The 124930-nt window shown below is 45.2% G+C and overlaps 5 protein-coding genes and 1 pseudogene across 8 annotated transcripts; 3 read left to right on the forward strand and 3 right to left on the reverse strand.

Annotated features, from left to right (window-relative positions):
• Window positions 1-808: 808 nt before the first annotated feature.
• On the reverse strand, window positions 809-30750 carry LOC117198897 (uncharacterized). The gene is made up of 7 exons (XM_033417129.2): window positions 30739-30750; window positions 28815-29085; window positions 27793-27842; window positions 5642-5737; window positions 5176-5406; window positions 4621-4736; window positions 809-2345 (listed from the first exon to the last, which is right to left on the reverse strand). Exons 1-6 carry the CDS (start codon window positions 30748-30750, stop codon window positions 4710-4712), a joined length of 687 nt encoding a protein of 228 aa, XP_033273020.1. The 3' UTR covers window positions 809-2345; window positions 4621-4709.
• On the forward strand, window positions 28790-51477 carry LOC101276829 (tripartite motif-containing protein 26). 3 transcript variants are annotated; one of them, XM_004286076.4, is made up of 8 exons: window positions 28790-28928; window positions 41372-41859; window positions 42024-42119; window positions 43381-43611; window positions 47888-47910; window positions 48402-48517; window positions 48760-48792; window positions 49310-51477. In XM_004286076.4, the coding sequence occupies exons 2-8, from the start codon at window positions 41422-41424 to the stop codon at window positions 49993-49995; spliced, it is 1623 nt and encodes a 540-aa protein (XP_004286124.1). In that variant the 5' UTR covers window positions 28790-28928; window positions 41372-41421; the 3' UTR covers window positions 49996-51477. The 3 variants fall into 3 exon arrangements, with proteins under 3 accessions (XP_004286124.1, XP_049571642.1, XP_049571641.1); XM_049715684.1 differs by having other exon boundaries at window positions 28797-28928; window positions 29186-41859; XM_049715685.1 differs by lacking the exon at window positions 42024-42119.
• A 144-nt stretch (window positions 51478-51621) lies between these two features.
• Window positions 51622-55884, forward strand: LOC101289306 (ras-related protein Rab-9A-like; annotated as a pseudogene).
• A 9109-nt stretch (window positions 55885-64993) lies between these two features.
• On the reverse strand, window positions 64994-74844 carry TRIM15 (tripartite motif containing 15). Its single transcript, XM_004286077.3, has 7 exons — window positions 74447-74844; window positions 72493-72588; window positions 69702-69932; window positions 68915-68937; window positions 67541-67656; window positions 67160-67192; window positions 64994-66314 (listed from the first exon to the last, which is right to left on the reverse strand). Exons 1-7 carry the CDS (start codon window positions 74816-74818, stop codon window positions 65797-65799), a joined length of 1389 nt encoding a protein of 462 aa, XP_004286125.2. The 5' UTR covers window positions 74819-74844; the 3' UTR covers window positions 64994-65796.
• Window positions 74845-76662: 1818 nt separating this feature from the next.
• On the forward strand, window positions 76663-86400 carry LOC101277329 (tripartite motif-containing protein 10). Its single transcript, XM_033417075.2, has 7 exons — window positions 76663-77606; window positions 79398-79493; window positions 80529-80759; window positions 81496-81518; window positions 81857-81972; window positions 83189-83221; window positions 84439-86400. Exons 1-7 carry the CDS (start codon window positions 77178-77180, stop codon window positions 84978-84980), a joined length of 1470 nt encoding a protein of 489 aa, XP_033272966.1. The 5' UTR covers window positions 76663-77177; the 3' UTR covers window positions 84981-86400.
• A 3714-nt stretch (window positions 86401-90114) lies between these two features.
• On the reverse strand, window positions 90115-103954 carry TRIM40 (tripartite motif containing 40). Of its 2 annotated transcripts, none has more exons than XM_049715720.1 (5): window positions 102910-103954; window positions 92673-92768; window positions 91601-91738; window positions 91283-91305; window positions 90115-91100 (listed from the first exon to the last, which is right to left on the reverse strand). In XM_049715720.1, the coding sequence occupies exons 1-5, from the start codon at window positions 103282-103284 to the stop codon at window positions 90854-90856; spliced, it is 879 nt and encodes a 292-aa protein (XP_049571677.1). In that variant the 5' UTR covers window positions 103285-103954; the 3' UTR covers window positions 90115-90853. The 2 variants fall into 2 exon arrangements, with proteins under 2 accessions (XP_049571677.1, XP_004286127.3); XM_004286079.4 differs by having other exon boundaries at window positions 91601-91825.
• Between the last annotated feature and the right edge of the window lie 20976 nt (window positions 103955-124930).

Consider the following 124930-nt stretch of genomic DNA (forward strand, 5'->3'; position numbering starts at 1 on the left):
TGCATGTGTCTTTGAGAGAATCTGACGGGATGAATCAGAAAATTCAGACATTTTGCAACCGTCATGGGACACTCCAGCAGCACACATGTGACCATCCTGGGAACAGACAGGACAGTTGAGTTGGGGGGGAGAAAGACACCAGCCTGGACGTGGGGTCTGGGATAATCTCCTGTTCCTTGGATAGCTGTAAGTTCAGGTTGAGACAACTCAGAGTAAGAGGCTCCAGGTTTCTGGGTTGGAGAACACCACTTCTGGTCCTGACCTGTGTGGGGGCCGAGTAACTCAGAAAAGCTGGAGTCAGACCTCCAGACAGATTGAGGGTGAGGCAGAGAGCAAGGCCTGAGAGAGAGAAAGTCGCCCAGAGTATAGTGCCCATTGCTGCCGCCGGGGTCAAAGGGAACTGCTAATCAGTTACTTCGGGGATTGTCTTCCCCTCCATACCTGGAGAGACTGGATGCCTTAGTTGTCCTGAGAGAAGGGCGGGACCTCAGAGTCACTCTCTTGGCACAGAATCTGGAATCCCCAGAGGACTCTTCCTGTGATTCTACTATCAGACATAATTTCTTTTCTTGGCTTCTTTTTTCTGACTTTTTTTCTATTTATCTGTCTATTAAGTATCTTATTAACATTAATCTTTGACTTAAGAAACATTCTAAGGAGGAACAGTTTCAACATTGTCTTGCTAAATTCTGACCCTGTTCTTTAGTAATTACTCACATTTCATCTCATAATTACTTCTAACCAAAAGCACTGCAACATCCTCTATCTACATCCTTAACCTATAAAATCTGTTCCCTTCAGTCCTGTAAGTGAAACATGGACTGCACTGTCATTGAATATAATAGTTAAAACCTTTGGCCACTCACCATATAGAAAAAATCTGTTTGCACGTTGCTTTGTCCCTTCTATAATGAGGATCTGAATATACAACGTCAGCACTCGACTTGTACTTGCTTTTATTGATAGATACAGCTATAGGGTATAGGAATCTTCTGTTGTTTGGTCATATTTTTTTGACAAAACATTCTTATACAACTGAGCTATCAGAGCAAGTATACCCACATCTCTTGAACCCAGCAATTTAAATAAGGGACGTTCTTCTTAGGCAACTAGCATCTGCTCCCATGTCTTCAGAATGCTAAACGACATGAGTCTTGATGAGACCACCTCTCGTTACAGAAGCCAAAAGCATGCTTTCCTAACCTTTAATGTTGCTGAGGCAAAGGCAGGCATCCTATTCTCTGGCAATCTGGTGCACTTATGCCAAATTTTTCTTTAGGAGTTACTTACATGAAGAACTACGGCCTGTTCTATCCACTAATTTCCTGAGACCATTCCCTCCTCAACTCTTCATTCTCATCTCTATGTCCAGGAGAACTATACCCATCAGCTGGGTCTATGAATCCACCAAGATAGCTGCTGCCAAACCCAGCTCTGGCTCGACCCCTGTGTGTGTTCATTACTTCTTCCTCTTCTGCTCCCCACCAGATCACAACCCCTCTCCACTAGCTTGTCCTCATGCGTGGTATGTTCTGTTTAGGTGCTGCCAACTCCAACCATCCTCTCAACCCCTGCGACCCCCCCAGCTGCTCCTCCCTCTCACTGCAGCGCCGACACTGACTCCCAGCTCTCTTGGGGCAGAATTTGAAAGCAGGTAGGCACACATATCCCTCCCTCTTTACACTCTACAGCCCCAGTAACATTTAATAAATTTCCTTTTTCTAAAATTAGCCGTTTGTTTTCTTCTGCCTATACTTAAGACTACTAATTTAATATTAAGCTAAGTATCTATTTCTACCACCTCAAAACACAGCTGACATAAGACTGAACTTCAGGTCCAAGTGACCTCCAAAAACTCATATACACCTGAACTTCACATGGCTTCCACTCTCCCCTTCTTTTTGAAAAAATTATCAGAGCATAGCAGAAAGAAATAAACCAATTCCCACTCCAGATAGCTCAAGTCTCATAATGTATCAATGGTAAGCAGGTATGAGTTGCAAAACATTTACTGTTTCCTCAGCTGCTTAGAAGGATGACAGGAGAAATTATGTGACAGAAAAGGTGCTCTAGAAATGGATATGGATGTTGTAATCAATTCCTATTCGTGGCAGGGGCTGCAGTCCTATGATATCGTCACTCGTTCTCATACCTGTATCTCAGTGGCAGGTGAAGAACCAAATCAAAGGGCGTGAAGCCCTTACTGCCCAGCACACCAGGCTCCAGATCAAATCGCTGACCATGCTGCTATGTGTTCATCCACAAGCCAGTGAATATCATGCTCTTCCCATTTGGAAACACTGAGAGGTAGCCATTGGTTGTCTGGGAATTCAGGATGATCCTCACTGGGGGGACAAGGGGACAAAGGTGTGGCATCACAAAAGATAGCAAATGAGATTTATCCCATAGGTTCTGGGGCCTTTATGACAATGGGGGTAGACTCCTCAGGGGAGCAGGTCAGAAACTGCTTGTGACCTTGTGCTCATACTATTAGCAACCATATCTGGAAAATGAAGAGAACACAGAAAATTCAAGGGCACAGGGAGTGTGATGAGACTTGAGAGGGCAAAACGGTAAGGACTGAGATCACTGCAGCTGCACAAATCTGGGGAAAGGTTTGTGGGTTTGAAATCTGAATTCTCAGGATAAATAATTTGGATACATTAGTCACACGAAGACCTTCCTCTTTAAAACGAAAGAGCTGACCCATAAGTAATGGAGCTTCATAGGAAAGCTGCAATTAGCAAACTTCAGCCACTATCCCCTCCAGATGCTCACTTGTTTTATATTCCAGATCCCTTATCAATTTTCCTGGAATAAAAGTACCAAAGGACAGTAAGCAATTCTGACACCACATCTTCTAGGTTAAATTCTCTTACTGTTGGCTAATATAACTTTAAAAGATGACAGGGCACCATGAAAGCTCAAGCGAAACAGAGAAATCAATTCAGGAGACACCCATGTAAATATGCATGCCTACATCCGCTGAACCCACCTGCTGCTTCATTAAAGAGTACCTTTGGGCATGTTCCCTGTTTTTAAAGTAAGCCCTAAACTTCTAGGCCTGAACCACACTATTTTTCTCTACTCTCAAAGATACTCTTTTAGATTAATTCTCGCAGTATTCTTTAAATTTTTAATTGTGGTAAAAACACATAATGTTTACCATCTTTACCATTTTTAAGTGTACAGTTCATTAATATTAAGTATATTTAAATTGCTGTACAACCATTTTCCAGAACCTTTCCATTCGGTTTTTTTGGTATTTTAATTAATTAATTATTACATCTTTATTGGAGTATAGTTGCTTTACAATGGTGTGTTAGTTTCTGCTTTATAACAGAGTGAATCAGCTATACATATTCATATATCCCCATATCTCCTCCCTCTTTCGTCCCCCTCCCACCCTCCCTATCCCACCCCTCTAGGCGGTCACAAAGCACCGAGCTGATCTCCCTGTGCTATGCGACTGCTTCCCACTAGTTATTTTACATTTGGCAGTGTATATAGGTCCATGCCACTCTCTCACTTTAAATAAATAAATTTATTTATTTATTTTTGGCTGCGTTGGGTCTTCACTGCTGAGTGCGGGCTTTCTCTAGTTGTGGCAAACGGAGGCTACTCTTCGTTGCGGTGCACAGGCTTCTCACTGCAGTGGCTTCTCTTGTTGCGGAGCACGGACTCTAGGAGCATGGACTTCAGTAGTTGTGGCTCACAGGCTCTAGAGCGCAGGCCCAGTAGTTGTGGCGCACGGGCTTAGTTGCTCCGCGGCATGTGGGATCTTCCCAGACCAGGGCTGGAACCCGTGTCCCCTGCATTGGCAGGGAGATTCTTAACCACTGTGCCACCAGGGAAGCCCCAGAACTTTTCCATTCTTCAGAACTCCAACTCTATACCCATTAAACAACAGCTCCTCATTTCCCCTTCCTTCCAACCACTAATCTACTTTCTGTTCCTATGGATTTGACTACTTTAAAGACCTCAAAAAGGAATCATACAGTACTTGTCCCTTTGTGACTGGCTCACTTCACTTAATATAATGTCCTCAAGATTCATCCATCTTGTAGCATGTGTCAGAATTTCCTTCCTTTCTTAAGCTGAATAATGTTCCATCGTCTACACATTCCACATGCCACATTTTGTTCATCCATTCATGCACTGATGGACATTTGGGTTGCTTCTACCACCTGGCTATAGTGAATAATGTTGCTATGAACATGAGTGTGCAAATACCTCTTCGAGATCCTGCTTTTAATTCTTTGGAAAGTGGAAATGCTGGATCATATGGTAATTATATTTTTAATTGTTTGAGGAAATGCCACACTGTTTTCCATAGCCTTCCAATTTTCTTTTACCTCACTGTTAAAGGTGAAATATCTTTTTATCAACTCTGAGACCTATTGACTATGATTCTACTTTAGTCTAGGTAACATTGTTAGACTCTCATGTGGAATCCTCTCTGGTTTGGACTTGCTTAGATTCCCTCCCCGATGTCCCTGCGTGGTGTAAGTGAGGTGCACAAGAGCAAGGAACTCTGAGGAGCCACCGCCACAATCAAAACCTAAGGAAACATTATAGAGAAAGTAAGAAGTTTTTCTAGGCTCAAACCCCTTCCTTTACCATGGAATCCTTTGAGTCCTTTCTCTAAAGAAAGAAGTTTATCTGAAAATTCTTCTGTCTGCTTTTTGATTGGAGGACTGGTAGACTTTTCAATCCAGAACTTCTACCGGGGATATCTAGAGAAAATGAAGTCACAGTTAGAACTCCTGAGAGAGAGGCATGATTTCCCATCGTCAGCACGTGCATGTGCACAAACACCAACAACGGACCAAAGGGGCAGAGAGTAAAAGCTTCATTTCCAAGTGCATAGTTTCAACATCAGACTCAAAGAGTAGATATATAGAGTTCTGAAGAATGGGCCATGATCCAAGGATTCTCTACCCACCAATATGTCATTTATAGACCATGTTAAATTAAGATCTGGGTCTATTACAGTCCCTTGCCCACTGCAATTTGGGACTTAAAACCTATTGCTTTGCTGATTAACTTATTAAAGAACTCAACAAATGAGAAAACCTTGTCTCTCCTGACTCCTTGTCCAAATCTCATGCTAATGGAGGGCTACACTGAATCCTGGAGCAAGGGGACTCAGGTACAGTTTAGTTGGTCGCTCACCTGCCAAAGTTCAAGTGCTGGCTGCCGAGCCTTCTTCTCTAACTCATAAATCAGGGTCTCAAGCTGGATGACCTCCCCAGAGCCCTTGGTGACATGGCTGTTCCTCCCTTCAGTGAGCTCTTGCTCCATCCCATCCAGCCACTTCAACAGGTACTGCTCCCTTTCTCTCAGGAACTGATGGCCCTGCTCAAACACTGATGCTATGTCTTGCTTGTGGTTCTGGAATTTTGCCTACAGTAAAGGCAGAAAGAGGAAGAGGATTTCTTCTGAGAGGCTAGGAAACACCAGAATATTTGTGAGATCTGGGAATGAGTTCAGAACAAGAATCCCTTTCATCACACCCTCCTTCTCCCCATCCTTCAATATCCCCCCTCCCCCTGACACACACACACACACACACACACACACACACACACTCTCCCACCCAACAGAGGTACACAGAACATTCACTTGAGACTTCTCTTACCAGCAGGGCCTGAATCTCATGTTGTCCCGTAGACTGAAAATTCCGAATCCTGTCCCTGTCTCCCTTCAGAATCTTCAGATGGTTTAGAATTTTACCCTATGAAAATAAACATGGGTAATATTAAGATGAAGATGAAAATGCCCTCAATAAGAAAAGAGATCTGCAAAATGATTCCAGAGTGAAATCAGATAGTGTTTGACCTTATGTAGTACAATAAGGTAACCAGGATGGAATAGTTTCTATCCTACTTAATGAAGAAGAAACAAAGTGAGTGCTATGTTAACTTAGAGCAGTTTCTCAGAAGTGAGATAAAATGAATATTAAACTTATACTGTACCGTATGTCAATTACATCTCAATAAAACTGGAAGAAATTAAGTGAGATAAAATAATGATTTATTATCATTGCAAGTACTAAGACTTATAGTGTAGTATTTATTTATACTTACTCTTTCCACCACAAATATAGACAATTTATATTAAAATTAATTGATAACATGGAAGTAAAAAAGAAAATCAACACAAAAAGTGAAGGAAAGTATATGTACTAACTCCAAACCATTAAGAGAATGACTAAACTGGTTTGAAGAGTCCCATCAACCAAGGAGAAAAGGGAAATACTGAATCACATTAATTATTTAGCTGACAGGAGAAGAAATACTAGTATGTCAGAAAAAATAATAGTTTCCCTGAGATTAAATTCTGAAAGAAAACTTATACAAGATGCAATATTCTCAAAAATATTTTTACAACAATAATGTGCTAGAAACACACAATTCGAAGCTACGTATCCAGAGGGCTATCAAGAGCGCTGGCATTCTGTACTGCTGGTTGAGACTTGATTGATTGCCTCAGAAACCAAAACATCAAGGCAATGGGACAGACTTGCTATTATAAAAGATACGAAAACAAACCAGTTTATTATCCAAATGCAAAGGATAACATGTTGCCAAGAACTTTCCATGCTACAGAATTTGAACCTTCACCTACACCTGTTACAATGGCTATTATTTAAAAAACAAAAGATAAGTATTGGTGAAGATGTGATGAAAAGGAAACCCTGGTACACTACTGATGGGAATGGAAACTGGCACAGTCATGGAAAACCCAATGGATGTTTCTCAAAAAATTAAAAATAGAACTACTATATGATCCAGCAATCCCACTTCTAGATATTTATCTGAAGGAATTGAAATCAGGATCTCGAAGAGATATCTACCCTCCCATGTTCATTGCAGCATTATCCTCAATAGCCAAGATATGGAAACAACCTAATGTCCAATGGATGAATGGATAAAGACAATGTGGTATATACATACAATAGAATATTACTCGGCCTTAAAAAAGAAGGAAATCCTGCATTTGCAACAACACAGGTGGACCTGGAGGACATTATGCAAAGTGAAATAAGCCAGACACAGAAATTCTACAAATACAGTAGAATCTCACTTATATGAGAAATCTAAAAATAGTCAAACTCATAGAAGCAGACCATAGAATGGTGGTTGCCAACAGCTGGAGGTGAAGGAAAAGGGTAATAGTTTGGTCAAAGGGTAATGGTTTCAGTTATGCAAGATAAATAAGTTCTGAAGATCTACTCTACAGCATAGTGCTTATAGATAACAATACTGTGTTATATAATTAAAATTTGCTAACAGGATAGATCTTATGCTAAGTGTTCTTATCTCTCACACACACACACATACACACAATAACATAATAATAATAATAAAGCGGGTGGGAGGAAACTTTGGGAGGTGATGGATATGTCTATGGCCAGCTACTGAGCTCGTGCGCCCCTAACTAGAGAGCCTGCGTGCCGCAAAACTACTGAGCCCACGCACTCTGGAACCCACGCACCACAACTACAGAGCCCACGGGCCCTGGAGTCCGTGCACCACAACTAGAGAGAGAAAACCTGCACGCCACAACTAGAGAGAAGCTCGCGCACCACAGTGAAAGAGCCCACATGCCTCAACAACAAAGATCCCACGTGCCGCAACGAAGACCCAACGCAGCCAAAAATAAATAAATTAAATAAATACATAATAAATCTTTAAAAAATTGGACTGCAATTTTAAAAATCAGTATATTACATATAATAAAGAGTAAATGGTATTTAACAAAACTTGTGTTTTAGTGTGTGTGTATGCGTGTGTGTATGCGTATGCATGTATATTAGACTGGATTGTGAATTAATTTCTTACTGTGATGTTTCAAAAAAATGTTTGAAAACCCTTAGTTTAAACCATGATGATGAGCTTTTCCAGGCAGAGTATGAATAACAGACCTATGATTGAACATAGTGGTTTCTAATAATCTAACTCTCATACTCTCAAATGAGTTTTAAAATATAGCCCTAAATTTTTGTAATTCTTATTCTCTACTGTTGAATCATTTAAAGCAATTTATTTTTATTTTTTAATATTTTATTTATTTATTTATTGGCTGCATTGGGTCTTAGTTGCCACATGCAGGATCTTTCGTTGTGGTGCGCAGGCTTCTCTCTAGTTGTGGCGCTCGGGCTCCAGAGTGCATGGGTTCATTAGTTGGCGCACTGGGTCTTAGTTGCGGTATGTGGGATCTTTCGTTGCAGCACGTGGGCTTCTCTCTAGTTGTGGCACGCGGGCTTAGCTGCCCCAAGGCGTGCGGGATCTTAGTTCCCTGACCAGGGATAGAACCCATGTGACCCGCATTGTAAGGCAGATTCTTTACCACTGGAAAGTCCCTATGGTCCATTTTTTAAAATGCCGTTATAACCCACAAAATTGATGCCATGATACAAGGTATTGCAGTCTACACTTTGAAAAACATTGATTTAAACCACAACAACTTTATCACTAACCCTGACCTCTACCCAGAAATGCAAACTCTAGGGAGCTACAGAAGCCTACTGTATCACCACTTGAATATACCACTTGCACCTCAAATTCACACCTCCAAATGCATTATCTTCCTCATTGTTCCTACTCCTCAGTAAAAGGTACCAACAACCACTCCATGACCCAAGCCAGAAGCTAGGTGTGATTTTAGACAGCTCATTCTCTTTCACTACTACCTCCGATATCTGGTCACTGAATTAAATAATACAATGTCTGAAATAAAAATTTCACTGCATGGCCTTAACAACAGAATGCAGATAATAGAAGAAAGAGCCAGTGACCTTGAAGATAGTGCAATAAAAATTATCAAGTCTTAATAAAAGAGAAAAAAAAGATTTTTTTTTAAAAAAGGAGAAATTCAGTGACCTATGAAATATTAAAAGGTCTAACATTCATGTCATTAGAGTCCCAGAGAAGGGAGAGAAATTGGTAAAGGAAAAAAATGTTTAGAGAAAAAATGGCTGAAAACTTTTCAAATATGGCAAAAGACATAGATTTATAGATTCAAGAAGCCCAGCAAATGCCAAACAGAATGACTTTAAGGAAAACCGCCCCAGATACATCATAATCTAACTTCTGCAAACCAAAGATGAAGAAAAAATCTTGAAAGCAATCAGAAGAAAATAACATGTCACAATGAGGGGAAGAACGATTCAAATCGTTCAGATTTGAATCCGAACAGATTTCTCATTAGAAACCATAGAGGCCAACAGACAGTGGGGCAAACATCTGTAAAGTCCTGGAGGAAAAAAACCTGTCAGCCCAGTGAAATGTGCTTCAGAAATGAAAGCAAAATATAAATATTTTTAGATGAAGGTAAACTGAGAGAATGTGTCACCAGCAAACCTGCCCTAAAAGAATTGTTAATGGAAGTTCTTCAGGCTGATGTGAAATTCCAAAGGGACATTTGGAACTTCAGCAATAGCAACAGAACAGAAGAAAGAGCAACAGAAATGGTAAATATTTGGATAAATACAGTTGTCTATTTTATACCTCACACATTCTTCAAAATATGTAGGACTGTTGGAAGCAAAAATTGTAACATTGTTAGTGAGATAATGTATGTATATGTAATACATATGACAACTATAGGGAAAGCAACCTATATGGTTGTAAGGCTTCTACATTTTACTTGAAGTTGCAAACTTTTAACTCGAAGTAGATTTTTAACTCTAAGGTATGTATATTGTAACCCAGAGACCACTACCAAAAAGGTAATATGAAGAGATATAGCCAAAAGCCAATAGGTAAGTTGATGTGGAATATTAAAAATATTAGAATAAAAGAAGAGAAGGCAGGAAAAGTGAAATAGAAGAGTAAAAAACATAGGGTACAAAACAGAGATGATAAAATGGTGGACCCAAGTTCAACAATGTTAATAATTACATTAAATGTGAAGAGTCTAAACACACCCATTAAAAGAGATTGTCAAATTGGTTTAAAAAAAGACCAAACTATATTTTATCTCCAAAAAAACCCACACTAAATATCAATATAATAATATACTAAAAGTAAAAGTAAAGTATACTAAAAGTAAAAGAATTGAAAAAGATGTACCATGCAAACACTAACCAAAATAAAGCTGAAGTAGCTATATTAATATTAGATAAAGTAGACTTCAGAACGTGGTATGTTACAAGGGATAGATAGGGCTATTACTTAATGATAAAGGGGTCAATTCTCCAAGAAAACATGCTAATCACAAATGTGTGTGCAACAACAGAGCTGCAAAACACATGAAGCAAAGACTGATGGAACTGATACGAGAAATAGACAAACCCAAAATTGTGTTGGAGACTTCAACACTCCTTTCTCCAAAACTGAGAAAAATTAGACAGAAAATCAGTAAGGATAAAGAAAACCTGAACAACATATCAACTAGCTTGACCTAATGGCAATGACAAAACACGCTGCCCAACAAAAGCAGAATATACATTCTTTTCAAGTGCATATGAAATATTCATATAAAGGAACATATTCTGGGCTGTAAAACAAACCTTAACAATTTAAAAGAATTGAAATTATACAAATTATACAAAATATGTTCTTTAACCATAATGGAATTAAACTAGGAATAGAGAACAGAAAAATATTTATAAAATCTCCAAACATTTGGGGATTAAACAATGCACTTTTACATAAGCCATGGTGAATAGTATTGTATCAATGTCAATTTCTTTGTCTCCTAAGATGTTATCACTGGCAGATGATAGGGAAAAGGGTACACAGAGGTCCTCTGAGCTATTTTCATAACTTTTTGTAAATCTTAAACTATTTAAAAATAAAAACTATTTAAAACTTTAAAAAAGAGAAATAAATAAAAATGGGTGAAGAAAGCCTATGTGATCTATGGGACACCATCCAGAGAAACAAAATCTGAATCACTGGTGTTCCAGAAGGAGAAGAAAGGGAGACAGGGACTGAAAAACTATTTAAAAGAAATAATGGCTAAAATTTTCCCAAACCTGCGAGAAATTTGAATATTCAAGTTCGTGAAACTATTAGATCACTCCATTATTTCAGTCTAAAATGATCTTCTCTTAGACGCATTATAATAAAACTGCCAAGAATATAAGATAAAGATAGAATCTAAAATAAGCAAGAAAGAAGATTGTAAACTACAAAGGCACCCCTATTAGGCTATCAGTGGATTTCTTAGCAGAAATCCTACAGGCCAGGAAAGAGTGGGATGATATATTCAAAGTGCTGAAAGAAAAAAATTGCCAACCAAGAATTCTCTATCTGACACAGTTGTCCTTTATTAAGGAGAAATAAAGACTAACAGACAAACAAAAATTGAGGGAGTTCATCACCACTAGATCTGCCTTACAAGAAATGCTGAAAGGAGTTCTTCAAGTTGAAATGAAAAGATGCTAATTAGTAACATGAAAACATACATATATATACAACACACAGATAAAGGTAAGTATACAGTCAAATTCAGAAAACTCTATTACTGTAATATGATGGTGTGTTAACCACTTAACTATAGTGTAAAGGTTAAAGGACAAGAGTACTAAAAATAACTATAGCTACTATAATTTTTAATGAATATACAATATAAAAAGAGGTAAATTTTGGCATTAGAAGTATAAATGGGTGAGAAGTAAAAGGGCAGAGTTTTTGCATGCTAGTGAAATTAAGTTTTTGCATGCTGATACATCTAATAAGAGGTTTTATGTAAGCCTCATGGTAACTAAAAAGCAAAAAAAACTTACAGTAGATTCACAAAAGACAAAGAGAAGAAAATCAGAGCATACCACCACAGAAAATCACCAATTCACAAAGGAAGGCAGCAAGACAGGAAACAAAGAGAACTACAAAACAGCCAGACAGAAATCAATAAGATGGTATTAGTTAGTAAGTCTTTACATATCAATGATTACTCTAAATGTAAATGTATTGAATTCTTCAGTCAAAAGTCACAGAGTGGCTAGATGGATTAAAAAAAGATCCAACTATAAGCTGCCTACAAGATACTCACTTTCAGCTTTAAGGACACTCATAGGCTTAAACTGAAGGGATGGAGAAAGATATTCCATGCAAGTGGAAAACAGGAGAGCAAAGGTAGCTTTACTTATATCAGATAATATAGACTTTAAGCTAAAAACAGTAACAATAGACAAAGAAGGTCATTATATAATAATAAAGGGATCAACTCATCAAGAAGATATAACAATTATAAATATATATGCACCAGGGACTTCCCTCGTGACCCAGTGTGTAAGACTCCACGCTCCCAATGCAGGGGGCCCGGGTTCGATTCCTGGTCGGGGAACTAGATCTCACGTGCATGCCGCAACTAAGAGTCCACATGCCGCAACTAAGAAGTCCACATGCCCCAACTATGAGCCCACATGCTGCAACTAAAAAAGATCCTGCATACCGCAACTAAGACCCAGCACAGCCAAAATAAATAAATAAAAATATATTTAAAAATATATATATATATATGCACCCAACACCAGAGCACCTAAATATATTAAGCAAACACTAACAGATCTGAAGGGAGAAATAGATAGCAAAACAATAACAGCAGGGAACTTCAATACTCCACTTCAAGCAATGGACAGATCATCCAGAGAGAAAATCAACAAGAAAACGTTCGACTTGAAACATACTTTAGTCTAAATGGAACTAACAGACATCCAACAGCAGCAGAATACACGTTTTTGTCACCATGCTGTATAATACAACTCTAGAACTTATTTGTCTTGTAACTGGAAGTTTGTACCTTTTGACCACCTTCACCCATCTTGCCCACCCCGCCTCTGGAAACCACCAATCTGTTCTTCATATCTATGAGTTTGGTTTTTATTAGATTTCTCAAACAATTAAAAATAGCACTACCATATGATCCAGCAATCCCATTTTTGGGTATATATTCAAAGGAAATAAAAACAGGATATCAGAGAGATACCTGCACTCCCGTGTTCATTGCAGCATTATTCACAATAGCCAAGATATGGAAACGACTTACAAGTCCATCTATGAATGAATGGATAAAGAAGATATGATATATCTATATCTATATAATGGAATATTATTCAGCCATGAGAAAGAAGGAAATTCTGCCATTTATGACAACCTGGATGGACCTTGAGGCATAGCGCTAAGTAAACATAAATCAGACAGAGAAAGAGAAATACTATATGATATCACTTACATGGAATCTAAAAGAAAAACAACTCACAGAAATAGAGAGTAGAGTTGTGGTTACCAGGGGCTAGGAGAATGGGGGAATTGGGAAGATACTGGTCAAAGAGTACGAGCTTCCAGTTATTAGGTGAACAATTTCTGCGAACCTAATGCATTGCATTGTTTTTATAGTTAACAGTACTGTATTGTATAATTGAAAACTGCTAAGAAAGTAGATCTTAAATGTTCTCACCACAAAAAATAAATGGTAATTATGTGATGCGATGGAGGTGTTAGCTAACACAATGGTGGTAATCATAACATAGTATATGTGTTTCAAATCAACATGTTGTACATTTTAAACTTACACAACATTATGTATCAATTATATCTCAATAGAGTTTGGGGGAAAAGAAAGAAATGCCAAAGATTCTACAAACAGGAGCAGAACTAATAAATGAGTTTAACAAAGCCACAGGATACAAGGTCAATATTTTAAAAATTGTTTGTTAATACACATAAATAAACTACTGAAGATTGAAATTTAAAACAGTATCATTTACAACAATACCATAAAATGTGAAGTACTTAGGTATAAATCTTACAAAATATCTGTAAGATATCTATGCTGTAAGCTAAAAAAAAAAATGGAAGAAATCAAAGAAGATCCAAATAAATGGTGAAATATATTAACGGCTTGAAGGACTCAGTATTCTTTAGATGTTATGTTAAACCATGGAAAGGCCAAGGAGGCACCACTGTAGAGCTGTTCTTAGGGCATCAGTTGGCCTTAACCCAGCGATGAAGCTCCTTCCAACACCACCATCACCCCCATTATCTCCCATAAAAGGGAGATAATAATAATAACCCCCACATCCCAGAGGACTGCAGAAAGGATTCAGTGAGATCAGGTAAATAAATGAAACTCACTCTGCAAAGCAAAATGCGCTATAGAATGTTGGTTATTATTTCCACACCAAGAAATGGGAGCTAATATTTCACTTTTAGCTGCCATCCTGAGCCTCACAGGGACCCCTGCTTTGACCCTCTTGTTTCTGTCTCCTTTGCAGTGCATCCGTCATCACAGCACCTGGCCCACCCTTCCGTGGCCTCTCCAGCCCAGCCCCGGACTCACTTGGACCACCTGCCGCCTAATCGCAGACAAGGCCTCAGTCACTGGGCTCTGCTGGAGCCTCTGCGACAACTGCCGGGCCCTTCTGGGCAACCCCAGCCCTGCCTGTGCCTCCGGGACCCCTGCCCCTCAGACCCGCGTCTTGGACCCTCAGGAAAGGCCTCCACCAGGCAGCGCAAGGACTGTAGCCGTTGCTCAGGGACCCGCGCCCAGGTCGGCAGGGAAAAGGAAGGCCCAGTGGCACCAGGGGGATTCACCAGCTACGAATGCTTTTAAAATAATTTGTGCCGTGTTGTGATCCTCAACAAGCCTGTGCGTCAGGGCACAAAGGCGCTGGTAGGCCCATTTTACAAATCAGAGCAAGGAAGGCAACACAGCAGAGACCAACTGGCCAAGATGGCTGCCCTCACTTAGCCCAAGTCCCTGTGGCCCCGGGGGCGAGCCCTACGGTTGCTTGGCAACGCGGGGCACCCATGCTCCCAGGCTGGCGCCTAGTTTCCCGGACCTACAGGTGGAGGTTTTACCCTTTGTACTGGGGGGTTCACCCATCCAGAGTCAGGTGCTTCTGCCATTTTCAGTATTCATTTGCTTTTGCCCTTTTGAAACTCCCAAGTGCTCCACCCCACCCCACACCCTAGCCTTTTGGAGAGGTCGTGGACCATTGGAGTTCCACCGATCTGGCCAGCCATATCCACTGGTATCCCAGAATTCTTCTATATTTTCCCTAGAGGGATGTGTAAGGCCTTACCAACTCTTTGTGTGATGCCAGACACCCATTATTTTTTACCTCAGACTAGGCATGTATGTTGGCAAAGTGCAATGTCACATATAACTAAACAATCAGTGGGAACAAATCTGAATCCCCAAAACGAATAGGAGCACAAAAGATGAAAAAGATCATAGTAATTGCGAAAAAACATTTTTGCATGGAATTTACATCTTAACTGCTTCTAGGCCGGACAGGTTATTAGGTCTATGAGGCCAGCATTACCCTGACACCAAAGCCAGATAAAGACTTGACTACTCAGATTCCTCTGCATTTTCTTGGCCTAGAGAAGTGGCCCACTCCTTCCTGTTATGGGCTGTCCTCCCCAGTGGTGGGTTGAATGGTGGCCCCCCAAAAGATATGTGTACTCTTGAATCCCCAGAACCTGTGAAGGTTAACTTATTTGGAAAAAGGGTCTTTGCAGTTGTAACTAAGTATCTTGAGATGAGACCATCCTAGACTACCAGGGTGGACCGTAAATTCAATCCAAATGTCCTTATAAGAGACACACAGAGAAAAGGAAGAGGCAATTGTGAAGACAGAGGCAGAACTTAAAGTAATACAGTCACAATTCAAGGAATGCCTAGAGTCAATAGAAGCTGGAATAGACAAGGAACAGAATATCTCCTAGAGCCTCTGGGGAGAATGACCTCTGCCGGTACATTGATTTTGTTCTGATTTTGGCCTTCAGAACTATGAGAGAAGACATTTGTTGTTTTAAGCTACCTAGTTTGGTTACCGCAGCCCTCAGAAACTAATACATGCCCCCTTACTAAAAGATGACACAGTGACCTCTGCCTTGCGACATAATATGTACTCCTCTCAGGACCAAGGGCTAACCTCTCCTCCTGACCATTAGATCAATAACTATGGCTGTCAAAAATACTGAGTTGGAGAATTGTGGACCTGTTAAGGGAGGAAAGATATTTATCCTCAAAGAGCTGAAGGATCTGGCCAGGGTGTACCAACAAGAGTCAAACGAGTTCGACAGCAGTTTCATAGTCACATTTACTCACACCCCAGGGAAAGAGAACACTGCACACCACGCAGAGCCACATACGGAGGGTGCATTTGGGAACGGTGACCAACCAGTGGCTGTGGGAGGCAGACTATGTAGTAGCAAGAGGGTGAGGTGCCCCCTGGTTTTTGTGGGAGAATGTGATTGGCTTGTTTGAAAAATTCTGCAGGTTGGCAAGGAACTGAAACACACTGTTCAGGGATAAGCAGGAACTATGCCCAGACTCTTTTGATAAGAAAGTCTGTTTGACTAGAGGACTTTATTTGCAGGAGCAGAGTTGGGAGGGAAACTTGTATTGGGGCCTTAGTATATGTAGAGACATCTGTTACCTCAGTTTATAATTTGGGTATCTGTGAGGCAAGATATTCCCAGAATTCTTTACCCCAAAGGGGGCAACTCTTAGGCAATGGCCCAAGAGTTTGTAAAAAAGTACAGATGTGGCCACTTGCTGGCCAGGCATTCAGTGCTAAGATGACTGCCAGAAGTGTGGCCAGTTGTTCTGACCTCTGGGTCCTCTCCTTTATTAGGGACATCCTGGTTAAGGGATGAAAATCAAAAATGTTCCACTGAGCTCCTTTATGTATTATGGTGATGATACCATCTGCAAATTGTATCAACTCCCATTGCTGTTCACTTGGTTGATCCCAAGGGGCATCCCAGGTAGCCAAGAGGTCTGGGAGAGAGGACTTCCTCCAGCACCAAGAAATCTGGCAAGGGACTGGGGACAGGGGAGGCCATCCCCTCCTGCAGGTAAGTATGCCAAAGGGTCCAGGTTTGGCTCCATCCTATAGCAAGGAGGCCTGGGTAGCTATGCTGGGCTGTGGGGTGCTTTCATGATCCAAGGCAGAATGGGCAGCTGGGTACAAAGGGTCACAGATACAGGGCCTGTGAAAGTTTCTGTTTCCAGAAGCACACAATAAGCAGCTAGCAGCCGCTCCTCTAATGATATATAGCACAGAACCAAGGAAGGCAACTTTTTGCTTCAGAAACCAATGAACAACTTTTGGCAAACATGGGTAGTCCAGAGACTCCAGGAGGTATGAGAGGAGATTGCTAAATCCTCTACAGTGAAGGAGTCTCTGGAGAAACCAATAAGAGTGCCTCTGTAGCCTTTGGATGGAGACGGGAAAATTCACGGTGGGTTGATTTGCAGGTAACAGCAAAAGTGAGATTAAGTAAAATTTGTAAATTAGGAATAAGTTGTCTACAGAATCCCCCCAAAAGATCAAAAGGTTGATCTTTTATTAACATTGTGGATGGCAAGAGGGTCAAAGATTTCTTAACAGTGTGTAGGGGATGGAGCAGCCCTTGAGCTGCTGAATAATTTTTAGGAATTGAACAGAGGTGGCTGGCAGGGTCTTGTACTACGTGTGGGGCCATCCCTTTTTTGTGAGCTCCTTTGTTTCTATGTCCTGAATGAGTGTGTCAAATGAATCTTCTCAGAGGATGGTGTCATCAGTGTAATATCATACCTGTTCTTCTGGAGAAGCGTAGATGCAGTTAAAGTCTTGCTTTCAAAGATTGTGTGCAAAGGCAAAGTACCCCACGGTACACCACGCAGGGGCACCAAGGGGTTGCACCTGGTAACACTTTCAACAACTAGGTTCTGTGGGAGGCCAGCTTTGTAGTATCAAGAAGTTGAGTGACCCCTGGTTCTTAGAGGAGGATGTGATTGGCTTGTTTCAATAATTTTTCAGGCTGTCAGGAACCTGACACCACTCACCACTCAGGGTTAAGTAGGAACTGTGCCTGGTCCCTTTGATAAGGAGGGTTGTTTGGCTAGGGCCCTTATCCACAAGAACAGAGTGGGGATGGGAACTTGCAGTTAGGCCATTCAGGGCTCCCCCAATTTTACCCAATGTCAAGGCAGCATATAATATTAAGCTCATTATAATTTTATAATATTAATTACATAATTTTAAGCCTTATACCACATCATGCAAAACATTTTTATCAGTCACAACATTCTAAGAGCTCAATTCCCAGGAGTTGGCCAAAGGTCAGTCATGAAAACAGGCCCTTCTTGGGAATGTGCAGGGTTTGAGCAACTCAGGCCTGCTGAGTTAACCTTTCCATCACAGATACTTACTCCAATATGGATTTGCCTTTTGTGACTGGTTCACTTCTCCCAGCTTTACAACTGTACCCTTGCAGAATGCCTTGTCCATCACCATGGTATTCTATACAGCATCACATCTGACAAGTGACATATTTTGCAGCAAAGGAAATGTGGAAATGGACTTATGCCCGTGGACTTCACTGATCTTAACACATGTCCCATCACCTAGAAGAAGCTGGCTTCATAAAATTCCACAATGACTTACTTTGAGGCTCACAGCACCAACTGGAAGATGACCCCCTAGGAGGTTAGGGTGCTATCCCAAAGGAAGCAATACGTGCATTAAACCGGTGGCCAACTGTATTCATTTCCTACTGGTGCTGTAACAAATTACCACAAAGCAGCCTGCAGGGGCCTTAAACTAACCCTACCCCCACTCCACACAACCACACCACATGCCCTATAAAACAGCCCACAGAATCACAAGCAAATGTAAGTTCCTGATATGACTTCCCTAACAGTCTCCCTTTACTCCCAGAACCATTCCCCGTGCACACCTTAGATAAGGCAGGTGCCCCAGGTCCTGCTTCTCTCTCTGTCTGCACTCTCTCTTAAACTTCCTCTGTGGCCCCTTGAGGCATGCTACGTACCTCCTCCAGCACCTGTTGTTGAGCCATGCTCACCATCTAGCACTCTGTGCTCTACTTAACAGATGTTAATTTAACAGTCATAACGATGAGTCTTATGGGACGAAAATCAAGATGTCAGTAGAGCTGGTTTCTTCTGGAGGCTCTGAGGGGAGCCTTTTTCAGATTCGGATGGCCAGATTCCTTGGCTTGTGGTTCCTTCCCCTGTCTTCGAAGTACATCACTCAAGTTTTTTATTTCTTCTTTTTTGTAGTCTAATTTCATTCTGCCTCTCTCTTATAAGAACACTTGCGAGCACATTTAAGGCCCACCTGGATAATCCAGGATAATCTCATCATCTCAAGATTCTTAACTTAATCACATCTACAAAATTCCATTTGTCATATAAGAAAATATTCACAGGTTCTCGGGATTAGAGTATGAGTATCTTTGAAGCCCATTATTCAACCTACCCACACTGCGCCCTCTGGCACCCCAAAATTCATGTCCATCCCCAGTGCAAGATATATTCACCCCATCTCAGCCATACTGAAAGTCTCAGCCCATTACAGCATGAACTCAAGTTCAAAATCTCATGTATATATCCTCAATTCAGAAGACCCAAATCTCATCATCTAAATCATTAAACCAGGTATCAGTGATCTCTGGGTATGATTCATCCTGGGGCAAAATTCTACTCCAACCATGGACCTGTGAATCTAGAAAACAAGTTATCCTTCTCTCAAAATTCAGTGCTGGGACAGGTATATGAAACAGCTGTGTTTCCTATTCCAAAAGGGAAAAAGTGGAAGGAAGAAAGGAGTCACTGGTCTGAAGCAATGTTAAAAGCAGCAGGGAAAATTCCATTTGGTTTCAAGTCCCCCTGCCATTGGTCTCCCTGCCTTTTCAGGCCTCACAGAGCAATGGGCGTCTGTGACCATGCTCCCCAGCGTCTCTGGCACAAGATTCTTCCAGCACCTGCCAGCCCCTGGGCTTTGGACTTTATGAACTTTCTCCCTGCGGAGCAGGACAGCCCTTGGCACAGCAGCTGCCAGCTGTTCCTGGTCCAGAAGGAAGGCTGATCCTCTGGTCAAAGGGAAAGTTGTCACTCTCCAACTAGGCATCCTCATTCTGCTATGGGGTCTACTGTGGTGGGAGTATAGATAATTTTTTTGTTTTTTAATCTTCCTTGGTTTATTAATTTTCTTTGTTTAAAACTTTTTGAATAGTAAGGGACTCACATGATTCACATAATCAAAGAGTATAAATATATAACCACAAAAATAACAGGGTTTATGGGGAAAATAGGGTTTTGGGAGACAACTCAGAATCTATACTTCTTTGTAAACTTAACACTAACAAAACAATCAATAACAATCCAAATAAAAACACTAGCATTGTTTTTAAAAGACTTGTTAAATAGCTAATAGATAAAGATTATGATATGAGGTAAAGGACTTTACTGTTATTGAAAAAAAAAAGGTAAACATATGTTGAGAGGGTAAGGAAAGATGGAAGCTGGTGGTTTATGGAAACAAGGCAGGGGGTCATCACCAACAGAAGTTGCAGAATAAGCAGTTGAGACTTTGCACAAAAGTAGGTGTTGATGATGGGTGGCTTTGGCTCATTGTTTTGTGTTTGTTTCTTTTGCACTGGACTTGTTTGGTTGTCTTGCTATCTTCTTTCTTTTATTGAGAAGCAGCTTACAGAGTTCCAAATACAACCTTGTGCCACGGAGCAAAGACTGCACCAAAATCATCATTTTCTATCACTGCAAATGGGTCTCATTTCTACTTAAAGCAGAAGACACCTAGGAAAGCTCTTGTAGGGCAGCCTAATGACATTTTTCTTCCACACTTCTGAGGGGTGCATCAGCAAAAAAATTTGTTGCCATTCCTGTGTAGAATCGTACTGCAGCAGCATTTACTAGTCTCGTCCTCAAAACATTCATGAAGGGACTTCCTTGGTGGTCCAGCGGTTAAGACTCCACGCTGCCAATGCAGGGGGCCCGGGTTCCATCCTGGTCAGGGAACTGGATCTCGCATGCAGCAACGAAAATCCCACATGCCGCAATGAAGATCCTGTATGCTGCAGCTAAGACCCGGCACAGCCAAATAAATAAGGAAATATTTTTTAAAAAATTCATGAGGGCTTCCCTGGTGGCGCAGTGGTTGGGAGTCCGCCTGCCGATGCAGGGGACATGGGTTCGTGTCCTGGTCTGGGAAGATTCCACATGCCACAGAGCGGCTGGGCCTGTGAGCCATGGCCGCTGAGCCTGCACGTCCGGAGCCTGTGCCCCGCAACGGGAGAGGCCACAACAGTGAGAGGCCCGTGTACCGCAAAAAAAAAAAAAAAAAATTCATGAAGATCGGGATAATTATTTAATAAGTACTTCAAGACAGAGAATGTGTCCATACTGAGTGGAGAGGAAGGAGGTGGGGTGAATGGCATTGTCTATAGCATCATATTCCCGCAGCTTGCTCTGCTCAATTACATTTGCTACTTTGCATTCAGCTGCTGCTACTCAGAGCAAAACATTCACATACTGGGACAGTTGCATGCGACACAATGCAGCTTCCACATTATGCTGACACCATTTCCTCATTTATCCATTTGTCTGAAGAAGCGCTCATTGCCACAGTAGAGACAGTGAAGGCTCTTGCTCCCAATCCCGCCCACCATCTGCCTAGTTGAAGCCTCATCCCCAAACAGGGAACCACCTTCTTTAGTTTCTTGTGTACCTTCCAGTTTATGAAAATATCAAGTGATTCTTGGTTCCCTCCTCTTTTTTTTTTAAAACACAAAACTAGCCTATTATACACAATGTTTTTCACCTTGCTCTTTCCACTTGCAATATATCTTGGAGATCTTACCAAAAGTACACAGAGAATTCCTGCATTGTGATTAGTTTTTCATTGCATAGTATTCCTGTGTGTGTGTGTGTGTGTGTGTGTGTGTGTGTGTGTATAAAATTTTAGCCAGTCCAAAATTGATGGATGCATGGATTATTCCCAATCTTTTGTTAAAGACAAACTGCAATGAACAAAATAGTACAATTTTTTTGCATGTGTATAAGCATATCTGTAGGATGAATGCCAACAAATGGAATTGTGGAATTGCAGGGTTTAAGAGTATATACACCTACAATTTTGACACACATTGCCAATTGTTTTTCAAAAGGTTTGTCCTAAGTTGGATTCTACAAGCAATAAATGAAAGGGCCTGTTTCTTCACAGTCTTGCCAATCAAGTGTATGCCAAACTTTTGGATTTTTGCTATTCTGACAGGTGCAAAATAAAATCCCTGTGTAGTTATTTGCTCCTTCTTTATTATGAGTGAGGTTGAGCATTTTTTCATGTTGAAGGCTATTTTGTTTCCCTTTCTGTGGAACTGTCCATAGGGATCCTTTATCAACATGTAACATAACAAATATTTAATTTATTTATTTTGTCCATTATTTGTCTTCCCCCAGTAGAATGTAAGCCCCCCTGAAATTTTTGTCTCTCTTGTTCTGCTGGAGCCCCAGCATCTATAAAAGTACTTAGCACAAAGTAGGTGCTCAATAAGTATTGGAGGATGAATAAATGGATAAAGAGCATATGCAATAGATGATCCTGGGATAATCAGATAACCATCAAGAAAAGAGAAACAAATCCATATCTGGCTCCAAACATAAAAATGAATTAATCCAGGTATACTAAAGGCTTAAATTTGAAACACGAGACTTTTAAGTGTTTATAAAATAATACTGGAGATTAACTATGTGATCTCGGGACAGGCAGAATTTATTAAACTAGACCCAGAGTCCACAACATAAAGAATGATAAATTCGGCTACTTTAGAATGAAGAACTTCTCTTCATCAAAAGACACCATCAAGACAAGCCAGAAACTCTGAGAAGATATGTGTAACACATACAATCAACAAAGAATTAGTCCCCAGAATATATGAAAAAACAAATATCTCCCATAAATCCACAAGATAAATTTAAAAACAGCCCAATAGAAAAATGGATAAAAGACATAAGAGGCATTATACAGAAGGAGACATACAAATGGCAAAAAAAAAAGAAGGAAAAATGAAAAATTCTCATCCTCATTAATAATTAGGCAAATGGAAACTAAAACTAAAATGAGATAACATTTCACACACATCAGATTGGCAAAGAGTTGAAAGTCTGACAATACCAAGTGATGCTGAGGATGTGGTTCAATTGCAACTTCATCTGCCAGTGGAGGAACAGTAAGAAATACAACCCCTGGGGGATAGTCTTGCCTCACTGAGTAACATGACATATATGCACATTCTAAGACTCAGAAATTCTACTCTTGGTCACGTACCCTAAAAAGTCTTGCAGGTGTGTGCCAGGATACATGTATGAGAATGTTTATAGCAGCATTACCCATAATAGCAAAAAGATGGAGACAAACCAAATTCCAGGAACAGTAGAGTGGAGAAGAAAAAAATGTAGACTGTTCATATTTGAAATACTACACAGCAGGGCTTCCCTGGTGGCGCAGTGGTTGAGAGTCCGCCTGCCGATGCAGGGGACGCGGGTTCGTGCCCCGGTCCGGGAGGATCCCACATGCCGCGGAGCGGCTGGGCCCGTGAGCCATGGCCGCTGAGCCTGCGCGTCCGCAGCCTGTGCTCCGCAACGGGAGAGGCCACAGCGGTGAGAGGCCCGCGTACCGCAAAAAAAAATAAAAAATAAAAAAAAAATACTACACAGCAGTGAAAATGAATGAGCCAAAGCTAAATGCATCAGGATGGTGGATCTCAAAAACAAAGACAACGAGTCACAGAACACATACAGTGTGATTCCATGTATATAACGTCCGAAAACTGGCAAAACTAGGTAATGTACTGTTTAGGGATATCTACATGTGTAAAACAATTACAAAGAAAAGCTAATGACTATCACAGAAAAGCACATTGAAGCTTACCTCTAGAGGAGAGAGGGAGTGATACATCCATTAGGGGCACACAGTGAAAGATGATGGAAATCTGATTTCCTAGAATGAGAGATGAGTGCAAATGTCTACTTTATTATCTTCTTCTTATTTTAAAACATATACATGCATTATATGTACTCCTCCTAACAGATGATATATTTTGATATATTTCACAGTCTTTGGGAGGAAGGAAAAGAAATGAAGCAATCAAGTACAAACAAGATTTCCAGTCATGGGAGCAGAGAAATGGAGGGAGGGGTTGGCTAAGCAAAAATCCTTGAAAAACTTATAGTATCAAGGAATTTTTTTTTTAAATGAGGGATATTATAATATGTGTGTATGCTTATGAGACTAAGTCAGTGAAAAGGTAAAAAGTGATGATACAGGACGTGGGACATCACAGAGGCATAGTCTTTGAGAAAACAGAAGGGATGGGATCTGGCCTTGTTAGTGAAGGTGCCAACGAGGCTCACTGGACAGGAGGGAAGTCAAGGTGGTTCTGCCACAGTAGAACTTGCTGGAAATATGATGTCTAGAGTTTCCTGGAAATCTGCCCTCTGGAACTTCCCAGAAATCCGCCCTCTTGGGTGCAGGAGAAAGCTGTTCACACCAGGGTGAACAATATAAGATCTCCCGAGGGGTTGCTGCTGGCGCTGTTTGTTGATGACCACCACGCATGGCAGAAGCTGGATGGTAGGGAGATTTCCTGTGCTTCAGGAGCTGGTGCTGGAAAAGCCAGGCGCTAGCTTTAGGAGCCTGGCAAGGAGCATACCAGAACCAGGAAGCAAAAATCGTTTTCCCTGTAATGACTCTCTAGTGCCCTCTAGTGACAAAGATCAGTGCCTGCTGGCAAAGGAAAAATATTTAAATGGCTCAGCTGCATTTCGGAGCTGAGAAACAATAAATACATAACCAATCCCATGGGGAAAGAGTAATCAGGATGACAATATCTGAACCCTCCATCAAACTTCCCATCACTCAAAGTGGGGTGGAGATCATATATTTCTTCGTGTGATGCAATAGGTACACAGCAGCACTTATGGAATATTTCTTGCCTTAAAAAATGGGACTCGAGGGACTTCACTGGTGGTCCAGTGGTTAAGAATCTGCCTGCCAATGCAGGGGACTCGGGTTCGATCCCTGGTTGGGGAACTAAGATCCCACATGCTACACGGCAACTAAGCCTGGGTGCCGCTACTACTGAGCCCAGGCCCGTGAGCCACAACTAGAGAGAAGACCGCGCGCCGCAACGAAAGATCCCACGTGCCGCAACTAAGACGGAACGCAGCCAAATAAATAAATAAATAAATATGGCACCCAAATCTGATAAAGCCTCTAGATCTAACTACCAGTTACAAGAAATACAGGGGATAGAGAAACAAGTTAATTGACACTATGAGGAAACCAGGCAAATCCAAAATGTAGAACATTTTACAGGATAAATGAACAGTTTTCTCCAACATATTAATAGTATAAAACTAAAGGGAGGGTGGATTGCTATAGATAAGAAAAGGATTAAAAGACATAATAATAAAATGCAATGTATTGTCAAAGTATAATTTTCAAAAACTTAAAAACAGTGGTCTTAGACAAATATAAAGAGCATTTATCGAGGAAGTATTAACAAGGGGACCAGTAAAAAAGAACTATTTCAAAGAGATTTAAAAAAACTTAATATACATGGGCACTGGACATACATCTTTTATATCTCTACTGACTAATATTCATGTACATTGTTATTGACCAAGAATCATTTGTATCTATATTATTTTTCTATAAATTCACATCTACCCTTAAAGAATATGCTAAATACCCTAAAATAATAAGTCAAAGTAAAACCTCCCTAGAGAATGAGATAATTCTTTCATGGGCCTGTTGGAAAATGCTCCAGTGTTACACAGAAAGGACACACAGTCATCGTTTTGTCTATGACCAAGTTTGGAATTTTCTTTTTCTTAATAGTATGGACTTTGTTTGCATCTGGATTCATACAACTCAAATGCAAAAAGACATCTTTAAGAAAATCAGGGAATTTGAATATGGTCTGGGTACTAAATGATATTATGAAAATATTGAATAATTAAATGAATAGTTTTGCTTGGTGCAGTAATGGCTTTTTGGTTATGTAAGCAAAGTCCCTATCTGTTAGAAAAGCATGTGGAAGTATTTACAAGTAAAGTAAAACATGTCTGTGATTTGCTTTAAAATACCCCAGTTAAAAAAGAAAGTGCGAGGAGGGAATAGATGAAACAAAACAACATGTTAATAACTGTTGAGGCCAAGTGGTTCACGATATTTTCTCTACTTTTGTGTAAGTTTGAAAAATTCCATAATAATTTAAAAAAATGTAATGATAGTATTCTGCTTCACACTCTGGGGTAACTGCACCTTCACCACATAAGGTTTAGAATTCTTAGTTTTAAAGTTAAAAGTTGAATTTCTCATTGTTTACTATACAGCATATTTTCACTAACTTTTGAACAAAAAGACGTTTATATAAACATCCCTAAAGTTGGAATATAAAGTATTTTAAAGAACAACTCAAGTCGTATAAGAGATTGGCTCAGCCTATGCCTTCTTTCTGTTTAAAACTCGGCAGTCAATGCTGTTAGCATTCAAAATGCCTTTCTTTTTCCTTTTGAAAGGGACCGTGAAGCCTGTTATTTTTTTAGCCCATAGCCAGGTCTTAGCACAAAAGCAGTCGGTTCTTAGTAGCATACATTTATTTCTCTGTTAAACCTTTGCTAGAAAACAGACACATAGGCTTAAAACCAGTTTAGCTCATGTAACTTTTAGCTTTTCCTTTAGAGATAGTCATTTATTCTGGCCCTGATAACAAGGTATCCTTCATATGAAAGATTCAAACAAATTCTTTGCCTCTTTACCAGTGGGAGCTTCATATTTTTAAGTATTTTTGTTCAGAGGCCTCTTTCCAAGCACTCTAACATTCTTCAGACCTTGAGATTTCTGAAAGCCATATTTTAACTCAATAAATATGGTAAATAGTAGGAACATACCTACTAAATTTTCTTGCTTGATTTAAGATTCTCATTTCAAATGCAAGTAATTATATCCTTTGGGCTAGTCAATACTTATAGACAGTTTCAAAGGTTTTACATGTATTATCTCATTTAAGCCTCACAATGATTCTATGAAGTGGATATAATTATTATCTCTATTTTTCAGAGAAAGAACCTGTGGCACATAGAGGCTGAGCAACTCCGCAGAATCACAAAGAAAGTGGCAGAGAGGAGGATCCCAGCCCATGCAGAGCCAAGCAGAGACTTGACTTGAAAGCTAAACTCCTAACCAGCCCCATATGATGTTCTGGTCTCCAGCTGGTATGAACACTGGGCTGGAGGGCTGGAGGAAGGAATTTTGGCTCTGCCCTCAGAAACTTGGGGCAGTGAGTCTGAGCACCCAGTAGCTATAGGGGCGGATACCACTGTGTGCGACTACAAAACTGCCTTTGACTGTACAAAGCAAGCCTTGGAGTCACCATTGCCCTTATTTGGGCTTGAGAAGCCGCATCAACCAAGGTGTAGTGTGGTGGGAGAGGGGAGTGCATAACTGACACTGCAGCCAAGCAGGGCCATAGGGCTTTAGAAAGCTTCTAGAAATGCCCAAGCAGAGCCCATTCATTCAATATACATTTATTGAATGACAGTCATGTGCAGGGGAGACAGGTGATGTCTCCACCCTCATGGGGCTTACATTGCTCAGGGGTGGGTGGCGAGTGGGGAGTATAAACACATTGACAAAGAAGTGAACAAGATGCTTTGGAATGATGGAAAATGTATGACAAAAGTGAAACAGACTGGATGGTGGAGGAAGGCCTTTCTGAGATGTCAAGGGAGCAGAGACATGACTGACAAGAAGGGGGCAGCCATGCCAGGGGCTAGGGCAGGGAGTTTCAAGACCAGAGGGGTTGAAGCACAGGGACTTAGGGAGAAGTGGCAAGAGGGGAGTCAGAGTGATAATCAGGGCGGTTATGTCAGCCCCGCAGGCCCTGCAGAGGCCTTCCTGTCTCTCTAAGTGGGCTGGGAAGTTATCAGAGAATTTCAAGCAGGGGAAAGTACCTCTGTGGCTGGAGGATGCACGAATGGCCTGTGGGTGGGGCAAGTCCCTCCTAGAGACAAGGAGAGGACAAATTAGTAGCACGAAATCATTTAAGCAGCATTTTAAACATTTCCTCCAAAACACCAACTAAAAGAGTAGGTAGCTGGAGGGCCTATGTGCTGAACGCGGTGACTCTCCCGCTGGCCCAGGCAGACTGGGCGATTTTCATGCGGCGGTGCCTGGGACACGACTACACAGGAGTCGAGCGAGCGGCCAGGGACGCTTGGCGTCGTCAGCTTCCCGGGCCCCGGGTGGCGTGGACGCTCGGAAGCCTCAAGGAACTCTCCCCACCGAGGATCCTGGGAACCCGAGTGTCCGTCCACTTTCCGGGCTGTGTGGTTTCTGAATCCAACGCCGAAGAGGGAAACAGCCCAGGCCCCTAAACTCTTGGGATCTCTGTCGAATGGGGACAAAAATGCCTGACTGGTTTAAAGATATTTTATGTAAAGCGCCTCATCGTAAGCGCCTCGGAAATTGTAGTTAATTTCTGCAAATAGCCCCCTGAGACTATCTGCTTGGTAAGATTCTGCCTGGTCCAGGAAGCAAATTTAGGCCACGTTGCGGGCAGAGTCATATTTAATGTTGAGCACCTGGTAAACTCGCTTCGCCGCCTAGTGCCCTCCGACCCTCGTCCAGACCGGGGCGGGAATTGGGAGAGGAGGGATTCTGGGGTCCCAGAGTCCTACGGAGATGTCTCATTAGGCCTCAAATTTCGACTCCCTTCCACCCCGTAGAGCGGGAGCGCGCACCACGCACCAAACTCCGGCTGCGGCAGCCGCTAAGCCTCAGCTCCGCAAGATTTCAGTTTCCCTTTCTCAGCCCCTGCTGCCCCACCCACCGCTGCGGCCCAGGGATTTGCCCAGTGATCAGTGACGAAGAGGGAACTAAGGCTCCCATTGGGAGGCGGCGTTCGGCAGGGGCCAATCCGGGCGCTGGTCCGGGGGAAATCTCGGTGGAGGGCTCCAAAGAACCCGGAGATTACCGGGCGGGGACGCGCCGTCGCGCTGGGTGCTGGCGGAGGAGAGCGACCCGGAACTGACCGCCGCGGGAAAGAAGCGACACCAGCCCGGGATTCGCGGCTCGGAGCTGGGGACCGGTGAGTAGGGGGCGCCCGGTGAGAAATGCAGCAAAGCAGCAGTCACACACGCGCCCCGGGGTCCGGGCAACCGAACGCGGCCGCACGAGCGGAACGAGGCCGGGCCGCCGGGCCGGCTTGGGAGAAGGGTGAAGTTCGCGGCGTCCTCCCTCCCGGCCTAATCCTCCTGCTTGCTTGGGCCACCATTCGCTCCCTCCTCTTGGGTCTTCCTCGCTTTCCCATGTCCAGCTCAGGCACCCATCCATTCTTGTCTCCAGAGCCAGAAGTAAGCGGGGCCCAGATGACGGTCTCGTCGATTGGAGCCGCGTAGAGTGCCAGTCAGGCTCCAGGACCAGAGCCATGGTGTTTTGTTGTTGTTTTTTGTTTTTTAATTGGTCAGAATAAACCGGTTTAGCCACGTATACTTGGAGCTGTGCATTCACTTCCTCCTCCAGCCCATTAGCACATCAGCATTTTCCCTGCTGCTTTTCACCCTGTATGGCCTTAGAAAAGTGTGTAAATTTGCCTTTGTGGAGCTTATGAGAGGCAAACACTTCCAAATTCCCAGTACATTCCAGATTTTGACACCACGCCGCTTTGTGTGCACTTCCAGAGAATGATATTCGTTCGTGCATGCAACAAATATCAGTGTCAGGGACCGTGCCTGGGCTAAAAATCAATCCCTAGAGTTACTCACCCCCCAAGCTTAAAAGAATCAGCTTTTTTAAAAAATAGACTTTATTTTGTATATTCTTCAAACTGCAATTCCGTATTTTTGAAAAAAGACTATTTTTTTAGAACAGTTTTAGATTTATAGAAAAATCGTAAAGCTAGTGCAGAGTTCCGTGTACCCCAAACCTTGTCCCCATTCATTTATTAACACCTTACATGAATATGGAACATTTGTTAACAATTAATGAACTTGTATCGATACGTTATTATTGGCCTGCATCCATAATGTATTCAGATTTCCTTAGTTTTTACCTAAGTACTTTTTCTGTTTCATTATCCCACCCAGGTTACCATATTCCAGTTAGCTCTCATTATGCTCCCCGTGGCTGTGGCAGTTTGTCAGACTTTGTTTTTTGTTTTGTTCTGTTTTGTTTTTTTTGTGGTACGCGGGCCTCTCACTGCTGTGGCCTCTCCCGTTGCGGAGCACAGGCTCCGGACGCGCAGGCCCAGCGACCATGGCTCACGGGCCCAGCCGCTCCGCGGCATGTGGGATCTTCCCGGACCGTGGCACGAACCCGTGTCCCCTGCATCGGCAGGCGGACTCTCAACCACTGCGCCACCAGGGAAGCCCCTCAGACTTTGTTTTTGATGATCTTGAGAGTTTTGAGGAATACCCCCCATGTGTATTATAGGATGCCCCTCTATTGGAATTTGTCTGTTGTTTTTCTTCTGAGTCTGGGCTTATGGGTTATTGGGAGGAAAACCACAGAGGTAGATTGCTGTTTTCATAACTTCACATCAAGGGAACATGCTTTATAACTTGATGCTGATCTTGATTACCTGGCTGAGAAGTCAGGCTTCTCCACTGTAAAGTTACTCTTCCTCCCCTCCCTGCCCCAAGCCCCACCCCCACCCCTTCCATACTGTACTCTTTGGAAAGTAGTCAAACTGTGTGCAGCCCTGACCTAAGGAATGGGATTATCTCCTACCTCCTTAAGGGCAACTCCATACATATATTATCTGGAATTCTTCTGTGTGGGAGATTTGTCTCTTTTGCCTTATTTAATCACTTATTCAATCATTTATTTGTATCAGTATGGACTCATGGATATTTATTTTATACTTAGGGTTATAATTCAGTACTACTTTGTTTTGTTACAACTTTAGCCATTGCGAGTTCTTTTAAGTTGGCTCCTGTGCTCTTTTCTAGCATGTCTTTTTATAGAGTTTTTTGCTGTTGAAAACACTTTCACTTACATGACCTCGATTAAAGTTCAAAACAGCCTGGCGAACTTGACAAGACGTTATTCTTACCTTGTAAAGCAGTAAGGAAACTGAGGCCCAGGAGAAGTAGGTGACTTCTTAGATGTCACTTCCCCCAAAGGGAGTGATAGGCTGGGCTCAGACTGGGGTGACCACTGCAGAAGACACTGCGAGCTGCAGAGGAGAGCCCGTAGTTGGAATTGAGGCTTCTTGGGGTGACTTCAGACTTATACCCCCCAGGATCAGAATAGGAAACGACATGGAGAATGGGAAGAAATTGGTTTTGGAAAACAAAGGTTTAATTTAGCTGGCATCCAGGATGAATTAAAACTTGCCAACTTGGTAAAATGCAGTGACCTTTCCCCCCAAACTATATGTGCAGAGGGAGGAGATCTGGGTAATGTTTGTGGCCAAGAATGTCTAATCTGAGGGGAGCCCCTGGAGCCTCCTGCTGAAGCGAGATTGCAAAGTGGTAAGGGGAGTGTGGTGAGGGGGAGAATGAAGAAGATATGGGGCTCTGGAATCATGGGATAACATTTAGCCTCACAAACATTTACAGACTTTGTGCCTGATACTGGAGATACGAAAAGATAGGTTTGACGTGACCCTTGGGTTCACATCCTGGTTGGAAGAAAGATGGGTAAAAATATCAATTAGGAAGTGGTATGATAGTGCTATAATAGAAATGTAGTATCTGCAGGAGCTTCCTGAGGGAGGGAATTCATTCAGCTCAGAGGTGGGATGGGCACAGGAAGGACCTCACAGATAAGGGGGCATATCTGATTCAGGTTTCAAGGTTGAGCTGGGACTGAGAAGCTCATGTACAAGAGCAAGGGGTGGGGAGAGGGGGCGGTGACGAAGGGGCTGTCTTTCCAGTTCAGTGTCTCTAGCGTTAGGATTCAAGGCTGGATGGGTAAGTGGGGGGCAGATTATAGGGGGCCTGTGTGCCCTGCTGTGCAGCTTGGACCTCAGGAGCTTCGAAGCAGGAGGGTGACGGGATGAGTTCCATGTGTTAGAGGACCCCAGCAGCACTTTGTACGAGATATGCTACATTTCACCACATCTAAGATGTCATCAATTATTTTATTTCCACACAGAAAAAATATCTTGCCAGTTAAATCATGGCATGCCATTTATCACATTGCAGAGATGCAAACATGTAATGACATGGGTGTCTCAAATTTGATTAAAGTAGTAACTTCCTAGCTGGTGGTTTAGGGCCCTCCTTCCCCTGGGGAATGAATGGTTAGACTGTCTCCATCTCACTAACCCATAGATTTTGAGTTCACTGACTCCATTTATGATCTTGAAGAAACTAAATTTGATAAACTGGTTTTTTCCTGCCGGATAACCAATTGTCAAAACAAACAAACAAAACAATAAAACTGGGATACCTGATCCAAAGATACCATCTATGTCTATTCTGCTTTGGTGGCTCTTGATCACAGCAGTGACTTTATGTTGTGCAGTAAATATTCTGGTATGCTTGCCAAACCTTTATTTCAGTTTGTCCTGTGAATTGCCTGGATGTTACCTCCTACCCCTATTACTTCACGGTGATATTGAGACCCAGAAAGGTCAAGAATCTAGCCCTGGGCTGCACAGCAGAGTAGCTGAGGCTGGGTGGTAATCTGGGTTTTCATCCTAACCCAGGACTCTTCACTTTAGGCTTTGGTTAGAATGACAGCTGGGGTGGAAGAAGATCTGCCTGCTCCTCACTCACAGTGGAGCAGGTTGGAGATCTGTTATGTCCTGGCAGGTTGTATTCTACCTGTGGGGCCCAGAGAGAACAGAATTGCCACTTAGTATCTACCTTTGCCCAATGCTTTGTCTAGATGAAGAGGCTGATTTTTCTGCATGAGCTCTTTGTATATTTCAGCCCAGTAACCATCAATAACTTCCTCTGCTGTATCTGGCAGGAATTTGGGGTGGGGATGGGGGAGGGCAGATGATAGACAAGTCCAAGCTGGCTGGGCAGAAAGGGCATTTATTGCCCCCAGTGATAGAAAAGTTCAAGGTTAGGCTAGCTTCAGGCACAGCTCGATACCGGTTTCACCGGATGCCATCAGGACCTGGTTTCTTTCACTTCATCCCTGGGTTGGCTTCATTCTCAAACAGGCTAACCCTCTGGCTAGCTGCTCTAGCAGCTCCAAACTGTTGGACCTCACTTCTTGCAAGTTCTAGAGAAAAAGTTCTCAAGAATCTTTTTTCCCCCGTGACTCAACTAGGTCTCCTTGTGACTGGCTGCAATTGAGTCATGTTCTCAACCCTGAAGCAAGCACTGTGGCCAGGGGGGCTTACGACTCTTTCTCTTGTTCCACCTTTGAGCTGGGGGGAGAGCTCTGCCCCAAGCACATGATCTCCAGAAAGGAACTGGGTAAAGTTAGCAGAGGAAGGAAGAATGGAAGCTGGTGGACCCCTTCCTGCAAAAGATAAACATTTACAGCACTTACTAGTTGGATCAAGGGACAATCTGATCTGCTGCTTTAGGGCTGATTCCCTGGCCTGTTACTGGGCCTTTCTTCATGCTGTTTCTTTTTATTATTTGTTTAAAGCATTATACATACACACAATGGGATTCTATTTCCCGTTCACCAGATTGGCAATTTTTTTTTTTTTAGAGTGTGAATAATCTATTGCGTATTTAATTGTTTTTTTTTAAATTGAGGTATAATCGACATGTAACATTACATTAGTTTCAGGTGTACAACATAATGATTTGATATTTGTATATATTGCAAAATGATCACAATAGTCCTGTTAACATCTGTCACCATGTATAGTTACAAAGTTTTTTCTTCTTGTGTTAAGAGCTTTTAAGATCTACTCTCCTAGCTACTTTCAAATATGCAATTCAGTATTATTACATATAGTCACCTTGGCAGAAATATAAAAGATGAAAATATCAGGTATTGGTGAGGCTGGAGCAACATGGGCGCTCGGAGCCTGCTAGTGGGGACACGCGATGGTACAACCACTTTGGAAACAGTTTGGCCTGATCTAGGTAAGTTGGGGATGCATCCTGCTTGCCTGGGTGTACGAGGGCATGTGAGCAGAAATGTTCACAGAGCAGTGTTTGTAATTGTCCCAAACTGGAAACAACTCAGGGGCCATAAGAAGTAGACTGCATCAGGGAGTTCCCTGGCGGTCCAGTGGTGAGGACTCAGCACTTCCACTGCCAAGGGCCGGAGTTCGATCCCTGGTTGGGGAACTAAGATCCTGCAAGCCGCATGGCGTGGCCGAAAAACAAAATTGGCTACATTAGAAGTAAAATTATACAGTCATAAAGCAATGAAAATGAACAAAATCGGCTCATAATCGTGTGAGTGAACCTCACAGACTTGACGTAGATAGTCTCCCCCCCCGCCCGCCCCTCCCCCCCAAATGCAGTACGATTCCATTCATTTGAAACGCTCAAAACCAGGATAAATAAACTGTTTTGTTCATGGATGCATACCTAGTGTAAAATGAAAGAAGAGGGAAGGAGCGATTATCACCATTATAATCACAACCATTTCCCGGGACACAGCTTTTTCTTCTCTCCTGGTTTCTGTACGTTCCTGGAGCCAAACCTTGGATACCATGACTGGGGGTGTGCTGGTGATTGCAGCCCACTGTTCTGCAGGGAATCTGAAGAAATCACTTCTGTCTAGTACTTTCTCATCTTGCTGGAGGGCAAGGACAAGTGGCTGAGATTTCTTGCACTCGTTCAGCAGATACTTAGGAAGCATTTTGTGGGCATCAGACGCTCTGTGCCTGTGCTTTATTCACTTCCTCAGCGAGTTTTTCATGTTTCCTCTGTCAGGCATTGTGCTAGATTCTGGGGATAAGGCGGACACAGTCTCTGTCCAATGCAGTGGGAAAAGCTGGTGTTAAATAAGTAATTATAATAATAAGTAGGGACTCAACGATTGCATAGAAGTATCCAGTGCAGTGTGGAGTGCTGGGGGGCTGTATAAGGGAGAGAGCATGTGGCCTCAGTGTGACAGGTCAGGAAAGAGGAGGTGGCTTTCAGCTGAGACTTCAAGCTGGAAAAGGAGTCTACTAAGAAGGAAAGGAATGGTGTTCTATTCAGAGGGAACACCATTTTCAAAGCGTTCAGGCAGGAAAGAGCATGGCACTTTTGGAGGCTTAGAGAGGGGTTTGGTTTGTCTGTGGGGTCGAGTTTGAAGTGGGCAATGGCAGGAAATGAGCCTGGAGACAAGGCCTGGGCCTAGATTATCAGCGGCCTCACAGAGCGTGGGAAGGAGTTTTCACTTTATCCCTGGAGCCTGGGAATTAACCACGGTGGTTACATGAGCGAACCTGTGTTTTAACACGTGGCAGGGTATGTTTGAGGGACGAAAGGAAGGCTGCGGTGCCTGGAACACTAGGCAATGAAGAGAGGTTTAAGTAAATCGGGAAAGCCTTGAGGATTGTATAATCCCCACAGTTAGCTCTGATTGCAACTTCCAAAGGATCACTCAGTTATGTAACTAGATGTAAGCTCTGGGAGGGCAGGGACTTTCCCATTTTTGTTCCCTGTTGTATCCTCAGTGCCTGGCGCTTAGTAAATACCTATTACCTGTTGAATGAATTTTGACACCCTCCTACTTAAAAGCCTCAGCAGCACTTCAAAGCCTTGTCCCATCCAACTCCCAGTGGCTGCTGCTCCCATGCCCCACCCTGGGCCCTGTGGGGATTTCCACTGTTCAGAGCATGTCGTCTTGGCCTGGCCCTGGGGGTGTGCATGGCCTGCACTGTGCCTCAGAGCACCAGTGACGCTTGACCTGTGGGGGAAAAGTAACCCACGTGTGACCTCAGCAATGCACCGCCCACCAAACTGGCATCCCCTGAGATTGCCTGGTGCCCAGCCCACAGCCAGGCCTGTAAAGATATTGGGAGTCCAGGTGTCGGCAACAGGGGCATGGCCACTCCTTCTAGTGTCCAGATCCAGATCACTTGCATTTTGCCCTGAAGTTTGTCCTTTCCTGCTTTGTTTGAGGTGTCTCACAGAAGTTTACTTCTAAGAGAATTTGGTTATTTCAGATTAAGAAATGAGGTTTAATCTGGAGCCCCAAGAGCCCTTAAATGGCCTTCCCACAGGGCACGGAGCCCTAGGCTAAGCACTTTAGGATCACAAGGAAGAAGGGGCTCTTGTTTGGAGCCCCATGCGTGGACTTGAGAAGCAGCCTGGAGACCAGGGTGCAAACCCAGCCCCCTCCATTCACCTTCCTGGGCCTTGGAGTCCACATCTGGGATTCGGTGTCTTCTAGGGTCCCTTGCTGTGGCATGTAGGAGCCCAAGGCAGCAGGAAGGAGGGACGAAGGTGTGGGGCATCAAAAGCCATGGGAAGTTGAGGGAAGGTTTAGAACCTGCTAGGGTAGAAGTTGGCAACTGTTAAGAAACAGGGGTCTTGAGTTAGATCCTCTCCCTCTGGGATGGGTGAGGAGTGTAAGTACCTACTGTGGGCATTCGTGGCGATGCTTCCCTCAGCTAGTTTTTTTTTTTTTTTTTTGACCTGAATCAAACTGTTTATTAAAATTACACATAATACATCATAATCAAGTAGGGTTTATTCCTAAATAAAGATGACTTATAAGAAAATATTTTAACACAATTCATCACATTAATGAATTAAAGGAAAAAAACACGTGACTATATAAAGAAGAAAAAATCATGTATCAAGTTATATATATATATATACACGTATGTATAATATATATATAGAATTCTCTAAATAGTAGGAGTAGAAGTTTCCTTTCATAACTTGATAAAGTCTATCTACCAGAATTCTAACCATGAAAAGAGAAACCTCAGCTAGTTTTTACAACTCACAGTGGTTCTTGCAGCCAACACTTGTGCATGGCATCTACATCCTGAAATGTGTGCCAGAAATTACGTGGTGTCACCTCAGCCAGTCTGTTGACATATGCAGAGTAGGTATTTAGGAGATGCGGAGGGCTGTAGGGGACAGGTGGTTGGTGGGGCAAGGGGGACTCAAAAAGGTCGGGAGTGTCTCCAGTTCTGCCTGGTTCTGTGGAATTGAAACCAGCTTCTGGTTTATTGAAAGGACAGAAGACCTGTCCACCCCAGAGCGGGGGTGAGTGGCTTCTGGTAGAAGGTAATCCATGAAACGACTTGCTCAGGTTTCAGAATTCTCATTTGGGTAAAGGACGTAGGGTGGACCATGTCGTTGTGAAGACTTTCTGGCTCTGGCTTTCTATGGTTTCTGTCCACCCGAGAGCCAGGAATGGAGAGGAGTGTGATAGTTTTACCCCTTATTGTGAAAACCTGTCGAGATCATCAGAATGTGCTAAAGGCACAAATGATAGAAAAGGCAGAATCACAGGGGAGCGTGGTAAGTTGGGGAGGGGTTTTGGAGAGGGTCAGTATTGCGTCGGCTCGAAAGGGTTGGCTGTGCGGTGTGAGCCCAGGTCCGCCCGCATCTCATACAGGAGCCCTGCTGCCTGTCGAATCTAAGGCAAGGGTGCTTTCGCTCAGCGTCAGCAGTAATACATGCCCCTTTACTTTTGTCAGCACTCTCCAGTTTACAAAGCCCTTCCATTGAGATGACCTCATGCGAGCTTCCTGACAAAGGAGCTGGTATTAGGCCCTGTTTTACAGTTTGCCTGGGCAGAGAAGAGAGTGTAATGGATTGGGCTGAGGCATCGGCACCAGACACTGCTTCCTAGCCACGTGCTCTTGGGCAAGTTGCTTCCCTCCCTGAGCCTCAGTTTCCTCAGAAAAGTATCCTGAGCATTAAATAACATAAGATGTGTAAATGGCCGGTAAGGTGGGTCCTACAGAAATGCTGTCACCAAGAAGTTGTTAGTCGCTGGGCTATTGGGTTAGAGCCCTGACTTGAACCTGGTTTCAACCCACAGATTTACACCTCGAGTCTTATACATAGTCAGCAATGCCAGAGTAAGCCATCTTCAATATTTGTTATATATTCAGGATGGAGCCTATATAATCAAGTAATGGGATTGAACATAGAACTGTACTGTGTTTCATTTGTTAGTTTCAGCAGACTCTCAAACAAATGCATATGCAATTAACATTGCCTTCCTTCCTCTGAATCCATTCATTTGTTCAGCACCTATGTATTGAGCTTCTACAAGTGTTGGGCACGATCATCTCTCTATTAGAGATTTTCTGGCTTTTTATTTTGTTTTGTTGAACCATTTAAAAGTAAGTTGTAGTCATACAGTCCTAAATACTGCAGCATGTGTTGCCTGAAAATATGTACATACATACATAACTTCAATAAATGCTATTAAAAAATCAATAATAATTTCTTAATATGATGCAATACCTAGTCTTTTGTCTAATTTCCTCTAATTGTCCCCAAACTGTTTTTAATAGCTTTTTTTAAAAAACCAGGATCCAATCAAAGTATTTGCGTTTGATTGTTATTTCTCTTTAGTCTTTTTAACTCAAGAACAATCCTGTTTTATTTTTTATGACTGACTTTTTAAAAGTCCAGGCCAGTTGTCTTGTGGACTGTCTCCTATTCTGGATTTATCTGTCTCCTGATGATGGGCTTTAACTCATTCTTCTAACCCTCATATTTTCTATAAACTGGAAGGTAGGTTGAAAGAGGTGATTGGATTCATTCACATCAAACTTTTTTTTATTTTTTATTTTTGGCTGCGTTGGGTCTTCATTGCTACACATGGGCTTTCTCTAGTTGCAGTGAGCAGGGGCTACTGTTTGTTGCAGTGCGCGGGCTTCTCATTGTGGTGGCTTCTCGTTGCAGAGCACGGGCTCTAGGCATCAGTAGTTGTGGCACGTGGGCTCAGTAGTTGCAGTGCGCAGGCTCTGGGGTGCACAGGCTTCAGTAGTTGTGGCGCACGGGCTCAGTAGTTGTGGCGCATGGGCTTAGTTGCTCCGCGGCATGTGGGATCTTCCCGGACCAGGGATCGAACCTGTGTCCCCTGCACTGGCAGGCAGATTCTTAACCACTGCGCCACCGGGGAAGTCCCACCTCAAACATTTTTGGCACGACTACTTCAAAGGTGACATTGTGCAATTTATATGGTGCCACATTGGGAACCATATGCCAGAAACACCTGTCCCTCTATTAGCGATGCTGGATTTGGTCACTGACTAACGCCATCACCAGATCTCTCCCTTATCAAGGTACATTAGGGAGTAACCCACTGGGCGGTACTTAGCACCATGGGACTGTCCTGTCCCCTAGTACCTCCTGGTTTTAGTATCTGATGATGATCCTTGTCTTATACAATGGAGCTTGCAAGATGGTGTTTTCCTAGTTCTATCATCCCTCCTACACTTACTTACCAGCATTCTTCTGTAATCCCTGGACAGGCTTTTCATCTAGTACATTAGTGACCATTTTCATACAGTGTTGGGGGTTTAAAGATCTGTGGAAGTCCAGCATGGAGCCTGGGTTAAGAACTCCTGCTCCAAGTGATGAGGGCGCCTGATTGTGTCAGGTTTTGTGTGGATGGGGAGCTGTAGCTGAGCTCTTCCTAGTCCTTTTATTCATCTGGTCATTTGCAACAGAATTAAATTCCCAGCCCCAAAGATAAACACATGCCATCCCCCTACAACAATAAAAGAAACAAATAACCTTAGCCTTTGAACTTCCAAGCCCCTCAGCAAAGCGAGTTGGTGAAGGGCTCCAGCACCCATAGGAATCACCAGCACCAGGACCCTTTCCTGTGTTACACCTCCAAGTGGCTGGGTCAGGCTCGCTTCCTCAACAGACAAACCAGCGAGTTGACCAGGCAATTCCTAGGATTTTTACTACCCTTATTAACATTCTAAAAACTTTATTACCTTCATTTACCAGTTAAATTCCTTGATTCTTTCATTTGAGCTTTGTAGGTACAGGTTTTTTCCACACTCTTAAAGTCACACATCTCTAAATCCATTGGAGCTTCCAGTTGGAGTTCATTGTCAGCAGAAAGATAATCCCTTACATTTGTACAGTACTTTCACTTTGTAAAGCGCTTTTTATATATTGCTGCATTAGATCCTCAAGAAGTAGACTTTGTATTCCTGTGTCGTTTTCTCTTTGGGGCTTTATTTCTAGCTCATTCATGTCACTACAGTGAAAGACCTTGAAGGCCACTGAACTCTGCTGTAATGGACTTTCACGTACATAGCCAGTAATCGGATTGATTTGCCTGCGGTTCCAAGGGCTTCATTCCAGCCTCGCAGTTACCTGCGTGCCCTGTCTGCTGGCTGTCTTCCCAGCGACTGCTTATTGCCTCCTGTGGGTCCTTCTGTGGGTCTGCGGCAGAGCAGGTTCCCCAGTTTGCCCCACGAGTCTCTCGTTTGCTTTAACTCTGGAGCTCGTGTGTCATTATGGCGGTTCATCCTCACTTTAAATTTCCACTCTTGCTCTACTTGTGCTTTGAACACTCACTGGATTTGGGGACCGTGGGTTCTGGGTTCTCTCCTAGATTCCCCCTCTATACCACACTTATGCTTAGTATCTTCAACATAATTCTTTTACTCAACCCACTTAGAAACCCTTGAAGGTAAGTATCACTCTCCCCATTTTACAGATGGATAAACTGAGGCTCAGAGTACTTAAATGAGTTCTATCTTGTCACACAGTGTCAGGGGCAGGAGGAAGCTGTTGGGTTAAGTGTGCTAAGGCTCTAACCTCAGACAGGAAGTGGGCCAGGGCTGCAGAGGTAAACAGGACAAAAGTCCTCCCTGTGCTCAGCTTCTGTGCTCCCTCTTACGGCCAAGCCCTCATCAGCACATCACGGTCGCAAGCCACCTGAGGCTTCCTCCCACGTTGGTCTCAGTCGCCCTTGTTAGCAGTGGAGCGGCCAGGCCAGCTGCACGGGGGGCACAGCTGAGAACGAGTCCTGTGTGGTCAGGTCGTGCTCTGCCGGCAGGCTGAGTCTGGGCAGAGACCTGCTTTCTGGGGGAAGTGAACCAAGCCAAAACTTCAGCACAGCCCAAGGAAACATCTATAAAGGAGGACACCAGAACTCAGACTCTTGACGCTTCTTGAGTCTTGGTAAAGAACCTTAATGCGCTTAGTCCGTGGCACCTGAGATCTACAGGGAAGACAAAGGAGTCTCTTGACTCTGTCAGGGCCCCCCATGAACAGTTGTGCAGCCCATGCACTGCAGAAGTGAGGCAGCACTGTGCACATAATAGACATTGTAGATTTGTATGTTATGACAGTTTTTCAGCAGGTAGTTATCTGGTGCCTTGTTCTATCATAATTGGTATATTAGAGCAATTTCCCAACAGATGGAAGGAAAGGGTCTTGAGGTAGGAGTGCTTTCCCAACAGCGTGGCATGGGCTGGTGGCAGCTCTGCTCTCCCTTCTACCAAGCTACCCTCTCTGGGCCTCAGTTTCCTCATCTATAAAATGAGGGCGTTGGACTTGAGGATCGGTAAGGTCCTTTCGCTCTGATTCTGTGTGAGCCTCGTAGGAGCTGCTAAGTATCTATTGATTGACTGATCGATCGCTGGGGCTGGCAGCTTTGTGCAAGGCTGCCATTTCTGCCCCTCTGCTGTGCCTGCTCTTGACTCCGTGTCTGGTCTCCAAGGAGGAGAAGTCCCCACCAGTGAACAGGGACCCCTCTGAGCTCAGGACACCATGGCTGCGTTGGCACCACTGCGGAGCCTGGAAGAGGAGGTGACCTGCTCCATCTGCCTCGATTACCTGCGGGACCCGGTGACCATTGACTGTGGCCACGTCTTCTGCCGCAGCTGTACCACCGACGTCCGCCCCGCATCAGGGGGCCGCCCTGTCTGCCCCCTGTGTAAGAAACCTTTTAAGAAGGAGAATATCAGGCCAGTGTGGCAGCTGGCCAGCCTGGTGGAGAACATCGAGCGGCTGAAGGTGGACAAGGGCCGGCAGCCGGGGGAAGCGGCCCGGGAGCAGCAGGACACGAGGCTGTGCGAGCGGCACCAGGAGAAGCTGCACTACTACTGCGAGGAGGATGGCAAGCTGCTGTGTGTCATGTGCCGGGAGTCCCGGGAGCACAGGCCCCACTCGGCCGTCCTCGTGGAGAAGGCAGCCCAGCCCCACAGGGTAAGCCCTCCTCACCCCCGCAGGGAGGGATGCTCTGCTTGGCACCCACCCGGAGGCGAGGCCTGGCGCAGACCCCTCAGAAGGCTTCTCGCTGGCCGAGGACTCAGCCCGAGTCCACCCTCCTGCCTCAGCCCAGAGCATCCCCACTGCTTGTCTTTCTACAGGAAAAAATCCTGAACCACCTGAGTACCCTAAGGAGAGACAGAGACAAAATTCAGGGCTTTCAGGCCAAGGGAGAAGCTGATATCCTGGCTGTGCTGGTAAGTGAGGCTGTTGAGGGAAAGCTCTGAGGCAGGCAGCTGGCTCCCTGGGAGAGGGAGCCCCGACTGGACTGACGGCCGGGAAGCCTGGGCTTTAGCCCAGGCCCTGCCGGTCTGAGCTCTATGGCTCTGGCCTGCTTCCTCGTCTCACAAGTGACTGGGTTGCCTGGGATATCAGCTAAGGTCCTTCTCGTTCTGTGACTCACCGCAGCTGCAGGGTGTGTCTGCTCAGCAGAGCCAGAGTGTAGGGAACTGAGGAAGGCCTGGCTTCATTCTTCCTTTCAAAGAGAGGGAGAAAGACATGGTTCCTGAGAGTGAGGGGAGCAGGGGGTTTGGAAGGAGGGAGCTGGCTCCAGGACGAGAAGTGAGAGGGGTGGGCTCGGCAAGGCCCGACCAGCTCTGAAGACGCTGTGTCTAGCGAGTCCTGCGCCTGTGGTTGCCAGTAGTTTGGAAACAGGCAGCGCGTTGTGTGCTTGATGAGAGATGGGATCAGAGGGAAAAAACTGATAAGAGGTTCCAGTTTTCTGGGGGAACGTCTGTTCGGGAAGTGGGCATTGGAGGGTGGAGGGATGCTGGGGCCAGTCCTGGTGGTGAGCAGTTAGGCCCTGGGAGAGGGACAGAGTGAAGCAGGAGACGGCCCAATCCAAGGAGTGCCTCCAGGCGCTCAGTGTGCGAGGATGCTGACCAGATCCCAGCCTGGACTCGGCAGGGAGACTTGGGGGCAAGAAAGGACATGGTCCCTGAGCATAGACGTTCCACAGTTTCACTGAGGGAAGAGGATATAGTCCTACATGGCAGGGACGGGGTACACGCAGATATTTTACACATAATGGGGAGGATGCTGAAGAGAGGATTGGTCAGGCTTGGATAAAATTAATCAAGGAAAACTTCCTGGAAGAGGCAGCACACGGCAATTGGTGTCCAGGAGGGGAAAATGTGTTTGCTCATAATGTTCCTCAAAGGGCCCCAGAACATACTGGTTTACCTAGAACAGATAATGGCAGGCAGTCAGGGTTCCAATCCCATGGTGTCTGAGGGAACTGACCTGACAGACTTACCGTGTCTTCTTTGAGGAAAGGAGGTTGCCACAGGAGAGCTCTAAAGCCCCTTCCAGCCCAAACACTGTAGAATTCATGAATGGGGTCAGCGAGGGGCACGAGAGGCAAAGAGCCAGCCTGTGCACCCCTACACCAGATCCTGGAGGGATCTTGTACCCCGGGGCGGAGGTGTCACCCCCTTCTCCCCCTTCCCACCCCTGCAGAAGAAGCTCCAGGACCAGAGGCAGTGCATCGTGGCTGAGTTTGAGCAGGGCCACCAGTTCCTGAGGGAGCGGGAACAGCGCCTGCTGGACCAGCTGGCGAAGCTGGAGCAGGAGCTCACAGAGGGCAGGGAGAAGTACAAGACCAGGGGCGTCGGGGAGCTTGCCCGGCTGGCGCTGGTCATCTCCGAGCTGGAGGGCAAGGCACAGCAGCCGGCTGCAGAGCTCATGCAGGTGAGAGACCTCCCTGGGGCAGGGAGCCGGGAGACCAGGACAGTAGGTCTTGGCCCTGCCACTCACTTTACAGGACCTTTGGAGAGTCACTTCTTCTCGGGGCCTCAGTTTCTGATCTAAAGCATGGAGATGATAATCTTTATCCCCACCACTTATTGCAATGATTGCATGAGCATAAAATAACTGGCATGTTGTCACTTCAAAAAGTAAATTTTCTACATGAAAGAGTTTAAAATTTTGAAAAGTGTTGTAGAAATGGAAGAGAAGGTTATTAGTATTTTCGTTACTGTCCTCCATGCTTATCACTACCGTCACGAGCCTGTCTTCTAACAAGTCATTGGCAGACACTGGTCCAGGGGAAGCTGTTTATGGTTCTGGAGATGAAGAAGCCTGTGGGATCAGGGGTCACTGAGGGAGGGCTGAGCGCGGGTTCTGTCAAGAACCCAGAGGGTCTGGAGGAGATGGGTAGCTGGGGAAGGGAGACTTCTCGAAGGCAGAGGTTTTCTCTGGGACTGTGGAATCAGCCTCAGAGAATAAGGTGGAGAGCAAGCAGGGGGCCTCTGGAACACCTCCCGGAAGAGGCAGCTTTGGCCCCGAGAAAGGGAGGGTCATGGATTGGAGAAAAGGCTGCCACGTTGAAATGACACCACAGCTCCTTCCACCCCAAGCCTCCCAGAGGAGTCACACTGCCTTAAACGGGGCTCAGCAGCCTTTGGAGGGAGCATGCTCGATCTTTCTGCCCTTGCAGGCCAGGAGAAGGCCTGTGTGATGAGCTCCTCCACTTGCATGGTGGGGCTGCTGGCCGGCAGCGGAACCGCCCAGGACCTTCTCTAGGGAAGTGCTGTCCCTGGCCAGTGGCAGGGCGAGTCAGAGGTGGGATGCTGGGGAGAGATGGCGAGTCCGCCGGGTACACGGGCCGGCACAGGTAGCCTCTGCCTGCCTCTCCATCATTGCGGATTCCGACTCATGCCTCGGGACTGGCGGGGACTTAGAACTCTTCCGGTCGAGCCCCTGCTGATGAAGTCCCTGACGACCAGAGAGAGGAAGAGTTTGTCCCAGGCCGTGGGGCAGGTCAGGAATCACGTCAGAGCTCCAGCTCGGGTGTCCTGACTCACAGGCCTCCGGCCTCTTGCTCTTCTTTTCTCTCACTTTGTCCAGAATGTCTCTCTGGTTCCTTCCTTTCCTCCAGAAGTCATTCTGTTCCCTAGAATTTCTCTCTCAGACTCTGACTGGGTCACTTGCTGCCTCTCCACCCCCTCCCCCCTCTCCAGGAGCGCGCATCCTTCCTTTCCCCACAGCCGCTGCCACCGTGTGGATGTGTACTTGCTGTGGAACAGAGTGGGGACATAGCTGGGGTACTGGGGGGGCTGAGATCCAGCCGTATCTGCCTGGAGGGGAGCCTCTCCGCGGTCTGCCCAGAAGAGCTTTGTGGGCCAGCAGAGGCCCAGCCTTCAGTGCCTCTGAGACCACTCAAATTGAAGACATCCCTGGGGCCAGGTGGGAGGAGGGAAAGGAGAGAAGGTGGGTGTCTGCTGAAAGTCAGTAAAGGAAATGTTGGTGCTGGTGGGTTTTGTCTGTGTGTTTTGTTTGGGTTTGCTTTTGCCGCAAGGGAACTGGACTGCTCACTCCTAAACTGTCATTAGTAATTTACCAGAGATTAGTTGATTGTCAGTGGAGAGTAAAGATGAGGCCCTACTAAGATAGGGGCCCTGATCTAAAAGTCTGGTAGAGAAATACAGGTGAGAGAGAGAAGCGACAGGACGAGAGATAAAAACAGGGAATTCCCTGGTGGTCCAGTGGTTGGGACTTGGTGCTCTCACTGCCTAGGGCCCGGGTTCGATCCCTGGTTGGGGACCTAAAAATCCCACAAGACACGCGGTGCGGGAAAAAAAAAAAAAAGAGAAACAGAGGCCTTTTGACAAAGGCGATAGAAAAGGGAAGATCTCTGGACTGGGACTATCAGGAAGACAATAAAGGGAACTAGGGGATAGGAGAGCCCCTCTGGAGGGAATTATGAAGCCCCCCTGGTTCAGCCCTGGGCAGGCCTTGCAGGGTCTGGTGGCAGGTCGTACCTCTGCCTGTTCCACTGTCGGTCGCCATCCACACCCATGAAGAACCTTAGGGTTCTTGATACCCAGCATTGCTGTGATTCCTGCCCCAGCCTCTCTGCTCTGACTGCCTCTTTCACCACAGCCCCAGGAGTCTGGGGGGTGAGAGACCCTCCAGGAGCCTTGGGCAGGTTGCGTCCCTCTGGAAGGCCCAGTGTGTGGGGCTGCAGGTTTCCTCGGTACTCCCCAGTCTCCCATTCTGCGTCCTTTGAGAGAAGGGTTCCTGCACTTGTGCTCCGGGTCCCACCCTCTCTGGGCCACTCACAACCTTCAGCCCTTAGATGGGCCTCATTCTGTCTCTGTTGTAGCAGCTCCTGTGTCACAGAATATGCCCTCTTGGCTCCCTAACCGCACCCACCTACTGCCCATTTATTTGCCTTTTTATGTCACGTATCCCAGCAGAGCTGTGGCATACACTGTCTCAAGATTTGTCCCCCCGTTCTCTGAAGCTGGCTTGGACTTACTAGTTTTGAGGGACAGAGTAGAAGGATTTGCCAGCAACTCACAACCAGTCTCTGGTCAGTTGCTTCATGGTGGGGGCGAGGTGTAGCTCTGACCTCTTGGATGGCCTCCCCTCGAGCAAAACCCCAAGTTGTTCCTGAGACTTGCTGAAACAGTCCACAGCAGCCACAGTTTGGCGATTCCATTTGTTTCCCAAAAATCCCACTCTCTCAAAGAGGTCACTGCCCCCACCCTTACCCAGTCCCCCTCCACACTACTGTCTTCTTCCTGTAGCACCTATCACTTAATAGCATCATATAATAGATTTGTTATGTTGATTCTTTGCTCTCTGCTTCCCGCTGCTAGGGATTTGTGTGTGTGTCTCTCTCTCTCTTTTTTTTTCCTGCTCTATCTCAGGCTTCTAGAGTGGTGTCTGACATAAGAAGCACTTAAAATTTGTGGGATGAGTAAAAGGAAGGCAAAAATTACTATAGAGTATTATGGAGGATTTAGACTTATAAAAGGGAAATAACCAGTATCTCGCAAGAACCTCCTCCCCATTCTACCCCCTCCTATCACTCAGATAGCACCATCCTCCCTCCTGTGCAAGCCGTGGGCTGTCCTTGATTATCTCTCACCAGTATGCCCAGTCTGTCTCAAACATACCTAGAATGTGCTGCTTCCCTGGCTCCACTGTACTGCCCTAGTCAGGGCATCATTATCTCTTGCCAGGTCCATAAACAGCCTCCAGACTGCCCCCTGATGTTGGCGTTGCCTCTCTTAATCCATTCTGTACAGGATGCCCAAGTGATTGATCACTTGGGATTTTGGCTAGCGACTATATCAAACAAGTTATTTCCCTCCCAGAAACAGTTCAGACATGAGGGGTCTAGAGCTGTCAGGGCAGCTGTCCATGAGGTCATCCAGAAAGCTGGTTACTTGCATCTGGTTGTTTCACTAACCTCAAGGGACGTTGTCCTCAGCTGTTTTGTCAAAGTTGGGCTCACCATCATATCCAAAACTGAGCCAAGGAAAAAGAGGAAGTAGAATGGAATTTCTTTTTTTAAAGGATGTGACCCCAAAATTATAGTCATTGCTTCCTTTTGCATCCCATTGGCTGGAGCTTAGTCACATGACCAAACCTGGTTACAAGGGGATCTGGGAAGTGTAGTTTTCTGTTGGGTGGCCCTCTGCCCAGCTATTACTCCACAGGTTCTATTACTAAAAGGAAGAAGGGGAGAATAGATCCTGGAGGACACTTAGCAGTCTCAGCCACTTGAAAAGCAGATCACATACATCACTCCCCTACTTGAAACACTGGTGGCTTTCTACTGAACATAGAACAAAATTTGAACTCCTTGCTATATACCTGTCCAGCCCTGCATGATGCGGCCCCTGCCCCCTTTGCCAAGCCCTTTCCCACCTTGCTTTCCTCCCATTCTTCACCTGGCCAGTACTGAGTTCTTCAAATCTCAGCACAGGTGTCATCCTCTCAGAGAAGCTGGCCTGTCATCCCCTTCTACCGCCCCCTCCATTTGCTCTGTCATTGTGATTATTTTGTTTGTTTTCTTTTTGTTTTATCCATTGCTGCCACTAGAATGTCATTTCCATAAGGAAGAACCGCATTTGTTTTGTTCACTGATGTGTCCCGGTCTCTAATAGTGTTGGTACATGTGAATGAAGTCTTCTTTGATTCACATTGACTCTTGTACTTTCTTCCCTTCCAGGACACCAGAGACTTCTTAAACAGGTAAAAGAGTTTCCTTTCCATGGTGCACCTCATTCCCCTGTGCCTTTGTCCCCTCCCCTGTTCCTTGACCATGATCCATCTGAATTAATGGCTGTGTGATATGAGGCCAGAGGTTCCCGCATCGCATGGTTCATCCTGATAACCTTCTCTCCTGGGAAGCAAGAACACGTCCTTGAGAACTGGTGGAGACTTGCTCTGCACCAGAGCAAGTTCTCTGTATAATCCCCACTCCGGTGTCCACTATCCTTGTCTGAGACGGGACAGGATGGTGTGAGAACACATGTTGGTAGACAAAAGGGATCTGAATGTTGAGTCTGCTGGTGGTTGTAAGTCTTGGCTCAGCCTTGGGCAGTTCACTTAGTACCTCTGAGGCCCTGTTTTTCCATTACCTGGGGATAATCATACCTTTCCCTCCCTCTTCATAAATTGTCATGAGGATTGAGAGAAATGTAGGAAGAGCTAAGTAGCAGGTTTGTCTGTCATCTTCTCAGGTATCCACGGAAGAAGTTCTGGATTGGGAAACCCATTGCTCGTGTGGTTAAAAAAAGGACAGGAGAATTCTCAGATAGACTTCTGTCTCTGCAGCGGGGCCTGAGAGAATTCCAAGGTAGGGGTTGGGGAGGGCCTTGAGGTGGGAGTCAGGAGCTGGGGTGCCGCTTTGAGAAGAGGGTACCTGGCTCCTTCGTTTCGGATTCTCTGACCTCATTCCTCCGAGGTCTCCTGGTGGTTTTTCCCTTCTTGGGATCTCAGGGATGGAGCCTTGTCACGAAATTAATACTGTCCAAGTGAGAAACAGGTTCATAGGTTTGCTGGGCTTGAGGGTCATTGCTGTCCTTTTTTTCTCCCCAGGGAAGCTGCTGAGAGACTTAGAATATAAGACAGGTGAGTATCCAAAGGGTTGTTCCTAGATTTGTCTCAAATAAAGAATACTCTCCCCACAGAATCCTTCTGCCCCCAGGTAGCCCGTTCTCTTGTACAGCAGGGAGAGTTTCCCAGCTGCACTTCTGAAGTCCCCACCTTGCATTTTCTGACTATTCTGCTACCCTTCGTCTGCAGTAGAGCCCTCCACTGGAGCCTCTGACCCTTTCTGCCCATGTTTGGTCATTCTGTCCTCAGAGGTCCTGCCGCCAGTCCTTTTCCCTGTGACTGAGTTCCTTCTCATCTGCCCTGTCATGTGGCTCCTGTATTCGGAGCGAACTCTCTGCCCCAGGCCCCGCTGCTGTACTGCCTCTGGCCCTGCAGTCAGGCCACGGTCACATACCCCTGAGGGGCTTGTTCACGCTGCCACAGGTGTGGAGCGCACCCCTTGGATCGTGCGGTGTGGCAGCCCTGCTGTGGGACTGGGGGGTCCCCTCCTGGTCCGCCGGCGACACCACTGCTTCTTCCTTTGTCCCCGCAGTGAGTGTCACCCTAGACCCACAGTCGGCCAGTGGGTACCTGCAGCTGTCGGAGGACTGGAAGTGCGTGACCTACAGCGGCCTGTACCAGAGAGCGTACTTGCATCCCCAGCAGTTTGACTGTGAGCCGGGGGTGCTGGGCAGTAAGGGCTTCACCTGGGGCAAGGTGTACTGGGAGGTGGAGGTGGAGAGGGAGGGCTGGTCCGAGGATGAAGAGGAGGGGGACGAGGAGGAAGAGGGGGAAGAGGAGGAGGAGGAAGAGGAGGCCGGCTACGGGGACGGATATGATGACTGGGAAACGGATGAGGACGAGGAATCGCTGGGGGATGAAGAGGAAGAAGAGGAGGCGGCGGAGGAGGAGGAAGTTCTGGAAAGCTGCATGGTGGGGGTGGCCAGAGACTCGGTGAAGAGGAAGGGCGACCTCTCCCTGCGGCCGGAGGACGGCGTGTGGGCGCTGCGCCTCTCGTCCGCGGGCATCTGGGCCAACACCAGCCCCGAGGCCGAGCTCTTCCCAGCACTGCGGCCCCGGAGAGTGGGCATCGCCCTGGATTACGAAGGGGGCACCGTGACTTTCACCAACGCGGAGTCGCAAGAACTCATCTACACCTTCACTGCCACCTTCACCCGGCGCCTGCTCCCCTTCCTGTGGCTCAAGTGGCCAGGAACACGCCTCCTGCTGAGACCCTGAGCCCCACACCCACCGATGCTTCACTGCTCTGGGATTCCTGGGCTCTGTGATGGGAGGGGAGGGGCCTGGCTGGAGCACCTGGAGCAGGCAAGGGGAGGGACCCCGTGTCGCTGCCGCTCCCTCCTTGTGGCTGTGGCCCCCTTGGGGCCTCACTCAGTGCTGTTCCATCCATCCTGCTCTCGGGCTCCTCTCCCACCCCCTGGGGTTCCCGTGCTGACTTCTGACCCTGAAGTCCACAGGGCTTCTCCCTCCCTCCTGCCCACTGCCTTTGACCCAGCTCTGCCCTCCTTGTTGAGTAAGAGGCGAGGCAGCACCTTCTTGCCCTGTGTGGCATCCCATGCCAGCTGCTCTTGGGAGAGACCAGCTGACTATTGCACCCAAGGCCATTTTACTGCCTTCCAATCCCATGGCTTCTCCTTTGCCCAAATCCACTCTGCTGCCTACCTCCCCTGGCACTTTAAACATGCCTACTGCCACCCCAACGCAGAGTTAAACATACATGAAAATGTTGGAAATGAACTGAATGAAAATCCACTGAGGCTTCCCAGGCCGTTTAAGCCGCCTGGAGTGTGAGTGGAAAGCATCTCTTCACAAGGTCCAGAGCGGAGTCCATGCTTCTCTGAGACCAGGGCTGTGCATGTGAGGTTTCCATTGCCAGGAGGTGGGACTCCCTGAAGCCATCTGTGGTCTGAGGGGAAGGATCTAGATAGATGTGGCTTTGGGGTAACAGTTGTGATTGGTGATCAATAAATTATCTCTGGGTTGGTCCTCTCGAGGAGAGTTTTTAAAAGAATCCCAGATACCCTCCTCTTGGTCAGTTCATATGAAAGCACCAGGGCAAATATCCAGCCAAGCAAAAACTCCCCTGCCTTGGAAGCCCTGATCAGTTTTTGCAGCAGGGTATGTATGAAACTTGTGTCACTGGCTCTACTCAACATCCAGCTTCCATTTTCCTAGGAGAGGGGCTGGGGAGGGCAAGACAGGGCTGTGCCGGGAGAGGAGAGGAGGGCAGCAGGGGTCCCCAGCAAGCCACCAGGTCTTCATATCAAGAGAGGGATCAAAGCGTATCCTCATCGCCCACGGGCCCAACCCAAGTCCCAGCCTCTGTCCAGGCTCCGCTAGTGCCCACAGTTGAGCACAAGCTCCTGCTCCAGCTAGATTACCTCGCAGCCTTTGTCCTTGCCCATTCCAGGCACTCTGCCAGTCCCCCCCGCTTAGCCAGTTTTAACTTCTCCCCTGCTCTAAGAGACTCTTCCCAGCCGCTGTGGATCTCGGGCGTCTCTTAGCCACTACATTATCTGTAGTTGTACTCTTTGTATATATCACATGCTGCCTGAGTCACATGTACATCTGATTTCTGCCTCTAGTTTTGTAAGCTCCTTGAGGGCAGACGCTGTATCTTATACTTCTCTTGTATTCTCCATGGCACCTAGTGCAGTGCTGGGCACAGAGTAGGTGCTCAATAAAAACTTGGTGAATGAACAGTCCGGATTCGTATATATTTTATTGTAACTCAAATATTACTGACCTTCACAGTCTATGGCTACAGAGAGTTTCCGTCGATAGCAGTAGCCCAGGGCTTTTCTACTGTGCCCCTTCTGGGTCCTTTAGAACTCTGCAACTCTGCTTGCACACATGCTGTCATTTATAGAAGTCCCCAAAGAAGAGCTCCTCATGGGACACAGATCAGCCAACGCCAAGGTTCCACCTTGCTCTTCCCCTCCTGCAGTGGTGGCCCTGTGCTGAGATCCACCACTTGGGGAGCATGGGGCTCCTGCAAGAAGGGTAATGTTCAGCACGGCACACCCACAGTCCTTCCCTGGAAAATAAGCAGTACCCCAAAGGAAGTATAACCTACGGAGATTCAATTCTGCCTCCTAACATTCAATCATCTCACCATTTTTTGTCTGTGTTTTTTGATTTTTTAAAAATTGCCATCTGAGGGCTTCCCTGGTGGCGCAGTGGTTGAGAGTCCACCTGCCGATGCAGGGGACACGGGTTCGTGCCCCGGTCCGGGAAGATTCCACATGCCGCGGAGCGGCTGAGCCCGTGAGCCATGGCCGCTGGGCCTGCGCGTCCGGAGCCTGTGCTCCGCAACAGGAGAGGCCACAGCAGTGAGAGGCCCGTGTACCGCAAAAAAAAAAAAAAAATTGCCATCTGAAAGGTAGAAGAGGGAGGATTACAGGAAGTACCTCTAAGATTATACTAATGGCAAAGAGCATATTTCCTCCCTGAGCTCTCATTTGTGGACTCATTAATGTTTTCCCTCTTAAATTTATTTTTTCTTTCTAAATACATATATGTAAAATGTGTCAGTTATTAGAAATGACATGCATAATTATAATAAAGTCTTAATTTACTTTTGAATCTTGAGAGACAATATTTATTAGCATAATCTGTTTTAAATTTTTTATTTTATGTTGGAGTATAGTTGATTCACAGTGTTGTGTTAGTCTCAGGTGTACAGCAAAGTGATTCAGTTATACATATACATATATCCATTCTTTTTCAGATTCTTTTCCTGTATAGGTTATTACAGAATATTGAGTAAGGTTTCCTGTGCTCTACAGTAGGTCCTTGTTGCTTATCTATTTTGTATATAGTAGTGTATATACATTAATCCCAAACTCCTAATTTATCCCTCCCCGCCTCTTTCCCCTTCGATAACCATAAGTTTGTTTTCTAAGTCTGTGAGTCTGTTTCTGTTTTGTAAATAAGTTCGTTTGTATCATCTTATTCCACAGATAAGTGATATCATATAATGTTTGTTTTTCTGCATCTGATTACTAGCATATTCTTGAAAATTTAAATTTATTTTGTTGGTTGATGTGAACTGTCCCCTAAAATTATACACTACTAACCCTTTATTTATGAAAGAATTTCATATTCTCAAAATGCCTTTTACTCTTTCTTGGAAAGAGTTTTTATACAACAGTGAGGGGTTTTTGAAACTTTTAGGTGATTATTGTATAATTAAAAGCTAATAGTTATTAAAATGGGAACATTTCCATTTGAACAAAGTATTAATGCATTCAGGTCATTGTTGCTTTGATGAGTTTTATGAGTGTCATACTTCTACAATAAGCTGTAGAAGATAAAGTGTCAGCATAGAAGACCCTTGCAAAATAATAAAAATGTGTAATAATAAAAATGTATGATGCCATCCTAGTACAGAAAGTTGCTAGCAAGATTTATTCAACAGATTTTAAAAAATTTTTATATTCATATTTTTAAGTTGTTTTTTATGAGCTACACCTGCACATATGGTCAAACATCTACAGTGCTTATTACAGAGGAAAAAAGAACAGTGCCCTGCCCTATTCCTCTCCCCAGTCGCCTAGTTCATCCTTTTTAGCAGACTATTTTGGTGTTCACCTTCATTTTTTGTAAATAACATGAGTTTGGGGCATTATCCTCTAATTTTACACTGTGGAGAAGGAAGATTTAGCTCTGTTCTCCCTGTTTCCCACCGCACACACACACACACACACTCCCCACGCATTCCCATCCCTTCAGTGTAGGCCTAACATCAGGTAAGTATAGGGTTGGTCAAAAAGTTCGTTCAGTTTTAAGTAAAAATAAGACACATTTTTCATTTTCACCAAGAACTTTTTTTTTTTTTTAACATCTTTATTGGGGTATAATTGCTTTACAATGGTGTGTTAGTTTCTGCTTTATAACAAAGTGAATCAGTCATACATAAACACATGTTCCCATATGTCTTCCCTCTTGTGTCTCCCTCCCTCCCACCCTCCCTATCCCACCCCGCCAAGAACTTTCTTGAACAACGTATTCATTAACTGAACGAACTTTTTGGCCAGCCAACGCAGTACTTGAATATGTTCATTACCATGTGTATGTCCAAGCTACTTACACCATGAGGTAAACCATGATTAATTTTACTTCTCATACAGGTTTTCCTTCATATTTAAATTTTTTTTCTTTTTTTTAAAAAATTTATTTATTTTTGGCTGCGTTGGGTGTTGGTTGCTGCGCGGGCTTTCACTAGTTGCAGCGAGCGGTGGCTACTCTTTGGTTGCGGCTCATGTACTTCTCATTGTGGTGACTTCTCTTGTGGAGCACGGGCTCTAGGCGCGTGGGCTTCAGTAGTTGTGGCTCACAGGCTCTAGAGCACAGGCTCAGTAGTTGTGGCACACGGGCTTAGTTGCTCTGCGGCATGTGGGATCTTCCCAGACCAGGGCTCGAATCCGTGTGCCCTGCGTTGGCAGGCGGATTCTTAACCACTGGGCCACCAGGGAAGTCCCTTCCTTCATATTTTGATGTCTGAAAACAATCTTGTACACTCCTTGTCTTAATATACCTCCAATTAGTCACTATTATCGTTGTTCTACGGACTCAATGCTTCCTTCTGCTTCTCACACGTTCATCAGTGCCCCTTCTTATGGCTGCCTCTTGCATCCCCGCACCCCCCCACACTTCCTCCTGGGTTTAACTTCCCTCTTCCTGAGAGGGAAATGTGAGGAGATCTCTCAGCAAAGGTTTGTGGTAAACTACCTTTTTTACTCTGTGAATTTCATTTCCTCCTCATTCTGGAGCTAGAATTTAACTGAGAACGGAAATTTAGTTTAATGGCAATTCTTTCAGAAGTTCGAGGGTCAGCAGTGCCGCCGACGCGTCCTGCCTGCCGTGTCCTTGACCAGACAGGAGCTCCCAGGCTTCCACCGTGTGGCCGCGAGAAACTCCCTGCACTCCTATAATGAGCCCGGCACAGTGGTGAACCGCTTTCCCTGTTGTCCGTGTCCAGGTGAATCTTCCAGACAGTCCTAGAGACGATGATGTTTGAACTGAACAATTAAAGGTTCTGAAATCAGAGATCTTGAGATTAATAATGGCAGGAAAATCATCGCTTTTTAAAGTAATTCTCCTTGGAGATGGTGGAGGTGGAAGAGTTCTCGAATGAACAGATATGTGACTAATAAGTTTGATACCCAGCTCTTCCATACAATAGGTGTGGAATTTTTAAGTAAAGATTTGGAGGTGGATGGACATTTTGTTACCATGCAGATTTGGGACACGTCCGGTCAAGAGCGATTCAGAAGCCAAAGGACGCCATTTTACAGAGGTTCTGACTGTTGCCTGCGTTGATGATTCTCAAAGCTTCCAGAACTTGAGTAACTGGAAAAAAGAATTCATATGCGGATGTGAAAGAGCCCGAAAGCTTTCCTTTTGTGATTTTGGGTAACAAGGTTGACATCAGAGAGCGGCAGGTGTCTGCAGAAGAAGCACCAGCCTGGTGCAGGGACAACGGCGACTATTCTTACTTTGCAACAAGTGCAAAAGATGCCACGAATGTCGCAGCGGCCTTTGAGGAAGCAGTTCGGAGAGTGCTTGCTACCAAGGATAGGTCAGATCACTTGATGCAGACAGACACGGTCAGTCTGCATCGAAAGCCCAAGCCCAGCTCATCTTACTAGTGAAGTTAGGTTGCCTGTGCGATCTAACCAGCTCACATACATGCACAGATAAGCACAGGGTGGAGAAGAGAATTAGCGTTTGCAGCAATGGATCATGTACTCATGAAATTAAACTAACCATATTGCTGCCTTGTTGGTGGCAGAAGGGACACATCCACTCACAGGAGAAGCTACTTAGTAATGGCACCTTACCTTTATAAATTGTTAACGGTTGTCTAATAATGTTTAAATATGCATGTTACAGAGCTAATAAATGAGATGACCAAGGCTTTATAATTAAAACACTTGAGTATTCTAGAAGTTACTGTCTTTTCCCCGGGAAAATGGAGAACTACTTTTTCTATGTGTATATTTTTATGCAATTAGCATTGTTTCTGGTTCAGAGAAAACGTGTCCTAAAGCAATGTTAGATATTAAAGATTAAAATCCAATGCATTTGCACTGTTAAAAAAAAAAGGGGCTTCCCTGGTGGCGCAGTGGTCAAGAGTCCGCCTGCCGATGCAGGGGACACGGGTTCGTGCCCCGGTTCGGGAAGATCCCACATGCCGCGGAGCGGCTGGGCCCGTGAGCCATGGCCGCTGGGCCTGCGCGTCCGGAACCTGTGCTCCGCAACGGGAGAGGCAAGAAGGTCGAGGGTCTATTTCATGGCCTACGTTGTTGCTCTTGAGAAGTCTGCTTTCGGTTGACTGGCTCCTTGGGACGTCTTCTCCTTGCTACTTTTCAGATTTTTCTGTCTTTCTTTTGTTCAGTTTCTGTGTCTAGGGGTAAGTTTGTCATTATTTATCCTGTTCAGTACCTGTGTTTCTTGAATCTATGCTTGCTACCTCTTATCAGTTCTGGAAAACTCAGACTCAGTGTCTCCTAAAATACTGCTTCTCTCAATTTTCTCTCGTTTCTCCTCCTGGAACTCCGGTAAGTCATATTTTGGAGCTTCACGTTCCATTCTTCAGGTGTCTTAATTTTTCTCCGCTTTTCCATTTCATTATCTCTCTGTCATTTACATTTATTTCCTCAATTCATAAACTGTCTCTGCATCTGCATTTAATCTATTGTTTGACCAAGTCAATAAGACTATTTTCATTTATATTTTTATGTCTAGTTCTACTTGGTTCTTAGCACTAGATTTTCGTGTTCTTTTCTTTCCCTTTCGTTCTTTAATCATTTAAAAATTCCCATTTTTAGTCTCTTTTAGATTGTTCTATAGTTGAAGTTCTTGGGGTTGTACTCGTCCAGTTTGTGTCTTCCGGTGTGGAAGGGGATCATTTCTTCATGTGTTTTTAGTAACTTATTTTGAGCTCCTCTTCAGCAGGGCTTTTTGAGCGCATTCTATGCAGTGCTTCAGCCAGGGAACCCAGATGTAATACCGGTCTGATACAATTTTATATTTATTTTTTGGCTTGGGGGTTCGTACCCATAAACGAAAGCATTATCCATACATTAGGCCAGGGATTCTGTTTCTCAGAAGGATTCCCAGGAAAAGCTCCCCTCCTATCTCCTGTGCCACTGGGTGGTTTTCCCCCAACTTATCCTTTCTCGGAATATGCATTCCTCACAGGGACCTGGCTGTATTCCAGTCTCAGTCTCGACTCTCACAGACACTCAGGATTTAAAGAGTAAAAAAAAAAATTCCTTGAGTAGGTCAGTGTACTCATCCGTTTTCTTGTGAAACTGAAAAAAAAAAAAAAAATTCTGACCACTCATAGTGCCACTGGCAGAAATGTAATTGTTTTTTAACATGATAGCTTACAATATGGTGAAGCTCAGGGCGAGTTATACTCATCAGCTATAAATTTAAGATGAAAATTTCAAAAACTCCCATAGCAAACCTGCAGTGCCTCTATGAATTTACCCCAGAAGATAGCATAACAAGGAAGGTGATGTGATCCTGGTGCATGCTTCAGGAGGAGAGAATGAGGCCTTTGAGGAAAACATAGCCCCTGATAGCTCTTGACCTTCTTGGGGGAAAAAAAAAAGAGGAACCCCCCCAGGGTCTCATTTATTGGAGGAAATAGCCATTTTCTCATTTCTTTAATTTTCTGTATTTATGTATTTTGCCTTATCTGTAAGAGGACAGCCTTAGATTCTGCCTAAAGATAGAAACCTGGATCTGATCATCCCTTGAGGCTCTTCCCAGCTCCAAGATTTTAAGTCATTGTTAGCAGCAGCAGCAGCATTGTTGATACTTACACTGCACTAGGCAATGTGCTTGGCACTTTTACGTGTATTGTCTCATTTATTCCTGATAACAATCCTAAGGTGGGTTCTTGTTCCCAGTTTTCAGACCAGGAGTCTAGAAGCTCAGGGAGATTAAGGTCTCACCACTAAAGGTCACACAACTAAAACCTGAGTCAGGGTATGAATCAAGGTCTTCCTGTTTCTAGAGCCCATGGTTTTCACTGAGCACAAAGGTGTGAGGTCATTGCTTTCCCAAGAGACCTAGAAGGAAGTATCTGAAATTAGTCCCCATTCCTATGAGATACAAGGTGATACTTAGAGGGTAGAAGCAGTACTCGCTCTTCACTCCCTTAGATGGACAGCTCCCTGAGGAGAGGAGGTAAGTCACGAGGTCTCAGAGTTAGAAGGGATCCCATTGCTCTTTAGGCCCTGGGAAAATTGGATGATTTTTCCAAGGTCAAGTTCATTGACTGAGCCAAGATCAGAACAGTAGGCATTCCCATCTCCAGGGGGGCACCTTGACTTGTTTGCATTCACTGTTTCTTCTGCATAGTTCTTAGAGCCACTCACCCAGTCTCAGAATCCCTATACAAAGAGACTGCTGTGAGGGGATGGTGCTGGTGGCAATGGCTTTATTGTGATCATAAGGATGATTAGCTCTTGTGTCTTCTTTCTAATGGCGTGGGAGAGAATTTACAAAAATAATATTCACTGGTGATAGCCCCGTAGTCCCCAGTTAACGATAATCTACACGGCAGTTCTCATTAGTTTAATTTTTTTGTTCTTCTGTGAATTAGAATACATTTATTTTTTTTTAATTGCCTACTCTGACCCCCGGCAATGAAGCTGCACTTCTTTATGAATTCAGGGGACATCCAGCCCTAGAGATGCAGGAAAGTTGGCCGTGATCAGAGGCCACTCCTGGCTCCACTCCTTCCTTCACCCGTGGCTCTGACTGTCTGAGGTTCTAGTTCTGCTACCTCGGTTATGTTTGTCCTAGAGTGCTGGACTTATCCCAAGTTTTGGACTTTGACCACAGACTTCTTTATCACACATGAGAAAAAGAAAGGATAATTGAGGATTTCCTTACTTCTATTGATAAATAGGTTCTGTTTGGTGCACATTTGAGTGGTTTATACCAGTGTAATTCTGACTCTGCAGACCAGTCATCTGAGACATCAATCACTGAGCTTCCTTCCAGGGTCTCATTCTAAGGGAATTTGCCCCAACTTCACGAGCAACCTTAGCTGCTTACTAAATGCCAAGCGCTGTACCAGACCTATTACATGTTGCGATATTGTGATTTATAGGAAATATATAGGGCTTCCCTGGTGGCACAGTGGTTAAGAATCTGCCTGCCACTGCAGGAGACACAGGTTCGAGCCCTGGCCCGGGAAGATCCCACATGCCGCGGAGCAATTACGCCCGTGTGCCACAACTACTGAGCCTGCGCTCTAGAGCCCATGAGCCACAACTACTGAGCCTGCATGCCACAACTACTGAAGCCCGCGTGCCTAGAGCCTGTGCTCTGCAACAAGAGAAGCCACCGCAACGAGAAGCCCGTGCACCGCAATGAAGAGTAGCCCCCGCTCTCCACAACTACAGAAAGCCCACGTGCAGCAACGAAGACCCAACACAGCCAAAAATAAATAAATAAATAAATTTATTTAAAAACAAATATATATATATATATATTTGGTCATTCAGATGTATTTCTCATATATGTTTGATCTTTGTACACAGTTTCTGGCTCACAGCTCCCTAAACCCTCAGAATTTCCTGAAGGATAAAAACAATGGTAGCATCTTTTGTTATAATATTTGATCTTTTGTCCTCAGTTCCTGAAAATGCTTCAGAGCCATAAAGGTGAAATGGGTGGCTTGTTATGAATAACAAGCGGCTTTATGTTAATGAGGTGACTTTTGGAAATCAACTAAGGATTGGGGCTGGTTGCCAGGGAAACCAACCAGGAAAAGGGGTGGAACTTTCAGTCTCTTCCCCTGATTTCCAGGGAGGGGAGAGGGCCTAGAGGTTGAATCAATCACCAATGGCCAGTGAGTTAATCAATTGTGCCTGTGTGATGAAGCCTCCATAAAAACCCAAAAGGGAGGGAGTTCGGAGAGCTTCCAGGTGGGGAACAAGAATGCTTCCATGTGCCACTGTGCTGGGCCCCAAACTCCACAAGAACAGAAGCCCCTTTGTCCGAGACCTCACCCTATGTATCTCTTCAACTGGATATTGATTCATGCCCTTTAATATCCTTTGTAATAAATCAGTAATCTAGTGAGTGAGCAGATTTCCTGAGTTCTGTAAGCCACAGTAGAACGTTGATTGAACCCAAGGATGGGGTCGTGGGAACCTCTGATTTATAGCCAGTGGGTCAGATGTACAGGTAACAACCTGGACTTGCAACTGGCTTCTGAAGTGGAGGATGGTCCTGTGGGACTGAATCCCTAACCTGTGGAATCTGATGCTATCTCCAGGTAGATAGTGTCAGAATTGAGCTGACTTGTAGGACATGCGGCTAGTGTCCAGAGAATTGCTGGTGATGTGGGGAAACCATCCCATCCCCCCGCTGCTGCCCCACATTGGAATTGGGTTCCAGAACCATAGTACGTTGATAATCCATTTAAAACTCATAATAATCTGATAGAACAGGTTTTTTTTTTTTTTTTTTAAATCTCTTTTTCACTTGAGGAGACTAAGATTCAGAGGCATTAAGTAACTTACCAGGTACCTTGGCCACAACGATTGGCCCTGAGATGGATATCTTATCAAGTGTCATCCAGACACACTGGCTAGTGACTTGCAATCTGGCACAAAAATCAGCACTGAGCCAATCAAAAGCCTTTCTCTGGAATTTGGAGTTGGAATAGCTATGGTAGGTTCTGAAGGGTGAGAGTTGTGATCTTGTGGTGGTGAAAAAGACCTTAAAAACATAAATCACAAAGTGAAAATTTATGAAATTTATTACAAAATTCGAGATTTTAACCTAATGAATAACACCATTATCAAAGTTAACAAATGAGTCGTATTTTCAAGTCTAAAATGAGCAGGTTAATGTCTAAATATGCAAGAAATTCCTGGAAGTCAACAAAAGGAAGATTGAAAACTGAATAATGAATGAAAGATAGAAAATTCCAGAAGATAATGCACCCTCACGGGAAGTCAGAAAAAAATAAAAATAAAACAGTAGAGATCACTTTACAGTCAGCAGGTTTCCAGAAATTAGCAAGTTTGATAGTACCTATTGTTGAGGTGAGGTGGGGTGTTACCGAGTCCAAGCTCCCGCTCGCCACCCCACTACAGGCCGAGGAATCAGGAGGCGAGGTATTGAGGTAAAGAATACAACTATTCGGAAAGCCGACAGACTGAGAAGATGGCAGACTAGTGTCTCTGAAAAACCATCTTATCGGGGTCTGGATGCCAGTTTCTTTTATAGAATCAGAGAGGGAAGTAAAGCAGAAAGGCAAAATAGAGAGGGAGAGGCAGTGAGGAAGTAAAGTAAAAAGGGCCATCAGTCTTGCAAAACGCGTCCTGGAATGGCCAGCCTCGGTGAGGGGATGTGTTAATTTCAGCCATTTACAGGTGGGCAGGGTCAGATTGTCTCCTTGTGAGCTGAACAAAGGCACTTTAGTTTAAGTGCCAGGCAGAGGAGCAGGGTTCCCTGAGTCCGGCCATTATGTGTGAAAGTCAAAGAAACAGATCCAACATGGAGTCTGATTTAGCTCTTCCCTGTTACAGGGGAGCAGAAATCTCAGAGCCCCTCTGGCGGAAGTGTAAATGGATATAGCCATTCTGGGGAGCAATTTGGTGGTAATTAAGGAAATTAAGTGTGCAAATACCAGCCATCCTCTCCTGGGCTGTATCTTAGGCTCTTACACGGGGAAGAGTATTAGGCTGTTCATCACAGCATTGCTTTTTTCTCCCCCCTCCACACTGCGAGGCATGTGGGAACTTAGTTCCCTGACCAGGGATCCAACCCGTGCCCCCTGCAGTGGAAGCGCAGAGGCTTAACCACTGGGCCACCAGGGAAGTCCATCACAGCATTGCTTGTTGTCATAGGCAGATGGAGGTAACCCAGAAGCCCTTTGCCAAAAGAAAATATAATAAAATGCGGTGATGTGTATTGTAGAATAAGATTCTGCAATTAGAAGCTATAAACCAGATGTATATACAGCAACACAATTAGATCTTAAAAATCATGGTACTGGGTTTTAAAAAGTAAGAAACAGATCTAGTGCCATACTATTTATATATTCAAAGATCCCTCTGTATCCAAGGATACATGGAAAACACTAGAGTAGCTGCCTGCAGGGGTGAGGACAATGTGAATGAGAATTGGAGATAAATGAGAAAATATAAATAAAACAAGAAGACCTTGCACGGGCTGATGATTATGTACCTAGAATGAAGGAGTATTATTGAGTTAACTCTAAACTGGAAGCCAGAATAAAAGAAAGAACTGAAATGAGCAGGAAAATAAAGGACACGAGTAAAGCCAGCAAGCCCGCCCATAGACTGAAAAATGCGCCCCACACGCAGAGCCAAGCAAGTGGACCAGAGATGATGCATTGCCGCGGCTCCAGTTCCCATCACATCCAGCCTGCTTTAATCACCGTTCTTGGGCTTCGGAGAGATGCCCCTCAAGTTCCCTATAATCACCCCTCTGGTCCTCTAAGGCACCTCAAGTGTATGTAATCCAGCAGACTGGCAGCTCTTATGAGGGCTCTCTCTCTCTCTGTCATTTTTTTTTTTTTTTTTTTTTTTGCGGTACGCGGGCCTCTCACTGTTGTGGCCTCTCCCGTTGCGGAGTACAGGCTCCGGACGCGCAGGCTCAGTGGCCATGGCTCACGGGCCCAGCCACTCCGCGGCATGTGTGAACTTCCCGGACTAGGGCACAAACCCGTGTCCCCTGCATCGGCAGGCGGACTCTCAACCACTGCGCTACCAGGGAAGCCCTCTCTGTCATTTTTTTTCATCCCAATCTCCCAATTCATCCCCCCCCCATACACACACACCCCTTTCCCCCTTGGTATCCATACATTTGTTCTCTACATCTATGTCTTTATTTCTGCTTTGCAAATAAGATCATCTTTACCATTTTTCTAGATTCCACATATATGCGTTAATATATGATATTTGTTTTTCTCTTCCTGACTTACCTCTCTCTGTATGACAGTCTCTAGGTCCATCCATGTCTCTGCAAATGATACAATTTCATTCCTTTTTATGGCCAAGTAATATTCCATTGTATATATGTACCACATCTTCAGAATGACCATCATCAAAAAATCTACAGACAGTAGGGCTTCCCTGGTGGTGTAGTGGTTGAGAATCTGCCTGCCAATGCAGGGGACACAGGTTCGAGCCCTGGTCTGGGAAGATCCCACAAGCCGCGAAGCAACTAGGCCCGTGAGCCACAACTACTGAGCCTGCGCATCTGGAACCTGTGCTCCGCAGCAAGAGAGGCTGCGACAGTGAGAGGCCCGCGCACCGCGATGAAGAGTGGCCCCCGCTCGCCGCAACTAGAGAAAGCCCACGCACAAAAATGAAGACCCAACACAGCCAAAAATAAATAAATAAAATTTAAAAAAAAAATCTACAGACAGTAAATGCTGGAGAGGGTGTGGAGAAAAGGGAACCCTCTTATACTGTTGGTGGGAATGTAAATTGATACAGTCACTATGGAGAACAGTATGGAGGTTCCCTAAGAAACTAAAAATAGGACTACCGTATGACCCAGCAATCCCACTCCTGGGCATATACCCAGAGAAAACACAATTCAAAAGCATAATTCAAAAATATACACACACCCTAATGTTCATTGCAGCACCATTTACAATAGCCAGGACATGGAAGCAACCTAAATGTCCACCAACAGAGGAGTGGATAAAGAAGATGTGGGATCTCTTTTTGCCTCCTGCCCAGTAGTGGACAGAACACATCACTCTCACGTTCCCAGAAAACAGCAGTGCTAACAGAAGTATTGAGATCAACGGAGATTGTGCTGAGGAACCTGTAGAGGAGATACAAGGACGGATTTACAGCACAAACACTGCAACACAGATATCCTCAGACTCTCCAGGGGGGCCACCAAATGGATTATTTTCCTCCAGGCAGCTCTCAGTCCTCATTCTTGGGTCTTGGCTACTCCTAAACCTTCCCCTCAGGCTTCTAAATTCTCTTTTATTTATACAGGGCAATTTTATTTTGGCCCAGAGCCTCTAAACGTGCATATCCACGCCCCTGTTTCCTGGACCACCCTAAAATGAGAAGTACTAGAGGCTTGGAGATACAGCGTAAGTCGTTCATTTGTTTTTTCTCTTTCATACTCAACCAAAAAGTCTTGTCTGACAAAAACACTAGCTCAGGGCAGAGAAAATGAAACAAAGCCCCATATGACCTGTCCGTTTGGAAAGTCTGAGCTTCTTCGTAAGGTCACTGGACTGAGGCACTGAGGACCAGGACCTTTGGATTCCACTTCCTGAAGATTACAAAGACCAGCTGGGAAACCTGTCAGACAAGTTCCTTTAACTTGTGCCAGTTTTCTCAACCACAGAACGAGAAAAACAAAGTAAGTCCTCTGTATTTCACAGGTTTGTTAAAAGGTTCAAAGGAAGATGTGTATTTTTGAAAAATAACTTTTGACTTGGGTAATGTTTGACAAGTGTTACAATGAGGCATGTGCTGCATATCGTTTTTCTTTGAGGGGGAGGATTGAGAAGAGTATTTATGGTATAATCTCATATCTGTTAAAAAAAAGAAAGCTAAATACACTTGTCTACAAAACTGGCAGGATAAACAAAAATGTTTTACCAGTGGTTATCTACAAGATGTGATAAGAGTAAGTGAATTGGAGAGAGGGACTTTTAACTCTGAAAATGTTTGAATCTTTTTAAAACCAGGAGTACAGTATATACTACTTTTATAATAAACATTAGGCAATACTACTACTGTTACTACTACTACTAGGTTGGACTACCAAACAATTTGATTTTTTTCTGGGTTAAACACAGCATGGTTCTGCCTGTCACACAAGGTGACAGAAGAAACCCTAATACCTCTGGCTTCATTTGTATCAAGGACTTCTATTTGCTCAGTTAAATTAGGGGTAATTATTCACATCCCAGTGATTCGTATTACAATTTTGTAATGAAATTCACATATGGTACCTGCGCTTAGAGTATCTTTAAGCCATCTGACCCCACACTTCAGGAGCAGGGCTCATACTATACAAAAGGTAATCGTGCAGGTAGATCTATACTAGAGGGAACCTGACTGGGGATGAATGTAGATTTTTTCCGGAGCTTGCGGTGGGAGGGTGGGAATGTAAGTGTTAAACTTGAAAGAGAGCTAGAATCAGAAAGGGTGGAGGTGGTGTGAGAATCATCATTACAGAGATTCATACTTTGTGAAGGTATTTTAATGTGTGGTTAGTTTCTGTGTCCAATAATAGTAACAACAGTAACAATAATAAATATTTAAGAGGTTAGTTAAGAACTGAACACAAGCCTCGTTTTATTGAAGAATGGGATCTGGCTAGACTGCCCTCAGGCAAGTCCTGAGTAAAAGAACCGGCAGGATGTGTCTGGGTCACAGAGATTCCACTGGCTTTAAACCTTTCCTTCAGCCCCATCAGCACTGATTAGACACATGAAACGCAGGCTTCTGGGTGGGTGGCGCACTTAATTAGGACATTCTCTGTGAGAAAGAGAAACGAGCGGAAAGGAAGGTGACCTGGGTCCACCCAGGGCTGGATGAAGAGGCCCTAAGGTCTGTAAAGGTGGAAGTACCTCCATGTGTAAGCCCCAATAAAAACAGGCAACTGAAAAAATTAGTGCAAACTCCACAAAATTCTGCTTTTTCCCATGACGGTTATTCTGAAGCTTTAAACAGTTTTTAGATTTTTTTCCTCTTAAAAACCTACTGGCTCCCCAGCTTTGCTGGTGTCCTGGGCACAGCCTCGCCTGCCTCTGGTTCTCCACTCGGAGGTGCACAGAAGGCGGGAGCGTCAGCAGAGGGGACCAGGAACGTCAGGGAGTTGAAGGACATAAGATAAATAAAGTGAAAGAATTACAAAGCCACAGGGACGGAGATCCTGTGTCCTCCCGCAGTCTTGGGCACGACGACTCGCCCAGGGGTTGGAGCTGGATCCCCGGGCGCTGCTCCGCACTTCGGAGGCTCAGCCTCAGCCTTTCAAAGTAAGGCAAGAACCTTTTTTCCAGACAGCGAAGAAAGGATAGACTTTGCCGGAGAAGGAGGCGGTGAAGGTGAAGATGGGCTCCTGGGTCTCGGCGTTGAGCAGGGCCAAGTGCCCCGCCTCGTAGTCCAGGTAGACGCCCACGAGGCGCGGGATCTCGCTCAGCGGCAGGTCGGTGCCCGGCGAGGTGCTGGCCCAGCACTGCTGGTGGGAGAGGATCACCGCCCAGACGCCCTCCTCGGCGCTCAGACCCTGCTTCCCTTTCCTCCTCCCCTCCTCCCCGACCACCCCCACCGTGCAGCCGCCGCCGTCCCCCAGCTGCACCTCCACCTGCCAGCGGTGGCGCCCCGACGAGAAGCTGGGGGAGCCCAGCACCACCGGGAGACCCTCGAAGGGCAGGCGGCTGTCGGGCAGGTTCTGCTTCCGCCGGGTGTACTTCACAGACTTCCTGTCCTCGGAGAGGACCAGGCTCTGGCTGGCGGTCTGAGGGTCCAGAGTGACAACCCCTGTTGGGAGGAAGGCGTGGCCATCAACAGAGCTGGCAGCACAAAAAATGCCCCTAGAGCACGTGTGCTGTGAGTGCGAGGCAGAAGGAGCACCGGCCTTGTGCAGCCTGACATTGTCCCGGCTTCTCAGAACCTCAGTTCCCCCTTTTGTTCCAGGAGGCAGAAGATGACAGCTCTACCTGACCCGCAAGTGGTGCTGTGCTATAAGGCTTTGCTTCTCAAAGTGAGGTCCATGGACCAGGGGCATCCGCTGTTGCTGGGAGCTTGTTAGAAATGCAGAATCTTGGGTCCCATCCCAGGCCTAGTGAATCAGAATCCACATTTTAACAAGATCCCCAGGTGAGTTTTCTGCACATTAATTTGAGAAGCAGAATGAGATGATGTTTTGGGAATAGTTTCTAAATTAAGCACCAATTTAAAAGTAAATGCTATTTTAAAAATTGTTCAGTATTTGTCCAAGTCAATAAAGAGTCCAGCACAATGCTGGACAAAAAAAAACAAGCGCTTGATAAATATTTTTGAATAAATAATATCTATACAAGTAACTAATATTAATTGAGCACTTACTATGTGCCAGGTTTCATACTAAGCTTTTTGCATACATGAATTCATTTATCTTCAGCTACTTGTGGGGTGGTACTATTATATTTTCTATTTTATAGATAAAGAAACTGGGACAAAGGGGCTTAATGACTTGTTAGTGTCTCATAACGAGCAAAGAGAACCCAAGCAATCGGGCTCCAGAGTTCATATCTTTAATTGCTCTGTTTGCTGCCTTGGATTGAAAGGATGAATTCACAAACGGATAAAGGAAAGAATGGCTCCCGAAGCCCCCAAGTGTTTACCTGTATCTGTTTCCAGATGATGCACCAAGTTTTCTGAGGGAAGCAAAAATAGAAAGATCTGTGACTTATTATTTCTTATAGGCACCCAAAAGGGTGGTGTGGTCTGGGAACAATGTGACATCAGGGGTAGAAGAAGGCTCGGCTTCTGCTATGAAAGAGATGTAGTCCTCACCTTCCTGCCTCTCAGTGCAGTGCCCGTCCTTGGGGAGAGGAGATGCTCGAGGGAATGGTCTCCCTGGGCAGAGGGGGATCACTAAAGGAGGGCCTAAGAGATGGAAGATGTCTTGAGCCAGGTTTGGAAGGTGGGGAAAGATGGAGCTGGATGGAAGGCAGATGGGCAACTGATGGGAATGGGGAGAGCTGCTGCCCCTTCCTGTTTACCTGAGAACGCCCTCATCATCTCTGGGAGGGTGAGTATTTTCCTGTGGAGATCGCGGATCTTTTCGACAAGGTCAGGAGAAATGGCCTCTGGACTCACAAAAGTCTTCATCTCATACCTGCAGACAAATTGGTAACCAGTTAGGTTCTAATTCCAAAAATAATGTTTGGGTCATCCAGACCCAATGAGGCTAAAATCAGACTAAAGAATCTTGGCATCTGTGGTGAATAATTAGATTGAGTATCATCCCTTTATCTTTGCTGGAAATGTGTAGCAACTAAAGCAAGAGCATTTCCGCTGGACCTAAGAGGAGCACATGGTAACCACTCCTCAAGAGTTAGAGGTAGGTGCTTTAAGAGAATGGACCTGTGGGGACCAAAAGGGAAGAGATCATTAGCCTCTAGAGGGCGGTACAGTACCATTTGAAAAACAGCCTTACACAGTCTTTCTAATTTGTTGTGCTGTTCAGTACAAAGGGAAAGAGATTGTGCAGGGATGAAAAAAGGAGATGAAAGAAATCCTATACTGCAGTGAAAAAGCCCTCAATTCTGGTTCCAGCTCAGTCTTTGCTTGTCAGTCTCTGTGTGACCTGGAGCAAGCACTTCACCTCTAGGTTTTAATTTCTTCACCCGACCAGAAGACCTTGAAGGCCCTTCTAGATCTAAATCTCTGACACTCTTTGAAAGTATGTTTAGAGAACTTCCTGATTCATGGACAGCTGAGTTCAGCCCCCCTACACATACATGCGCACACAGTACATGAGAAGTCTTCCCTAGCTGCTGTGTCTCTGCTCAGCCCACGGCAGACTGCTGATGCTTAGAAAGGAACGGAGCCCTGCTATTAGTAATGCCTCTCAGCTGCTGGTTGCTGTCCTTTTATTGCAGCATTTGAAATTTTGAAGAAATGGGAAAGTTGAGTGGGAAAAATGATTGAAAGAACAGACTGGTCTTCCCAAGTTTTGTGCTTATCATATTCTATACAAAATATTTCCCCTTAGGCTATTTTTTTATTTATTATTTTTTTAGACTGACATTTTAAACGGTGTTAAATACTGACTTAAGCACTAATAATTTTAGGGATTAAATAAAATGTTCCTGGATCAGCCTAACATAATTATTATTTATAACTTCACTTCTCAGGGAAAAAAGTGCGTCCCCAATACCAAACAATCAGTTTTAAAAGGAACCTTAGAATACAAACCTTAGTAAATTGGGGCTGTTTATGTATGAGTGGATGAGAGAGTGTATCTGTCGGAGTGCTTTTGCTTTTCTGAGTAGCCACCTGTGGGGGCGGGGTGGGGGGAGTCAGTGAGTGCCCCTCCCCCTTCGGTCTCAAGGTCAAGTGTAAAGCAGGTGGGACTGGGCAGTGGGCCCTACCTGCTCTGGTTGACTCTGACATCCTACAAAAGAAAAAGATACACTTAGTTTCCATACATCCTCCCCATCAGGGATTCTGTACATCCTTTCTTCCTTAGCATATCAGCTCAAAACTCTCCTCCAGAGAGGTGATCTTTCTAATTACCTACTCATCAGACTGTTCATTTACATCATGCTTCCGTACTAATGTGGGACTGTGTTGTCAGTTCATTTGAGCTGCTTTCTCTGTCTCAGCCTCATCCTAGGAGTGTGTTCTGCCTCCAAGAATTAGGAGATGGTGGTTAGCAGGGACCAGGCCTTCAGTTATCAGCCAGACCTGATGTGAAACAGGATTATATAATGATAATCACAACAGGCACTGTTTACTGAGTCCTTTCAGTGAAGCAGAGACTACGCTAAACATTTTGCATGAATTTGTTTTTTCACGGTCTTTGCAACAACCCTATGAGGGAGGTGCTATGATTATCCCCATGTTTAGAGAGGTTACAAGATTTGCCAATGTCACACAGCTAGATGAGCTGACGCTCAAGCCCTTGACTACAAAGTTCACTCCAAAGCCCTTGGCATGACCATGGTGCATGACATGAGAAAGTCATCCAACCTTTTTGGGACTACATCTCCGTAACCTCTCTGGGCCGAAGGAACCCAATAACCATCAGTCCCTCTCATTAGAAGTAATCTCTGCTTCCCTTTCCTGTCTTTCTCCAGCATCTTCCAGCCCCCAGTATGGTGTCCCCTTCCTGTGGACTCCCTCTCCTTTCCCATGAGCTGGTGGGCTGTCTCTCACTTGTAGAAGCTCACTTGCTGGTTGCTGACACTTCTCCTCCAGCTCTTTGACCTGGGCTCCAAGCCGGGCGACTTCCTCAGAGAGCTTCGAGATATACTCGTCCCTCTCCTTCCAGATCTGTTGCTCCAGCTCCGTCAGCCTGGCCAGCAGGAGATGCTGATATTCCCCCAGCTCCTGCTGCAACCTCTCAAAAGCCACTTCCACCTGCTGCTTCTTGCTTTCAATCTGAGTCTACGAGGGGTAGAAAGACAGGCCTGGTTAGGGAGAAGCTCACAGAGCTGGGTTCCCAGAGGATCATCTATGAACTTGATTAAAAGGGATAAGGAGTAACTAGTTCCAAGATTCATTCTCCCAAATAATACTGTGGTACAAGGAGGTAGGTGTCACGATAAACTTACCAACGATGAGGATGATGCTCTTGTCTCACCTAGAGATTCTAATAATAATGCACATTATACTCTCAGAGCCATGTTGAACTTTTCAAACACCCTTCCACATCTGCAATACCATCCTAACCCTCCCATACCATCCCGAGAGTCAGGTGGAGATGATCTCTTAGAGAGCAATTGAAGCGAAAGGAAGCTGTGATTAGAGCATGGTGTGGCATTGTTCTTAGCCACCGAGGTCGCCATCTACAGGGCGTATTTTGATGGGAGTTGAGGGATGCTGGAGACATCTTCCTGTCCCCAAACTCTGTCTCCTTGGTCAAGGGACCAGAAATTCCCATACTGTGGATTTCCTCCCGGAAAATTTTGTAGCACGAGAGAAGAGATGGGCGGGAGGCAGATATCGCCTCACCATCAACCTACTGTCCTCGGGGTCAGACTTGTGGTCAGTACTGGAATGCAGACACTGATATACACTTTCTGGCCCCAAGCTTCCTATCTGAAGGCAATGCTTTCAGGCGGACAGACTGTAATGGGAAGAGCAATGGACTAAGGGTCAAGAGACCCAGGTTCTAGCCATTTCATTATGAGACGGCTTTGCCGTCTGACCTTGGGAGCAGCACTTTTCTGGACATCAATTTTCTGCTCTGAAAAATAATGGCTGGCAAGACGGATCCGGGATTAGAAGATGTCAGAACCACTTCCCGCTCTCATGTTCTGGGATTCCATAACCTTGACCCCAAATGCCCTTCTGCCGAGGCAGGGAGGTGAATAAGAACAGTCAGCCCGTTCTTCCCAGCTCGGCAACGGATACTAGACAACAGGCTTCCCCAGAGTCTGTTAAGAAAACCCCTAGATGGGTATTTCCAAGTGGGAGAAATGGGTAAATTGTTTTTGTTTAAATAAAGTGAATTTTAAAAACAAATAAAGTGTCAAATAACTTTATTCTGAAGTTTGACTACACAGGTAGACTTATGAAATGCATTTTTGAGCACTAAACAGAGTATGGACATAATTTTCAAATACTATTTGAAAATTATTATTTTCAAATAATAATTAAATTATTAAATTAAATTATTATTTTCAAATAATATTATTTAACACTTAATATTTCAGAAAACATTATTTAACATTGCAAGGTTTTAGGCCTAAAAAATGTGCCATTAACTTTATGAAATCCTACAGGTCATATTTTCTCAGCACTGGGAATAATAATTTTAAAAACCATCAGTTAATGTATAACCAATAAATACTACCTAGCTGTATGAAAATTGAACTTAGGATCATTTTAAATAGCTACTGCATTAGACAGAAAATCCAAACTGAGATTACTTTTACAGAGTCAAAGAAGTGCTAAGGAGGAAGCATTGAAACTAGAGACAAAAGACTAAATTCACCTAATTCTACCAAAACTACCTTAATGTTACAGGAAACAATGTATACATATGTGAAAACATCATGTTGCACACCTTAAGCATATGCATTTTTATTTCTCAATTATACCTTAATAAAACTGGAGTTGGGGGAGACAAATGCACCCTTACAAGAAAGGAGAGAAAAACAGTAATTCTGGCCATGTACATGTGTTATTCATTAGAGTGGAGGATTATCACTTCAGAAATTTGTGCAAAACATAAAAACACTTTCAAGAATTAAGAAAATAGTTACACTCTACAAATAACGACGTTATCATATGATATATGGGGGGGAGTGGTGTTCTAAATGAAGAAAATCAGGATTTCTTACAAGACACTGTTCTGTCACAAATGTCCGTGTGAAATATTTTACTCATGGATGCTAGGTGGATTTTTGATGTTTTAGAACAAAATTATATATATTCCCAAAAGTTATTTAATGCAGACAACTAAAAACTCTCAAAAGTTACAGGAATCCTTAAAACGTCCAACAGAGCTGATGGGAAAATTTGGGAACTTCTTAGGACCAGAAGTAAACAAGAGAAGGATCCAGAGGAGTGATCAGACTGAGAAGCCAGTGTTCCTTCCAGATACTGGCTGATCACATGGCCCTCACTGCTTTTTGGACCATCCACCCTGCCCGCTTGGAACAAAGAAAGAAAGGTGCTGACTGGAGACATCCCAGATGTGGGATCCCCAAATGTGAGAACCGCAAGGAAAGCTCACAAGAAAATAAGCTAACAGGATGAAGGGTCAGAAGAAATTAAACATCACCTAAACTTCAGATATTAGAAATATGTTTAAAAAAGTTTAAAGACAATGGGAATAATAGGAAAAATAATTAATTTGAAAGAGAAAAAAAAAAGAAAACTGAAAAAGCATATTTGGAAAACAACCAAATGGAAATCAAACAGTTGAAAATTAATTAAAAAGAAAAGAAAAAAAAAGAAAACCCCCAAAGGAGAAGGTGGCCAATAATGTGGCCTTTACCAGGAGCACTTGGAGCTTCCAGTCTTCCCGGCTCTTCATGTCTTCAATGTCATCTCTCTCCATTCTCAGGGCTTCCAGCCGACTCCTGAGACGGTCCTGTGGAGAGAAGAGTGGGCAGAAAGAGGCGGCTTAATTCATAATTCAACTCACAGGTATTAATTGTCTACCATGTTCCAGGCACACCGTTAAGTGTTGAGGAATTCAAAGGTGAAAAAGGCCCACCATCGGGACTTGCTGGCGGTCCAGTGGTTAGGACATGGTGCTCTAACTGCCCGGGCCCTGGGTTCGATCCCTGGTCGGGGAACTAAGATCTCACAAGCTGCACAGCACGGCCAAAAAATAAAATAAATAAACAAATAAAAATAAATAAATTAGAAAAAAAAAGACCACCTTCTAGAGATGGAGTCGGTCACAAGTGATTAAAATACAAATGGACAGGGCTTCCCTGGTGGCGCAGTGGTTGAGAATCTGCCTGCCAATGCAGGGAACACGGGTTCGAGCCCTGGTCTGGGAGGATCCCACATGCCGTGGAGCAACTAGGCCCGTGAGCCGCACTACTGAGCCTGCGCGTCTGGAGCTTGTGCTCTGCAACAAGAGAGGCCGCGACAGTGAGAGGCCCGCGCACCGCGATGAAGAGTGGCCCCCGCTCGCCACAACTAGAGAAAGCCCTTGCACAGAAACGAAGACCCAACACAGCCATAAATAAATAAATAAATAAAATTAAAAAAAAAAAAAAAGAAACTTGTTTAAAACAAAAAATACAAACGGACAAATGCAATAATCAAGGTGTGCACACAGTGAGATGGGAGCACAGTGGAGGGGACAATTCTGCCTGTAGGGACAAGGGAAATTTGTCGAAAGCAGAAACCGGTTACAGTGGGCCTTGAAAGATAAATTTCCAGTTGGGTAAGAGAGGGGGAGGAGAGTACTTAATGCTTCTGAACTGTACACTTAAAAATTGGTAAAATGGCTAAAAATAAAAAGAGTCAGGAGAGAGGAGAGCTTTCCAGGAGGAAGGAACTGCATGTGAAAAGTATTAGAAGCAGGAAAGAGTGTTAATTCAACAAACAGCAGGTACATAACGGTCAGTTTGTCTGGACACATGGTGCCCGGGCAGGGTGGCTGACAGATAAAGGCAGGATCCCGACTCCAAGTGGCCTTGAATGCCTTGCTAAAGACTTGAGATTTCTTTGGGCAGTAGGGATCCACGGAATGATTGTGAGCAGGGCAGCGACATTATGGGCTTTGTGTTTTGGGAAGTTCTGCCTCGCAGCAGATTGGAGGGTGAGGGGAAAGGTACAAATGCAGACAGGGACCTTGTTGGAGCCTCTGGGTGACAGATGGTGAGAGCCTGGATTCGGCAGTGGGGGAAATGCAGAGGGAAAGATGAGAGATATTTCTGCGGAGGCCACTTCCAGACCTGGTGACTGAGTGACAAGAGAGAGATCTGAGGGGCAGACAGGAGTGCATAATGTCCCCAAGACCAGATGGGCTGCTGTACTGCCACACCTCCCTTTCTCAAAAAGAAGAGCAGTGCTTGTTGGATGCCTTCCCCATCCCTGTCTTCCCTCTGAGCTCCAGCAGTCAGGGCCTTGCTAGACCCCATATCCAGTCTGGATCCAGGGAGACAAAGGCCACCCTGCCCATGACCTGCAGGACAGCCTGCTCTCCTTCCTTCCCTAAAGAGTGAAGCCATGGCTACAATTCTCTGTGCTCCATCACCGCAAGGTCTTCTCGGGGCTGGAGCTGAATTTCCCCAAGACGTGAAAGGTCACGCATCCAAGTGGAAGGAACCACGTCCCCCTCAGTCTGAGACTGCCCCAGGGTCCCAAGAGCCTTGGGGTCCCCTGATGTGGAGGCTGTGCCCTTCATGAAGATCCCCGCCCTATTCCCTTCACCACCTTGGGGTACTGTCCTGCCTCAAACAGCCCCAAGCTGACCCTACCTTTCTTACCCGGTAGGGCTGGATGGCATCGTCCAGGAGGCCCACAACGTGGGCCTGGTGGGAGGGACCCTCCCGGCAGAACACACAGAGGAATTTGGCATCGTTCTCGCAGAAGAAGTAGATCTTCTCACCATGCTCCTCGCAGTAAGTCTCCCCCAGAGGGCCCAGGGGCACGGGGACCAAGAGGGTCTCGGTCTGCTTCTTCTCCTTGCAGAGGGGACAGAGCAGGACCCTGCCGGAGGGCTGGGCACCCATCTGGGAGGGTGGGGGGAGACAGTGCCAGCAGAAGGTGTGTCCACAGGTGGCGATCACTGCATCCTCCAGGGGCCCTTTGCACTCAGAACAGGCGGCCCCTTTGTGGGAGGGGGTGGAGGCCATCATGGTGCCTTCCCCAGCCCGTCCACTGAGGCTTCTGTCTCAGTCCACATGAATCCTCTTTCCCTGAAATGGAGTCACTTTTATGAGTCACAGAGGGAAAGGAATGAGAGGCTGAGCGAGGGGAAGGCAGGAGTGTCTGGACAGAGGAGCCACCTGGCTCCACCTCTTGTGCTTCCCAGAGTCCTGGCCACCACCTATCAGCTGAGTGGGTCCAAACTCCAGGGCATCTCAAATTATCCAGCATTTCCCAACAGTGGCCCCGTCATCCAGTTCTCCACTCCTTCTGGTCCTTCCGGCTCCTGGGGTGGGGAGCAGAGTACGCCATGAGGTCACAGGGAGATGGGGTTTCCTGGAACCCCTCCCTTGACCACAGTGAGGTGGAGGGAATTGGGGAGGAGACGCTGCTTCCTGTCTGGCTGAGCAGGTGGGAGCCATAAACTTCTGGCTTTGAGGTGTGCACACAGCGGCAAAGTCCAGCCGGAGTGGGAGATGCTGACTTCCGGGGGACTCGGTTCGGGGGGCTCTGCTCAGATGCCGCAGGTGTGATGGTCACTCACCGGGTCCCTTCCTCCGCCCTCCTTTCCTTGTCTCATCTCCTCGACTCTGGCTGGTCTCTCCTAAACTCCTACCCCCCCACCACCTCCCAGTGCCTGTGTCCCCACTGGAGTTTGGGTAACATTGTACTTCAATTTTAGTTTTTAACTGCAGCGGGGAGAAGGCGAGAAAGCATAACACAATGTTGATATAATTTAGAAAACTCAGTTAATCAAAGAGATAAACAGGTTCAACCACGTTTATCTAAGGCTTAGTATTTTCATATTATTACATCCAATCTGAAAACAGTGCTCGGGGGCAGGAGATGATTACAGGAAAAGTAAACTGAAAGGTAAAGTGACTTCCCCAAGGTCACAGAGCTAGAAAGTTGCAAGGCTAGGGTCAATCCAAGTCTCCTGGCTTCCAGCCCGTGCCCTTCCTGAACTGCCAGCCAAGACAATGATCAAACAGCCATGGTTCTTCATCCACTCACCTTCATCTGTGGATAAAACCAAGGAAATCTCCTTCCGTTCTCCCACTGGAGGATCAGCACCCCACTGTGTTTCGCTCCCTTTCCACTCCAACTATTTTGTACATCACCTCCCCTCTGCCCCAAAGAGTGCAGCCCCTGGAGCTGCACTGTCCAGCACAAGAGCCTCCAACTGCACGAGGTTGCTGAGCACTGAGATGTGGCTGGTCCCGTATGTGTAAAATATGCCCCTTCTTAAAGACTTAACACCAAATAAAAAGGGTGTAAAATGTCTCATGACTAATTTTTTCTGATTACATATTGATACTACTTGGGGCTAAATAAAATATTAGTTAATTTCACTTTTTGCTTTTGAAAATATGGCTACTGGGAATCTTTTATTTGTACACGTGGCTCACATTGTATTTCTGTTGGACAGCACGGCTCGGAGACTCACAGATCTGAGTGTAAATTATGGCCTCCCACCTCCCTACCTGTGTGCCTTGAGCAAGCTAAGTAACCTGGCTGAGCCCAGCTAATATCTTAATAGCACCAAGGTTACAGAGCAGATAGGAGGAATAAATAAGATCGTATGTTTACATCGCTTATGTTAGTGTGAGGAACATGGCCATCGTAAATAAATGATGGCCGCCGTTATCTTTCTTTCTCCTCCCCCAGACAGAGTACATTCCAACCCCTTTGGAAGCCTATGGCAGGCCGGTTGTGAAGCTGCTTGTGCCCTGTCTCACCACCCCTGCCCTGGGCACAGCGCCTTATCTGGGTCCCCACACTCCCCTGGGTTGGCTGATACCTCCAATCTCCCTGGAGACAGCTGGTCATACTGCAGGGAGGCTGGGGTGGCATTACTGCTCTGTGACCCAGTCTCCCTCCTGCTCCCAAAAGAAGAACAGTCTCTTCCAATTGTGGATGGTTAAGATACGACCACTTTCCTTCTACTGCGAGTGTCTCTGGATGGACAGGAAAGAGCAGGAACCCCCAGGTCATGGGCACCAGTCCAGAGAGTAACTGAGGTCATCTCTGGAATGCTGTGACTGCTTCTTCTGCCCCTCCTCTGCTATTTCTCTGTTTCTGCTGTTGGAGGGTGTGTGTCTGTTCTTTTGGGAGGGGGACAGCAGAACCCTGGCTGCCAGAGATGCAAGTGGGTACCTTGCCCTGTGCACACACGTATGTGTGTGTGACCATGAGGGTGTCACTGGGTATGTAAGATGCCCCTGTGTCTGGCCATGTGCACATGTAGGTGTGTGAGTGTGAGGTGTGTGTCCTCATTGTTCTCCCAGCCCTTCTCCCCAAGCTAAGCAGAGAGGGTGACCTTGAAGAGGTCACAAGCGCAGCAGCACTATGGCTTCGGCTGCCTCTGTGACCAGCCTGGCAGATGAGGTCAACTGCCCCATCTGCCAAGGGACCCTCAGGGAGCCGGTCACCATTGACTGTGGCCACAACTTCTGCCGCATCTGCCTCACCCGCTACCTTGAGATCCCCAGCCCGGACCCCGAGGAGCCCCCAACCTGCCCACTCTGCAAGGAGCCTTTCCGCCCAGGGAGCTTCCGGCCCAATTGGCAGCTGGCCAGCGTGGTGGAGAACATTGAGCGTCTCAAGCTGGTGTCCCGGCTGGACATAGAAGAGGAGGACATCTGCCCCGAGCACGGGGAGAAAGTCTACTTCTTCTGCGAGGATGATGAGATGCAGCTGTGCGTGGTGTGCCGGGAGGCCTGGGAGCACCGTGCCCACACTGTGCGCTTCCTGGAGGACGCGGCTGGGCCCTACAGGGTAGGAAAGGGGAAACTGAGAGGTTCCCAGGGTGGGTCTGGGATTGGACTGGACTGAAAGAATCAGAGTAGAGTTGTGGATTATTTGGGCCACTCTGAAACTTAATTCCATCTCCCTGCTTCTGTTGTTACCCAGGCAATAGACCCAGGCATGGAAGATCATGTGTTTGTGTTTTAAGTATGCCCTATGTTGTTTACTTATGGCCAATACATAATAATAGCTCAATAAATACATGTTGAATGAATGAGTCACCAAAACATGAACGTATGTGTCTGAACCATGGATCAGTCAGGTGTGTCTGAGGATGTCTGGGTTTGCACTTGAGGAAATGATTGCACAGTGTGTATGTGTATTAATGTTTGCACGTTTACCAGCGTGTGCAGTGTGTTTGGGGGGATCTGACTACTTGGGTGTGTATGTGTAACTGACTGCTCGTGTTTGTAGGTAAATTAGTGTTTACATATATGCAGGTTGGGTAAATATATATGGTGTATAATTTTATCTGTCATTAAATGAGTGTGTACTGGTGTTAGCTGTTTATGCATTGTGTTTTATTACAAATGGGAGTCTATGTATATGTGTCAATTAGTTAATTAGCATGTATTGTTAAGAGTTCTAAATATATTTTGCAATGTGCTTATATGGACATTTATGTGTGTATACCTGTTCTTTATTCTACAGCAAGCAATTTTTGTTGTTGTTGTTTGTTTGTTTTGGTGGGGGGGTTGGCCACACCTTGTGGCATGCAAGATCTTAGTTCCCCAACCAGGGATCGAACCTGTGCCCCCAGCAGTGGAAGCTTGAAATCTTAACGACTGGACCATCAGGGAAGTCCCCTAGAGCAAGCAATTTTTAAAACAATTCATTGGTTATTTTTTGCATTATCCAAGTTTCTTGTTCCCTCCGGAATCATACCCAGAAAGTTGATTCCATTTATAAGAGAGCTTGTTTGGATGTGTTCTGTTTGGGATATGTGAGAAAGTTGGGATAATTTCGAAGAAGGGCGTATCAAGCTCAGGACAGAGCCTCGATACCATTCATTAAGGCAAAAGAAGTTAGGGTGTTTAGCCTGAAGACAGGAAGGCTCAGGTGAGAACACAGAGTCATAGCTTATGATGGCACAGAGCTAAAAGCGGAAAGCCCTAATCAAAATTCTTGGAGGACAAAACAAGAGGAAGAAGACCCAAAGAGAGTAAGCTGTCAAGGACCATAACGGCCCAGGCTTGTCAGCTAAGAGAACGACTCCTTCCCTTGGGTCATTCCATTCCTGGAGGCAGAGATGACATCTCTTAACAAATCATTGTTTCCGTCTTAAATATTTTTAAAAAATTAATTGAAGTATAGTTGATTTACAATGTTGTGTTAGTTTCTAGAGTACAGCAAAGTGATTCATATTTTTCAGATTCTTTTCCATTATAGTTTATTACAAGATATTGAATTTAGGGCTTCCCTGGTGGCGCAGTGGTTGAGAGTCCGCCTGCCGATGCAGGGTACACGGGTTCGTGCCCCAGTCTGGGAAGATCCCACATGCCGCGGAGCAGCTGGGCACGTGAGCCATGGCCACTGAACCTGCGCGTCCGGAGCCTGTGCTCCGCAACAGGAGAGGCCGCGGCAGTGAGAGGCCCGCGTACCACAGAAAAAAAAAAAAAAGATACTGAATTTAGTTCCCTGTTCTGTACAGTAGGTCCTTGTTGTTTATCTATTTTATATATAGTAGTTTGTATCTTCTAATCCCAAACTACTAATTTATCCCTGCCCCCATCTTAAATATTTTATGCTCCTTCTTCCCAGGAACAAATACAGAAGTGTCTTGAGTGTCTAAGAAAGGAGAGAGAGGAGATTCAAGGAATTCAGTCAAGAGAAAATCGAAGGATGCAAGTCCTCCTGGTAAGTCATCATCCCTTGCCTTGTCCTCTTCCCTTCCTCAGGGTCCAGTGCCTTTCTGAAACCAAGGCAACATAGCATAGAGGGCTCTGAAGTCATTCTGCGTTTTTTTTTTATTATTTATTTATTTTTGGCTGCATTGGGTCTTCGTTGCTGTGCATGCAGGCTTTCTCTAGTTGTGGTGAGCAGGGGCTACTCTTCATTGTGGTGCGTGGGCTTCTCATTGCGGTGGTTTCTCTTGTTGCGGAGCATGGGCTCTAGGCTCATGGGCTTCAGCAGCTGTGGCACGCAGGCTTCACTAGTTGTGGCTCATGGGCTCTAGAGCGCAGGCTCAGTAGTTGTGGCACACGGATCTTCCCGGAACAGGGCTTGAACCCTTGCCCCCTGCATTGGCAGGCGGATTCTTAACCACTGCGCCACCACGGAAGCCCCATTCTGAGTGTGAATCCTGAAATGAATTAGCTCTATGACCTCAAACAGCTCTCTATGCTCAGTTTATTTTTCTGTGAAGTGGAGATTAAAAATTATCACTATCGGGCGTCCCTGGTGGCGCAGTGGTTGAGAGTCCGCCTGCCGATGCAGGGGACACGGGTTCATGCCCCGGTCTGGGAAGATCCCACATGCCGCGGAGCAGCTGGACCCGTGAGCCATGGCCACTGGGCCTGCGCATCCGGAGCCTGTGCTCCGCAACGGGAGAGGCTACAACAGTGAGACGCCCGCGTACCGCAAAAAAAAAAAAAAAAAAAAAATCATCACTATCTCACTGAATTGCTGTAAGGACAGTAATGAACCTTAGTGCCCCGCACATTGTGTGCACTTTGTAAATGGCAGGAGGTGGGGTGTCCTCACCACCTCCCGTACACCTCCTCCTGGAAATGGCATGGCAGGTGACCTGGGGAGTGGGGGGCTCTGACTTTACCACCAAACCTTGGAGAATGTGGATCTGGAGGGAGACGGGAGTGAATTAAGGAAAAAGAAGGAAAAGGAAGTGGAGGAAGAGGAGGAATAACTTCCTGCCCTCTCCTCCTGCCCCCTCAGACTCAGGTGGCCACCAAGAAACAAAAAGTGATTTCTGAGTTTGCACATCTGAGCCAGTTCCTGGAGGAACAGCAGAGCATCCTCTTAGCCCAGTTGGAGAGGCTGGATGGGGACATCTTAAAGCATCGGGATGAGTTTGATGTCCTGGTCACTGGGGAAATCTGCCGGTTTAGCACCCTCATTGAAGAACTGGAGGAGAAGAAGGAGAGGCCAGCAAGGGAGCTCCTGATGGTGAGATCTGAGCCCCGCCCCCATCCACCTGTGCTCATCTATGATTTGTTGCATCTTTACCTGTCTAAGCCATCTCTTCTTCACTCACACATCCTTGTATCCCAAGTGGAAGAGGGGTCACAGGACCAGAAGTTCTGAATTCTAAGAGTCCTTGCTTCCCCAAGAGTTCCCTGGTTGCTTTGCTCTCTGGTCTTGGTCTCTTCATCCTATCCATCAAATAGGGAGATACTTTATTTATTTATCTCAAAAGTACTTTATTTGTGAGGATCCAACAGTAAAATGCAAGTGAAATTAGCACTCTGAGAAGCATCAAGCACTATGCGAACAAATGTCAGGTGCTATTTCCGAGGCAAACTATTCTCTGTGTCACCGCCCACCAGCAGGAAGTTCTTCTTGTTCTGTTTCTCTTCCTCACACTGGAGGAGAGATACTGGGGTCCCAATTAGGCATCAGAAAGGCAGCATGATTTAGGTGGACGCGTTGGGGACTGAGAAGCTGGAGACATTGGGATGGGACTTGCGTTTGCCTCTAAGGGGCAGGTCACTTCACTGTCTGGATCTTATAAAATGAAGGGGTTGGGCTCTAAGATCCCTGAAGCCTCGTAAACCTGAAAACGCTGTGACTCCATGGATCTGGTGTCCTTTTTCTATCTAGGGCTGAGAATACGGTATTTTGTCTTTTCTTGTGGGAGGGAGAAATGGAAACTGAATCCCTGCTTTCTCTCTCTTTCTCCTAGGATATCAGAAGCACTCTAATAAGGTAAGATTTTCTCTTCTCTTTTCCCACATACATAAACATACACGCACCACATACTGGTTATTACCACACAAATATACATTCTCACATTAAGGATAATAGCTCACATGTAAACTTTCACATACTCAAATGCATTCCCATGTACAGCCAGCTGTAGATACACACCCCTGCATGACACTGCCCAAGAGGGGACAGTGTGGGGAGGGAGTGGATCCATCCCAGAGGAATCACGTCTGTCCATGGGAACTGGCACCTCCAAGACAATAGGAAGGTGACCAGCTGAGTCTGGAGGCATCATTAAGAAGGATAATTCCCAGACCCCACCATTTCTGTGCCCCTAGATGTGAAACCAGAAGGTGCCGGAAACCAGAGGCTGTATCCCCTGAGCTGGGTCAGAGGATTCGGGACTTCCCCCAGCAGGCCCTCCCGCTGCGAAAGGAGATGAAGATGTTTCTGGGTAAGCGGACCCCACGAAGCACAGGTGGCTGTGAAGCCTGGATTTAGGAATGGCCTCCATGCCCCACTGCCCGACGTTTGTGTGACCTTTGACAAGGCTTGCACTCTCCCAGTGCCTTGGTTTCCTTATTTGCAGATCTTTATAAAATCTGCTTATCAGGATGTGACAATGAAGTGAGATAATAAAGGTGAGGATTTCTGGAAAAAAATGTAACTGGTTTGAAAAATAATGAAATAGATCTAACCGCTTGCCATGAAGTGATATATAAGATAATGATGAACAAAATCTGTCATTGTCAGTAATTTTAAAAATCCATAAAAATCCACAATCTGTCATTGTCAGTAATTTTAAAAATCCACATTTGTAATACATGATAAGTTTTTGATGATGAACATTGTTAATTAATAACCAGCAAGGGTATTTCTCTGTGCCCTGTGGTAGCTGACTTCCCTCCCTCCTCTTTTCCTTGGCTTCCCCGCCCCTGTTAGTTTGGTCCTTCCTCAGAGTTGAATTGCCCCTGTGGGGACCATGACCCCGTTTTCCGGGACAGGGAGTGGTGGTAGGAGAGGGTGTGGAGAGTTTGAAATGAGAGTCAGGAATGTGGCTGGCTCCTCGCCAACACTTCCCTCTCCTCCTACGTGACATCACGAATGATGCCACCTAGTTCTAAATGACCCACCCACAAAAATGTCACCTTAGAAGAGCTTTCCCCCAAGTCCACTTCCTACAAGTAAATGGCCTGGCAGTGAAGGAAATTTTACTCTAATCAAAGGCTGACCTTTGACTATCCCCAAAATTATTTCCAAGCAGAACGAGAAATAAATTAACCCACTTATCTGTTCATTAAGTCAATGTTTCTTGAGCATTTACTGTGTCCTAGGCTCTGTGCAAGGCACTGGTCGCTGCCCGCTCAGAGCTAGGCAGTGCGGCTCAAAGTGGGGCTCCCAGCCAGCAGCATCAGCATCCCCTGGTAACTTGCCAGAAATGCGAATCTCAGCCCCACCCCGGGCCACCTGAATCAAAAACATGTGTGTTTTAGCAAGTGTTCTGGGGACTCCGATGCAAGTTCAAGTTCAGAACCACTGGTCTAGAGGATTCCAGCTTCCATTCCTCTCTTTGTCTCTTCCCTTTTGGGGTCTCAGTTTTCTCATCATTAAATGTTCTATGGTTCGGTAAGACTAATGAAATCGCATCCTGTTTTATTTCCTCTTTACAGAAAAACTCTGCTTTGAGTTGGATTATGAGCCAGGTAAGCAGCCTCTGTCAGGATGGGAGGGAGTGAGGATTCTAATCTTGAAATGGGCAGATAATTTTGCAGGGTTCTACACTGGGCACTGTAATAGTCAAATACATATATATCACATATATAAATGTACATATACACATAATGTCACACGTGACACTGATATGTGTCACTGCCTTTGTAATGCTTGTGGGAGAACCATGAAGAAGGGACAGGCACACACACATACCACATCCCTGGCAGGAAGCTCATGTTCTGATCTGCACGTGATGATGGGATAGAAAGATTAAATCAGGATGGGACAAGGTCTATCGGGAAGGGCTTCCTGGATGAGTGGAATTTGATCTGGGTTTAGAATCACATTCTTAGAATTGTCAGGAACCCCTACTCTCTCTCAGGTGTTATTATATTTCATAGATGATAGGAGTGCAGCCTGCAGGTAGGAAAGGAATGAAGAATGGACCCCACTCAAGGGCACTGTTCCCAGTCTATCAGCCGAAGACCCTGGGAAGTCACAGAGCTCTTGGCAGGGATCCTAACTCATGGACATATCTGAATTTATGAATTTGTCCCAATTTATGGATACTAAAAGTAACACTATGCAGGGGTCCGCAGAAGTGTTTTTGTTAAAAGGTGATCCTCAGACTCTGCCTGATTTTGGAATTACTGAGGCAGAATGAATAACCCGTGGGTGAGCCAGAGAGTCTGGGTGGAGTGAAGACTGTATAAATGACTCATAAGTGCCCAGGGAGTGATCATGAAGTTTGGACTGAGGGAAGAATATTTCCACCCTCCGAGATACAGGAGGGGGAGGACGTGATGTGTCAGCAGCAGGAGATCAGAGCAGGCATGCACAGCTTTGGGAGTCGGCCAGTTTGCAGGGAGAAGTGGTGCTTTCCAGGGGAAGACACAGAACCAGATGAGAGCCCGGATGTCCGAACTAACGAACTAACCAACACATCCTCTGAAGCAGGCATTAACAAGCACAGGAATCAGTTGCGGATCTTGCTAAAATGCAGATTCCATCTCAGGTGGTTTGGGGTGGAACCTGAGAGTCTGTTACTAACAGGTTTCCAGGTGATACCCATACTGCTGGTCTTTGTAGGCACTATATACTTTGTTGGTAGTAACGCTAACGCGGGTGTCAAGGGGAGTATTTAGGCCTTTCCTGAAGGTGATAGCATGTCTGCTGACATCTGTGGCCCTTTTGGTTTTCCCCACAGCTCACATCTCTCTAGACCCCTGGACTTCCCACCCGAAGCTCCTCTTGTCTGAGGACCACCAGCAGGCTCGCTTCTCCTATAAATGGCAGAAGTCACCAGACAGCCCCCAGCGTTTCGACCGGGCCACCTGTGTCCTGGCCCATGGTGGCTTCACTGGGGGGAGACACACGTGGGTGGTGAGTGTGGACTTGGCTCCTGGGGGCAGCTGCACCCTGGGTGTGGTCAGTAAGGACATCCGGCGGAAGGGGGAGCTTCGGCTGCGGCCAGAGGAGGGGGTGTGGGCGGTGAGACTGGCTTGGGGCTTCGTCTCGGCCCTGGGCTCCTTCCCCACCCGCCTGGCCCTGGAGGAGCAGCCCCAGCAGGTGCGTGTGTCTGTTGACTACGAGGTGGGCTGGGTGACCTTTGCCAATGCCGTCACTCAGGAACCCATCTACACCTTCACTGCCTCCTTCACCCAGAAGATCTTTCCCTTCTTTGGGCTCTGGGGACGAGGGTCCAAGTTCTCCCTGAGCTCCCTAGAGGGTGCAGCTAACCTCCCCTAAGCACAGGGTCCAAAGAGAGGACCCAAGGACTTGACCCTGGCTGGGTCACCTGTAAGATTCAGAACAGTAGTCACTGCTTTAGATGATGTGATAGAGTCGGGACTTTGGCAAGGGACAGGTGGGATGACCTTCAGTCTGCTGATCAAGCCCTTGCCTCAATGACCAGTGGGTGGGACTCAGACTACTGCCAGCCCTCCTCACCACCATCCCCACCAGGCACAGAAGTAGCTGTGTAGAGGAAGGAATACTGGATTTGGGGCCAGAAGACTTGGGTTCTAGATCCAGCCTTGTAATCAACGAATTATATGATCTTAAACTAGGCATCTCACCTCTCTTCATCTTGTTTTCTCCCCCCAAAATATTAGAGTTCATTTACTCATATCCTTAAGAAATATTTATTGTGTGCTAATTATGAGCCAAGCAGTATGGTAGCCACTGGTGATATGAAAAGAAAAAGAAAAAAAATTTTGTCCTGTATCTAAAGGAGCTCAAGAGAAGAGACAGAGACATAAGGAGGAAATGACAGCACAGTGTGATGGGCGCTGTGATAGGGAGTCTAACCTGGATACTAGGGAAGCCAAGAGGAGGGGCATAACCCACCTTGGAGGTAACAGGAGGTGAGTTGGAGAGGGCTTTCTGGAAAGGATGAGTCTAAAAGATGAGTATAATGAAAGACGAAAGGAGGGGAATAAGCCTCTTAGGAAGAAGAGACAGCAGAGAACTAGCTGGATGATCTGTGACCCCTGGGACGCTGGGTCACCTCCACTGTCCTCACAAACAGATGTGCTGCCACCCCCACTCTTGACACCACTCAATGCCTCCTTCTGGCTGAGATGAAAATTCAGGGCCTTGGTGGGAAGGGCACAGGGGAAGTATCGCTATAAGCCACAACCCAAGGACCACACTCAACCCCTGGGGAAAAGCGTCTTCCTGATCACCATCTGAGGTTGAGAAGTGAGACGAAAGGAATGAGATGGTGGAAAGGACTGAGTCTCAAATAGCTCAGCTCTGGGAGCAGAAATAGCACCATCGTAAGCTCTGTGCTGGGTAAAGAATCCCAGGTGGAGGCAGGGGGTGAACTGCATGACCTGTGACTTTTAGCCCAAAGCACTGGGACTGCTCTAGGGCTGGACAAAAAGTACCATCTGAGGGATGGGGCAGAAGAAGGGAGAAAATTAGGGATTTGTAGATGTGTGGATTTGGGTGGTGAGCCGCGGGGGAGCAGGTTGCATTTGCAGAAGCTGTGGCCACGGGTGGTGTGAAGAAGTTGATTATCCGTGACTCCAGAAATCCCCCTGCCTGGTGTGATTCTGGGACAGGAACAAGCACTAGCACGTGGCTGCCTAGAATTTGTAAAATGACTTCCCTCGTCCCAAGGAATTTAAAATCCTATGCATAATAAAAGCATTGTCTTAACATATTTTATTTTCTAGTTCTTATTGGAGGTGTCATTTATTCTGCTTAAACATACCCTTTACTGTCAATCTTTTTAATACTATGTCTGTTGAATCTGCTTGGATGTAAACTAAAATGTTCTATCATCTCCCCACTGAGGTCCCTGGGAGGAGCAAACCATCCGGGTGCAACCTCTAGGGGGTGAGCACAATGTATTGAGGCCCAGGGTTTGAGGTCACCACAAAAGTTCTGCTGTTCATCCTCAGTTTAGCAGGTAGAAAAGACGTGGAGACCAGGAGCCAAGGATCGGAGGGAGGTTCAGTTGCTTTCCCTGGGAGTGTTCAGTATTTCATACAAAACGTATATTTTAAAAAAGACACACACAAGTCCCTAAATAATGCTAAAACATACCCAAAGCCCCCAGACTTGGGATTCCAACAAAGAGTGGATTGCATTTTTCTGTTGATTTTTCGTGGGTTTTAGCTGGGTCTTTTCAAATGACTATTAGCCTCTAGGGTATGTATGTATGAAGATCCTGGCCTGTTGGAGGTCTTTACGTGTATTATGTCACTTAAGCTTGGTAACCCCAGGTAGCTCCTATTATTAACCACATTTTAAAGTTAAAAAGCGGAGGCCAGGTGAATTTGGGTTACTTCCTCAGCCAGATCAGGCAGCCAGGATTTTGCTCCATGTCGGACTTTAGCGTTCTTAACCACTGTGCTGCCCTGTTGAGAAATGTGTGCCTTGGTGTGAATATTTTACTGCTGGCCACACTTCCCATGAGGGGTTTGGATTCAGGAAAAAATGTTATATTTCTTACACTGAGAAGTAAAACCGCTAGTGAGTGAAAATATTCATGTCGGTCTATCAGCACTTGCTCCCCTCCCAGGGTAATTTTACTTGAAATTCACTTGTTTGGATTGTGGACTCAGCGCAGAGGAAGTGGATAGATCCTAAAACATGATGACCTCAAGATAAGGCAGCTCCGTGAGTCTCCATGCTCTGCTTGTCACAGAGTCTGAACTCGGGGTTCCCTCCCCCAGGGAAGTGCTGAAGTCCAGAACCTCAAGCTCCCAGTCGCCCTCTCCAAGACTCCAAAGGAAACGTGCACACCTGTTGGGACATGCACAGGTTTAGCCGACTTTTTCACAACTTACGCTGTAGCAGCTTCTTCTACTACAGGGAATGGAGACTCACTCAAGTTAGTTCAAATATTAAGAAAGTTTATTATAAGATTGGACATGCAAATAAGGAAAATGGGATTTTTCCACTGTTAGGACTCAAGCCTTGTGGGAAGCTCTGGTGGGGTGGCGGGAGTGGTGGGAGATACAAGTAGTTCCCAAAGGAAGAACTGGAGATTTAAAAATGCTAATAATAATAATCAACACATAGAGAGTTCACTCTGGCCAGTCACTGGAGTAAATATTATTTTATATATTAACTCATTTAATCCTCACAACAACCCTATGAGGTAGGTACTATTATTAATAGCCCCGTCTTGTTTTTTAACAGCCCCGTTTTATACATCAGAGAAGCGAGATGTATGGAGGTTGGTAACTGGTCCCACGTGAGCAGCTAGTAAATAGCACAGCGATAATACACATTAGACACTAGACATTAGACAGATGGTTTGGCTCGCAAGTCTGTGCTCATGACCATTAAGTCATACTGCCTCTGTACATCCAAGAACGGTGGGAAGGGGACTTGAGGCCCAAGGCAGCTTAGAGACTGGACTAGCCTGTGGCCACTGAGCAACGTGGTCAATGACACTTGCTTCAGGACACAGTCACGTGTGTGGCTCTGATCCCCTATGTTGCTGCTCTTCCTGCCAACCAGCGATGCCCTCATCATAGATCCATTTTGAATTTCTTAGAGAACCTAATTATCATTGTCTTTCTTTGATAAGACCTTTCTCGGCAGGCCACCTTATAGGCTCCACTGGCCAACCATCTGCTGGTCAGATGACCACCCGGCCTGATCATCTGCAGGGCCTGGCAGGCACCTGCAGGGTAACTGACTCTCCAGTGGAGACAGACCCTCGGAGCTTGTCAGTCTCCTCCCAGTGCTGGTAGGGTGCTTCTGGACCAATTCTCTGTTTGACGTTAACCACAGCTAGGACACAGGAATTGTTAGCTGTCACATCCAGGGGTGCTCTTTCCTTGGCTAATGTCTTATTCTTAGATTTGGGGTCTCACGTTTCTCTGAGACATACAGCTTCCTGCCTAGTAGCTATACCCTTCTTTTTCTGAACATCCACACTAGGCACTTTCTCCTTCCCCTCCCTTAACCCCCCGACTTCCTGCCCCCAATCCATCTGGCAACAAGAGTCCAGACTGGTTTTCCTTAAACACCACTTGTTCCTTTCACTCCTGACTCAAAACCCTTTGATGACTGCCTATGTTTTGGTGTCACTCATCTAACCCTCTGCTTGACTTCTGGTCTTCCCCATTCCCGAATATTCCAGACTGACTGGGTCAGTCTTTTCGTACTCCTACAAATGTGCTGAGGCCTTTTCCTACCTCCGCGCTTTCATCCGTGGAGCTGTCCTGACCTGGATGCTCTCCACCTTTCTCTCCTGCCTGTCCAATTCCACCCCCACGAAGCCAACCCCGACTTTGCCAGCCTCACTCGTGTCTCTCCTCTGAATCCCCACTGCCCTTAGCAACTAGGACACTTAATAACCCATCACACACTCTCTTGTCATTCCATCTGTGTTTATTCTGGTTCCATAGCTAGATTATAAGCTTTTGGCTGGAGACGTAGAATAAGAAGATGGAATTAACACATTTAAATGTTTCCAACGTGTTAGGCACTGCAGCAGGCATATATAATAACATTTAATTCTTTGAACAATCCCAGGCCGTGAGTATCATTATCCTCATTTTAGAGGGGGTAGGACTGAGGTGCAGAGAGGCTAAGTAACTTGTACAGGGTTACAGAGGTATTAGGTGTCAGGACCGGGATTGAACTCAAGTCTGACTTGTGAGTTTTTACTCTTTACACCGCAATGAAGCATCTCCTTGTAGCCATGTTTTATTCTTTGTATCCTTCAGTGCCAAGTATACTATTGACCATTTCTGCAAGGGCTCAGTAATACTAGTTAAAGGTCCCCTTTGTTAATCATGGAGCATCAGGAAGGGCCCTTAGGACTTCCCTAGTGGCGCAATGGTTAAGAATCTGCCTGCCAATGCAGGGGACACGGGTTCGAGCCCTGGTCTGGGAAGATCCCACATGCCGCGGAGCAGCTAAGCCTATGCGCCACAACTACTGAGCCTGCGCTCTAGAGCCTGAGAGCCACAACTACTAAAGCCCGCACGCCTAGAGCCCGTGCTCTGCAACAAGAGAAGCCGCCGCAATGAATAAGCCCGCGCACCACAATGAAAAGTAGCCCCACTTGACACAACTAGAGAAAGCCCGCGCGCAACAACGAAGACCCAACGTAGCCATAAATAAATAAATTTATTAAAAAAGAAAAAAGAAGGATCCTTATACTTTCTATTAATTTATTCATGCATCCACTTAATAAATTTCACTGGACACCAACTATGAGCCCGGCACTGTCCTAAACCCTGGGGACACAAAGACAGTGTACTGTCTTTACTCACCCAAAGAAGTGATGCACAAATAATTAATATACAAAGGTATTATTCATTGCTCCATAAAAATTTCCACAAATTTAGTGTCTTAAAACAACACAGATTTATTATATCATAGCTTCTATGACATCTATTGCCTCACAGTTTCTGTGGGTCAGAAATTTGGGTTCTCTGCTTAGGGTCTCACAAGGCTGCAATCAAGATGTCAGTTGGGCTGGGTTCTCCTCTTGAGGCTCGACTGGGGAAAAGCCCATTTCCAAGTTCACTTAGGCAGTTGGCAGAATTAATTCTCTTGCAGCTGCAAGACTGAGGGCCTCTGCTTCTTGTTGGCTGAAGGCTGGAGGCTGCTCTCAGCTCCTAGAGGCTGCCTGCTGGCCACAGGACTACCCACGTCATGAATCCAGCAAGGAGAGTTTCAAGAGTGAGCGTGTTAGCAAGGAGGCCTCCCATCCACGTAATACAGTCTGCGAAGGGACAGCCCATCCCCTTTGCCATATTCCATTGATTAGAAGCAAGTCACAGGTTCTGCTCACCTTCAAAGAGAGGGGATCATACAAAGGCATGAACACCACGAGGGGAGCATCATGGGAGGTCCCTGTAGAGTCTGTCCACCACAAAAGTAATGTAAGCTCCAGGTGCGTTGTACAGACAACAGGTGCTACAGGAGGTCAAAAGGAATATTTCTGCCAACAGACGTGCCAGCTCCATAGGCAGAGGTGGCCTCAGCACTGTGAACTCATGCCATCCAGGTACTCCCATTTTAATATGAGATGGTGAGAGATGGGTGCTACCGTCAGTTCACAGGCAAAAAGGAGGTCTTGAATCCTGACTTCTGCAGTGGGAGCATGGTTCAGGAGAGAGGCTGTGACTATTGTCCTGGTATCAGAGGGTCAGGCATCTGATCACAGCTGTGGCATGTTCAGGAGGTGGCAGGCCTGAGGGTGCACTGGGCAGACCTAGTGGGAGGCTGGACAGGTTGGGGGAAGGAGAGCCAGGAGGCTGAGGTGAGTCTGAGAGGAGCTGGTCCAGGGATGAACTGGTCAGAGCTGCTGAGGATGACTGGTTAAGTGATTCATTGATTCTTTTCTCTAAGTTGGGATAAATAACCTCTAACTGCTCTGGAGCACTCCTAGAAACAAAGAAATCCTTCAGTATATTCTGTTCAATCTTCCACTTTCCATGTAGTCTGAAGATGCAAGTTAATGGAGCAGTGGAGCTCCTTGACCGTGAGAAAGCCCATACACACATCTATGTTTGTGTGGGTTTGTGCTGTGTAAGCACATGTGGGAAGGGAGATGGGATGGCTCATACCTGTTCAATAAGTCACTGGCGTCCTAGGAGAGAGAAAGAGAGTGAGAGTCACAACCAGTTCTCAGGTTCCTGTCCCCTCCAATTCCCTCCCCAACCAACTAGTGGATGGCACTCTGGGCTGTCACCTTGAGAACCGGAGAAGGTAGCACCCCTTCTGTGTACCCGCCTCTGCTGCAGCAGCATTGTGCAGCCTTGGACAAGCCACCACCACGTGTCACAGAGAAGACTCTCCTTACACCTCCCAGAGGGATGCTACAGGTAGGCTGCCCACTATTTGGGGAGAATCCCAGGCTTCGGGAGGCACCTCAGGGTGTGCACCTTCAGCAGGCTGGCATCCAGTTTCTTAGCCATCCCCTCCAGTTCAGTGACCAGGCTGCTGAGTTGAATCATTGCCCTGGAGATGCCAGGGATTCTGGACACCTCTGCTGGCATGTCCTCCAGCTGGCCTGGCCGCTGCTGAGGGAGGGCATCCAGCTGTCTCCTGGCTCGGTCTTGACGCTCCAGTTCAGCCTCCAGCCTGTGGGTCCTACAGTCTGCCTGAAACTCCAGAAAAGGGGCTCCCTAAGATTCAATGTCAGATGGCTCCCTCTGGACCTTCAGTCTCTGAACGTTCCGAGCGAGAATGCTGATTTCTCGGTCCTCCTCCCCTCATGGCATTGCCTCTGCATGTTATGGGTATTACAGGGGGAGCCGTGTTCCTCAAAAATGAAGGGACACCTCCCCGCGCACCTCACACCCTTGTGAACATCCACAGATGCCATGTCTCACACACACACACCCCACTCGGCTATATCCTTCCACTGACTTTTTTTTTTTTTTTTTTGGCAGTATGCAGGCCTCTTACTGCTGCGGTCTCTCCCATTGCAGAGCACAGGCTCCAGACGCACAGGCCCAGCAGCCATGGCCCACGGGCCCAGCCACTCCGAGGCATGTGGGATCCTCCCGGACCGGAGCACGAACCCGTGTCCCCTGCATCGGCAGGCGGACTCTCAACCACTGCACCACCAGGGAAGCCCTTCCACTGACTTTTAACCCCCTTCACGTCATAGGGTGAGGAGAGACCCCACATCAAAGTGAGCAAGCAACAGAAAGGTAGATGGTCAGAGACAGAGAAAGAGACCTATGGTTTGTGGAGTAGTTTTCAGTTGATGGGCTGCTTGTCTCCTTTGATCTTCACCGAGAACCAGGTGGAACACGACTGGCTTTCACTGAACATATAAACCACATGAAGGTCAGAGGGCTTGACTTGCCCCAGGTCACTCAGCCAGCAAACCCCAAGGCCGAGCCCAGCACTTGTGTTTCCAGCCTCCAGGCCCTCCCCGCACAGCAGGCTGCTCCAGACAGACAGATGATCAGACCGGAGTCCTTCCTGGGACTCTGCGAAGCCCACCTGCATAGCCTGCAGTCTCTCCTCCTCCTGAGCCCTGAGCCGCTGGAGCTCGCAGATGTCCTTTCTGAGCTTCCTGATCCTGCGGTTGAGTCGTTCCTAGAGAGACAGACACCCCTGCTGGTCAGACTGGAGGTGAGGGTGGTGCCCGTGGAACACACGGCAGGGAGGGGGTGTCCTGATCCCAGGATGAGGCTAAAGTAAAATTCTACCTAAAAAGAGGCAGCCTTCTATGCATCATGCTTGGGTTAAGGAACACAAGAGTTTATTTAATGGATAGTGATGGCAAAAAGCAATAGGTAATTTTTAAAAAAGACTTAACTACATAAAAATAACAGATAGTAAGAGAACCTTTTCTACTTGACTTCAGGGTGTTTCTCTCCCGACATCTTAAGAGTTATGTGCTGATCACTGGCAACCCTCACTATTTCTCATCAACAAGTGAAGCCAATCTGGAGAGACCTGACTTACAGAGGACATGAAAAACCTCTGGTACCACTCCCCTACCCTGGCTGGGAGGGACAAGAACTCTCTATTAGAGCAAACCCACAGCCCAGGAAGGCATGGAACCTCTCTCTAAATCTTAAATCAGTGTCTGGATGGGTCGCGGTGTCCTGGAATCTAAGGATATAATGAATCATTTCAGTTTCTAAAACATTTACTTTCAGATCTTGGGTAAACTATGTAGAAAGCAAATATAAACAAAGCTGATACTGATATCAGCATAAGCCTTTAATGAATCAAAATGGAAGAAAGGCACAGGGTGGGGGGTGTCAGCAAAAGAGTCTGGAAACATTCTTCTTGTAACTCTTGTTACCTTAGTTACAAAATATATTTGTGTACCAGATAAAAGGGTGTACAAAGCCATAGTAATAAAACAGTATGGTACTGGGACAAGGACAAATAGAAAATGGAAGAAGAGAGAGCTCAGGGACAGACCCATGTTTACAAAAGAATTTTAAAAGAAAAAAAAAGTAAAAAGAAATGAATCACAGGTATGAAATGTGCAATGTGGAGAATATAGTCGAAAACTGTGTAATATCTTTGTATCGTGACATACTGTAAGTAAACTTATTGTGGTGATCATTTTGAAAGGTATAGAAATATTGAATCACTATGTTGTGTAAGAGGAACTCTCATGATATTGCAGGTCAATTATGCTTCCAAAACAAACAAACGAACAAACATAGAAAAAGAGATCAGATTTGTGGTTATCAGAGGTGGGGAGTGGGAGGACGGGGAATTGGATAAAGGCAGTCACAAGATACAAACTTCCAGTTATAAGATAAATAAGTACTAGGGATGTAATGTACAACATGATAAATATAATTCCCACTGCTATATGTTATATATGCAAGTTTAAGAGAGTAAATCTTGAGTTCTCATCACAATAAAAAAATTTTTTCTATTTGTTTAATTTCGTATCTATATGAGATAATGGGTGTTCATTAAACTTATTGTAATAATCATTTCATTTGGTATGTAAGTCAAATCATTATGCTGTACACCTTAAACTTACATACTACTGTATGTCAATTATAACTCAATAAAACTGGGAAAAATAAGATAAAATAAAAATAAAAAGCAATACACAGTTCAGTAAGAGAAGGGACAAAATCTGTAGGAGATGGTGTTGAGAAAACTGGCTACAACAACAGGGAAAAATGAAGTCAGATCCCTATCCAGAACCATATGTGAAGGCAGACTCTAGCTGGATTAAAGACAGTGTGAAAGGAAAACTACAAAGTTAATAGAAAATAATGTTAAAGAATAAATTTGTGACCTGGGGGTAGGGAAAAATGTCTTAGATAAAACCCCAAAAGCACAAACCATGAGAGAATGATTTAATTTGATTACCTCAAAATTAAATATCTCTGTTCAATGACAACTCTATGGACAAACCTAACAGAGAAATGACAGACTAAGAGATAATATCTGCAAAGTCTAAAACCAACAAGAGACTTATATATAGAATATAAAAGGAAAGCCTAGGGAATTCCCCGGTGGTCCAGTGGTTAGGACTCAGTGTTTTCACTGCCATGGACCGTTTCAATCCCTGGTCGGGGAACTAAGATCCCTCAAGCTGCAAGGTGCAGCCTAAATAAATAAGTAAAGAAATAAATAAATAAAAGGAAAGCCTAGACATCAATAAGAAGACAGGAACCCAAGAGAAAAATTGGCAAAGAATATGGACAGTTAATTCACAGACGAGGGGATGCCCAAACTCACCTGTGATTAGAGAAATGGAAACTAATACAATGAAATGTTATTTGACCCCCATCAGAGTAATAAAAATTAGACAACCGGATAACACCTGGGGGAGATGGGATGTGTGTGGATATAAGGACCACACTGTGGGCTGGTGAGATGTGCACTGGCACAGTCCTTCTGGCAACGGTTCCGGCCACCTAGGTGAGCTTTCCTCTGTGATCCAGTGATCCTGTTTCTGAGTAAAAATCCCAGAGAATTCCTAGGTTCTAAGAGAACATGTACACTACAGCACTGGTTGTGGTAACAGAGAATTGGAATCACATAAAGTCCATTCCTGGGAAATGGATGGGTAAAATAGGGCAGGTGCCCACTATGGAACACAGTGCATGTGTCAGAAAAAATGGACTATGGGACCCACAAAACATGGACTGATCTCAAAAACGTGGTAGAGTGAAAAGCAAGAAATAGCACGAAGCCCATCATATAATTTTGTTAATTCAATATACAAGCACACAGTGCAGCAATGTGTGTTTTACCAAACTGTCTACAAATAAAAATACAACAAACACTTTAAGTGGTTGTCCATGGAAGAGGGAGGAATGATGATTAAATGGAACAAACAAAACATGAACAGGATTTGTGGACTAAAGGTAAGAGTGTGCTATTGACTGAAGCGTGTGTGTTTCATTAAGTAAATCCTTCTCACCTCAGGTCAAAAAAAATTGGGGGGGGGTGGATTTTGTTGTTGTTGGCTGTTTATGGGGAATGTTTCTTCTTTTTGTCATTTTGCCTCATTTTCTCTTATAAACTCTTAAAATGTATTGCTTTTGGAAAAGAAGAGTCCCACATCACTGGAGATGTACAGGTAAGGCTGGGGGTGGACGAGATGACTGTGAAAGTTTTTTCTGGCCCTGAGATTCAGAGGGTGAAACCAAGGTCAAGGGGCTGTGGGTGAGACTTCAGCGAGGACATTCAAGTAAACAAACAGAAAACAGAGGAGACAATGATGTCACTAGGAAATTATTATAAAATGTTTCATGTCACTGGTGTTACCTGCAGGTATTTCCCAGACAAGGAATAAAACAGTCATAGGAGGGGGAGGAAGTAAACGGGCATCTTGGATTTCACTCAAGGGCCTCAACGGTGAAGGCGGAGGCTGGAGTGTGGCAGGGAATTGTCTGTGTGAGCACGAAAGTTCAGGTCTTGAAAAGCTCAAACAAGCAAGCAACTTTCACCTTGCTACCCCTTCCATCTACTCTCTCTGTTCTCACAACTACATTTCTTGAAGTAGTTGGTTCTTGCTGTCTTCACGTCCTCGTGGCCCCTTTGCTCCTCAGCATCTGCTTTTGCTTCTCATCATTCTTTTGGAACTGCTCTCTCCAAGGTCACGGTGATCCCCAGGAAGGAAACCCAGAGGTGCCTTCTTCTCAGGCCTCCTCTCCTTGGATGTGATTCTACCCACCCCACTCCCCCGATCTCCCACCCCCGTCCTTCCTTGACCTTCCTGAGGTTGTTCCTTTAACCCTCCTCTTTCTCTAAATGATGTCCTTAATTTCAGGCTTCAGATTTTATCATAATTCCCAAAAGCTCTTTGTCCTAACAGTCAATCCCATGTTTCCAGCTGAGACTTAAGTATCTCCCACTGCCCTATGGACAGCTCAAACTCAGTTTGGAGTAATCAAACTTATCTTCCTCTTCCCCACCCTCTTCCACAATTCACTACTCTTGACCACCATATTTCTGTCCTTGGACTCACCCTTCTGTCTGTCATTCAGCTTGAAACCTCAGTCATATTTTATTTTTTACCTGTGCTACTACTGTCTTCAAAAGGGTTTCTCATTATCAAAGATAAGCCTGAACTCCTTAACTCAATATCCAAGGCCCTCTGTAACCCAATTTACATTTCCTGTGTTACCTCTCTCTACTCCCTCCCTGTTCTCCGCACTAGCCAAACAGAGCTGCTTGTGGTTTCCTGGACACACTCCCACGCAGCCATGCCTCTTCATGGCTTTTCTTTTACTTCCTTCTGCCAGGAATGCTGTCTATTGCTGCCTGTCAAAGTCAGGTCTGTTCTTAAGATCCGGTTCAAAATGTCAGAGTCCTGTCTTCTGGAGTAGTTTAAAATTTAATGAAGAGTTTAAAGTCAACTACAGAGATTGTGTAAATGAAAAAAGGAAGCAAAGATAACAGCAATAAAGATAACGCATGAAAAACGAGAATAATTCAGATCTATCATTTAAAATATTCAAAATGAGTAAGGTAAAGTCCCTCGTTTTTCAAAAAATATTTATTCATCCATTTTTGCATTAAGGTAATATTTGTGTAAATAAGGTACTCATTAGAATTAGAAAGCAAAATTCTACAAACTTTTATCTTCCTAAAATATTCCTCAGGGGGAAAAAAAGACAAATTGAAATATAGGGAATAGTGCAAGACCTGTTTTGTCTTGATAAATATTTTTTAAAGTCTGTGATCCTATCAGATATCAGATAAAATGTGATTTCACAGTAAAAAAATTGACCGAAAAAGACATTAAGTAGTGAGGAAACATGAGAACATAGCAACATTTAAAATCCTTCTCAAATGGCTTACTAAGACTTCCCTGGTGGTGCAGTGATTAAGAATCCACCTGCCAATGCAGGGGACACAGGTACGATCCCTGGTCGGGGAAGATCCCACATGCCACGGAGCAACTAAGCCCATGCACCACAGCTACTGAGCCTGCACTCTAGAGTCCGCGAGCCGCAACTACTGAAACCTGCACCTAGAGCCCGTGCTCTGCAGCAAAGAGAAGCCACTGTAATGAGAAGCCTGCGCACCACAACGAAGAGTAGCTCCCGCTCACTGCAACTAGAGAAAGCCCATGCGCAGCAATGAAGACCCAATGCAGCCAATAAATAAATTAAAAAATTTTTAAAAAGGCTTACAAAATGCATCAAAGAAAAAGTGGTTAACAGGCAAAAAGGTATCTTTCCACCAATACAGTCACACACACACAAAAAAAGAGCAACTTTCAAAATACATGCTCCTCACAGAACAAAAAGTGCCCAAAAATATGGATAAGAATGATATCACCCATTATATTTTATGAGGAAAAACGGTGTTGATGACTAAACCTGACAATGTCCACATGATTGTGCATCTAGAAAATGTCAGGAAATTAAGTTAAAGGATATATGAACTCAGCAAAGACTCTCAGCGGCCATGGCTCATGGGCCCAGCCACTCCGCGGCATGTGGGATCTTCCCAGACCGGGGCACGAACCCGTGTCCCCTGCATCGGCAGGCGAACTCTCAACCACTGCGCCACCAGGGAAGCCCCAAAAGTCATAATTCTTAATGTAATCAACAAATTTAATGCAATGCCAATTAAAATTTCAGGGATTCTTCATAAAACTTAGAAACATTATATAAGAAAATCCTTCTGGAGACTTCCCTGGTGGTCTGGTGGTTAAAACTCCTCATCCCCAATGCAGGGGGCCTGGGTTCGATCCCTGGTCAGGGAACTAGATTCCGCATGCCGCAACTAAGAACCTGCATGCCGCAAGTAGAGATCCCACATGCCACAACAAAGATCCCGCATGCAGCAACAAAGATCCCACGTGCTACAAGTAATACCCAGCAGAGCCAAATAAATTAAATTAAATTAAATTAAATTAAATTAAATTAAATTTAGAAAAAAGAAAATCCTTCTGAAAAGACAGTCAGCAAGACCATCAGGTTACAAAAATTATTATTTGACAAAGATGCTACTAAATTTAAAAATAAACCATAAAGCAATAAGTATCAAAACTATATAATAACTTTAGAACAGAAAAAAATAATCAATGGACTAGAGTAAGAAAAATACCACTATTATAAGAATTTAATTTATGTCAAACCAAAAAGAACATATAGATGTGAAAAGGACTCACAGAAATGTTTGAGGGACAACTGTATACCAGAATAAAGAAAAAATAACTTTATTGTTTGATAAAGGAGTCATCCTTCACACAACACAGTATATTAAATTCCAAATAAGCCAGGAATTACTTAACCTTTAAAAATGATACAGACCTAATATCTATCTATCTATCACCATATTAGGTAAATTTCTGAGTAAGACATGGAGATTTTATTTCTTAAAAAGAATAGAACTGATTCAAGTACAAATTCTTAAAATTTTTGCCCCAAAAATGAAATAAAAAGAAAAGAAATATCGGAATAGGAAAAATGAAGGTTAAACATAATTAGTATAGCTTATTATCCAAAAGATAAACTACTCTGATGCACTCATGTAGAATTTATGCCCTGATTCTAAGGGGAAATGTAGACGGTGAGTCTCCATGTGGGGAGAAACCTCACCGCCAGCATAGTAAAACAACTTCAATCATTGTCACGCACTTGGAAAACCAGCAAACCACATTGAAAAAAGTGATTGACAACAACATGAGTTGGGCAGTAGGGAAACAGATGTACAAAAAAGACATTGCAAATTTTTCAGTCTTCTGGAGTGCGGTCAGGCAATACGTAATTCCTTTAAAAAGGGCACAATTTACAATATTTACAATTTAAAATATTTAATTTACAAAATTTAACTCAAAGGAATAGAGGCATAGTGAGAAATCATAAGAAATCTTTATTTCAAAACTATGCTGTCAACATCTACAAACACACTCAGGGTCTCCCATTGTAATCAGTCCTTTGAAAATACCTTCAACTCCCCAGACTTTGGCTGTCCTCAGGCAGCCTCATGAAACTCACTAAATCCCTAGTTTCAAAACTCAAACGGGTGCTCTATGCTGCCTGCCAATTCCACTGTTCCACTTGTAGGTTCGCTTTTCCAAATTCTACCGCGGCTTCTCTTCTCTTTTCAAACCTTGCACACCTCCACCTCTACCCGCACTGCTGATGTCCTTCCCTCACATATTATTGAGGAAATATACCCAAACACTCGGGTCCTCTCCCAAACTGCAAGACTCCCTCCCCTTGCAGAGGCCTTCTTTTGTTCCCCACTGTTACAACGGAAGAAGTGTGCCTCCTCCCAGCCCAGCAACCACTTCTCTGCTGCCCATCTTACTGGATGGCCCAGCATCATTCAATGCACTCCACCATTGCTTCTTCTTCTTTTTTTTTTTAATATTTATTTATTTGGCTGCATCGGGTCTTAGTTGCGGCACGCGGGATCTTCCTTGCGGCATGTAGTGTCTTTCGTTGCAGTGGGCTCAGTAGTTGCAGCTCACGGCCTTAGTTGTCCCTCAGCATGTGGGATCTTAGTTCCCTGACCAGGGATCGAACCCTCGTCCCTTGCATTAGAAGGCAGATTCTTAACCACTGGACGACCAGGGAAGTCCTTCTACTGCCACTTCTTAACAGATTCTTCTCTCTTAGCATCTAGAACACCACTCCCCTTGCTTTTCTCCTGCCTTGCTAGTGGCTTGCTTTCAGTCTCCTTTGCTGGGTCCCCCTCCACCTTACATCTAAATGATGGCCTTTCTAAGGACCTTGCCCTGTAACTTCTTTTCTCTCTAGGCTCTCTCCTGAGGATATTGCATCCATTCCCTTGGATTTAAATATTATCTTTATTCTGATGGAACCCTGTCTTAAGTTCTGGGAATACTAACCCAGACTCTCTTTGGAGATCCAGATTTCAAAGCCAGCCACGTAACTAAGATCCTACTTTGATGTGTCTCAACTTGGACTTGACTCGTCCTAAATGAAACTTGATATTTCATTCAAACCTGTTCTCCCCAGTCCTTATCGTTCCATCATTCATCCAGTTTCTCAAATCAGAAACTCATGAAGTCATCTTTGATTCCCTTCATTCCCTCACCCCACTTTAATCTGTCAGTAAATCCTGGCAATTCACACTCTAATTATAAACTCTTCAAATATAACAAGGCTTTTCCGGATCTGGGACTCTCAAATCTGTGCTTCCCTTCTGCCCAGTCTTTACATTGGCCACCTTCTCTTTTTCCTGATCTCAGCACCGGTGCCACCTCCTCCATGAGGCCCTCACCAACCACATGGATCACCCATTACTCTCCATCTCAGACTCTTGTTTGTTTTCTTCTTAGCTCATACGAGACTTGTAGTTTGCTTGATTTCTTGTCTGTCTTTCTTATTAAACTGCAAAGTCCCTGGCAGGAGGGATGGCATCTGACTTGTTCATCATTGTACTCCTAGCATGTATGGTAGTTCCTAATACACTACAGGAACATAAGTCTTTCTTAAATGAACAAATATTGTTATTTATTTATTTTAGTTTTCCTGTCATAATTTAAAGGTAAACTTGAGGACAAAGATTATGAATCATATTTATACTTCCTACAATACCTAGCATGGCATCCTATACAAAGCACAGGGCTGAATAAATCATTGAGTGAGTGAATAGATTTTTCCATCTATTCACTGGCCCATCAGCAGGTGGGAGAGCTCTCCCTGCCCTCCTCTGGTGCCCTGCACTTAAAGGGAATGATGTTAGAACCAGAGAAATTTGCCTCTTTGGCTTTCTGAGTTATTTCTCTACCTTCCCATAGTCACCCTCAATCTGGACTCCCCAGTTTCTCATCCTGTATTATAACATGTTCAAAAAGCCAAGGATCTAAAAGAAGACTTGGAAATTCATCCTTCATTATTGGATAGAAAGACACCATGGTGAAAATATGTCAATTGTCAATCCAATCAAATACTAACTGAATTGGGGATGGGGATAGAGGATAGTTGGGAAAAAAATGCTAAAGCTAACTGGCAAAATAAATATATCTGAATATCCACAAAAATTCTGAAAAATAAGAATATTGTGAGGGTTCCAAGAGCTACCTGACATTAAAACACATTGCAAAGGTACAGTGCTTAAAATGGTTTGACACACAAGCAGGAATGGATAGAAGAATAGAACGGAATGGAGAGTCAAGAAAATGTGCAAGTCTATACGTACCCATGGCAGATTAAGAAGTCGGCATTCAAATCAGTGTGGGAACTATGGATTATTCAGTAAATAGTGATAGGAAAGATTGATCAAAACTTGGAAGTTAGGTTATTCTTTCACCAAAATACAGCTTGGATATTCTAAGTCCTCCAAAATATATGTTGAAGGATACTCATTACAATATTCCATGAGACCTCAAAACAAAACAATAACCTGGAAATAGCTCAATATCTGCCAATTTATAGTACATTCATAGAATTGAATACAATGCGGTTGTTGAAAAGAATTCATAAGATCTAGATGTACTGATGGGAAAATGGGATAATGTCCAAGATGTATTTTTAGATGATAAAAACGAGTTACAGAAAAATATATAGAGAATCCGTGTGTGTGTGTGTGTGTGTGTGTGTGTGTGTGTGTGTGTTTTAGAGACTGCATTCATACACACACACACACAAGTTTCTGGAAGAATGATACACAAAAATCTAACAGTGGTTACCTCTGGGGACTGAGAATGGGGGAAAGCAGGAAGAAAGATTTTTAGTTTTGACTTTATACCTTACAGTGTTGTCTGAATGTACTAGTTTTATGATAAAAAATTTTTTTAAATAGGATAAAAATAATCACTATAGAAAGGAAGGAAAGAAAAGATGAAGAAGGAAGAGAGAGAGAGAATCATGTACTAATTTGCAGGTTTCAATGTATTTACAGGTTAATCATTAGGATATTTAAAACCTGATTATATTTCTAGCCAATTTTCTAGTACTATCAAACAGCGGAACCATACAGTCTTAGTACTAAAAGAGTTTTGTATTATTTAGTCCAACTCCTTTGCGCTACAGATGAGCAAAATGCAAGGAGCTCATGCTTCCTGGGAATCTGACATCGTGTGACGGTACCTCCTCTTAGACTCCTATTAATGCATTGAAACTTTAACATTAGTAGCAAGATAAACACAGAAAAGTGAAGACAAGGGTCCAAAACAGAATAAAGCAGAAGAAACAAAGAAAAGTGTCAGTTACTGAGCCTCTATGATACGTCAGGCATAAAGGACAGGGAGTAGGAAGGAGTAACTCAGGGAGGTGGTGGCAGAGGGATGGCTGTGATGACCCTGCCTTACCTTGTAGTGGCTGATGGCATTTTCAATGGCCAGTTCACAGTGAGACTTGTGTTCAGGGGACACCCGGCATTCCACACACAGAAGACATCTGCTCTCCTCACAGAACCAGCACACCTTCTTCTGGTGGCTGTCGCAGGTATAGCCAGCCCCCAGGACCCCCTCGGAACAGGGCTTCCGGCAGAGGGGGCAGCTGAGGACCCCGGAGGCTGAGGCCTTCTCCAGGTGCTGGGCCAGGCATGCTCGACAGAAGAGGTGTCTGCAGTCAGTGCGCACCGCCTCCTTCAGGCACTCCTGGCAGATGGGGCAGATGCCCTCTTCCCGGCTGTCCTCCCGCAGAGGGAGCATGGCCTCCACCTCACACTGCCAGCCTCCCATCTATAGGGCCTCCTTCTCCACTGGAGCTTTGGACAGCCTGCCACCCTAGACAGTCCAGGTAAGATGGCCCAGCTGGAAGGAGGCGGCCCTGGAGCAGCTCAGAGGACCTGATTCAGCCCTCCAACTGCAGGCAGCTGCCCACTCTCCATCAATAGAACTGTAGCACGGACAACAGAAACCACCATTCTGCAACAAGTTTCAGAAATCAATCATCAACTTTGACACACACCCTCTGGTTTCCTTGTCTTTACTAAACTTGAAATCACTCCTTTTCACACACCTGGAGGAAGCAGGTGATTCAAAGACCAGTTTTCCTCTTCAGAGCTTTCTGTGCATATTTTTACAGCTCAAAGTTAAAAGGCCAGAGTATCCTGGTCAGAAGCCAGAGATTCATAAACTTAAAAGTTGAACGTCTTCTCTGATTTGCCCTCAGTTGAGAGAAGCTGGCAGGAGTTTATCAAGTACCACACTGTGATACTTGCAGGCTCGCGGTCACACTCTAAGAATTTGGCTACTGCTGTCAATTACTACCCGACTATTTGCATCAGCATCTCTGTCAGCTGTTCATTCCCCCAACCAGCATCCCTCTCACAGTTATACAGATTCTGCAATGAAAGGGAAAGAGAAGGAGAACAGGACATAGGGCAGTTTGGAGACCTTTTCCCTTCCTTTCAAGCCATCTCCAAAGAAGACCCAAAGAAGAAAGTACTCCCCCATCCCCACTTCACTTAAACACTGCATTCAACACTCAGTCCCTAAGCCTCTTGCCTAGTCCTCCTCCAGAAAAGCTCCCCTGGTAGCCTACTTCAATTTCTCTTGCCACGACATCAGGTCATGATCTCATGCTCCAGATCTGGAGAGATGGCCAGCAGGTGAATGGTTTTTAGACCGTGCCGATTATATATGCTCCCGCGTTAGTAAACATGGGGGAGAGGTGACAAGGCCCATCTTCCCATGGCTGCGTGACTGATCTAGGGGAGGTGGAAGGTGAGATGGACTTTGGCTGGTGAAAGGTGTGGCTTGTTTGCACATGGGGAGGAGGAAAGTCTTGGTGCTTGTGATGTAAGTATGACATGAAATGAGAGTCAACGCACAGAATGAAGACCTCCCAGAGCCTCCGCCTAGGTACCTCGGGATCCAGGCGTCAGAGAACCACGGCATCTGCTCAGGATACCAGAAAACCAAGTGCCCAGCCACTGTCTTCCAATTTCCCTCCAGTCAGTGGTTTCAGCACCGACGCTGGGGCCCCACAGGGGACAACACTAATGAGAGTTGCCAGCTGAGGCTGTATTAGAAGGTCCAACATTCTTGTTCAAATCTCACTCCATACTATCCTTCCTTAATCCCACTTGACCACTGTCTGCTGTAGGGTTTCTATTAAAAAGTCACTTTCCCCATAAGTCATAGTTCCCTGGCCTTTTTATCAAAGGGGATGGCTCCCTCGAATCTCAGGGTCACGGGTGGGGTGAGCATCTTCCTCACTCCATACACCACCTCCTAAGCGTGAAGTCCCCAGAGCCAGATAAAAGCCCCTATGTGTGGAGCTCTGGTCGCCCACGCTCTCCCTCTGCCTTGCTGTTCTCCACAGAGCCAGTTCCCTTGATTTGCTGAGGATGAGCCATTGAGCCCTGTGAGCCACCCATGTCCTGCCACCATCCTGGGTGATTTCAAGGACGATGTAGATGACCATCAACACGAGGTCTTTCAGCTCATTGACATGCTCACATCCAGCGACCTTTACTTTTGCTGCCCACACTAGTGACCATTCTCTTATCCTTGTCAGAACAGACTTCACCACCTGACATCACAAATCTAGGCATCGGACTCATCTTACATCTCTCTCCCTAAGCTTCTCACTAACACATCTGTTCATCAGTCTCTAATCCTTGACCCCTCCACATTCCTCATTTGTCACATCTTAGGAGATAATATGAGAAACAAAAATGAGGAGAGATTAAGTAACCTGCCCAAGGCCACAGAGGGGTAAACAGAGAGTTGGGATTCAGATCTGGATCTCTGTCATTTTAGCCCACATGCCTCATCACCACAAAATGTCATCTGTTCACACCTTTCCTGGCCCTTAGAAGGAGTTAAGTAAAGTCTTAATAAATGGAAAGGTGAATTTTCAGATAGATTGATAACTGGATTCTGGATAGACAGATGAAGAAATTTAGAGTACTGACCATATGGTAATTTCTTTTATAGTTATTTAGGTACTTTTCTTGATTTTCCTACTTTCTTATTGAGCAAGTTGAAGGCAAGGACCCACTGTACTTAACACCAATTTAAGAATGATTCAAATATAGGGACTTCCCTGGTGATCCAGTGGTTAGGAGTCTGCGCTTTCACTGCCGAGGGCCCCGGATTCAATCCCTGGTTGGGAAACTAAGATCTCACAAGCCACGCAGCATGGCCAAGAAAACAAAACAAAACAAAATGAAAAAAAAAGAATGATTCAAATATAGAAATCATACAAGGATAGACAGATAAATTCAATCATATTTTAAAAGATCTGCATGGGGGAAAAATCTACAAAAACAATGTCAAGAGACAAATGACCAAAGGAAAGCGTAAAAAGAAAACATATTAACAGCTACCATCAAAATCGAAGGGCTAAAAAAAATAAAAAATCAAAGGGTTAATCCCCCTAATGCATAGAGAGCTCTTACAAAAGAAAAAAAAATTAACTACCAAGGATGAAACTGGACAGAGGAAATGAACAGATACTTCATAGGAAAAAATATCTCTAAAACATATGAAAAGATGCTCAGTCTCTCCCACATGAAGAAAACACACATTAAAATGCACTAAAATTAGATGTCTGGCTGTCTGGAGAACTGGGGTTGGAGGTTCCCATTGTACCTTTTAAATTTGGAACCAAGTAAGGGTATCATCTATTTAAACAATTACTTACATTTAAAGAAGAAGAAGCATCAGTGGTTAGAATGAAAGGAATTCTGAACTACCCAAAAGATCCGGATTATGATCCTAATTCTGAGATTTAGAGCTTCATGTTCTGAGACAACCACGACCACAGTCTCCTTGCCAGGAAAGGGGATCAAACGTCACAGCTGGGAATGGAGGTTCTTTATAAATTATAAACCAATGCACAATTGTTAGGGGTTATTATTATTCCCCTGCCTCACAACCTATTCAGATAGCTCCTTGCATATAGCAGGCCATCGATAGTTTTTGTTTTTTTGTTTTTTGTTTTTTTTTTGCGTTACGCGGGCCTCTCACTGTTGGGGCCTCTCCCGGAGGCGCAGGCTCAGTGGCCATGGCTCATGGGCCCAGCCGCTCTGCGGCATGTGGGATCTTCCCGGACCGGGGCACGAACCCGTGTCTCCTGCATTGGCAGGCAGACTCTCAACCACTGCGCCACCAGGGAAGCCCCATCAATAGTTTTTGAATGAGTGATTTTACCTGATTTTGCCTACTTCAAAGTATTGGAGCCAGGGGCCCGGTGATTTGCATCTTTTCCCTCTCCTTCATCACTTCTTTCCTGGCTCTGCTCGACACTTTCCAGCAGAGAAGCCCTTCTACCTCTTCTTGCAGCTGCTCTAAATTCTCACATCAGTTTAAGTCCAGCTCAACATCCCAGTTTCCTGCATGAAACTTTCCTAGCTACTCAGTCGTCATCCTTCCGGGGCCTCCACTTACAGTGGGCAGGTTGTTCACTGTTACAAGAGCAGCCAGGAGAGTGGATGAGTCGGAACTGGGACCCAGCCCACAGTCTACTTACCAAGCCATGGGCCTCTGCAGCCAAGAGCATGACTGGCCCTGAGGAAGGGGAGGGGCTTATTCTAATTTGCACAAAGGTTTCAGAGGGACTTGCAGGTCTATATACCTCTCTCCCTTTTATGAACCACCTCCTAATTTATTACCATTACATTTTTTGCCAACTTCCCTGACTTTGGCTCATGCTTAGCTCCGTGAGGGATGGGACTATATCTTCCCATCTTTGCTTACCCTCTGATGCCTTGCCCAATGCTGGGCATCTTAAGCCACTCTTTCAAGTCTCCAACTAAATCCTAGTGATGCTTTCTCAGCCCACATCCAAATTGATGACTCTGAAACATGAGATCGTCAGCAGTCCCTTCCTTGAAATTCTCGTCTCTGCTGGCTGTTGGGTTCCCTATCACCTCTCTTACCATTCATTACCGGAGATCCGCTCCCTCCTAGCACAATGAGGTGGAGCTACATGGACTTTGAAGGTAGATGGGCCAGATTCAGACCTCCACTCCACCACTTTGCAGCTGTTAACCTTAAGCAGGTCCTGTAAACTCCCTGAGCCCCAGGACCATCCAGATCCTTATCTATGGTCTCGATGTACTTACCAAGTTTAAATTCCTGTGCATCCTTGAATGTCTCATCACCACCTCAACTTCAATTCTAAATTATTCTAACCTGGATTATTTGCGACCTTACCCAGAACAGGCAATAAAAAGTGTCCTTCAGCTGTGTGTTTGACAGCTCTCAGTGGGCAGTAGGTGGCATTGTCTCCCAAGACAGGACCTTATTTTCACGTCTCTGGGAGGGAGAACGACTCAGGGCACTGGGACATTTCATTAAAAAATGATAGTTTCAAATCTGGCCTTGACATTCCTCAGAGCAAGGAATACCTGGCGGTGGAAAGTTAGCTCTGAAATATGCAGATCCAGGAGGAGGGAGGGAGGAAGGAGAAAGGGCCTTCAAACTATGTAAGAGGAAGAGGGGTACAGCCCAGGAGAGACAGCCTGCAGAGCAGCAGAAGGCAGGGACCAAGGAAGAAAGTTCACCAGTGAAAGATGTCCTGTGGCAGAAATAGCCAAGAATTTTAAAACACAAAATGTAATATTGAACCTTTATCTGCTCCACGATTATGAAAAAGGAGGTAGGGGTGGGGGGAACAGGAGCTCAAGATTTGAAACTCAGGAGACATGGAGAATTCAGCAGAGGTCTTAGGAGCTGCTAATGAAAGTAACACGTTCTTGGTGGGACCTCCTGGATTCTACCCAATGGCATGGAGGAAAGTACAGCCTGAAATGTACTGAGGCTATTAGTCATTCAGCAGGTTGACAGAGTCCTTATTTTGAGTCCTATAGAACAGCTTCTCCTGAGAAGCACAGCCAGATGGACCTCTATGGATGCTTTGGTCGTAGAGGTTGCAGAAAGGGCTGAATCCACCCTGAGTGGAAAGTGTACAAGTGGCTGACTTACCATCAGTACTTGGTTGGACACACCTATTTTCAACAAAAGGATGGAGCTATACAATTAGCAAAATAGGGGAATTTATGAAATTCCAAGCTCACTGAGGCAGCGAGAAGAATGAAAAGGAGCTAGCAAGAGCAGAGCGTGACATTAGGTGAGGTGTTGAGTGAGGGGCAGACAGAAGGGAGACCCCAGCAGAGAGACGACTTCAGAGACAGGGTCCCTGAGTGGAGCTGGGCTGAGGGAGGTGGGGATAGTGTTGACGCTTTGGAGAAGGAAGAGGGGGTTCTCAAGCAAAAAGAGGAAGATGACCTGGAAGCCCCAGCTTGGCTTCTGCTTATTGCTTTGGCTGTGGTACCCCCTAGTGGATAAAGGAAGTCACTATAGTTGACTGCTCCGGTCCCCCTTTTTTTTCTTTTTTTAAAACTATTTACCTAGGCATCAGTTCAGCCAGGGTAGACTCTAGAGACCAGTAAGGACTGCCTGGGCCACAATTCACCTAACTCATCCCCATGAACCTGGTCACTCTTTCTCCTCTTCCCCACATTCCCACATCCTCCATCTCTCCCCACCCCCCATCCAGCAGGAAGAATTAAGTAATATTACAGTAAGAGGGTGTGAGATTAGACGACAAATCAGACAACAGATCAGACAACAAATCAGACAACATATCAGACAATAAAGTAGACAACAGGCAGAATGAGGCCCCCATTCCTAAGTCTTTGGCAAAGACTGGAACCACAGCCACTCAAGCAATTGTAGAGGGCAGATGGGGCCCTTCTAGCCTTGACAAACTATAACTTAATGTCCAAATCCAATTAAAAGTGTGCATGTTTTGGGACCTCCCTGATGGTCCAGTGGCTAAGACTCCACGCTTCCACTGCAGGGAGCGTGGATTCGATCCCTGGTGGGGGAACTAAGATCCCCCATGGCCACGCAGACATAAAAAAGAAAAAAAAAAATGGGGACTTCCCTGGTGGCGCAGTGGTTAAGAATCCGTCTGCCAATGCAGGAGACATGGGTTCGAGCCCTGGTCCGGGAAGATCCCACATGCCACGGAGCAACTAAGGCCGTGTGCCACAACTGCTGAGCCTGCGCTCTAGAGCCCGCGAGCCACAACTACTGAGCCCATGTGCCACAACTACTGAAGCTCGCGCGCCTAGAGCCCGTGCTCTGCAACAAGAAAAGCCACCGCAATGAGAAGCCCGCACACTGCAATGAAGACCCAACACAGCCAAAAATAAGTAAATAAATTAAATTTAAAAAAAAAAAAGTGTGCTTCTGTGGTGAGACCGGGGCTGACTATCCCTCCTTCTGCATTCCACCCTTCCATTTATGCCTGTTTTTGAGGGGCTGCACTTTAGAAAATTACTCGAGCTCAGATAGCCTGAGCTTCGACATCTCTTATACAAGCCTCAAATCTTCTTCTAGATATGAGGACCACAGGAAACGGGGAAGGAAGAGGAGATAGTCTCAGCTGAGTGTTGAAATGACACCCCCCTCACCACCAATGGAGAGCACCCTCAGAGCAGCATATGGTGAAATTTAGGAATTAACTTCGAAGAGGGGGAGGGGGGGATAGGACTTCTCTGGGGACAAAAAGGACTGTGACTATTAAGAGAAAGCCATCCTAAAGGGGGCTGGACGACTTGACCTGGGGCTGCCCCTCTTTCTCCTCCTTATCTTCCCGCAGCCTCAGTGACCCTAGATGCGGCCTCGGCTCACGCGGATCTCATCATTTTCCAGGATCTGAAGACAGTGACGCTGGACCAGGTTTCTCAAAGCGGCTGGACTGAGCCCACCGACCCTGAGCGCTTCCATCCGTTCCGCTGTGTCCTTGGGCTTGCCAGGCTTCTCCTCCGGCTGCCAGGCCTGGGAGGTGGAGCTCCAAGGGCTCGGGGGCGGGGGCTGCGTGGTGGGTGTGGCCTCAGAGCCAGTACCACGGAGGGGCATGCTGGCGTTGGAGCCCTTAACCGGCTTCTGGGCGCTGCGCATCGCAGGCTCCGAGTGCCAGGCGCTCACCAAGGCCGGCACCCGGGAGGATCTCTCGGTCTGTCCCAGGAAAGTGGGCGTCCGCGTGAATCACGAATGCGGGGAGGTAGTCTTCTACGACGCCACTACCAGCAACCACATCTACACCTTCCAGGCCTCCTTTCCAGGGCAGGTCTTCCCCTTCTTCCGGCTCTTGTTTCTCTTGAGTCCCTAGAGTTGTTCCTTTGCCTTTCTCTCCGTCTCCTCCCCGTTCCTTCCTCTCTTTGGGATATGCTGCAGCTGGCAGGTAGGGTTGAAGCTAGACTTCCAGGAGCAATTTAGGAAGGTTACACTCTTCGGGCTTCTTGATCCAGGCCTGATGCCCCAGTACACCTCGGTCGAAAAGAAAGCTTCAAATCCACGAAAAGACTCCACACAAGGCTATTTATTGTCGCACTGTAAATCGATAGGTGATAGTTGAAAACTCTGCAATGAGAAAGTTGGTTGAGAACCAGATACAGGGGACCAGACAACTGACTTTAGGCTGCGGCTTTCTCCTCCTCCAACTCATTCCCTGAAGCCCCTGGGTGCCTATGCGGGCTTGACCCATCTGACCTCATCCTTTCTGGAGATCTGAAAAACATGGCGCTGGACCGCTGGATGTTGTCTCCCCAGGCGACTCAGTCAGGTCTGCCCCCTCGCCTTCTATCCATTTTGCAAATGAGGACTATCTGTGTATTATTTTATGGTGACCTCCAGGATATATTAAGTGAAAAAAACAAGGTGGAGAACAGTGCACACTGCATGCTACATTTTACCTAAGGAAAGGGGAAATGTAAATATACATTTTGGGGGGCTTATATTTATTTTTTAAGTGGAAGGATAAACCAAAACCTAACAAAAACAGTTACCTATGGGGGGGAAAGGAAAACCAGGTGGAAGAGATGGAAATTAGTCATTTCTAAATGTACTTTGTTTTGTATGTTTGGCTTTGGAATCATGTAAATGTTTTACATCACTATAAAACAAAATTAAGTTAAGACAAAATGAAACTAACTGTGTGTGTAGTTGGTAGCTTAAACTCTCGGAAGTTGGTTACTCCTTAGAGAGGAGTTATTTTAGGTGACTTTAAAATGCAGTAATTTAGCTGTACATACCCAGTGTGATGTAGCCTAATGACAAAAAGAGGTGAAAATAAAACTTAAATTTTTCAGTTATCATCTGGGTAATAATATTTTTGTTGTTATTCTGAATATATTATATATTATGTACATGTACATATATACACATATATAATAGGATAAAGAAAATAAGCAATTATGTTAATGTTACCAGGAACCAAGATTTTCAACCTGAAAGATTAGGTTTTCTCTTATGATTATGACATAAAAGAAGAGAAATAAAAACACAGTGATCCCAAATTTGAATTGGAAAATCAGTATAAACTCATGATGTGTTTTCTCTTAAAACATAATAAAATGTATTTCTTAGTTCCCTTCATAAAGAAGGCCTAATATTAATAGCCTATCTGGATACACTGAGCAAAAGCACTGCTTACATCCAGATGGTGATCTTATTATTTCCCACCAAAAAGAAAACGGCTCCTTGGGACTTCCCTGGTGGTCCAGTGGTTAAGACTCCTTGCTTCCATTGCAGGAGGCATGGGTTCGATCACTGGTCGGGGAGCTGAGATCCCACATACCCCGCAGTGTGGCAGGAAAAAAAAAAAAAGTTTCCTTAAAGAACTGGCTAATTCTAGGTCTGGGAGGAAAAATATACAAGATGATTCCGGAGCATCTTGTCACATCAGATTGTGAGAAAGCTACTGGGGTCATGTCAAAAATGATTCAGGAGCCAACATGAAGGGTTAAAGATGGGATACTTTTGGCATGAATAAGGATAATAACTGCAATTGATGGAGACACGTCATATATGCAAAAAATTCCATCAGTTCATCATGACAACTAAAAACTAAACTCATTGGTCATTTTTTGGAGAATGCTAGGAAACGATACCACTTTCTGAACACTGGTAAATACTCAGTTTTTTATGCTATCATTCTTGTACAAATATATCTAAGAATACCAAATGGTTGAGGGACAGTTTTTATTACAAACTCCAGCTAATAAATGAAGACAGAATGGAAGAATATCATTCTTCCATAACACCCAATGAAATAATGGACCTATGCAATAATCATCAACAGCTGCTAGAAGCATATGTGAAAAGCCTATGGGGAATCTTACAATGATGAATCAGGCTGACAACACCTGAACGCACTGATCAATCCTAACATCATAAAAAGAAAGACAATCCAACATGATGTGCCTTCCAATGTAATACAACAGGAGGTGATGACTTGATACTTGCCGAAAATGATGAATCTAAAACCCATCGCAGTTCTGGATCTACCAGAATCATTTAAAAAACGCTACAGAGATGCAGTCAGCAAATTCCAGTCTGGGAAAATTCACAGGACAAAGGACCAGTTTTCTTCATCAGATAAATTTCCAGAAGAAAAAGGGTTGGGGGGGTGATGAGAGAAAGGGAACCTATAGATTAAAAGAGACTTGACATATCAAAAGAACGCAGTGGTAGACTTGTTTGCATCCCGGTTTGAACAAATTAATTGTAATCTAATGTTTAAAACATGAGACAGAAATTTTAACATTGACTGTACATTTACATTAAACCTCTTTAAAAATGAGGTTTTGAAAAAAAAAAAAAATGAGGTTTTGGTATACTGAAGTGTTTTTTTTTTTAGGCTCCTCTGGGTCTTAGTTGTGGCACGCGGGATCTTCCTTGTGGCATGCAGACTCTTTAGTTGTGGCATGCATGTGGGATCTAGTTCCCCATCCAGGGAAGTCCCTGAAGTTTTATTAATAAAATATGTCTGAGATTTGCTTAAAAATAACACACTGGGAGGGCTTCCCTTGTGGCGCAGTGGTTGAGAGTCCGCCTGCCGATGCAGGGCACATGGGTTCGTGCCCCGGTCCGGGAAGATCCCACATGCCGCAGAGCGGCTGGGCCCATGAGCCATGGCCGCTGAGCCTGCGCGTCCGGAGCCTGTGCTTCGCAGTGGGAGAGGCCACAACAGTAAGAGGCCCGCAAAAAAAAAAAAAAAAAAAAAACCACACTGGGAAAAGGGGAAGGATGAGTGGGAGGTAATTGATGAAATAAAATTGGTCCTGGGTTGATCATTGTTGAAGGGGTTGATGGGTGCACAAGAGTTCATCATATTATTGTCTCTAGTTCATGTATGTTTGAATTTTTCCATATGAAAAAAGTTGACACAAAAATTTAAAGACATCCTGTAAGTGTGGTCTCCCACAGTCAATACTTAGGAGTGAATCTGACTCAGAACCCAAACATCCTTTCAAAGGTGTGAAAAGATTTTGATTCTTACCAAAGATTGGCTTAACCTGGAGGTTAAGAGGATGTATCAATAGTTTCCCTTCCAAAGGCAAACCGTCTGCATTTTCTTCTTCCTCAAAATTAATCTCAAGACCAGATGCATCCTCCTCTCTAACCCTCACCACCACCACCACGAGCAGCAAAAATCTTAATATAGTGTTGTCACGTGAGGGATCGAAGTTTGACTCAGAGAAGGACCGCCCCTGTTTCCAGGATGATCCCGAAAAAGTAAAAGGGGCGAGAGGCTTGGAAACCCGAGCCAACGGGGTGACAAGATGACCTACGGAGAGCAAGACCCAGGATTTGCGCCAGAGTTCAAGATTATTATCGGTTTCCTCCTCTTCGACTCCCTTCAACCGGGTGGAGAGCGGGGTAGGCGGGTGGGGCGGGCTTCCCGGGCATTTACAGCCGCCCGGTACCAGTTGGGAGATGGCTGGATTACAGGAGGCTTGGCGAGCCGCCCGCCGACCTCTCGGAGGCCGCGCGCCAGTCTCCGCAGTGGGAGGGCGGACCCAGGTGTCGGGCCTGGGAGAGACAACACCCCAGCGCGGATTCCAGGAGCGCGCACTCAGCCCCGGCCGGCTCCCCCATCCTGTTCCCCCGGTCGCCTGCGAGGCGCCGTCGATTATATAAACAGCCGTCATCTGCCTGTTAGGTGACGACTGGGGACACGGGGACCAGGACACACAACCCTCCACGCCCCCAACATTCATTCAGAATCATCCCTGACACAGTCCACATTCGCTATATCCGGTATTCAAAGCCCGAGTCGTTGACGTCACACTATCTCGTAGTTTCCTTTAAATTGTATGCAGATTTAGTTTCCTTGCTAGAACAGGGGAGCTTCCCGGACTGATGTATGTTGATTTCATACTTTCTTTCTCCCTCCCCTAACCCCTGATGCTTAGCGCAGATCCTCAGTGAGGTAGTTGATAACATTTACTAAATTGAAACCATCCTCTAATTCCTCTTTCCCACAAAGGACGTCTTGGCAATCCCACTCAGTTGTCGTGGACCAGCTTCACCTCACCTCCTCCAGGATGCCTTCCCCAGTCCGGTTCCCGGCTCCTTCTGTTAGGAAGGTGCACACTCCCAAAGTGGTAGCACTGACCTCAGGAGACTGTGAACTTGAGGGCAGAAGCAGCCTCTTACTCATTCTGGCTTCACCCTCCCACCCTTCCTGCACAGTTCTTAGTGAATGAAGGGACACTGCATGACACGGTTTAAATCTGGGGAGGTCTTCCCCACCGATCCCTAACCTTGAACTGCGACCACTCCCTCTTCTGTCCCTTTCTGAGAGGAGCACTGTTGAATCTTTCAGAAGCTGACAAACCTGAAGAGGGTCCTGGCCACTCACACAGTGATACGGCTGGGAAGCCAAGTGGTCACTGAGGTCGAGGGCCCAGATTTCCATTCTCTAATTCAAGGTGTTTTCTGCTCCTCCACGTGCTGATAACAGTACTAACAACAACTTGTTTACAGAGTTTAACAGTTTACCAAATAGTTTTATACACATTACTCCATTTGTTCCTCAAAACCTCTTGAATTAGGTTTCATTACCTCCCCGTATTCCAGATACGGCACACTGATGCTCAGACTCAGGTCTGTTAACCCAAAGCACATACAAAAGCCATCTTGAAAAGATAAAATACTATAAAATATATGATAGTGTGGTATAACAAATAGTAACCTTTCCATGGTATTGCCTTCTACCTTGACACCCTCAACTCCTGTATTATTTTCTTTGGTCTGCTATAACAAATTGCCGCAAACTAGGTGGATTAAAACAAGAAAAACTTTCCTCTCGCAGTTCTGGAAGCTGAATGTCTGAGATCAAGGTGTCAACAGGGCCATGCTCTCTCAGAAGGGTCTGAGGAAGAACCTTCCTTGCCCCCTTCAAATTCCTGTGTTCGCTGGCAATCCTTGTCCTTCCTTGGCTTTCTACAAGCATCAATCCAGTCTCCCTGCCTCTAGACTTACACTGCTCAATCCATTCTCCATGATGGAGGCCAACATAATTCCCCCCCCCCAAATTTTATTACAAACATTTTCAAACAGAAGAGTTGGAATATTTTACGGGGGCCACCCAAATACCCACCACTTAGAGTCTATCATTAGCATTTTACTATAATCACTTTATCAAGTGCTTTTTCCATCTATCCGTCCCTTTATCCATCCATCAGTCCATTTTATAATTTTATGCATTTTCAAGAAAGTTGCAGACATTCAAATGATGTTTAAAAACATAATCTCATCACGTCAGGACTTGCAGAACTTTCAATGGACTCTCCATGATGCACCATTTGTTAAAGGTAAAGCCCAAACGCAACTCTGTATCATGATTGCAAGTGCCTGCAGCCTAATTCCTCCTGCAATGTGCTTCCTACTTTTCACTCCAGTGAGATCAAAAAATTCCCCACTCACCATCTAGTTTGTCACCTCCCTGCCCTGCTCTTCTTGTCCCTTCTTATGAGATTGACCTCAGCCTCCAGGACCTCAAGTATCCCCTTTCCCAGAAAGCCTTTCCTGATACCCCACCTGCCTTTTACCACATTAGTATAGATGCACCTCTTCTTGAGCAGTCAACAGTCCCCAGGGCATCCCTCCCTCAATCACTGCACTTAGCTCTATAAATCATAATGATCTGTTTATGTGTCCTTCCCACCTCTGCCCCCAAATGAAAGCTTCCTGAAAAATCATGGATCCTGCTTTATTTGCCTATTGTCCTTGGCACCTTGATAGGTGTGTGGCATATGTGGGTGGGTCCCCAATAAATATTTGTTGAGTGAACGCATGTTTTGTTTTGTCCCTTCTGACAGCACCTCCTGCCTTTGTCCCATCTTCTCCCACACAGCCTGGGTCCAGATCCTCAAGGTAGATCTCAGAGGCTAAGAATGAAGAAAAGAAACACTGGATGTTATCAATGTCCTCCAGCCAAAGACCCCCAGAAACACACCTGTAGTTGAACAAGTTGGGTTTATTACTCTTGGCATCAAAAGAGAATGCACACCATAGGGAACTGTAGAACATCTCAGTAAGAGAGTGTTAGAACGAAAACCTATGATAGGATTTGGGCTTTGGTTAGGTGATTTGGGGGAGGGTCTGAGGAAGTAGGGATTTGCTCTAGATAGAATGCTGTCAGAAAGCAGGGTAGATTCTATGACTATCTCAGTCAATCCTCTCTACAGGGAGGGGAGACCAGAATGAGGGTAAAGAAGTAGCAGCATTTTTTTTTTTTTTTTGGCCAAGGGAAGGTTGTTTGGTATTTTGTGGGTGGCATAGTGACTGTTTTTTCATCTGTGCTCGGATAGAATTACGAGCTGGGCTTGCTTTGTCTCATATGATTTCAGAGTGAACTTGTCTGAGGTCATTGTTTTGTAAGATAGTTTATGCCTAATAGAAGAATAACATGGTTTACCTGTGAGTGTCAAGCCAGCTTCTGAACGTCAGAGGCGGCTCTTTTGTTCATTCTCCATGTTTAGGTGGGGAATTGGGCAAAGGATGAATTAGTGGGGCTGGGGCATGTGTGTTTATCTTTGCAGAATCCAGTTCAATGCAAGAAACTTTTCAAATAGAGCGAGGCTTGAGTTTATCTCCAGTGTCCAACCCCCAACTCAGCCATATGATCCCACGTCACAGGGCTGACACACTCAGCCCTTACGGTCATCAGCCCCATGGCCATGGGAGGGGACTGGTAACCGCTGGCACTGGTGAAGCTGAGTCCTGATTAGGGAGGGGCCGGCTGCCTTGGCTGGCCTGGGCTGCGACCTCTCCCGACATCCTTCATTCTCCCAGGACAGAGACTCTGCAGTTGTTTCCTTGGCCTGGCTGTTTTTGCTTGTCATCCTGCCTGGTATCACAGCCTCACAGTTACTCCCCTACCTATTCATTTGAGCCCTGAGGAAAACTTATCAGACATGAACTTTTTGTTGGTTTTGTGACAGTGGCCTCTGACCAGACAGGTTGAACTCCCTGGACCCCAAGGGGGCCTTGTTGTCTCTGCTCCCTGCCTTTTGATGATCTCACTCATGCCATCAGTTTCTGGTATCCAGTGACTCACTGCAGATGCCTGGTACCTGAGTTCTCTGGGGATACTCTCTAAGGACAGGCGGGCATGAGGCTGTGACCTTGCCTCCTTCGGTCCACTGCTCCTGTCTGTTAGTGAGTCCTCTTCCCCCACAGAGCCCTTAACATCTCCTTCCAAACAACAGCTACGATGCTGCTGCCTCCCGCCTCCTGCCTTCTTGATGCCTTTCTGCCAAAGATGGCACCTCTCCCGTTAAATGTTCCCGGCTTTCGCTTTCACTTCCCTTTGTCCTGCTCTGATGCTTGTTCCTTCTCTTCCTTCAGGCTCAGTTCTGGTTTTTACCAGTTGTGCTTGCTTGCTGTAAGACTGAACAGATTAATTAAGTCTCTGGGATTCAGTTTTTGCATCTGTAAACTGTGGGTAATGATAATTACCTCTTACTATTGTTGTGTGATTTAGTTTTTTTTTTTTAACTACACATATAATTAATGTATACATTCACTTGTAAAGAATTTAAACCAGACCGGTAGAATGAAAGTCTCCTTTAGTGAGTGTCCCCCTAGATCCTAGTTAGATGTGGTCCTTCAGGACATTTTTCTGTGCATTTACATACATATTTAGGTGAATGTGTGTGTATATATTTTAAAAACAGGTATAAAGTGAGGATGGTGGGGATGGTGAGGATATCTGTTTGTGGACCAAATGAGGTTGATGGTTAAAAAAAAAGCTGTGTCGGGCTTCCCAGGTGGCGCAGTGGTTGAGAGTCTGCCTGCCGCTGCAGGGGACACGGGTTCATGCCCCGGTCCGGGAAGATCCCACATGCCGCGGAGCGGCTGGGCCCATAAGCCATGGCCACTGAGCCTGTGCGTCCGGAGCCTGTGCTACGCAGCGGGAGAGGCCACAACAGTGAGAGGCTCATGTACTGCAAAAAAAAAAAAAAAAAAAAAAAAAGTTGTGTCTTTGTAAAAGCAAATCAAAAGATCATGCCTAAAATGGAAAAAGCATGCAGTAATAATATAATCTTGTTTACAGATATGGAGACAAATACCAAAAAGCAAATCAGCTAAAAGAGTTGAAAGTGGTGCATATGGGTGGGGCTGTGAGTTTTTCTCATTAACTCATTGTTTGCCTTTTCACGTGCAGGTATAACTTCGATCACACTCCCCCAAAATAACCTGTGTTCTGTGTTCCTTGTTTTTTTTTCCCTCAGACCAGTTCACACACTTCCTTCTTCCTCCTCCTCTCCATTCCCACGCTCCAGCCTTGTACAGCCCTCGTGGTCTCCCTCCCCGCTCTGGTCCATTCTCCACCTGCAGCCAGAACCGCCTCTGTAACGTGCTTCATCAGGGTGTGTTCCTCCCCACTTAAAAATTCTCTGAAAACAAACTAGTGGTTACCAGTGGGGAGTAGGGAAGAGGGAAGGACAAGATAGGGGTAGGGGATTCAGAGGTACAAACTGTTATGTATAAAATAAATAAGCTACAAGGATACATTGTACAGGGATTGTAGCCAATATTTTATAATAACTATAAATGGAGTATAACCTTTAAACATTGTGAATCACAGTGTTGTTCACCCTTAATTTATATAATATTGTACATCAACTCTATCTCAATTTTTTAAAAAATAAAGAAAAAATGTCTCTGAGACTCACCTAGGAGAGCAGGGTTAATATTAAGCCTTTTGCATGGCAAGCTCCATGTCCCTCTCAGCTCCAGCCCCAGGCACGAAAACATCGGTACCATACACAACATCAAGGTTAACTACCTACCTTTCTCCAGACACACCTTGTTCTCTTGGGCTTCCCTGGCTCTGTACTCCCTGTTCCCTCTGACCAAAACTTCCCTGTGTGTCTTTAGTATGGATCATAACTCATCTTGCACTTTTATATTTTAAATTTTTTAAATTAATTTTTATTGGAGTATAGTTGAGTTACCGTGTTGTGTTAGTTTCTGCTGTACAGCAGAGTGAATCAGTAATACATGTACATATATCCACTCTATTTTAGATTCTATCCCCATATAGGCCATTGCAGAGTATTGAGTAGAGTTCCCTGTGCTAAGCAGTAGGTCTTTATTAGTTATCTATTTTCTATATAGTAGTGTGTATATGTCATTCCCAGTCACCCAATTTATTCCTCCACCCTTTTTCTCCCTGATAACCAGAAGTTTGTTTTCTACATCTGTAACTCTATTTCTGTTTTGTAAATAAGTTCATTTGTACCATTTTCTTTTAGATTCCACATATAAGCGATATCATATATTTGTCTTTCTCTGTATAACTTCATACAGTATGACAATCTCTAGGTCCATCCATGTTGCTGCAAATGTCATTATTTCACTTTTTTTATGGCTGAGTAATATTTTATTGTATATTTGTACCACATCTTCTTTATCCATTCTTCCATCAATGGACATTTAAGTTGCTTCCATGTCCTGGCTATTGCAAATAATGCTGCAATAAATATTGGGGTGCATGTATCTTTTCAAATTATGCTTTTCTCCGGATATATGCCCAAGAGTGGGATTGCTGGATCATATGGTAGCTCTATTTTACCTTGCACTTTTATTTTATTTTATTATTTTATTTTTCTGGCCACACCACATGGCATGTGGGATCTTAGTTCCCAAACTAGGGATTGAACCTATGCCCCCTGCAGTGGAAGCATGGAGTCTTAACCACAAGGCCGCCAGGGAAGTCCCCTGTCTTGCACTTTTAAGCTATGGATCTTAGAGATCTTCACAAGTCACTCCAAAGAGCTCTTCCACATCCTTTTTAATAGCTACATGAATTGCATTAGGTAATGTATGCGAAACTGCTTTGCATGCTATCTGGCACATAGAAATTCTCAATGAATGTTTCTTTACTTCACTTAAGTTCCTATTACTCCAGCATAATGGAGCACTCTCACTTTCCCTTAACTGTATAGTTGTGAGATCCCTCATCAACCCTGACAAGAGCTATGCAGTGGTTTTTATTTTTGTCTTTCAGTACCTGGTTTATTTTACTTATCATAATGTCCTCTAGCTTCATTTCTGTTGTCACAAATGGCAAGATTTTCTTCTTTTTTATGGATGAACAACATATATTCTTTATCCATTCATCTATTGACAGACACTTAGGTTGTATCCATATCTTAGCTATTGTGAATAGTGTTGAATGTGATGAAGCTATCTCTTCAAGATATGGATTTCCTTTCCTCTGGATATATAACCAGAAAGGGGATTGCTAGATTGTATGATAGTTCTATTTTCAATTTTTTGAGGAACCTCCATAATATTTTCCATAGTGGCTGTACCAGGTTACATTCCCACCGACAGGGTTCTCTTTTCTCCACATCTTTCCCATCACTTATCTCTTGCCCTTATTTTTTATTTTTTTTTTGCCTCACCCTGTGGCTTGCAGGATCTTAATTCCCCCACTAGGGATCGAACCTGGCTCCCCTGCAGTGGAAGCACAGAGTCCTAACCACTGGACTACCAGGGAATTCCCTTGTCTTTTTTGGTTTTCTTTTTAAATTTATTTTATTTATTTACTTTTGGCTGTGTTGGGTCTTCATTGCTGCACGCAGGCTTTCTCTAGTTGCGGTGAGCAGGGGCTACTCTTTGTTGCGGTGTGCGGGCTTCTCATGTGCAGGCTTCTCATTGCGGTGGCTTCTTTTTGTTTATGCAATGGTTTTAAATAGATCGTGAATTAAAAGTTACTGATCTCCATCCAGTTCCCCTCATATCCCTCCTTTGTTCTCTTTTAACCCACTCAACTCCTTGGAGCTCTCCCAGACACTGTGTTGGCTTGCCTATGCCTCAAAGGCCCTCTCCCACCCGCCCTCCCTCCATCCACTGGGGAAATATTTCCCTTCTTTCGAGACCAGACTGTATCACTTCCCCTGTGAAAGCTGCTCTCCCCCAGAGAAGAGCCCTCAGTCATCTGGGCTGCCTTCCTGTCCCATTTGTACTGCTCACATTACTCCTCAATTAGCTCAGCCTTTTAAAAAAATATATTTATTTATTTATTTTTGGCTGCGTTGGGTCTTCGTTGCAGTGCGCAGGCTTCTTATTGCGGTGGCGTCTCTTACTGTGGAGCACCGGCTCTAGGCTCTCTGGCTTCAGTAGTTGTGGCTTGTGGGCTCTAGAGCGCAGGCTCAGTAGTTGTGGCACACTGGCTTAGTTGCTCCACAGCATGTGGGATCTTCCCGGACCAGGGCTCCAACCCGTGTCCCCTACATTGTCAGTCAGATTCTTAACCACTGTGCCACCAGGGAAGTCCCTAGCTCAGCCTTTTGAAGGCAGACTGTCTTAGCATCTTCAGGGCTTAGCACATTGCCTGGCACATAAAAGAGTCCCCATAAATATTTGTTGGATAAAAACCTTCAACTTCCTGAAAGTCTAATCTCTCTTTTCTATATAATATGCCACATACAGAAGCAGCAGCACTTTTAGTATAAAGGATAAAGGAGACCGTTTAGAGTCTTAGCTGTGTGATTTGGGGCAAGTCACATGACCTCTCTGAGCCTCAGTTTCTTCATCTGTAAAATGGGGGTAAAGATATCTACTTCATGAGGATGAAATAAATTAAAATATATAAAAAGTGCTCTAAAAAGTAACAAGTATTATTATTGTCCCTTCTCCAAACTCATCTCATTTCCAACTTAGTTCTGACAAATCTTCTCCCCAGGTCCAGTCACTTCTGTGAGAACATCTCTCTCCCCTCCACCTCTGTTCCCCATTCATTCCTGGTGCTATTGTTTCACTCTCCAGTCCCCTTCATCTAAGTTGATGGGCCCTGTTCTCCACTAATTCCTCCTGTGACTTCTCTGCAGCCTTTGCCTTTCTCCTCTTACGTGTAAATGAATCTTTACAGCTTCCTCGGAGCCATCCCACGAACTTTGGTGGGGTCCTTTTCCTCCACCTCCTGGAAGCCCCTCCCTGTCCTTCCTGCCACACACACCACCCCTGGTGGGGAGCGGTCGAGGGGCCGCCGGGCGTGGCCGGTGGATGCCTCTACCAAGCATTGGTTTCAAGACGCTCGCAAAGGTGCTCAGAGATGGGAGATAAAAGGGTGCGAGATGACACGCTCTGCACAGGGACGGGTTTGATGAGGGGAGCTTCAGAGTCCCCAGGTTCCGAAGTCAGTTTTCCTCCCAGAGACGCAGGGCAGGGCAGGGCGGGACTGTGCAGCAGGGGAGTGTTGAGGGAGGGGGAGGAAAAAGGAGTACATCTGAGGCTCTGGAGGAAGTCAGAGGGAGAGGCTCCTGAACTAATTGGCAGGCTGGATGCCAGCAGCATGCCAGTGATGTTTTGGCGACAGGTCACCTGGGAAGAGGAAGGGAGGGAGGGACAGGCCATCATGTGGGTCAAGACCTGAGAGGCACGTGAGGCTCTCTCAACAGCTCTCCAGCTCATTAGGCTTTTCTAGGTCACTCCCTGTGTTGCTGTCTCCCTCAAGGGCGCCCCTACTCTGCCTCACGCTTGCTTTCATGTTTCTGACTTGGTCTCTGTGACTCATAATCCATGTCTCTGACTCTCATTGTGTCTCTGTCTCTGTCCCTGGGAGTCAGGAATCAGGGTTCTAACACTGGGTTGGGAGAAGAAGCCCTTGAATCCCAGTCTTGACTGTGTACCTCGGCAGCCTTGACCTTGGGCAAGCAAGCCTGGGCCCTGGTTTCGTCCCTGTAATTCCCCTGGAGTGGTTAGTGAAATTTTAAAAATAATAAGAAGCTTTAAAGATTATAAATTTCTATATAAACATGAACTATTCTTTTTGGTTCTGTCACTGCTCATAATGTCATACGCTTACCTAGGGCTTGATGGAAGAAATGTTCACATGTTGAGGTATGGGGAAGTCACTCTGGCTAATACATGATTTGCTTGATCATATGTTAACTAGAACAGCCTGTCTTACAGCCTGTCAAGCATGCATCTGCTTTAACCATGAAGGAAAAGAATGCATTTAAAAAACAAAAATGGGGCTTCCCTGGTGGCGCAGTGGTTGAGAGTCCGCCTGCCGATGCAGGGGACACGGGTTCGTGCCCCAGTCCGGGAAGATCCCACATGCTGTGGAGCAACTAATCCCGTGCACCACAACTACTGAGCCTGCGCTCTAGAGCCCACGAGCCACAACTACTGAAGCCCGCGCGCCTAGAGCCCGTGCTCCGCAACAAGAGAAGCCACCGCAATGAGAACCCCACGCACCGCAGAGAAGAGTAGCCCCCGCTGGCCGCAACTAGAGAAAGCCCGCGCACAGCAACGAAGACCCAACACAGCCAAAAATAAATAAATAAATAAATAAATAGCAACAAAAAAAAACTTAAGACCCTGCATATCTGGTCTCTGCCTAAGTTTTTATCCACCTTATACCATCTTTACCCCCCAGCTCCCCATGCACCAGCTTTGCGTTTTTGTTTGTTTGGCCGTGCTGCACAGCTTGTGGGATCTTAGCTCTCCAACCAGGGATTGAACCCATGCCCTTGACGGTGAAAGCGCTGAGACCTAACCACTAGACCGCCAGGGAATTCCCCCAGCTTTGTTTAAATTAGCCCAAATTGTTCTTGCCTTAGAGTCTTTGCAAAGCTGTTTCCTCTGCCTGGAACGCCCTTCCCTCCTCTCTGTGCCTGATGAACTCTTATTCATCTCTCAGGTCTCCTCTTAAATGTCACCTCCTCAGAGAGGCCTTCCCCAGCCCCTCATCTAAATTAGAGCCCCCTGCTGTCAGTCTCTGTGCTGGATCTTTATAAAGTTGCCAGATTTAGCAGGTACAATACAAGACACCTACTTGAAATCTGAATTTCAGATAAATAATAAATCTTTTTTTTTAGTATAAGTATGCCCCCAAACATATTTGGAAGATATTTATATTTTTTTTAAATTAATTATTTACCTGAAATTCAAATTTGCTTGTATTTTACCTGGCAACTCTAGATACGTGGATTGACTTTATTCCCATTCTATCTGGTTGGACAGTAAAAAACTATTTCTCAGAGATTTTTGCAGCTAGGGTTCTGGACATGAATTAAGTTCGGCCAATTAGATATGTTTGTTTTCTTTT

The sequence above is a fragment of the Orcinus orca genome, chromosome 10, assembly GCF_937001465.1.
Source record: "Orcinus orca chromosome 10, mOrcOrc1.1, whole genome shotgun sequence".
NCBI lineage: Eukaryota > Metazoa > Chordata > Mammalia > Artiodactyla > Delphinidae > Orcinus > Orcinus orca.

Bases quoted from the DNA above. Each gene is read 5' to 3' on its own strand.
- LOC117198897 (XM_033417129.2), bottom strand. The intron at 27,843-28,814 runs GTAATCTCCGGG...CCTTGTCTCTAG, and splicing joins CGACGGCGCGTCCCCGCCCG to GAGGGACTTGCCCCACCCAC. The intron at 5,407-5,641 runs GTAAGAGAAGTC...CCTTTACTGTAG, and splicing joins ATGAGATTCAGGCCCTGCTG to GCAAAATTCCAGAACCACAA.
- LOC101276829 (XM_004286076.4), top strand. From the start codon at position 41,422: ATGGCTGCGTTGGCACCACTGCGGAGCCTGGAAGAGGAGGTGACCTGC. The intron at 48,518-48,759 runs GTAGGGGTTGGG...TTTTCTCCCCAG, and splicing joins GGGCCTGAGAGAATTCCAAG to GGAAGCTGCTGAGAGACTTA. The intron at 48,793-49,309 runs GTGAGTATCCAA...TTGTCCCCGCAG, and splicing joins AGACTTAGAATATAAGACAG to TGAGTGTCACCCTAGACCCA.
- TRIM15 (XM_004286077.3), bottom strand. From the start codon at position 74,818: ATGATGGCCTCCACCCCCTCCCACAAAGGGGCCGCCTGTTCTGAGTGC. The intron at 67,193-67,540 runs GTAAACAGGAAG...TGCTTCCCTCAG, and splicing joins GATGATGAGGGCGTTCTCAG to AAAACTTGGTGCATCATCTG. The intron at 66,315-67,159 runs GTAAACACTTGG...TCCTCCCAACAG, and splicing joins TCATCTGGAAACAGATACAG to GGGTTGTCACTCTGGACCCT.
- LOC101277329 (XM_033417075.2), top strand. From the start codon at position 77,178: ATGGCTTCGGCTGCCTCTGTGACCAGCCTGGCAGATGAGGTCAACTGC. The intron at 79,494-80,528 runs GTAAGTCATCAT...CTGCCCCCTCAG, and splicing joins GAAGGATGCAAGTCCTCCTG to ACTCAGGTGGCCACCAAGAA. The intron at 81,519-81,856 runs GTAAGATTTTCT...CTGTGCCCCTAG, and splicing joins ATCAGAAGCACTCTAATAAG to ATGTGAAACCAGAAGGTGCC.
- TRIM40 (XM_004286079.4), bottom strand. From the start codon at position 103,284: ATGGGAGGCTGGCAGTGTGAGGTGGAGGCCATGCTCCCTCTGCGGGAG. The intron at 92,769-102,909 runs GTAAGGCAGGGT...CTGTCTCTCTAG, and splicing joins ATGCCATCAGCCACTACAAG to GAACGACTCAACCGCAGGAT. The intron at 91,101-91,282 runs GTATGAGCCATC...CTTTGTTTCTAG, and splicing joins GCCAGTGACTTATTGAACAG to GAGTGCTCCAGAGCAGTTAG.